This window comes from Pseudophryne corroboree, chromosome 2 (genome assembly GCF_028390025.1).
Source record: "Pseudophryne corroboree isolate aPseCor3 chromosome 2, aPseCor3.hap2, whole genome shotgun sequence".
NCBI classification, from domain to species: domain Eukaryota; kingdom Metazoa; phylum Chordata; class Amphibia; order Anura; family Myobatrachidae; genus Pseudophryne; species Pseudophryne corroboree.
Window position 1 is genome coordinate 700884920 of NC_086445.1, and position 144179 is coordinate 701029098.

A 144179-nucleotide genomic window follows, 5' to 3' on the forward strand; every position below is an offset into this window, starting at 1 on the left:
GGAAATTAACAGTTGGCAAACCACACAGATTACACACAAATACTATGGGGGTCATGCAGACCTGTTCGCACGCTGCCTCTTTCGCAGCCGTGCGATTGGGTCTGAACAGCGCATGTGCATGCACCACATTGCGCAGGCGCGTTGGCCGCCTGCTACGGGGATCGCCGGGCAGCGACAGAACTTATGAAGAAAACAATCGCACTGGCGATCACAAGAAGATTGAAAGGAAGAAGGCATTCGTGGGCGGCAACTCACCGTTTTCAGGGAGTGTCCGGAAAAACGCAGGTGTGCCCAGCCGTTCAGGAGGAGGATTCCTGACGTCAGCATCGGCCCGGATCGTCACAGCAGCTGAGTAATTCCTGGGCAGCTCACTGCAAAGCCGATCGCACCCCTGCACAGTGATTACCCCTCCCCTGTAGGCGGCAATTACCTGGTCGCAGCAGTGCAAAAAAAAACGCCTGCATGCGACCAGGTTTGAATGACCCCCTTTATTCACAAACAGCAGAGCTGTAACTAGGTATTTTTGTGTTCTGTGTGGGGTAGAACACTGGAGTTCCCCATCACCCATCTTGGGGGGGTAATTCAGACCTGATCGCTGGGCAATGATTTTTGCAGCACTGCGATCAGATAGTCGCCGCCTACAGGGGGAGTGTATTTTCGTTGTGCAAGTGTGCAATCATGTGCAAGTGTGCAATCGCATGTGTAGCAAAGCTGCACAAACTGATTTTGTACAGTCTCTGCACAGCACAGGACTTACTCAGCCGCTACGATCACATCAGCCTGTTCAGGACCGGATTTGACGTCAGACACCCTACCTTCAAAAGCTTGAACACGCCTGCGTTTTTCCTGACACTCCCTGACAACGCTCAGTTGCCACCCACAAATGCCCTCTTCCTGTCAATCTCCTTGCAATCGCCTGTGCGAATGGATCCTTCAAATAAACCCATCGCTGACCAGCGATCCCCGTTGTTGTTGTCTGATGCGCATGTGCATTGCGGTGCATACGCAGGCGCAGTACAGACCTGATTGCCCGCTGTGTGAAAACGCAGCCTAGCAATCAGGTATGAGTTACCCCCTTCGTCATGGAAATGTTGCCTGCTAGCATTGGTGCTTTGTTGGTGGAAGCATAGTCATCCCTTTTACAAGTGCTAGACCATTCTCCAACCTTATGCTGCTGTCTCATACTTGTTGTTCCAGCTTTGACTACATGGTGCTGCTGGTGCCTTAAGTTCAGTTGCTGTTTGGCTGCATCCTGGACCCTGTTTAGAAAAGAAATAGTATTTATCTCATAAAATGAAGGTCAGTGAATAAGAACAAAGGGTCTATTTAGTAAGCCTCAGGTGGAGATAAAATGGCCAGAGATAAAGTACCAGCCAATCAGCAACTACCATGTCACAGGCTGGGTTTGAAAAATGACAGTTAGGAGGTGATTGGCTGGTACTTTATCTCCAGCCACTTTATCTCCACTTGAGGCTTAGTAAATAGACTCCTTAGGGGGGGACATGTACTAAGCGGTGATAAAAGTGGAGACGTGAGCCAGTGGGGAAGTTGCCCATGGCAACTAATCAGTTGCTCTGTATACTTTTATCGTATGAAAATTATAAATGTTACGTCTATGTTGATTGGTTGCCATGGGCATCAAGCTGGCTAGTTATTATGCGACAGAGAAGTGGCACAAACACATAGTAGTTTACAGAACATCTATGAAACATTGGCCCTCATTCCGAGTCGTTCGCTCTGTATTTTTCATCGCATCGCAGTGAAATTCCGCTTAGTGCGCATGCGCAATATTCGCACTGCGACTGCGCCAAGTATCTTTGCTATGAAGAAAGTATTTTTACTCACGGCTTTTTTTTCGCTCCGGCGATCGTAATGTGATTGACAGGAAATGGGTGTTACTGGGCGGAAACACGGCGTTTTATGGGCGTGTGGCTGAAAACGCTACCGTTTCCGGAAAAAACGCAGGAGTGGCCGGAGAAACGGGGGAGTGGTTGGGCGAACGCTGGGTGTGTTTGTGACGTCAAACCAGGAACGACAAGCACTGAACTGATCGCACAGGCAGAGTAAGTCTGGAGCTACTCTAAAACTGCTAAGTAGTTTGTGATCGCAATATTGCGAATACATCGGTCGCAATTTTAAGATGCTAAGATACACTCCCAGTAGGCGGCGGCTTAGCGTGTGTAACTCTGCTAAATTCGCCTTGCGACCGATCAACTCGGAATGAGGGCCATTGTAACATAACAGAGGCAGAAATGAAAAGTGGTGCAAGATGAAATTGTCCTTGGACCCTCCAAACCACCCTTTTGTCGGATATTAAAAAGGACATGCACAGTTTAACAAATGAAGCACTTCAGAGACAGGGACTGCCACTTTTGTTACTGAAGTAACATAGTGACTAAGGTTGAAAAAAGACAATTGTCCATCGAGTTCAACCTATTTGTGGTCTCCTATGCAGTTTTATTTTAGGACTAGTTATTTTTATGTTAGGACTAGTTATATTAACTATAATGCGTGACTACGCACCATGGGGGTCATTCCGAGTTGTTCGCTCATTATTTTTTTTCACTACAGAGCGATTAGTCGCAAACTGCGCATGCGCAATGTACGCAGTGCGCCTGCGCCAAGTAAATTAGCACAAAAGTTTGGTATTTTACTCACGACGTTACGAAGTATTTTCAGCGTTCTGCTGATCGTAGTGTGATTGACAGGAAGTGGCTGTTTCTGGGCGGAAACTGGCCGTTTTCTGGGAGTGTGTGGAAAAACGCAGGCGTGTCAGGGAAAAACGCGGGAGTGGCTGGCCGAACGCTGGGCATGTGTGTGACGTCAAACCAGGAACGAAACTGACTGAACTGATCGCAGTGTAGGAGTAAGTCTTGAGCTACTCAGAAACTGCTAAGAAATTTCTATTCGCAATTCTGCTAATCTTTCGTTTGCTATTCTGCTCCACTAAGATACACTCCCAGAGGGCGGCGGCTTAGCGCGTGCAATGCTGCTAAAAGCAGCTAGCGAGCGAACAACTCGGAATCACCCCCCATAACCCTGAATATCTTTATCCAATAGGAATGTAGCTAACCCATTCTTAAAGGTGTTGACTGAGTCCGCCGTTACTACTCTCTCAGGCAGGGAATTCCAAACACGTATTGTCCTTACTGTGAAAAAAACTTTTTGCCTCAATGTGCGGAAACTCCTCTAACCTAACCTAAGTGAGTGACCACGTGTCCTCTGTGCTGATCTTATTGAAAACAGGTACCTCCCAAGCTCTGTGTATTGACACCTTATATATTTGTAGATGTTGATCATGTCCCCTCTTAGTCTCCTCTTTTCCAATGTAAACATGCCTAGCCTTGCAAGCCTTTCCTCGTATTTCAGCGTCTCCATGCCCTTAATTAGTTTGGTCGCCCACCTCTGAACCTTTTCTAGCTCCAGGATATCCTTTTTGTAATATGGTGCCCAAAATTGCCCACAGTATTCAAGATGTGGCCTCACTAGTGATTTAAATAATGGGTGTATAATACTCTCATACCTTGCATCAATTCCCCGTTTTATGCATGCTAATATCTTATTAGCCTTCTTTGCTGCACTCATACTTTGGGTACTGTTGCTTAATTTGTTATCTATGTGAACCCCCTAAGTCTTTTTCCAGTACAGAATCCCCTAATATTACCCCATTTAGTATGTAGGTGTAATTTTTGGTCTTGCCCCCACAGTGCATTACCTTACACTTGTCTGTGTTGAATCTTATTCTCCATTTTTCTGCCCATGCTTCCAGCTTAGTTAAGTCGTTCTGAAGAGACTCAGCATCCCCCTCCATATTTATAACCTTACACAATTTGGTATCGTCTGCGAAAATTGACACCATGCTCTCTAGACCTACTGTTAGGTCGTTGATGAAAATGTTGAACAAAAGTGGTCCAAGTACAGACCCTTGTGGCATACCACTTAGCACTTTAGTCCAATTTAAAAATGATCCATTGACCACAACGCGCTGCTCCCTATTATCTAACCAATTACTGTACTAAGTGCATATTGTGCTCCCTAGCCATATTTCTTGTAGTTTATAGATAAGTTGCATGTGTGGTACTGTGTTGAAAGCTTTGGCAAAGTATAAAAAGATTACATCCACCTCCTTACCCTGATCAAGGTTCGCACTTACTGTTTCATAAAAGCCAAGTAAATTGGTTTGACATAATCTGTCATTCACAAATCCATGTTGGTTCCTTTTAATGAACTTATTGGCTTCAAGGAACTTTTGAATACTGTCCCTTAGAATACCTTCCAATACTTTCCCCACTATAGATGTAAGACTAACTGGTTTATAATTACCCGGTTCAGCTTTGCTCCCCTTTTTGAATATCAGCACTACCTCTGCTATACGCCAGTCTTTGGGAATCATACCCGATTTAAATGAATCCATGAAGATCAAAAATAGTGGTCTTGCTAGTTCAGCGTGCAGCTCCATAAGAACCCTCGAGTGAATTCCATCGGGACTAGGTGACTTATTAATCTTTAACTTTTTTAATCGGTCACAGACTACCTCCTCATATAAATAAGCATTTAGCAGTGGGACATTTATCTTTGTTGAGATTTTGTGTTAGACCCAGCATTTGGTCCTCTCTGGTAAATACCGTTGAAAATATCTTGTTTAGTTTGTTCGCTATGTCATTATCATTTTTTATTAAGACTCCCATCTTGTACTTTAAAGGGCCTATATTCTCCTTCTTTAGTCTCTTGCTGTTGATGTACTTAAATAAAATTTTGGGATTCACTTTGCTTTCCTTTGCTACTAGTTTTTCAGTTTCTACTTTAGCCACTCTTATTCCTTTTTTGTATATTTTGTTACAGTCCTTATAGTGCTGAAATGACTCCGCATCCCCCTCAGATTTGTATTTTCTCTAACGTCCTAAGTGGATGCTGGGGACTCCGTAAGGACCATGGGGAATAGCGGCTCCGCAGGAGACTGGGCACATCTAAAGAAAGCTTTAGGACTATCTGGTGTGCACTGGCTCCTCCCCCTATGACCCTCCTCCAAGCCTCAGTTAGATCTTTGTGCCCGAACGAGAAGGGTGCACACTAGGGGCTCTCCTGAGCTTCTTAGTGAAAGTTTTAGTTTAGGTTTTTTATTTTCAGTGAGACCTGCTGGCAACAGGCTCACTGCATCGAGGGACTAAGGGGAGAAGAAGCGAACTCACCTGCGTGCAGAGTGGATTGGGCTCCTTAGGCTACTGGACATTAGCTCCAGAGGGACGATCACAGGCCCAGCCTGGATGGGTCCCAGAGCCGCGCCGCCGGCCCCCTTACAGAGCCAGAAGGCAGAAGAGGTCCGGAAAATCGGCGGCAGAAGACGTCCTGTCTTCAACAAGGTAGCGCACAGCACTGCAGCTGTGCGCCATTGCTCTCAGCACACTTCACACTCCGGTCACTGAGGGTGCAGGGCGCTGGGGGGGGCGCCCTGAGACGCAATAAAAAACACCTTGGATGGCAAAAAAATGCATTACATATAGCTCCTGGGCTATATGGATGCATTTAACCCCAGCCAGAATACATAGAAAAACGGGAGATAAGGCCGCCGATAAGGGGGCGGAGCCTATCTCCTCAGCACACTGGCGCCATTTTCCCTCACAGCTCCGTTGGAGGGAAGCTCCCTGTCTCTCCCCTGCAGTCACTACACTACAGAAAGGGTTAAAAAAGAGAGGGGGGGCACTAATTACGCGCAGTATTAAACATACAGCAGCTATAAAGGGAAAAACACTTATATAAGGTTATCCCTGTATATATATAGCGCTCTGGTGTGTGCTGGCAAACTCTCCCTCTGTCTCCCCAAAGGGCTAGTGGGATCCTGTCCTCTATCAGAGCATTCCCTGTGTGTGTGCTGTATGTCGGTACGTTTGTGTCGACATGTATGAGGAGAAAAATGATGTGGAGACGGAGCAGATTGCCTGTAATAGTGATGTCACCCCCTAGGGGGTCGACACCTGAGTGGATGAACTGTTGGAAGGAATTACGTGACAGAGTCAGCTCTGTATAAAAGACAGTGGTTGACATGAGACAGCCGGCTACTCAGCTTGTGCCTGTCCAGACGTCTCATAGGCCGTCAGGGGCTCTAAAGCGCCCGTTACCTCAGATGGCAGATATAGACGCCGACACGGATACTGACTCCAGTGTCGACGGTGAAGAGACAAATGTGACTTCCAGTAGGGCCACACGTTACATGATTGAGGCAATGAAAAATGTTTTACACATTTCTGATAATACGAGTACCACCAAAAAGGGGTATTATGTTCGGTGAGGAAAAACTACCTGTAGTTTTCCTGAATCTGAGAAATTAAATGAGGTGTGTGATGATGCATGGTTTTCCCCCGATAACAACTGATAATTTCTAAAATGTTATTGGCATTATATCCTTTCCCGCCAGAGGTTAGGGTGCGTTGGGAAACACCCCCTAGGGTGGATAAAGCGCTCACACGCTTGTAAGGGCTCTACAATCTCCTGAGATGGCCGCCCTTAAGGATCCTGCTGATAGAAAGCAGGAGGGTATCCTAAAATGTATTTACACACATACTGGTGTTATACTGCGACCAGCAATCGCCTCAGCCTGGATGTGCAGTGCTGGGTTGGCGTGGTCGGATTCCCTGACTGAAAATATTGATACCCTAGATAGGGACAGTATATTTTTGCCTATAGAGCTTTTAAAAGATGCATTTCTATATATGCGTGATGCACAGCGGAATATTTGCCGACTAGCATCAAGTCTAAGTGCGTTGTCCATTTCTACCAGTAGAGGGTTATGGACACGTCAGTGGTCAGGTGATGCGTATTCCAAACGACATTTGGAAGCATTGCCTTATTAAGGGGAGGAGTTATTTGGGGTCGGTCTTTCAGACCTGGTGGCCACGGCAACAGCTGGGAAATCCACGTTTGTACCCCAGGTCGCCTCTCAACATGAGAAGACGCCGTATTATCAGGCGCAGTCTTTTCGTGGACAAGCGGGCAAAAGGTTCCTCATTTCTGCCCCGTGACAGAGGGAGAGGAAAAAGGCTGCAGAAATCAGCCAGTTCCCAGGAACAGAAACCCTCTCCCGCCTCTGCCTAGCCCTCAGTATGACGCTGGGGCTTTACAAGCAGAATCAGGCATGGTGGGGGGCCCGTCTCAATGAATTTCAGCGCGCAGTGGGCTCACTTGCAAGTAGACCCCTGGATCCTTCAGGTGATATCTCAGGGGTACAAATTAGAATTCGAGACGTCTCCCCCTCGCCGTTTCCTAAAGTCGGCTTTACCGATGTCTCCTTCTGACAGGGAGACAGTTTTGGAAGCCATTCACAAGCTGTATTCCCAGCAGGTGATAATCAAGGTACCCCTCCTACAACAGGGAACGGGGTATTATTCCACACTGTTGTGGTACCGAAGCCGGACGGCTCGGTGAGACCGATTCTAAATCTAAAATCTTTGAACACTTACATACAGAGGTTCAAATTCAAGATTGAGTCACTCAGAGCAGTGATTGCGAACCTGGAAGAAGGGGACTACATGATGTCTCGGGACATCAAGGATGCTTACCTTCATGTCAAAATTTACCCTTCTCACCAAGGGTACCTCAGGTTTATGGTACAGAACTGTCACTATCAGTTCAGACGCTGCCGTATGGATGGTCCACGGCACCCCGGGTCTTTACCAAGGTAATGGCCGAAATGATGATATTCCTTCGAAGGAAGGGAATTTTAGTTATCCCTTACTTGGACGATTCCCTGATAAGGGTAAGATCCAGGGAACAGTTGGAGGTCGGTGTAGCACTATCTCAGGTAGTGTTGCGGCAGCATGATTGGATTCTCAATATTCCAAAATCGCAGCTGGTTCCGACGACTTGTCTTCTGTTCCTAGGGATGATCCTGGACACAGTCCAGAAAAAGGTGTTTCTCCCGGAGGAGAAAGCCAGGGAGTTATCCGAGCTAGTCAGGAACCTCCTAAAACCGAGCCAAGTCTCAGTGCATCAATGCACAAGGGTTCTGGGTAAAATGGTGGCTTCCTACGAAGCAATCCCATTCGGCAGATTCCACGCAAGAACTTTCCAGTGGGACCTGCTGGACAAATGGTCCGGGTCGCATCTTCAGATGCATCAGCGGCTAACCCTGTCACCAAGGACAAGGGTGTCCCTCCGGTGGTGGTTGCAGAGTGCTCATCTTCTAGAGGGCCGCAGATTCGGCATTCAGGACTGGGTCCTGGTGACCACGGATGCCAGCCTGCGAGGCTGGGGAGCAGTCACACAGGGAAGGAATATCCAGGGCTTATGGTCAAGCCTGGAGACATCACTTCACATAAATATCCTGAAGCTAAGGGCCATTTACAATGCTCTAAGCTTAGCAAGACCTCTGCTTCAAGGTCAGCCGGTGTTGATCCAGTCGGACAACATCACGGCAGTCACCCACGTAAACAGACAGGGTGGCACAAGAAGCAGGAGGGCAATGGCAGAAGCTGCAAGGATTCTTCGCTGGGCGGAAAATCATGTGATAGCACTGTCAGCAATATTCATTCCGGGAGTGGACAACTGGGAAGCAGACTTCCTCAGCACGACCTCCACCAGGGAGAGTGGGGACTTCACCCAGAAGTCTTCCACATGATTATAAACCGTTGGGAAAAACTCGACAGGTATTGCGCCAGGTCAAGGGACCCTCAGGCAATAGCTGTAGACGCTCTGGTAACACCGTGGGTGTACCAGTCAGTGTATGTGTTCCCTCCTCTGCCTCTCTTACCCAAGGTACTGAGATTGATAAGATGGAGAGGAGTAAGCACTATATTCGTGGCTCCGGATTGGCCAAGAAGGACTTGGTAACCGGAACTTCAAGAGATGCTCACGGAGGATCCGTGGCCTCTACCTCTAAGAAGGGACCTGCTCCAGCAAGGACCCTGTCTGTTCCAAGACTTACCGCGGCTGCGTTTGACGGCATGGCGGTTGAACGCCGGATCCTGAAGGAAAAAAGGCATTCCGGATGAAGTCATCCCTATCGTGATCAAAGCCAGGAAGGATGTAACCGAAAAACATTATCACCGCATTTGGCGAAAATATGTTGCGTGGTGCGAGGCCAGTAAGGCCCGACGGAGGAAATTCAACTGGGTCGATTCCTACATTTCCTGCAAACAGGAGTGTCTATGGGCCTGAAATTGGGGTCCATTAAGGTTCAAATTTCGGCCCTGTCAATTTTCTTCCAAAAAGAACTAGCTTCAGTCCCTGAAGTTCAGACGTTTGTAAAAGGGGTACTGCATATACAGCCTCCTTTTGTGCCTCCAGTGGCACTTTGGGATCTCAATGTAGTTTTTGGGTTCTAAAAGTCACATTGGTTTGAACCACTTAAATCTGTGGAGTTAAGATATCTCACATGGAAAGTGGTCATGCTGTTGGCCCTGGCCTGGGCCAGGCGCGTGTCAGAATTGGCGGCTTTATCCTGTAAAAGCCCTTATCTGATTTTCCATTCGGACAGGGCGGAATTGAGGACTCGTCCTCAGTTTCTCCCTAAGGTGGTTTCAGCGTTTCACCTGAACCAACCTATTGTGGTGCCTGCGGCTACTAGGGACTTGGAGGACTCCAAGTTGCTAGACGTTATCAGGGCCCTGAAAATATATGTTTCCAGGACGGCTGGAGTCAGGAAAACTGACTCGCTGTTTATCCTGTATGCACCCAACAAGCTGGGTGCTCCTGCTTCTAAGCAGACTATTGCTTGTTGGATTTGTAGTACAATTCAGCTTGCACATTCTGTGGCAGGCCTGCCACAGCCAAAAATCTGTAAATGCCCACTCCACAAGGAAGGTGGGCTCATCTTGGGCGGCTGCCCGAGGGGTCTCGGCTTTACAACTTTGCCGAGCAGCTACTTGGTCAGGAGCAAATACGTTTGTAAAATTCTACAAAATTGATACCCTGGCTGAGGAGGACCTGGAGTTCTCTCATTGGTGCTGCAGAGTCATCCGCACTCTCCCGCCCGTTTGGGAGCTTTGGTATAATCCCCATGGTCCTTACGGAGTCCCCAGCATCCACTTAGGACGTTAGAGAAAATAAGAATTTACTTACCGATAATTCTATTTCTCGTAGTCCGTAGTGGATGCTGGGCGCCCATCCCAAGTGCAGATTGTCTGCAATACTGGTACATAGTTATTGTTACCAAAAAATCGGGTTATTGCTGTAGTGAGCCATCTTTTCTAGAGGCTCCTCTGTTATCATGCTGTTAACTGGGTTCAGATCACAAGTTGTACAGTGTGATTGGTGTGGCTGGTATGAGTCTTACCCGGGATTCAAAATCCTTCCTTATTGTGTACGCTCGTCCGGGCACAGTGGAGGAGGGTCATAGGGGGAGGAGCCAGTGCACACCAGATAGTCCTAAAGCTTTCTTTAGATGAGCCGCTATTCCCCATGGTCCTTACGGAGTCCCCAGCATACACTACGGACTACGAGAAATAGAATTATCGGTAAGTAAATTCTTATTTTTTAAATGCTTGTCTTTTTTTGTCCATTAATTCCTTTATATTTTTGTTAAACCACATTGGTTTGGGATTTGTACTCCTTTTTTTGCTGCTGGTAGAAATAAATTTATGAGTATTTTTAAATAGCAGTGATTTTAATACATCCCATTTCTCTGTAGTATTTTTATCTTGAAACAGAATTTCCGATTCAATGTCGTTAACGCTTCCTTCATCATGTCAAAGTTGGCTTTGCTAAAGTTTAGAGTCCTAGTTGAGCCAGTATAGGACTGCTTATGAAAACTGATATTGAATGTGACCTTATTGTGGTCGCTGTTTCCTATGGGCTCCCCTACTTCAATATTTGATACCAATTCCTCAATGTTAGTTAATACCAGGTCTAAGATTGCATTGTACTTAGTTGGTTCCTCGATTAATTGAACTAAGTAATTATCATTTTTAGCGTGTTTAAAAACATATTGCCCCTAGCAGTATCACATGAATTGATTTTTCAGTTTATCTCAGGATAGTTAAAGTCTTCCATCACTACTATGTCTCCTACTCCTGCTGCTTTTTCAATTTGATTCAGTAACAATTTCTCATCAGACACATTAATACCAGGCGGCCTGTAGCATAACCCCAATAATAACTTCTTTATTCCTTTACCCCCGCATGCAATTTCTACCCATAATGTCTCAATAGTATTTACAGTCCCTTCTTGAATATCTTCCCGTATAACAGGTTTTAGAAATGGCTTTATGTAAAGCCATACCTCTCCACCCCATTTATTTAGTCTGTCTCTCCTGTACAGCGTATAACGCTCTTGATTGACTGCCAATTGTGAGATTCAGTAATGCCTATAATATCATATTCCTTGCTTGCTGCGAGGATTTCTAGTTCCCCCTTTTTACTTGTAAGGCTTCTAGCATTTACATACCTACAATTGAGATATGTATTTCCCTTATGGTAGGGACATCATACTTCTTATGCAGCAAAGATGACCCATAATCATCATTGGTTACTGTTATTCTAAAACCCTTTTTAGTTCCGATGTTACTACCCTTGCCGTCTGCTCTATACCTCCCCCCTACTCCTCCCCCGTTTTGTTCGCTAATGCTACCCCTGCTATTCTTACTGAGTGACCCGTAATTTCTTGCTAAACCCTCCCCCCAAGCACCTAGTTTAAAATCTCCTCCAACCTTCTAACCATCCTTCCCCCCAGCACTGCTGCCCCCTCCTCATTCAGGTGCAATCCATCACGACAAAAAAGATGGCACCTGACTGAGATGTCCGCCCAGTGTTCCAGGAACACAAACCCTTCTTTCCTGCATCAATCCCTAAGCCACACATTTATCTCCCTAATCTCCCTCTGTCTCCCCGGGCTAGCACGTGGCACGGGTAATAATTCGGAGAATATTACCTTAGATGTGCTTGGTTTGTTTGGCCCCCCAAAACAAGATACCAATGGGCTTAAGGTAGCTATGCTAACAGCTCTGCAGTGCAAAGATGTAATCATTATAATCCTCATCCTCATTCTCATTAGTGTATACATCATTCTTACACAATATTAATTCATCCCCTCTGTAACTGGAATCCACCATTACAGAAGCCTTTGTACTTTGACGTAATTGCCGGTAAAGGTTTTCACATTCTGAGAAAGTAGCCTCCTACGCCGATCGCTGATAAGGTTCCCGGCTGTGCTGAAACCTCTTTCTGAGTACACACTGGAGGGTGGGCATCTTAAATAATGCAAAGTAAGTTTGTACAAGAGCCTCCAAATTGCCTCTTTTCTTTCCAGTAGTCAAAGAGACTCTGTATTATGCCTATTTGTACAGTGCCATGAAAATAATCCTTCACCATTCTTTAGATGGTAACCGTATTAGCAGGGCCGGCCCGCCCGTTACGCGGGTTACGCGACCGAGTAAGGCGCCACAGTGAGCAGGGAGGCGGCGCCACCGGCAGCCTGTAGTGAATCATGCCCGGAAGAGACCAGTGTGAGGAGCGCCAGTGGTGAGGGGGACTGTGTGACGCCGAGCGATAGGACGGTCGGGTCCCCATGTAACTGGGCATTAGGCATAGTTGTAATCATAGGCGTGCACATGGGGGCACAGGCACCCCCTAATGTCTGGCACCTCCACACGCTACGCCTGCTGCTCAGTCCTGACTCCTATCCCGCACTGCCAGTAGCAGGACGTGCAGCTGGAGGAGCTCTCAAGCTCATGCAGTCTGGGCAGCGGGCTCCTCTCTTACACCATACTGCATCAGCCGCTGTGTCTCTGCTTATCGAGGGGGATAAGCAGAGACGTGGTGGCGGCTGATGCAGTATGGTGTAAGAGAGGAGCCCGCTGCCGAGACTGCATGAGCTTGAGAGCTTATCCAGCTGCATGTCCCACGAGGTCAGCAAGCATACCGGTAAATCCGCTACTGGCAGCGCGGATTTACTGGTACGGAGTTTCAGATGCTGGAGGAGGGGCTCCTGCATCTCTGATTTACCTCCCTCCTCCCGCATTTCTTGCCCGGCTGCGGCAGTGACCCCACCAGAGACTACTTCCCACCAAAGCGCCTGACTGGAAGGTCCACAGAGCCTCCTCTCAACTTCCAGGTAAAGTGCACTCCCTCCCTTCCATGCCCCTCTCTCTATCTTCCCCCCATGCCTCTCTCTCTCCCCATGCTCCCTCTCTCTCCCCATACCCCCTCACCCTGAGAATTTTGTCTCATACCATGTGACGTAATGTGATTTTCGCCTCATACTGTGTGGCGTAATGTGAATGTGGCTGATACTGTGTGGCGTAATGTGAATTCCGGCTCATACTGTGTGAAATAATGTGAATTTCGGCTCATACTGTGTGAAATAATGTGAATTTCGGCTCATACTGTGTGGATTAATGTGAATTTCGGCTCATACCGTGTGCTATAATGTGAATTTCGATCATACTGTGTGCTATAATGTGAATTTCGGCTCATACTGTGTGGACTAATGTGAATTTCGGCTCATACTGTGTGCTATAATGTGAATTTCAGCTCGTACTGTGTGGACTAATGTAAATTTCGGCTCATACTGTGTGGACTAATGTTAATTTCAGCTCATACTGGGGTATATTTACTAAAGTTCGTATTTTCCCGTTTGAGGTCAAAGTTCAATCACGAATGACATCGAAAGTGTAAATATGCAACTTTTTGAATTTAGTACGACTAATTTACTAAGCTGCCGTATTCTGCATTTTCTGTTTTACCGATGTCGATGTCATTCGTTTTTTTAGGCAGTGTTTTACGTGAGTGACTTGTAAAACACTGCCGACTTTAATACAATGAATCTCGGCCGGATCTGAGAGATCCGTGCTGGGCTTCATTGTGCACCTTGTAAAAAAAAAAAAACATGGTTAAAATGTAAAAAAAAAATTGCGTGGGGTCCCCCCTCCTAATCATAACCAGCCTCGGGCTCTTTGAGCCGTTCCTGGTTGAAAAAATATGGGGGGAAAAATGACAGAGGTTCCCTCATATTTAATCAACCAGCACCGGGCTCTGCGCCTGGTCCTGGTTCCAAAAATACGGGGGACAAAAAGCGTAGGGGTCCCCCGTATTTCTGAAACCAGCACCGGGCTCCACTAGTCAGATACATAATGCCACAGCCGGGGGACACTTTTATATAGCTCCCGGCGGCCCTGGCATTACATAACCAACTAGTCACCCCTGGCCGGGGTACCCTGGAGGAGTGGGGACCCCTTCAATCAAGGGGTCCCCCCCCTCCAGCCACCCAAGGACCAGGGGTGAAGCCCGAGGCTGTCCCCCCCATCCAAGGGCTGCGGATGGGAGGCTGATAGCCATTGTGTAAAAAAATGAATATTGTTCTTAGTAGCAGTACTACAAGTCCCAGCAAGCCTCCCCCGCAAGCTGGTACTTGGAGAACCACAAGTACCAGCATGCGGTGGAAAACCGGGCCCGCTGGTACCTGTAGTACTACTACTAAAAAAATACCCCAATAAAAACACAAGACACACACCTTGAAAGTATAACTTTAATGCATACATACACACCTCCATATACACATACTTACCTTATGTTCACACGAGGGTCGGTCCTCTTCTCCATGTAGAATCCATGGTGTACCTGTGGAAAAAATTATACTCACAAAATCCAGGGTAGAAGGCTCTTCTTCTTGTAATCCATTTGTAATCCACGTACTTGTCAAAATAAAAAAACGGATACCCGACCTCGCACTGAAAGGGGCCCCATGTTTTCACATGGGACCCCTTTCCCCGAATGCCAGGGACCCCCTCTGACTTAAGTCTAAGAGGGTTCCATCAGCCAATCAGGGAGCGCCACGTTGTGGCACCCTCCTGATTGGCTGGATGCTCCTGTACTGTATGACAGGCGGCACACGGCAGTGTTACAATGTAGCGCCTATGCGCTCCATTGTAACCATTGGTGGGAACTTTGTGGTCAGCGGTTGACCGAAAGTAACCTCACCGCTGACCACAAAGTTCCCACCATTGGTTACAATGGAGCGCATAGGCGCTACATTGTAACACTGCCGTGTGCCGCCTGTCATACAGTACAGGAGCACACAGCCAATCAGGAGGGTGCCACAACGTGGCGCTCCCTGATTGGCTGATGGAACCCTCTTAGACTTAAGTCAGAGGGGGCTCCTGGCATTCGGGGAAAGGGGTCCCATGTGAAAACATGTGGCCCCTTTCAGTGCGAGGTCGGGTGTCCGTTTTTTTATTTTGAAAAGTACGTAGATTACAAATGGATTACAAGAAGAAGAGCCTTCTACCCTGGATTTTGTGAGTATAATTTTTTCCACAGGTACACCATGGATTCTACATGGAGAAGAGGACCGACCCTCGTGTGAACATAAGGTAAGTATTAGAGATGAGCGGGTTCGGTTCCTCGGAATCCGAACCCGCCCAAACTTCAGCTTTTTTTACATGGATCCGAGCGACTCGGATCTTCCCGCCTTGCTCGGTTAACCCGAGCGCGCCCGAACGTCATCATGACGCTGTCGGATTCTCGCGAGGCTCGGATTCTATCGCGAGACTCGGATTCTATATAAGGAGCCGCGCGTCGCCGCCATTTTACACGTGCATTGAGATTGATAGTGAGAGGACGTGGCTGGCGTCCTCTCCGTTTAGAGAAGAAATAGATAGGAGAGTGAGAGTGAGACAGTGACACTTCATTTACTGGAGCTTAGGAGGAGTACTCAGACAGAGAGTGCAGAATTTTGCTGATAGTATTAGTTAGTTATATACTAGTGACAGAGTGAGACAGTGACACTTCATTTACTGGAGCTTAGGAGGAGTACTCAGACAGAGAGTGCAGAATTTTGCTGATAGTATTAGTTAGTTATACTAGTGACTGACCAGTGACCACCAGTGCAGTTTTATATTATTTAATATAATCCGTTCTCTGCCTGAAAAAACGATACACAGTGACTCAGTCACATACCATATCTGTGCTCAGCCCAGTGTGCTGCTGCATCATCTATGTATAATATCTGACTGTGCTCACACAGCTTAATTGTGGGGGAGACTGGGGAGCAGTTAGGTTATAGCAGGAGCCAGGAGTACATATTAAAATTAAACAGTGCACACTTTTTTTCTGCAGGAGTGCCACTGCCAGTGTGACTGACCAGTGACCTGACCACCAGTATATAGTATACTATATTGTATTGTGAATGTCTGCCTGTAAAAGTTAAACACACGTCGTGTGACTTGTGTGGTGTTTTTTTATTCTATAAAATAAAAAACTCATTCTGCTGACAGACAGTGTCCAGCAGGTCCGTCATTATATAATATATACCTGTCCGGCTGCAGTAGTGATATATATATATTTTTTATATCATTATTTATCATCCAGTCGCAGCAGACACAGTACGGTAGTTCACGGCTGTAGCTACCTCTGTGTCGGCACTCGGCAGTCCATCCATAATTGTATACCACCTACCCGTGGTTTTTTTTTTCTTTCTTCTTTATACATACTACATCTCATTATCATCCAGTCTATATTAGCAGCAGACACAGTACAGTACGGTAGTCCACGGCTGTAGCTACCTCTGTGTCGGCACTCGGCAGTCCGTCCATAATTGTATACCACCTACCCGTGGTTTTTTTTTTCTTTCTTCTTTATACATACTACATCTCATTATCAACCAGTCTATATTAGCAGCAGACACAGTACGGTAGTCCACGGCTGTAGCTACCTCTGTGTCGGCACTCGGCAGTCCATCCATAATTGTATACCACCTACCCGTGGTTTTTTTTTCTTTCTTCTTTATACATACTACATCTCATTATCATCCAGTCTATATTAGCAGCAGACACAGTACAGTACGGTAGTCCACGGCTGTAGCTACCTCTGTGTCGGCACTCGGCAGTCCATCCATAATTGTATACCACCTACCCGTGGTTTTTTTTTTCTTTCTTCTTTATACATACATACTACATCTCTTTATCAACCAGTCTATATTAGCAGCAGACACAGTACGGTAGTCCACGGCTGTAGCTACCTCTGTGTCGGCACTCGGCAGTCCATCCATAATTGTATACCACCTACCCGTGGTTTTTTTTTCTTTCTTCTTTATACATACATACTACATCTCTTTATCAACCAGTCTATATTAGCAGCAGACACAGTACGGTAGTCCACGGCTGTAGCTACCTCTGTGTCGGCACTCGGCAGTCCATCCATAATTGTATACCACCTACCCGTGGTTTTTTTTTCTTTCTTCTTTATACATACAAACTACATCTCTTTATCAACCAGTCTATATTAGCAGCAGACACAGTACGGTAGTCCACGGCTGTAGCTACCTCTGTGTCGGCACTCGGAAGTCCGTCCATAATTGTATACCACCTACCCGTGGTTTTTTTTTTCTTTCTTCTTTATACATACTACATCTCATTATCATCCAGTCTATATTAGCAGCAGACACAGTACAGTACGGTAGTCCACGGCTGTAGCTACCTCTGTGTCGGCACTCGGCAGTCCATCCATAATTGTATACCACCTACCCGTGGTTTTTTTTTCTTTCTTCTTTATACATACATACTACATCTCTTTATCAACCAGTCTATATTAGCAGCAGACACAGTACGGTAGTCCACGGCTGTAGCTACCTCTGTGTCGGCACTCGGCAGTCCGTCCATAATTGTATACCACCTACCCGTGGTTTTTTTTTTCTTTCTTCTTTATACATACTACATCTCATTATCATCCAGTCTATATTAGCAGCAGACACAGTACAGTACGGTAGTCCACGGCTGTAGCTACCTCTGTGTCGGCACTCGGCAGTCCATCCATAATTGTATACTAGTATCCATCCATCTCCATTGTTTACCTGAGGTGCCTTTTAGTTGTGCCTTTTAAAATATGGAGAACAAAAATGTTGAGGTTCCAAAATTAGGGAAAGATCAAGATCCACTTCCACCTCGTGCTGAAACTGCTGCCACTAGTCATGGCCGAGACGATGAAATGCCAGCAACGTCGTCTGCCAAGGCCGATGCCCAATGGCATAGTACAGAGCATGTCAAATCCAAAACACCAAATATCAGTAAAAAAAGGACTCCAAAACCTAAAATAAAATTGTCGGAGGAGAAGCGTAAACTTGCCAATATGCCATTTACCACATGGAGTGGCAAGGAACGGCTGAGGCCCTGGCCTATGTTCATGGCTAGTGGTTCAGCTTCACATGAGGATGGAGGCACTCAGCCTCTCGCTAGAAAAATGAAAAGACTCAAGCTGGCAAAAGCAGTAGCACCGCAAAGAACTGTGCGTTCTTCGAAATCCCAAATCCACAAGGAGAGTCCAATTGTGTCGGTTGCGATGCCTGACCTTCCCAACACTGGACGTGAAGAGCATGCGCCTTCCACCATTTGCACACCCCCTGCAAGTGCTGGAAGGAGCACCCGCAGTCCAGTTCCTGATAGTCAGATTGAAGATGTCAGTGTTGAAGTACACCAGGATGAGGAGGATATGGGTGTTGCTGGCGCTGGGGAGGAAATTGACCAGGAGGATTCTGATGGTGAGGTGGTTTGTTTAAGTCAGGCACCCGGGGAGACACCTGTTGTCCGTGGGAGGAATATGGCCGTTGACATGCCTGGTGAAAATACCAAAAAAATCAGCTCTTCGGTGTGGAAGTATTTCACCAGAAATGCGGACAACATTTGTCAAGCCGTGTGTTCCCTTTGTCAAGCTGTAATAAGTAGGGGTAAGGACGTTGACCACCTCGGAACATCCTCCCTTATACGTCACCTGCAGCGCATTCATAATAAGTCAGTGACAAGTTCAAAAACTTTGGCCGACAGCGGAAGCAGTCCACTGACCAGTAAATCCCTTCCTCTTGTAACCAAGCTCACGCAAACCACCCCACCAACTCCCTCAGTGTCAATTTCCTCCTTCCCCAGGAATGCCAATAGTCCTGCAGGCCATGTCACTGGCAATTCTGACGAGTCCTCTCCTGCCTGGGATTCCTCCGATGCATCCTTGCGTGTAACGCCTACTGCTGCTGGCGCTGCTGTTGTTCCTGCTGGGAGTCGATGGTCATCCCAGAGGGGAAGTCGTAAGCCCACTTGTACTACTTCCAGTAAGCAATTGACTGTCCAACAGTCCTTTGCGAGGAAGATGAAATATCACAGCAGTCATCCTGCTGCAAAGCGGATAACTGAGGCCTTGACAACTATGTTGGTGTTAGACGTGCGTCCGGTATCCGCCGTTAGTTCACAGGGAACTAGACAATTTATTGAGGCAGTGTGCCCCCGTTACCAAATACCATCTAGGTTCCACTTCTCTAGGCAGGCGATACCGAGAATGTACACGGACGTCAGAAAAAGACTCACCAGTGTCCTAAAAAATGCAGTTGTACCCAATGTCCACTTAACCACGGACATGTGGACAAGTGGAGCAGGGCAGGGTCAGGACTATATGACTGTGACAGCCCACTGGGTAGATGTATGGACTCCCGCCGCAAGAACAGCAGCGGCGGCACCAGTAGCAGCATCTCGCAAACGCCAACTCTTTCCTAGGCAGGCTACGCTTTGTATCACCGCTTTCCAGAATACGCACACAGCTGAAAACCTCTTACGGCAACTGAGGAAGATCATCGCGGAATGGCTTACCCCAATTGGACTCTCCTGTGGATTTGTGGCATCGGACAACGCCAGCAATATTGTGTGTGCATTAAATATGGGCAAATTCCAGCACGTCCCATGTTTTGCACATACCTTGAATTTGGTGGTGCAGAATTTTTTTTAAAACGACAGGGGCGTGCAAGAGATGCTGTCGGTGGCCAGAAGAATTGCGGGACACTTTCGGCGTACAGGCACCACGTACAGAAGACTGGAGCACCACCAAAAACTACTGAACCTGCCCTGCCATCATCTGAAGCAAGAAGTGGTAACGAGGTGGAATTCAACCCTCTATATGCTTCAGAGGTTGGAGGAGCAGCAAAAGGCCATTCAAGCCTATACAATTGAGCACGATATAGGAGGTGGAATGCACCTGTCTCAAGTGCAGTGGAGAATGATTTCAACGTTGTGCAAGGTTCTGATGCCCTTTGAACTTGCCACACGTGAAGTCAGTTCAGACACTGCCAGCCTGAGTCAGGTCATTCCCCTCATCAGGCTTTTGCAGAAGAAGCTGGAGACATTGAAGGAGGAGCTAACACGGAGCGATTCCGCTAGGCATGTGGGACTTGTGGATGGAGCCCTTAATTCGCTTAACAAGGATTCACGGGTGGTCAATCTGTTGAAATCAGAGCACTACATTTTGGCCACCGTGCTCGATCCTAGATTTAAAACCTACCTTGGATCTCTCTTTCCGGCAGACACAAGTCTGCTGGGGTTGAAAGACCTGCTGGTGAGAAAATTGTCAAGTCAAGCGGAACGCGACCTGTCAACATCTCCTCCTTCACATTCTCCCGCAACTGGGGGTGCGAGGAAAATGCTCAGAATTCCGAGCCCACCCACTGGCGGTGATGCAGGGCAGTCTGGAGCGACTGCTGATGCTGACATCTGGTCCGGACTGAAGGACCTGACAACGATTACGGACATGTCGTCTACTGTCACTGCATATGATTCTCTCAACATTGAAAGAATGGTGGAGGATTATATGAGTGACCGCATCCAAGTAGGCACGTCACACAGTCCGTACTTATACTGGCAGGAAAAAGAGGCAATTTGGAGGCCCTTGCACAAACTGGCTTTATTCTACCTAAGTTGCCCTCCCACAAGTGTGTACTCCGAAAGAGTGTTTAGTGCCGCCGCTCACCTTGTCAGCAATCGGCGTACGAGGTTACATCCAGAAAATGTGGAGAAGATGATGTTCATTAAAATGAATTATAATCAATTCCTCCGCGGAGACATTGACCAGCAGCAATTGCCTCCACAAAGTACACAGGAAGCTGAGATGGTGGATTCCAGTGGGGACGAATTGATAATCTGTGAGGAGGGGGATGTACACGGTGATATATCGGAGGATGATGATGAGGTGGACATCTTGCCTCTGTAGGGCCAGTTTGTGCAAGGAGAGATTAATTGCTTCTTTTTTGGGGGGGTCCAAACCAACCCGTCATATCAGTCACAGTCGTGTGGCAGACCCTGTCACTGAAATGATGGGTTGGTTAAAGTGTGCATGTCCTGTTTATACAACATAAGGGTGGGTGGGAGGGCCCAAGGACAATTCCATCTTGCACCTCTTTTTTCTTTTATTTTTCTTTGCGTCATGTGCTGTTTGGGGAGGGTTTTTTGGAAGGGCCATCCTGCGTGACACTGCAGTGCCACTCCTAGATGGGCCCGGTGTTTGTGTCGGCCACTAGGGTCGCTTATCTTACTCACACAGTCAGCTACCTCATTGCGCCTCTTTTTTTCTTTGCGTCATGTGCTGTTTGGGGAGGGTTTTTTGGAAGGGACATCCTGCGTGACACTGCAGTGCCACTCCTAGATGGGCCCGGTGTTTGTGTCGGCCACTAGGGTCGCTTATCTTACTCACACAGTCAGCTACCTCATTGCGCCTCTTTTTTTCTTTGCGTCATGTGCTGTTTGGGGAGGGTTTTTTGGAAGGGACATCCTGCGTGACACTGCTGTGCCACTCCTAGATGGGCCCGGTGTTTGTGTCGGCCACTAGGGTCGCTTATCTTACTCACACAGTCAGCTACCTCATTGCGCCTCTTTTTTTCTTTGCGTCATGTGCTGTTTGGGGAGGGTTTTTTGGAAGGGACATCCTGCGTGACACTGCAGTGGCACTCCTAGATGGGCCCGGTGTTTGTGTCGGCCACTAGGGTCGCTTATCTTACTCACACAGTCAGCTACCTCATTGCGCCTCTTTTTTTCTTTGCGTCATGTGCTGTTTGGGGAGGGTTTTTTGGAAGGGACATCCTGCGTGACACTGCAGTGCCACTCCTAGATGGGCCCGGTGTTTGTGTCGGCCACTAGGGTCGCTTATCTTACTCACACAGTCAGCTACCTCATTGCGCCTCTTTTTTTCTTTGCGTCATGTGCTGTTTGGGGAGGGTTTTTTGGAAGGGACATCCTGCGTGACACTGCAGTGCCACTCCTAGATGGGCCCGGTGTTTGTGTCGGCCACTAGGGTCGCTTATCTTACTCACACAGTCAGCTACCTCATTGCGCCTCTTTTTTTCTTTGCGTCATGTGCTGTTTGGGGAGGGTTTTTTGGAAGGGCCATCCTGCGTGACACTGCAGTGCCACTCCTAGATGGGCCCGGTGTTTGTGTCGGCCACTAGGGTCGCTTATCTTACTCACACAGTCAGCTACCTCATTGCGCCTCTTTTTTTCTTTGCGTCATGTGCTGTTTGGGGAGGGTTTTTTGGAAGGGACATCCTGCGTGACACTGCAGTGCCACTCCTAGATGGGCCCGGTGTTTGTGTCGGCCACTAGGGTCGCTTATCTTACTCACACAGCGACCTCGGTGCAAATTTTAGGACTAAAAATAATATTGTGAGGTGTGAGGTATTCAGAATAGACTGAAAATGAGTGTAAATTATGGTTTTTGAGGTTAATAATACTTTGGGATCAAAATGACCCCCAAATTCTATGATTTAAGCAGTTTTTTAGGGTTTTTTGAAAAAAACACCCGAATCCAAAACACACCCGAATCCGACTAAAAAAATTCGGTGAGGTTTTGCCAAAACGCGGTCGAACCCAAAACACGGCCGCGGAACCGAACCCAAAACCAAAACACAAAACCCGAAAAATTTCCGGCGCTCATCTCTAGTAAGTATGTGTATATGGAGGTGTGTATGTATGCATTAAAGTTATACTTTCAAGGTGTGTGTCTTATGTTTTTATTGGGGTATTTTTTTAGTAGTAGTACTACAGGTACCAGCGGGCCCGGTTTTCCTCCGCATGCTGGTACTTGTGGTTCTCCAAGTACCAGCTTGCGGGGGAGGCTTGCTGGGACTTGTAGTACTGCTACTAAAAACAATATTCATTGTTTTACACAATGGCTATCAGCCTCCCATCCGCAGCCCTTGGATGGGGGAGGACAGCCTCGGGCTTCACCCCTGGTCCTTGGGTGGCTGGAGGGGGGGGACCCCTTGATTGAAGGGTTCCCCACTCCTCCAGGGTACCCCGGCCAGGGGTGACTAGTTGGTTATGTAATGCCAGGGCCGCCGGGAGCTATATAAAAGTGTCCCCCGGCTGTGGCATTATGTATCTGACTAGTGGAGCCCGGTGCTGGTTTCAGAAATACGGGGGACCCCTACGCTTTTTGTCCCCCGTATTTTTGGAACCAGGACCAGGCGCAGAGGCTGGTGCTGGTTGTTTAAATATGGGGGAACCTCTATCATTTTTTTTTCCATATTTTTGCAACCAGGACCGGCTCAAAGAGCCCGAGGCTGGTTTTGCTTAGGAGGGGGGACCCCACGCAATTTTTTTCCAAAAATAAACACTTTCCCATCCCCTTCCCACTGATAAACATGCACGGATCTCATGGATCCCTGCATGCCTATCCAAACACGGGATAAAAAAGCAGGTCTGTTTTTTTTTAGCACTTTTTCACGAATTGTATTTCTGCACGGCAGTGTTTGGCTATTGTCGGCAGTGTTTGTGATTTGCACTTTTTAGTAAATTACCGATTTCTACCAAATTGCAGGCGTATTTGACCGATGGTGTATTGATTCGTGATTTTTTCCTAAGACTTCCAAAATATTACGAATGCCCTCATCACTGCCGAGATTTTTGCTTAGTAAATTACCAAAATGACACTTTGAAGAAAAAACGGCATCTCGGTCAAAATCGGGACCTTAATAAATATACCCCACTGTGTGCTATAATGTGAATTTCTGCTCGTACTGTGTAGACTAATGGGAATTTCGGCTCATACTGTGTGCTATAATGTGAATTTCAGCTCATACTGTGTGCTATAATGTGAATTTCGGCTCATACTGTGTGGGGTAATGTGAATTTCGGCTCATACTGTGTGGGGTAATGTGATAGTTGTCTCATATCTCATACTGTGTGCTATAATGTGAATTTCAGCTCCTACTGGGGCAGATGTATTAACTTGGAGAAGGCATAAGTGATAAACCAGTGATATGTGCAAGGTGATAATGGCACCAGCCAATCAGATCCTAACTGTTAATTTACATATTGGAGCTGATTGGCTGGTGCCTTTATCACCTTGCACATATCACTAGTTTATCACTTCCTTATGCCATCTCCAGGTTAATACATCTGCCCCACTGTGTGCTATCATGTGAATTTCGGCTCATACTGTGTGCTATAATGTGAATTTTGGCTCATACTGTGTGGGGTAATGTGAATTTCAGCTCATACTGTTTGGTGTAATGCGAATTACGGCTCATACTGTGTGGCATAATGTGAATTTTGACTCATACTGTATGGAGTAATGTGAATAAGTGGCACTACTGTCAGTAGCTGGTGAGCATGGGCAAATGTGTGACAAATACTGGTGTCCTGCGGAGGAGGGGTCTGATGGCATAGAAAGAAGCAGCTGATGGCACATGTGTACATTTTAAATTTTACTTGTGTTTTATTAAAACTCAAATGTTTTGCCGCCTATATCTCCCGTATTTTTCACAGTGGCCCACTCAAAATCAGGGTGTAGGTGCTAGGGGCATCCCAGCATGCCCTGCTACAGTTGTGCTATTTGGCCATGCTAAAACTGTAGCAGGGCATGCTGGGATGTATAGTTCAACAGTAGTTGGAGTACCAAAGGTTCCCCATCACTGACCTAGGCACATGTGCATTCCCCCCTAAGCTCCCCCCCCCCACACACACACACACACACACTGACTCCTTGTACCCTTGGGGGTACTATTGTGTGACCACACCCATTTCTTGCGAGACCACACCCCATTTAAAATTTGATCCCATCAAGGGGCGCCAAAGTCTAAACTCGCTTACCAAAAAAATTAAGCTCAGGCCGGCCCTGCGTATTAGACATAGTTATGGGAGAGGTGTCACTAAGTTTAGGCAATTCTTTTAGATCTGACCAGATGTAAAAATTATACAATAAAGCGTACTGGGGTACAGAGCATACTGATGTTGGTATACTGCACAGAACAAACAAATTATACAACTATTTTTTTTTATCATTTCTTTTTTTAACTGGCAGCTTGGCTTAAATTGTGTTGAATCATAGGCTTACATGAAGTGAACAAAGTGCACTGGGGTACAGAGCGTACTAGGGTAGGTAGAGTGCACAGAACAGTGCAAACAAATGATACATAAATACTGTAAATATGTATATATATATATATTTATTTATTTATTTTTAACTGGCAACTCAGCTCACAGGGCTTTGAACAAACCACACTAGGGTAAATCGCACTGAACAGTACAAAATATAGATCTATATTTTCTTTTTTTTCATCTTCTTTATTTTAGCACTCGCAGCTCAGTTCAGTCTGTGTGGGGCACATCACTTTGAACAAAGTGTACTAGGGTAAAGCACACTAAACAGTTCAAACAATAAAATTATATATTTATTTTTCACTTCATTGCTCAACTCTCACTGTGGCAATTCAAATGGCTTTTATTTTATTATGTACAGGAATAATAAACACACAGGGGTACAGTGCACATGGGATGCAGTTAATATACTGGCTGTTGTGATCCCGACATTCAGGATACCGACGTCAGAATCCTGACAGCCAGTGAAATTCTGGTGGTCACAATCCTAAACATGGCCCCGTATTCCTACTCGGGTGGTGGGTCCACACCACCACCCAAGTGGGAATACAACCTACTGTATATAAAGCAAAGCTCGCCATTGGGCCTGAAGTGTGGTGAGCACAGCGAGCTCGTGAGGGGACTTGCTGCCATGCAGCCAGTATTCCAGATGACAGGATGCCACTGTCGGGATACATATATATTCTGTGCACACAAGTTGTGCAAACTTAAAATAATCATTTTTAATTTCTTTATATTTTTTTAATTTTTTCACAATTGACAATGACAGTACTCTGTGTGAACACACAGCCACTTTAGATGGACAAAGCACAGCCAATTTAATCAGCAGAGTACAGCGCAGCACACAGCAGCATGCCCCTTGTATACACTGACTATACACACAGCTCAGCCAATACAGCAAAGTTCAGCACAACAGACAGCAGCATGCCTGAGCAGAGTGAATTGGAACAGAGTCCCAGCTGTGGCACCCTTAAATACAATCTAAACCTTCAAGAATCTGATGCCAGGAGCATGACGCTTTGCCTCGATTTGGAATCCGTACCTGGTGGGAAACCCGCAGCTTGGGTAGAGTCAGATCCTGGAAGTTCCGAGCGGTTTGGATTCTAAGTAATCCAAACCACTCATCAAAAATACTATTTAATGTTACTGGAATCCTGTGTGTCATAAATGGTTCTTCCCTTAAAAGGAAAAAGGTTTTCATTATCTATATAAATTAAATTACCGTAACAGCACTGTCCAAACTTGTTGGTTTTTTTTTGTTTATTGGCAGTAGCGTGTTTCTTGTTTTGGGGAACAAAAGGATGGCAGAGTGCTTGTATAAAATTTAAATATCTTGGGGCGTGGCCAGCTGTGCACCGGGACGGACGTGCGGCCTCACGGCTCCCACACTGATATATCTAATTGTCCTGATTGAGACACCCCACACAGGTTTTAGAGACCTCTCCCTGCTTCTAACACCCTGCGGCGGCTGCACGGTGCTTGCTGCGGAGCCGGCGGACACATTAGGTGCCCGTGCGGGTTGCGGCCTGCGCCGGGATAGAAGCCACATAGTGCCCCGTGTGGAGCACTCAGGGGTCTGCCCGACCCGCCACTGGAGGTGGAGAGCCGAAGGTAGTGCACGCCCGACCCGCCGAGCAGCGTCCCTATCACCCACCGGAAGCCGGAGCTGCGGTACTCGCGCTGCACGGACTCCGGGTCCTGGTGCGGGGCGGTCAACACACTCACCCGCTGGGGAAGCCTGCCGGGGCCCAGAACCGAGTACTTGGTGGGGTAAGCCCTATATGCATTACACCTCTTGAAACTACAATCCTGCTGACGGCGGCCATTTTAACTGCTCCAATATCCTCATATCAGTTCTGGGAGCTGCAGGTGCTATATCCTGAACACTGCAGAGGGGATTGTTTATGGGCTGGTCCCTGGCTCTATCCTAGTTGCCCTAGGATTTTACAAATTTTAGCTCAGCCTCCTCCATTTCTGATTGCTGCTTGGGGGGCACGCTGCCCTGACTGGGAGAGAAGTATCCCTGCACCTAGGGGTCCAACAGCATCCCTGTGGCCCGGGCCGTTCGCTGTACTCTTCTGACACGCCACGTGCCCCCCTCCATACCACCACTGCCACGAGCTGGTTCAGGTGCATTGTTCTACCGTAGAAGGATATCCCACACCCCGTCCTTACATGTGATGGACTGACGGTGCCCCAGTGTGGCCTCCACACCCATGGTTTTTTCTCTATAATTCTTTCTGTGGATCCGTATTCAGAGTGTTTTCAAGCTACCTAGCACCGGTATTTAATATGTCGAACAAGAACCGGAAAGCGTCGGCTGCGACTACTCCTTCTATATTTACACCCAAATCTGAAGCACCATCGCAGAATACATATCGTGCGGGATCATCTCCCCCCGATTCCCTGTCAGAGCTGGACATAGACTCGTCTATACATTCTGTCCTCACTACCCTGGTAGACCGAATAAAGCTGACATTTCAACAAGAGCTCAAGCGGGCGGTGGACGACTTCAAATCTGAACTAACTTCTCTTGGTATGAGAACAGACACTCTGGAGTCCAAAACGGATGAAATATGCCAATACCAAGGCTCGGTGGAGCGAGAGCTCTCCCTCCTCAGATCTGAAATTGCCGACCTTAAGGAGAAACAAGAGGAAATGGAGAACAGGTCACGTAGGAATAACCTGCGGGTCCGGGGTGTCCCTGAGACTATCTCCGCTCCATCTAGACCCGCATTTCTTATGGATCTTTTTAGGCTTTTCCTCCCAGGTCTTCAGGACACTGAACTCCTACTTGATAGGGCGCACCGTGCACTCAGAGCTAGACCTTCTCCGGGCCAGCAGCCCAGGGATATTATCACCCGACTGCACTACTACCAGACGAAAGAGAAGCTTGTCATTGCAACTAGAGATACGCCGTCCATCGCATTTAGAGACACGCAAGTCCAACTATTCCAAGATCTAGCACCTTCTACCATACAGAAAAGGAGAGATCTACAACCTATCACAAGAATTCTGCGCCATCATAACATAAAATACAGATGGAACTTTCCTTTTCAATTGAAAGTCTTAGCGGACAACACTGTACGCACAGCCAAAACACTGGAACAAGGCCAAAAATGACTTGAGGACTTAGATATTCTTCCTGAATCTAACACCGGTGCTGTACCACCGAGCTCTCCCAAGCCACAACGTACTCGGCCCCCTCAGGTGACGTTGCAGCAAGTTAGCCATGGCCCGAAAAATTACTCTGCCCCCCTTTGACCTGGGACTTTCGCTTGCTTGGTCTGGTACTCCGTCCGGAGACGGAAGTAGGATGGGTTACTTGATAGTATCTGCTCTATATTACTTGTTTAACTCTTCATTCATAGCCTCCTTAGTGCTGTATAGTAGTAATGTTTGTTTTTGACACTTTTATAGTTGGCTAGCGCCTCAGGTAGCCAGCATTTTGGCCTCAATTTTGGCCAACATTTTGCCTATCTTTAGTTTTTATTGTTGATACGTTTATTTTTGGTATTTTGTCTCGATACTTAGATAACTCTCTATGTTTGTTTTAAATGTAATTTGCTATTTTGCGTTTTTGTCTGTATATTACAGTTCCACCACTATTGCTCCTCCCCCTCTGGGAGGTCTTCTGGATGGTTAGGGGGCCCATGGTGTCTCCCCGGCCCTAGATTTACCCTCCTCCATCAGAGGAGATTATTGTTCTAGTTCTTGTTCACCCAGTTTTTTCCCCCTTTTTTATTCCAGTGTGTTTCTCTCTGACAATATGTATGGCCCCCTCGGTGGGGTCATCTCTGCAAGGGGTTTTGGCCTGCTTAGGCCCTTGACTTTTCTTCTCTTCCCTCCTTCACCTTCTTTTTTCTTTCTTTTCTCTCCTTCCCCCTTTCTCCCCCCCCCCCCCCTTTTCTTTTCCCCTGATTCGACCAGCCCTGTTCAATATTTCTAGTTTTTTTCAACGGAACTCGAGAGCTTTTCATATCTGGCCTCCCCCATTGGTCTGAAGGTCTTTTCTTTGAACGTTAATGGTCTAAATTCCCCCAGACGATGTACACTTGTCCTAGATGCCTGTAGACGGGAGAAAGCTGACATTGCGATGCTCCAGGAGACTCACATGACCGGCACTCATTCTCAACTGCAAGGTAAGCGCTTTCCACAATCCTACTTTGCCTCTGCCCCCTGCAAAAAAAGAGGTGTGGCAATTTTGATATCTAACAAGGTCCCTTTTACTCTTTCTAAGTCCTTGGTAGACCCGGAAGGTAGATTCCTCATGTTACTGGGTACCATTGGAGCAGAGACGATTACCCTAGTTAACCTGTATGCACCGAACACTGGCCAGGGGCGTTTCTTCCGCAAAATCTTTAGACAAATTGAGCGATTCTCTTAGGGTCACGTCCTAATTGGTGGGTATTTTAATGCAGTCTTAGACCCAACCCTCGATAAAAAAGCTCCCACACAAATTAAACATTCCCCTGAGGTACTGCGGATGGCACAGGTCCTGGGAGATGGCATGAATAGGCTTATGTTGTTAGATTCCTGGCGTCTTAAAAATTCAATGGCTAAAGACTATACCCATTATTCTGCTCCCTACCAAATTTATGCTAGAATTGATATGATATTAGTTTCCCGCTCCCTGGCGCCGACTGTCACCTATGCGGGTATAAAACCCGTTTCGTGGACGGACCATTCGGGTACTGTCCTTCTGTTTGACCTCTATAACTCCGGTGACAGGTCTAAATCTTGGCGTTTGGACGATAGCCTACTATTGGATCCTTCTACTCTCCGGGACATTAGATCTGCTATATCGGAATACTTTGAGATCAACGTATCTGATGAGATTGCCAATAGTGTTATTTGGGAGGCACATAAAGCCACGATTAGAGGTAAACTCATCAGTTCGGCGTCGCATCGCCGGAAGCAAACCCAATGTGAAATCTCTTCTTTAGAAACCGAAATATCGTCACTATTAGCTGAACATCAACTGCGTCCCACCCCTACCTTGCTCTCTCAGATAAACACTCTAAAAGGCAAACTTAATACTGGGCTATCGCGCAGATCAGCCTTCATCTTGAGACGGCTTCAACAGAAATACTACGATAAGGCAGACAAAGCTGATTCTGTTCTAGCTAATAAGCTATGAGAAAAAAAGGCCTCGACCTTGATTAATAAACTTAGATCTCAGCACACAGGGACCACCACGTATGACCCAGAGACAATTGTTCGGGAATTTCAGTCTTACTATGAAAAACTCCCTACTGCCCCATCCCACCGCGAACCACAGGACACCCCATCTGTCTCTTCTTTTTTCTCTAACATATTACTCCCTCGTGTTCCTGATCACCAACTGTCCGACTTAAACACTGACATTACAGATATAGAAATTCTTGGTGCCATCAAAGGACTCAAAACGTCCGCTGCCCCAGGCCCAGACGGTTTTTCCCCTCAATATTATAAAAAATGTGCGGCGGTAGTCACTCCCTTTCTTACAAGATTTTTTAACGAAATATTGAACGGTGCATCTTTTGATGTTTTGACTTCTTTGGCAAGTATAGTTGTTATTCCGAAACCCTGTCGGGATCCTGAGCTAGTCGCTAATTATAGACCCATATCGCTTTTAAATGTTGATATTAAGATCTACGCAAAACTATTGGCTAATAGGCTGGGGCCCCTTCTCCCTCAATTGATTCACCCAGACCAGGTCGGTTTCGTTCCTGGTCGCCAAGCCCTCGATAACACGCGCAGAACGGTTGATTTGATTCACGAAATACAAAGACGGAAGATGCCGGCTCTGGTCCTGAGTTTAGACGCCGAAAAGGCATTCGACCGGATTCAATGGCCCTTTATGTTCCACACACTTAAACAGGCGGGGATCACAGGCCGCTTCTTTCAAGGAGTATCTGCACTATATAGTAACCCAAGGGCAGCTGTACTTGCCAATGGAGTGATGTCTCCGTCTTTTCAAATTGCTAATGGCACCCGACAGGGTTGTCCGCTCTCCCCCTTAATATTCGCCCTCTCTATAGAACCCCTTGCCGCGCGGATCCAGGCCAACCCACTTATTAAAGGGGTAAAGGTAGGTGCTGTTGAGCACAAAATTGCATTATATGCAGACGACGTGTTGCTCACAATCACCAATCCTATACATTCTCTGCCCCATCTTATTCGAGAAATAGAGAAGTTTGGAGTACACTCTGGCTATAAAATTAATACTGATAAGACTGAGGTCTTAGATTTTCATATCACGCAAAGCACGAAAGATAGTCTGACAAATAGGTTTAATTTTCATTGGAATACGAGGCAGCTCAAGTACCTGGGAGTTGCTATAACCAAAAATTATTGTCACCTTTTTCAGGCCAACTACCCCAAACTTCTTACCCAACTTCAGAGAGACCTAGAAAACTGGGGAAGCCATTATATCTCTTGGATCGGCCGTATCAATGCCGCTAAAATGAACCTTTTACCCAGACTCCTCTATTTGCTCCAAACTCTTCCTGTCCGGGTGCCCCCACACGTCTTCAAAAACCTTCAACACGCCACGTCACAATTTACAACATTACATAAAACACTCCTCGGAAGGCGGCCTAGGGGTCCCGGATTTTAAGGCCTACTATATAGCGGCCAAATTAGCACAATGTATCCAATGGAACACTCCTAAAACTGAGAGGGTTTGGGTCTCAATAGAAACCGGCTCCCTTAACTTGAATTACATTTCTTCCTTGTTATGGCTCCCCTGTGTAACACACCCTCGCTCATCTAAATCTCACCCGGTAATCTCCCATTCCTTAGACACCTGGGACCTGGCCAATCGTAAATACCACTTGGCGCTGCTCCCAAGCCCTTTGGTCCCATTATTTGATAACCCCTTGTTCCAACCAGGCCATCACCTTAATGCCTTCTTACATTGGCGGGAGGGGGGAATTAAGCTATTAAATGATCTAACAACAGACTCCCTGTTCCCATCCTTTGCAGATCTCCAATCTACATTTGTTCTTCCTCATACACTCTTCTTCCAATACTTGCAGATTCGGCATTTCCACTCCACGATCCTTACACAACTTAATCACATACCGCTGACTACTTTGGAAGATCTTGCAAAGCGCACGGACTCGACTAGAGGACTTATTTCCACCATCTATAGATTACTGGTGCTCCCCACCCAATTAGATAAGGAACCTCATGAAAGGGCATGGGAAGCGGACTTGGGGGAAACGTTAGATTCTGACGAGTGGTCGGACATCTACACTAGTCTGGCGTCTAGCTCCATTTGCGTCCGAGAGAAAGAAAATGCGTATAAGCTCTTTTATAGATGGTATTATGTTCCCACCTGACTTGCTAAGATGTTTCCAGAGTTGTCTCCACTATGTTGGAGATGTAAAACAATGGACGGAACGTTCTTGCATATTTGATGGGAATGCCCTAGACTACTCCCCCTTTGGAGGGAATTAGGGTCCCTAATTAACTCGATCCTAGGGGTTCACATACCCCTGTGCCCCAAACATTTCCTTCTTTCTGTGTCATTGCCGGGGGCCTCTCGATGTCAGATTAAGCTATTCACTCATACGGTTCTAGCAGCTAGGTGTGCCATTGTATCGTCCTGGAAATCCACAGAAGTTCCCACCCTGGGAGAAATTATAGGGAAGATATGGCACATTTATACTATGGAACATATCACTGTCATTTTAAAGGGCTCTTCTGAGGCCTTTCTTAGGACTTGGGAACCCTGGTTGTCCTTTTTCAAGACCTCTCCACCCTTTCGCTAATTGGGTCCGGTTCTATCATAATTTATAAACAATCTGCGTTACCACACAATGGTTTTTCGGCTCATTTCCCTGTAGTCAGGGCCGGTCGAGTCACCCCTTCCTCCAAGGATACTGTAGTTTACTGCTCTTCTCCCCTTCCCTTCACCTATCAAACTAAGTCCACATCCTTCCTTTCTTCTCTGTCTACCCCCGGTTTTCTTCCTTTTTCTATACTATCTTATATAATATTAAAAACTGATGAGTCTGAGTTTTGATTTGCTAACATATAGGCTTACAGGAACTTGCTCATATGGGTTCTCAATCTCCCCTACTGGGATGTTCATTGTATCTAGTTGACTCTATATGAATACTATCGCACAATGTTACTGCCTCTTCCTGTATTGTATCTCATATGCCTAATAAAAATAATAATAAAAAAAAATGAAATATCTTCGCCATGATGTATTTATAGTCTCACCTGTGGTAAACCTGGAGACATGGAGAAGACCGTGTACAATGGTCATGAAGACCATGTACAATAGTCATGATGATCATTATGAGTATCGTGTGATGCAATTTGGCCTGGGCAATGCCTGGGCAATGCACACAAAGTGTTTCAAAGCTTCATAACCAAAGGTAGATTGGGACACCAGGAGCATGGGACAGTTACTACCTGGCTGGTCCGTATGCTCCCCTCAGTGACTTGCCACAACACCTGGCTCTGCAAGCTGGAGAGACACTGGGGTGCTGGAGAGATACTGGGGAGGGCTGGAGCTGAAGAGACAGAAGGGGCCTGGAGAGACACAAGGAGGCTGGGGCTTGAGATAAACTGGAATGCTGGAGAGACATTGGGCGCTGTACCGGGAGAGACACAAGGAGGCTGTTGCCTGGGAGACACTGGGGAGCAGAAGATACACAAGGATGCTGGAGCTGGAGAGACAGAAAAGGCTTGGCAAGACACAAGGGGGCTGAAGTTGAAAATACACTGGAGTCTGAAAAAACAGGTCACTGATGCTAGAGAGACACTGGTGGGCTATAGAGACAGAAAGGAGCTGGAGCTGAAGAGACAGAAATGGGTGGAGAGACACTAGGGAGCTGGAAAACACCAGGAGACATGGAGAAGACCGTGTACAATAATCATGATGATCATTATGAGTATCGTGTGATGCAATTTGGCCTGGGCAATGCACACAAAGTGTTTCAAAGCTTCATAACCAAAAGTAGATTGGGACACAAGGAGCATGGGACAGTTACTACTGGGTTGGTCCATATGCTCCCCTCAGTGACTTGCCACAACACCTGGCTCTGCAAGCTGGAGAGACACTGGGGTGCTGGGGAGATACTGGGGAGGGCTGGAGCTGACGAGACAGAAGGGGACTGGAGAGACAAAAGGAGGCTGGGGCTTGAGATAAATTGGAATGCCGGAGAGACATTGGGGGCTGTACCTGGAGAGACACAAGGAGGCTGTTGCATGGGAGACACTGGGGAGCAGAAGATACACAAGCATGCTGGAGCTGGAGAGACAGAAAAGGGTTGGCAAGACACAAGGGGGCTAAAGTTGAAAATACACTGGAGTCTGGAAAAACAGAAGGTCACTGATGCTAGAGAGACGCTGGTGTGCTCAAGAGACAGAAAGGGTCTGGTGCTGAAGAGACAGAATGGGGTGGAGAGACACTAGGGAGCTGGAAAACACAGGGGGCTGGAGCTAAAGATACACTGGGATCTGGAAAGATAGAGCTGGAGCTGGAGAGACACTAGGGTGCTGGAGAGACAGAAGGGGGCTAGGGAGACATAAAGGGTCTGGGGCTGGAGAGACACGAAGGGGCTGGAGCTGATGATACACTAGGAGCTGCAAGGACAGAAGGTCACAGAAGCTAAGAGACACTTGGGAGCTGGAGAGACAGAAGGGGCTGGAGAGACACAATGGGGCTGGGACTGGAAAGACACTGGTACTTGGGAGACACTGTGGGGCTGGTGAGATATAAAGAGGCTGGAGCTGGAAACAAGGGAACTATTGAATATTGACTGAAGTCGCCATCTGCCCAGGAAGGATCAATTTCTGGACACTGAGGAAGCCGCTTAGCTAACATTTAAGCGGAGAAACGCATTTGTCATATTTTACTGCATTGGAGATACATTGAATGCACCTAATTCAATTGGTGGGCGGCCAGAGAGGTGTACAGACATGGGAAGGAGCTGATTTATAACCTTGCTATCCACGGGACAGAAGACTCCAGATGAGGCTGTATTTGCAAACGACAGCCGGGAGAGGTATCACTATATAACATGCAAAGCTGATTACACATCTGGAGTTATTGATCTTTAGTCAAACCAAATAGCCCCACAGGTTTAAGTCATAAATACACTATAATAGGAAAGCCTACAAGTAATTACCATATTTGTACGGAAAGACTGTGAACTGTGGCCCTCATTCCGAGTTGTTCGCTCGGTATTTTTCATCGCATCGCAGTGAAAATCCGCTTAGTACGCATGCGCAATGTTCGCACTGCGACTGCGCCAAGTAACTTTACTATGATGAAAGTATTTTTACTCACGGCTTTTTCTTCGCTCCGGCGATCGTAATGTGATTGACAGGAAATGGGTGTTACTGGGCGGAAACACGGCGTTTCAGGGGCGTGTGGCTGAAAACGCTACCGTTTCCGGAAAAAACGCAGGAGTGGCCGGAGAAACGGTGGGAGTGCCTGGGCGAACGCTGGGTGTGTTTGTGACGTCAACCAGGAACGACAAGCACTGAAATGATCGCACAGGCAGAGTAAGTCTGGAGCTACTCTGAAACTGCTAACTCGTTTGTAATCGCAATATTGCGCGTACGTCGGTCGCAATTTTAAGAAGCTAAGATTCACTCCCAGTAGGCGGCGGCTTAGCGTGTGTAACTCTGCTACATTCGCCTTGCGAGCGAACAACTCGGAATGAGGGCCTATAACTGGATATATCTGGTTAGCTTACGAGAAACAGTGGATGGACTGAGCAATAAAAGGTGGCTGTGTACTGCTTGATTAGCTGCTGGATAAGCTACAATATAACATAAAAACTACAACAGTTAACTAAAGAGAGTTATATTTTAGAAAAAGTGTGAATTAACAATATCCATTCCTAAGTGGCAAGCTGCTTATATATGAATGCAGATTATCATTATATAGCTATATACATCTTTATCTGGTTGGTGCCAAGGGAATAACAGGAGACACATATTTTAATTGTCTTAAATGTTTATTATAAACTAGGTGATTCATCGCGCCCTACGGGCCCTCTTCACACCGTCATAAGGGGCTATGCCCCCTTAACCCTTGCACACCCTTGTGGCGTGCAATATTTTTATTATATGGGAGTATTACCGCCAATCATAATTGTGTGAGTGGTTAAATATTGCACGGATAAAGGGCGTGCAATGGTTATAGGGTCGAAGCCCCTTGCAGTGGTGTGAACAGCGCATGCAGGGCCTGATGAATCACCTAGTAGGTGCTTTGGTTGGGGGAGTGGCAGGTGCGGGGGAGACGCGGATGGGATCCGGGGGTGTTGCGGGAGGTGGAGGGGTGGTTGCGGTGGTGCTGCAGGTGGGGGAGGGGCTGGTGGTGCTGCAGGTGGGGGGGGTCCAGAGCCACCGCGAGTGGGGGAGGAGCAGTTGCGGGGGTGCCCTGGGTGGGGGAGGGGCGAATGCGGTGGTGCGGCGGGAGGGGCAAGTGCGGGGTTGCTGCGGGTGGGGGAGGGGTCCGGAGTTACAGCCGGTGCTGGAAGGGGTGTGGGGGTGCCGCGGATGGGGCCCGGAGGTACTGTGAGTGGGGGAGGGGTGGGTAATGCTTATCCTGCTTCTCCTGGCAGCAGCTAAGCTGCTGTCCTTCCTTTGGCAGTGGCTCTCCCAGAGACTCGCACAGCAGCCAGTCACTATTGTGCAGCCCCTACGGGCCAGAATGCTTCGGCGCTAAGGGCTGCTGGGAGCTGTAGTTTATTTAGTGCATCTACTTCCCTGTAATGCGGCGCGTTGGGACACTGGTGATAACAATAGTGACTGGCTGGCAGAACTGAGTGACTGGCTGAATCAATGTAAAAGGTGAGAGTGCTGTGAAAGGGATGCAGTGCAGGGAGGCACAGGAAGGAGAGGCACTCTCCCTACTATGCATCCTTGTGCTGAGCTGCTGCTGCTATCCCTGCTGCTGCTGCCGACTGCTGTCACACATGCAGCGGCGCCAGCAGCACAAAACCTCCTCTCCCCCCAGGGCCGTCTTTTCGTATGGGCTCAATGGGCTCTTGCCCAAGGGCCCCAAAAGTCTAAGGGCCCAAGGCTGATAGCTGAGGATCTCCTCTTTCCAGTGGTACCAGATTTTTGAAAATTGGCCCTAGGGAACCTGAGATATTTGACTTCTAAGCAGTGGTCCCCATCCAAGCCTGTTAATTGCTCTTCCCAGCCAGATATCTCAGATTCTGTCTGACTCAGAGCTTTCTGATGGTATACTCCAAAAGCTGGGACTCTCCCCTTTCAGTGAACACTGGCAGCTTGTCTCTACTCTGCACAGAACCAGAAATATCAGCCTTCCAGCAGCTGGTCCCTGCTCCAGCTCCACAGACCTGGTATGCAGTTTTATATTTTTGTTGGTGGATTGCTCTGGCTCCTGAGCTTTGATCCATAAGTCCTCAGTACCCCCTGAAAGGCGGGACTCTCTAGTGTTTTACCTCATTGAAAGCTAAAAAATCTATTTTCAGGAACTGGAGATATCTGCAGTTAAGCAGGCTGCCCTCCCACTGGAAAATTATGAATATTAAGCCCACTCCACTATCCACCCCTCCCGTGTGTATTAAACCCTGCCCTACCCCCCTGTAAGTCATGTAACAGGGTCCCTTCATTCAGCCCAATGCTCCCTTCTACAGTTTAGTGCTCTCCCTCCTTCCCCATCTCCCACCATTGGTGCAGTAAAGGAGTAATTAGCAGAAATGACTGCTACAGGTCCTACATGCTGAGAGGAAAATAGAACAGCCCCTACCACCCGGCGGACATCAAAGCTGCCACTGATAGCACCTCCCACCCCTACCGCTGCAGGATGGGTAGGGGCCCCAGTACATTGCTTTGCCCAGGGGCCTACACTGCTGTTGAGACAGCCCTGTCTCCCCCTTGGTGCCGGCAGCACAAAGCCTCCTCTCTCCCCCCGCTCACTTGTGTGACATTCAGTGGCCGGGCGGGAGCCAAAGGGGCGGAGCTAGATGGGAATAAGGGGTGGAGCTAGACGGGACCATGCTGCAGGAGGAGGATGTGCTGCTACAGCTTCGGCCAGCCAGATTTCATTAGGTAAGTGTCTAGAAAGAGAGTGAGTGTGTGTCTGTATATACAGTGTCTGTGTATACTGTATATATGTGTGACTGTATGTGTGTAATGTATGTACAATATGTGTGTGTGTTTATATATATATATATGTGTCTGTTGTGTGTGTATGTGTGACTGTGGCATAATGTGTGTAAGCGTCACTGGTACAGTAGGCGTTACGTGTGTAAGCAGCACTGGTACAGGGGGCATTACGTGTGTAAGCGGCATTGCTACAGGGGGCGTTACATGTGTAAGCGGCACTGGTACAGGGGACGTTACGCGTGTAAGCGGCACTGGTACAGGGGGCAATACACGTGTAAGCGGCACTGGTACAGGGGGCGTTACGTGTGTAAGCGGCACTGGTACAGGGGGCGTTACGTGTGTAAGCGGCACTGGTACAGGGGGCGTTACGTGTGTAAGCGTCACTGGTACAGGGGGCGTTACGTGTGTAAGCGGCACTGGTACAGGGGGCGTTACGTGTGTAAGCGGCACTGGTACAGGGGGCATTACGTGTGTAAGCGTCACTGCTACGGGGGATGTTACGTGTATAAGCGTCACTGCTACAGGGGGTGTTACGTGTATAAGCGTCACTGGTATAGGGGGGCGTTACGTGTGTAAGCGTCACTGGTACAGGGGGCGTTACGTGTGTAAGCATCACTGGTACAGGGGGCGTTACTTGTGTATGGTCACTGGAACAGGGGGGCGTTACATGTGTAAGCGTCACTGGTACAGGGGGCGTTACATGTGTAAGTGTCTCTACTACAGGGGGTATTATGTGCGCTGTGCCTTTGTAAAGTATGCAAGGGTGCAAATTTATAGTTTGCAGGGGGGGCGCCGAACACCCTAGCACCGGTCCAGACTGCACACCCACTGCACTGCACAGCACTGTCACCTTTTACATTGATTCAGCGTCCAGACATTACCCTCCACGATATCACCCACTCTATCCGTTACATTAGCCATCTTCGGGCTTCCAGGCTGGCAGCCCAGGTGCTGTGTTGCGGAGTCAGGGCCTCTGGGGATCTGGGCGCGGCTGTGTCGGGGAGGCAGTTCTGTGACATCAAGCGCAGAGGAGGCTCCAGGGCATACTTGCCTACATTGTATTTCTCCTCTCCGGGAGAAGTCCGGAAAGGAGACGCTGCAGGAGTCTTCGGGGGGCGGGGCCGGATGGTGACATCACCATGGCCCGCCCCCACATTGGCAAATGCCGCTATTCGCGGGTCCGTGGGAAGGGGTTGGGGCTAAAATGACACAATTTGCATCATTTTAACCCCTTCCCCACCCGACGGACCCGCGAAAACGGGAGATTATCTCTCCATCCTGCTCGCCCACTCTTCCGGGGGTCCGGGGGCTAACCCCAAAAAACGGGAGCCTCCCGCAGCTTCTGAGAGAGTAGATAAGTATGCTCCTGGGCTCAGAGAGTATGCAGCGCAGGGAGGGCTATGAAAGCCTTCTGCTGCGCCGCTTTCATACACATCTATGCCGGTGGCTTTTGTTCCACCTGCGCCGCGGCTAGGAAGTGGGGATTATTAATGCTGTAGGGGGCAGGTGGACTGGCAGCAGGACACAGGACGCTGCAGGAAAAGGATGTTTTTCCCCCCCTATCTACAGCGCAGAGACTTGCTGCAGGTGCAGTGGCATACCCTCCAGCTGCACCTTTTTGGCAGGTACAGTCCCTTTTTTGTATGGTCTATACCGATTTTTGACTCTCCAAGCTTCCATTGAAAGTATAGGAAAAGGGGCGTGACCACGCGGCTGTACCCGTGACCACGCCCCCTTTTCAAATTTGTATCAATTTTTATGTGTAAATTGTTGGAGGGTATGTTGCTGCAGATGCAGTGGGCCTATTTTGGGGTGTGGGGCTGGAGCTGCAGCTCCATCAGTCCCATTACTAATCCTGCTCTGTGAAAACACAGCAGGCAAAGGGCAGAGCCTCACATTGCATATAACCTGTGTGGGAGGGCATTTCTCGCCCAATCAGCTGTGGACTGGGTGTGATAGACCTGCCACTAACCCAATGAGAGATGCGTTATACACACAGGCACAAAGTCACAGATCTGAGCTATTATATAGGAGATCGATTTTACATGTGATATTAAAAAACTTTCTTAGGTGTGAAAGTACCAGTGCTGTTCTTGTGTGTTTTTTGTTATTTTAGCTTTTAAGGCTATGAATCCAGCCTTTTGGAATAAGCAGCAGGTATTTCTTAACAACTATAGCGCCAGAATTTATATTTTATTGAAGTTTTCTTCAGAGATTCCCTGTTGCAGAGAAACCATCATTTAGAAGACTCTCAAGCCACCAGGCCTGTAACCATAGGCGTGCGCAGCTAATTTTATTAGGGGGTGCACCGCAGGGGGGGAGTGTCTAGCATTGCATTTTGGGTGTGCCTAGAACTGCATTTTGGGTGTGTCTAACACCGCCTTTTGGGCATTTCTAGCACTGCCCAGGGACATGTAATACACCAGCAGTGCCAGATACATGTATCGCCCCCAGCGGTGCCAGATACACAGCAGTTCCAGGTACATGTAATGCCCCCAGCAGTGCCAAATACACGTAATGCCCCAAGCGGTGCCAGATACACATAATCCCCTAATGGTGCCAGATACACATAATCCCTCAGCAGTGCCTTATCAATGTATCAACTAATATATAAAACGACTGTACAGTATATAGGGAAAGCCACATCGATTCTACACAAACACACACAATATAATATATACCAATGTAGCCACACTCATCGTGGCTACATCTAGGCCAGAGTGCGTCTTATTTGCAGTGATGTACTGTATAATGGGGTGCAGCAGTCTAGTTAAGAAAAAGTCTCAGGATGGCATAAAGTACATTTTCAATATTTCAATGCCTATTTAATAATGCAGCTTTTGAATCAGAATTAACTGTTCTCTATGAGGTTGTGCCGGTCTACTTTACATGTTTATATACATGTTTATATATCAATATTATCTATTAAAAAAAAAAATTAATAATAAAAAAAAAAAAAATACAAATATATATATATATAGAGAGAGAGAGAGATAATATTGTAATATTGATAAAATGTATGTGTATGAGAGGCATATAATGTGTATGTGTATATATATATATATATATATATATATATATACATACACACACATTTTTCTCACAGATAAATTTTTTACTGCAGACTTCACCCCCACACACACCATTATTTTTCTACCTTTATTTTCTCCCTCTTCAGACAATGACTTTTCTGGGACCCGTGTCCAAAATACAGAAAGTGCATGAAGCAATTAGTGGCAGGCAGGGCCGGTGCAAGGTCTCTCTGCACCCTAGGCAAAGCTTCAAGCTAGCGCCCCCTAACCTGCAATACCCTGCAAAAAAGTTTCACTTTGTTCACAATATATTTCACTTTAAAAGTCCTTGAGTGCTGTCTATTTTTCATATACTGTATAATACTGTATATGGGCTCTGGTGTGTATATTTAATTGGGGTTGGGAACAGGATGTGCGGTCAAAATACCAACTGTGGTATCCCGACCACCATAATACCATCATTTTGAATGAAATTAATGAACCTTACCCCTTACACTAACCCTCCCTCCCCAGCATACTGAAATTCAGGATGTCGATTGTCGGGATTCCACATCAGCATTCTGAAAGCTGGGATGCCAACATCCCTTTAATTTTATGTGTATACATACATACTGTATATACGCACAGACGTACATATATGTGTATGCTCCTTATGGTGTTCCATTCCCCCATCTGTAAATTTATTTGCTGGATGAATTCAGTGGTGCCCTCCAGTGGTCAGCGCCCCTAGGCAGCCGCCTAAAGCTGCCTAATGGAAGAGCCGGCCCTGGTTGCAGGTTCCAAAAGAACCTGGCGGTGGTGCAGCCAAAATAAGTGATGACTGCTCAGACATTTCAAACCCAGCGCTGACCATGAGCCAATTGGAATTCGAGGACCGGCAGCCAATCAGGACGGCCACAGCGGCTGCTTCTGATTGGCTGCTAGTCCGCAAGCTCCAATTGGCTCACGTCCAGCACCGGATTTGAGATGCTGCAGGGCTGGGAGCTGTCTCTCCTAGTCCGAGGCTGCCTGCAGGTTCGTCAGCTACAGCTAGCTGGCGGCACCGGCGCTAATTCACACAATTACCGCACGCATCCTCTTCTCTGTATGGGCCGTAACAGCAGACCTGATGACAACTTGATGGTGACCCTGGGAGCAGGAATCGATCGGTACTGTGAGGGGGGGGGGGACAGACATTAGGGGGTGCCTGTGCGCACCAGGAACCCCTCGTGCGCACGCCTATGCCTGTAACTGCTGAAGGAACAGCGACAGGGGGCCAAGAAATGTGGGTGTTTTAAGCCCCATGGTTTCTGTTGCTGATACTGCTGATTCATAACTACTGTACCACTCTTGGAGCTCAGCTCCGATCAGGCAGCATTTGAAGCTGCCGGATCTCAACCAGACTCTTAGGGTGGTCATCTTCCAACTACAATTTTAGCTGTGTCTAATAATTATATGTTTTATTTTATTCCAGACACCTTAGATATTGGGCCACTTGACTGACATCAGCTACAATATCAACATGATGTCACATAGTGTCAAAGCAGCAGTGTCCTAAATGGAGCAGTCCTTATATAGCACAGGACAGCTCTTATAATCAGAGGTATCCTTTGCAATTTTACTTGCAATTGTACAAGCATACAGCATTACCAACAGCTGCTATGCTTGCAATCAGTGGCGGGATCTATTACAAGCAATTACAAGCATTTATGCAATTAATGTATCACGATTTCATTAATAAATTCACAGATATAGAAACTTCTACAGCTCACTGCAAACAGTTGCTAATTTTGGATCTATCTATGTTTCTATATTAAATATTTAATTAATAAAAGTTACGTTTTAATCAAGAAATCATTACCACTTTTTGTTTCTGAGTTAGAGTGCTCCCAACATAGGTTACTTCTTTCCTCTCGTTACCTGCATATTGAATTATGTCCTTTAACCCATGGGAGCACCACTGACAATCACTTTTCAATATACCCAATAAGTCTTGCACTACTAGTAGACAGTGATAAATACCAGACAATTGTCTATACTGTCTATCTTCTCGGAAACCAACTAAATAATTCATTATTTTTCATCACTACACAGTCCTGTGCGGCAGAGCCGACCTTAGGCATAGGCAAACTATGCAAATGCCTAGGGCATTTGGTATGCTTAGGGGCACCAGCAGCTTCTGATGATTAAAATGATATGTGGCATGCCTATATTCTGTGTGTCACTGTGGCTGTATCTGCATATGAAATGCTACGTTGCAGTGTATTCCTGGAAATCAGTGTAATGTAGCATTTCATATGCAGATAGAGCCGCAGTCGCACACAGAATATAAGCATGCTGCATATCATTTTAACCAGCAGAAGCTGCGTCTGTGTCCTAGCCACATAGTAATGAAAATAAGATGCATTTTCTTAAACAAAAGGCGCTCGACGTTGTTGCCAGCTGACTCATGTCTGGCATCTCCTGCAGAACTAGCGGCGGTGCTAGGGGGCACCATCCAAAATCTTGCCTAAGGCATCATATTGGTTAAGGCCGGCTCTGCTGTGCGGCATCCCTAAACCAACCCTACAATTGTACAAGCATACAGCATTACTAACAGCTGCTATGCTTGCAATCAGTTGCGTGATGTATTACAAGCAAAATGAGTTCTAGTGGTTACTGTACAATTAGATACTCATAGATATGTTTAATCTATGAGACCCTTTCGGGTTTTGATTTTGGTTTTCGATCTGGATGATTTTTGGAAAAAAAACACAAAAACAGCTAAAGTCACAGAATTTGGGGGATATTTTGATCCTACGGTATTATTAACCTCAATAGCATTAATTTCCACTCATTTCCATTCTATTCTGAACACCTCACAACTCACAATATTATTTTTAGGCCAAAAGGTTGCACCGAGGTTGCTGGATGACTAAGCTAAGTGACGAAAGTGGGAGGCACAAACACCTGGCCCATATAGGAGTGGCACTGCAGTGGCAGACAGGACAACAGTTTTCAAAACTAGGCCCCAAAGAGCACACAATGCAAAGAAGACAAAGAGGTGCAATGAGGTAGCTGGATGTTTAAACTAAGCGACCAAAATGGGTGACAAAAACACCTGGCCCATCTAGGAATATCACTGCAGTGTCAGACAGGATGGCAGTTTTAAAAAATAGGCCCCAAAGAGCACAAAATGCAAAGAAGTAAAAGAGGTACATGCAGGTCGCTGGATGACTAAGCTAAGCGACCCAAGTGGGCAGCATAATCACCTGGCTCATCTAGGAGTGGCACTGCATTGGCAGACAGGATGGCAGTTTTAAAAAATAGGCCCCAAACAGCACATAATGCAAAGAAAACAAAAGAGGTGCAAGATGGAATTGTCCTTGGGCCCTCCCAGCCACCATTATGTTGTAAAAACAGGACATGCACACGTTAACAAACCAATAATTTCAGAGACAGGGTCTGCGAGACAACTGTGGCTGAAGTGATTGGTTTGTTTGGGCCTCCACAAAAAAAGAGCAATTAATCCCCCCACCAGAAAAGAAGCAATTCTTCTCTCCTTGCACAAACTGGCTCTACAGAGGCAAGATGTCGTCCTCATACTCATCTTCCGATTCCTCCCCCCTTTCAGTGTGTACATCCTCCTCCTCACACAGTATTCATTCGTCCCCACTGGAATCCACCATCACAGGTCCCTGTGTACTTTCTGGAGGCAATCCATCCTCTGAAGCATATAGAGTGTAGAATTCCACCTCGTTACCACCTCTTGCTTCAGGTGATGGCGGGGCAGGTTCAGGAGTGTTTGCTGGCGCTCCAGTCTTTGGCACGGGGTGGCTAAATGATGAAAGTGGCCCGCAATTTTGTGGGCCACCGACAGCATCTCCTGCAGTCCTATGTCATTTTTCAAACAATTCTGCATCACCAAATTAATTGTATGTGGAAAATATGGGACGTGCTGGAATTTGCCCAGATGTAATGCACGCACAATCTTGGTGGCGTTGTCCAAAATCACAAGTCCCCAGGAGAGTCTAAGTGGGGTAAGCCATTGTGCGATGATGTCCCTCAGTTTCTGTAAGAGGTTGTCAGCGGTGTGCCTCTTACGGAAACCGGTGTTTCACAGCATAGCCTGCCTAGAAACGAGCTGGCATTTGTGAGATGCTGCAACTGGTGCCGCTGCTGTTGTTGCTGCGGGAGGCAATACATCTACCCAGTGTGCTGTCACAGTCATGTAGTCCTTAATTTGCCCTGCTCCACTTATCCACATGTCCGTGGTTAAGTGGACACTGGGAGCAGCCGCATTTTTCAGGACACTGAGGACACTTTTCTTAATGTTCTTGTACAGTCCGGGAATCGCTTTCCTAGTGAAGTGGAATCTAGATGGGATTTGGTACCAGGGACACACTACCTCCATCAATTGTCTAAATCCCACTGCATCAATGGCGTATACCGGATGCACGTCTAACACCAACATAGCTGTCAAGGCCTCAGTTATCAGCTTAGCAACAGAATGACTGCTGTCATATTTCATCTTCTTCGCAAAGGACTAATGGACAGTCAATTGCTTAGTTGAAGTAGTACAAGTGGTCTTCCGACTTCCCCTCTGGGATGACGATCGACTCCCAGCAGCAACAACAGCAGCAGCAGTAGGCGTGCCACTCAAGGATCCTCCGGAGGAATCCCGATTAGGAGGGGACTCGTCAGTCATGCCAGTGACATGGCCTGCAGGACTACTGACGTTCCTGACTAAGGAGGAAGTTGACGTTGAGGGAGTTGGTGGTGTGGCTTGCAGGAGCTTGGTTACAAGAGGAAGAAGGTATTTAGGTGTCAGTGGACTGCTTACACTCTTACCCAAAAAAATGTGAACTTGACAATGACTTCTGATGAATGCGCTGCAGGTGACGTATAAGGGACGACGTTCCTAAGTGGTTAATAACCTTACACCTACTTATTACGGATTGACAAAGGCAACACACTGCTGGACACCTGTTGTCCGGATTTGTGGAGAAATAATTCCACGCAGAAGAGGTGGCTTTTTTGGTATTTTGCCCAGCCATGACAATGGGCTTATTCATCCCACGGACAACAACTGTATCCCCGGGTGCCTGATTTAAACAAACCACATCACCATCAGAATCCTCATCGTCAACTTCCTCCTCACTGCCAGCAACACCCATATCCTCATCCTGGTGTACTTCAACAGTGACATCTTCAATTTGAATATCAGAAACTGGACTGTGGGTGCTCCTTCCAGCACTTGCAGAGGGCGTGCAAATGGTGGAAGGAGACACCTCCTCTTGTCCAGTGTTGGGAAGCTCAGGCATCGCAACCGCCGACACACTTGGACTCTCCTTGGGGATTTGTGATACCATCTTAGAACGCACAGTTCTTTGCTGTGCTTTTGCCAGCTTAACTCAACATTTTTCTAGCGGGTCATTTTACTGACCTTTGGCTTTTTGGATTTTATATGTCCTCTACTATGACATTGGGCATCGGTCTTGGCAGACGACATTGATGACATTTCATCGTCTATGTAATGACTAGTGGCAGCAGCTTCAGCACTAGGAGGAAGTGGTTCTTGATCTTTCCCTATTTTATCCTCCAAATTTTTGCTCTCCATTATTTTTCTGGAGTTATATAACACAATGAGTTGTTCGCTTGCTGCTATTTTTAGCAGAATTGCTAATAGGCTAAAATCCGGCAGTTCTGCGCATGCGTATGCACCGCAGGGCGCACGCGCTAAGCAATTGCACACAAAACTATGCTATTTTACTCACGGGCGAACAAAGCTTTTCAGTTGCTCTGTTGATCGGAGAATGATTGACAGGAAGTTGGTGTTTCTGGGTGGTAACTGAGCGTTTTCTGGGAGTGTGCTAAAAAAATGCAGGCGTGCCAGCAGAAAATGCAGGAGTGGCTGTAGAAATGGGGAGTGGCTGGCCAGACGCTGGGCGTGTTTGTGACGTCAAACCAGGAACTAAATGGACTGAGGTGATCGCAATCTAGGAGTAGGTCTGGAGCTACTCAGAAACTGCAAGGAAATACTTAATAGCAGAATTTCTAATCTTTCGTTAGCAATTCTGCTATGCTAAGATACACTCCCAGAGGGCGGCGACTTTGCGTTTGCATTTCTGCTAAAAGTAGCTAGTGAGCGAACAACTCGGAATGACCACCAATATGCGGCACAGGAGAGCGTACCCCTACACCACACAGGGAAAACCCTGTAAAGATTATTTGGATTAAATATTAATAACCCCTTTATTTGGAGTAAATAATATACAGCACAGGACAGCACCACTGGAATTATACGGCAGTACCACTGGACTGGACTTATACGGCAGTACCACTGGACTGGACTTATACGGCAGTACCACTGGACTTATACGGCAGTACCACTGGACTTATATGGCAGTATCACTGGACTTATACGGCAGTACCACTGGACTTATTCGGCAGTACCACTGGGTTTTGTATTGCAGTACCACTGGACTTATACGGCAGTACCATTGGACTGGATTTATACAGCAGTTCCACTGGACATATACGATAGTATCACTGGACTTATACGGCAGTATCACTGGACTTATATGGCAGTACCTCTGGACTTTTACAGCAGTACCACTGGACTGGATTTATACAGCAGTACCACTTGACTTATACGGCAGTATCACTGGGCTTATATGGCAGTACCACTGGACTTATACAGCAGTACCAGTGGATTGGACTTATGTGGCAGTACCACTGGACTTATATGGAAGTACCACTGGACTTACACGACAGTACCACTGGACTTATATGGTAGTACCACTGGACTGGACTTATACGGCAGTACCACTGGACTGGACTTATACTGCAGTACCACTGGACTTATATGGCAGTACCACTGGACTTATATGGCAGTATCACTGGACTTATATGGCAGTACCACTGGACTTATTCGGCAGTACCACTGGGTTTATATTGCAGTACTACTGGACTTATACGGCAGTACCATTGGACTGGATTTATACAGCAGTTCCACTGGACATATACGATAGTATCACTGGACTTATACGGCAGTATCACTGGACTTATATGGCAGTACCTCTGGACTTATACAGCAGTACCACTGGATGTATATGGCAGAGCCACTGGACTTATACAGCAGTACCACTGGACTTATACGGCAGTACCACTTGACTTATACGGCAGTATCACTGGGCTTATACGGCAGTACCACTGGACTTATACAGCAGTACCAGTGGACTGGACTTATATGGAAGTACCACTGGACTTATATGACAGTACCACTGGACTTATATGGTAGTACCACTGGACTGAACTTATATGGCAGTACCACTGGACTTATACGGCAGTATCAGTGGACTTATATGGCAATATCACTGGACTTATATGGCAGTATCACTGGACTTATATGGCAGTACCACTGGACTTATACAGCAGTACCACTGGATGTATATGGCAGTGCCACTGGACTTATACGGCAGTACCATTGGACTTATACGGCAGTACCACTGGACTTATATGGCAGTACCACTATACTTATACGGCAATATCACTGAACTGGACTTATATGGCAGTACCACTGGACTTATACGGCACTATTACTGGACTTACTGTATACGGCAGTACCACTGGACTTATACAGCAGTACCACTGGACTTATACAGCAGTACCACTGGACTTATACGGCAGTACTACTGGACTTATACGGCAGCACCCCTGGACTTATACAGCAGTACCACTGGACTTATACGGCAGTACTACTGGACTTACACGGCAGCACCCCATGACTTATACGGCAGTACCCCTGGACTTATACGGCAGCACCACTGGACTTATGGCAGCACAGGACACCACCACTGGACTTATGGCCGCACAGGACACCACCACTGGACTGATGCAGCACAACACAGCACCACTGCACTGTATTTATACAGCAGCACCACTGGACATATGGCAGCACAGGACACCACCACTAGACTGATTCAGCACAAGACAGCACCACTGGACTGGACTTATACAGTAGCACTGGACTTATGGCAGCACAGGACACCACCACTGTGACTGGACTGATGCAGCACAAGACACCACCACTGGACTGATGCAGGACAAGACAGCACTGGAATGACACATATGAGCAGGTTGCCACACCACTTTCCCGCACAAACAGACACTGAGGAGAGAGACGCGCCCTTTCGCTACACTCTTCAGGACTGGAGTGAAAATGGCGGTGACACGCGGCTCCTTATTTGGAATACAAAACCCGCGAGAATCCAACAGCGGGATGATGACGACGTATTGTCTCGTTCTAATTTCCAAGTCTGTGGGGAAGTCCCGAGCCGGGCTCGGATCCGGGCTCGGGACGTGAAATTCAGGGGAGTTCGGTTTTCAGAGAACTGAACCCGCTCATCTCTAATTTTATCCCAGACACTCTTAGATATTGAGCAACTTGCCTTACATCAGGTACAATATCAACATGATCTCACATAGGGGTCTATTTACTAAGTCTTGGAGAGAGATAAAGTGGGCGGAGATAAAGTACCAACCAACCACCTCCTGTCATTTTTCAAACTCAGTCTGTAACATGGCAGTTAGCAGCTGATTGGCTGCTACTTTATCTCCGTCCAGTTTATCTCTCTCCATGGCTTAGTACATAGTACATAGACCCCATTGAGTCAAACTAGCACTGGTAAAGCTTCTAAACAATGACTTAAATGTACCATGATGTATTCACCTAATATCACAGTGTTAGCAGAAATTAATGCTGAAGTGCCTGTGTGCTTGAGGAAACTCAAAGAGACCACCAATAATATATGACATTCCAAATATCATCTGTTTTGTCCAAGTAAGAAAACTTTACTTCAGTTATATATTTTTGTGATGAGTGAGCGTGTTGCATTTTTGATGCCATAAATAGAAAAGCTGTCAGAGAATGCTATTGTAAGAAGTTTCAGATCGTATTCACAAAGAGAATTTTATAAGAGTGCCTTATTGCATGTGAGTGACTCTGCAGTACAGTCAAGGGCAGGAGACAAGGCGGAGCCACAGAAGTTACAAGCGAAGGTTGTAGTTGGCAGGAGACAGAGGGAAACTTCCATCTTCATCCCAGGTCTCGAGTTCCATAAACACCTCGTAAGGGCACAGAGGAAGGAGCTCATCAGAGAGGAGAGAGAGAGTGACAGAGAAAAGAGGAAAGAAAAAGAGCAAAGCTGAGTGAGGAAAGTTTTTTATTTTGGGCTAAGCAATAGTGTAGAAGGGGGAAGAAAAGGAGGGATACAGAGAATAACTTGTTTGGTGACCTGAGAAAGTCACATCATTTCTGTGAAAGCACAGGCACTACTACTGTACGTCTATTTATAGCATACAGTATAAAGCAGTACTTAGGCATAAAATCTGCAACACACCTGGACACAGCCTGCTCATACAGCCTTTCAGGATACTTAGCCTGGAAATATTCAAAAGGACACACAAGGTAAGGATATTATCAGGTATTTGGAAGAGGTTATTATATTGGACTGCATAGCATAAAGACATTGTTTAAAATTGAGTGGATACAGATTTTAAAACTCAATACAGAATCTACATGTATGTACTTTGCATCTCACTAATCACTTTTATGTAAAAAAAAAAGTCAATATGGTATTTGATTTAGCTTTCTGAGCGGCAGATACTTGCTCATTGCTTTCACAATTTTAATGCATAAACTTAATATACAGTAATAAAATAAATTTGCTGAATTGGTATATTACTTTATAAACCAAATGAGATAAATCACAAAATGCCTAATTTCCTCTTGAACCTCAAAGGTCTCTTACTCAACTGCACAGTCATTAATAGCAAGCAGATCACTGTCCATCTTTGCATAGATAACCTGTCATATCATCCTTTATATATATTTGTTAAATGAGTGCAACAACTTATGATTGTATTCTGTACTTGCTGAAGATGTCTATGAAGTTTACACATCATATTCAACAATGCACAGTATGCAGCAAATGTAACACCTGTTCTAATTCGCACAGATCTAAAAAAAAAAAAAAAAAAACCCTTTATTATACTATGAAGTGTTTTAAAACTTAGATTTTTTATGTAGTGAAGATTATCCCTTTTTTTCCAGAATCTGCAGAATGAAGCCCCTTGCTATTATTCTTCTTATCTCCCTCTGTAAGGTCTCATGGTCTCAGTATTATGAATATGATTCCAACTGGTGGTTTGCCTTTTTACGTAATCAGGAGTACAGCTATGGGGGGCCCTCCTACCCCTCCTATGATTATGATCCAGATCCCCCCCGCCCATCAGTTAGTGACTGTCCCCAGGAATGTGAGTGTCCACCAACTTTTCCAACTGCTATGTACTGTGATGGGCGCAACCTCCAATATTTACCGTATGTTCCAACTCGAGTTAAATATGCTTACTTCCAAAATAACCAAATCAGTGCTATTCCAGATGGCGCTTTTGACAACGCCACTGGTCTAGTGTGGCTGGCACTGCATGGAAACCAGATTCTTAGTGATAAGGTGGGCAGAAAGACCTTTTCCAAGCTTCGAGATTTGGAGAGACTTTATCTTCAGCACAATAATTTAACCCGCATACCCAGTGGGCTGCCTCGCTCACTCCGTGAACTACACCTTTCCTACAATCAGATCAACAGAGTTCCTTCCAATGCCTTGGAGGGCCTAGAAAATCTAACTGCCCTGTACCTTCATGAAAATAAAATCCAAGAGGTGGGGCATTCATTGAGGGGTCTGAAGTCCCTGGTGCACTTGGACCTTAGCAACAACCAACTTCGCAAATTGCCAGATTCACTGCCTGACTCTCTTGAACAAGTATATCTAGAGTACAATCAACTGAGCTCAGTGCCAACTGACTATTTCAAAGCTTACCCAAAGCTACAATATGTTAGAATCTCACATAACAAACTTACCAGTGAAGCGGTGTCGGGATCCACATTCAATACCAGCAGCCTAGTGGAGCTGGATCTATCTTATAACCAATTGCATCGTATACCATCAGTTAACAACAGACTGCAGCATCTATACTTGCAAGGAAATCAGATCGCAGGTGAGACAAGTAATGCATGTTTAATGGAAATAAATGTACAGTAAATACTGTTTGTTTAAACATAAAATACCTTTTTTAATATAAATGCATTTGCTATGCCATTTCATTTTACAAATGTCTATTTATAGCTTTCAGCTATAAGCCATCTGTATACAGATTAATTAATAAACAGTACTGGAATTTACTATAAGTATGCCATATGTTATTGCATGCATTGGGAATTCATTAAAGGCAGCTAAGAAGCAAAATTACATTTTAATGGATAATGCAGAAGCATACAAGTAGAATACATTGTCAGACTTAAGTTAATATTCCATTGTAGCATCATTAAAATGCAAAGTTAAATTATCAACTCATTTTTCCATCACAAGTAGATACAGCCACTAATAACCATGATACGCTGTCTAAACACTGCTTAAGTAAGACAAATAGCTCAAATATAAAGTTGGTTATGCTTGCTGGAATATTACTGGTCTTACCCCATTTATACATTCATCTGCAGTCCATACAGAACATTTCCATAATGCAGGATCCTGCAAGTCACACAAGATCTACCTTTCACAATTGTAATGTGAGGGTGATGTAAGATGTAGATGGATCACTATTCTAAGCCATGTATGCTTTCTCTAATGGATAAAACTGATAGGACTCTACATACAATTAGCAAAGTATAAGTATATTCGTTAAATCTTTCTAAAATATTAGTAGGCCCAGATATCCAAAACACATGAATCAAAATGAGTTACATGCAACTGTTTAGCAAAATAAAGTTACGTCAAGTATTCACGACAAATTACAATTACTTAACTAGTAAATATTCTGGTTGGATCAGAACTCTTTAGAACTCAGGTTGGGTTTAGAGGTTGTTCTAGGTTTATGGTTATACTTAAGTTTCAACCAGGGGCATGGTAAGCATTAAGCCTAAAGTTAAATCTTAAGGTAGGTTAAGATTTATTATATGTTCTAATATTAAGTTTATATAGAGTTAGGGTTAAAATGAATTTCACCCATTTTACCTCCATTGTGATGTTACCACAATCTACCAGGTTCACCGAAGGATTCCACCATGAAGTGCTGCGATCTTCACCTTTACTGCCACTAACTTGAATCATGCATATTGCAGTGTACTCAATGCCCCTCCCCCATGATCTTTCCATTCACATGAGAAGGCCAGGAATACTCAATGAGCCGGTTTGAAACAAGTGTGACATAGGGGGGTAATTGAGAGTTGTTAGCAAACCAAAAAAGCACACTAATGGGCAAAATCATGTTGCACTGCAGGTGGGGCAGATGTAACATGTGCAGAGAGTTAGATTTGGGTGGGATGTGTTCAAACTGAAAGCTTTATTGCAGACTCAAAATAAAGCAGCCAGTATTTACCATGCACAGAAACAATATAACCCACCCAAATCTAAATCTCTCTGCACATGTTACATCTGCCCCACCTGCAGTGCAACATGGTTTTGCCCAATTGGTAACTTTTTTGGTTTGCTAGCAACTCTGAATAACCCCCATAGTAGGATATACCTGTAGAACTTCAGTTCTGGACAGCTGTATCTAGATATTGCTGAATGGAGGTAACACTGCCTCTAAGAACTCTTCAGCATAAGCTAAATTTCCTAAATACAACACAATTTTTTAGAAATAGGTTAGGTGTGGCTTAGACTTTATTTTTATTTATTTTTTTCATTTTGGTCTCTCATATGAGAATCATATTGGCTAAGTTCACTCAAAAGAGGAGACAATGTTTCTTTTAAACAAGGAATCTCATCTAGCTAACCTCTCCTATACCAAGTCACTCAGTTAGTCCAATCATGGGTTCCATGGAAGGGGCATGAAACTATATCGTTAAGGGCTTTTAATGGTTAAAGATAATATTTCATGGATGGGCTAAGCATTGGGCCAGGGCCTTTAGATCATGCTTGTTTTATAGGACAGGGGATATTAACAGATATTTGAGAGTACAAGTTGTACAACCGCATCGTGAGATAAGTTGCTTATCTTAAAAAACACTAATTATTCACAAATTACAAAGTGGAAAAGTATATCTTTTCAGATGGAATGCACAAGCGGTGCTCAATATACTTGGCAATTTAAGTATTATCTTTATTTATAAATGAAAGTGATGTAATAATTGGTAATAATATTGAGGATTACTTGTGCATTCTGTCTGGAAATACCTATTTTTTCCACTGTGTAATATAAAGTTAAAAGATAAGAACACACAACATTGAATTACTTTAATGAAGCCAAATTTTACTTACCTGGAATCCAGTGTTCTCTGTTGGGTCCCCAAATTCTTGGTGCTGCTTGTTTTAAAATAGACTAAGTCCACGGGAGTGGAGTGGGTAAGCTATGACTGCCACACAGTTGCCGTCCACCATCGTCATGCTGCCTGTTGGAGTATCCAGGAGATCAGAGGGCAGTGACTGGCTGTGTAAGATATTGAAGTACCCATTGGATAAGCTAAATTGCTGCAGGTCTTAACTAAATCAGGAAGTGTACTTCCTACTTGGAGTAAATGTGGTATATTTATTTGCTATTGTCAACAATTCTTTCATAGAGAAAGAAATACATGTATTAGCAATCTTCAATTACTTTTTTCTTGGTGCTAGCAAAGTAAGCCTGGAAAGAGTGGTAATGAATATATGTGGTATAGATCTCCACAGTTACACAGTTCTCCATTTAGTGAACCCAATTTGAGTAGAAAAGTCTTCAAACTGGTCTTTCTAGGAAGTGGTAAGGAACTCCATGACCAATATATAATACAGGACTTTCAAATATAATTTTCTTAGTTAGCTGTAATGAAGTGTCAATAAACCAAAGCCAAGTGTTCTTGAAAATACAGTACATGTTCTTACAGGCATTAATAAATCAAATGATGGTTGAGAAACTATTTTCTCGATTAGATGTTTGGAATACAGTATTTGTGCATTCTTACGTATATAAGACTTGGGGCAGATTACAATTCTCATCATCTCTAGTGATCTTACTTATAGTCTAATAATAGAGAAGAGTTTTCTTTACAATATGTCCCATTCGTGATCCATAAGGAAGTGGCTAATATATGCACTTTGGGTTATTCTATATATATATATATATATATATATATATATATGGATGTGGTGTAGACCTAATTCCGCGCTAATGAGTGAGCTTCAACCTTAAGACGTACCCTCTCTTAGCTGGGGTACTGAGGTCGGATACAAGAAACAAAAAAATGTCTAAGGGAGCTGTGTAATTGTAACTTTAGATGTAGGTTCTTTTCCAAGATTATTTGACCACAGAATAATTAACATAAATTTATTCACATATTGTCCTTGAACAGTACATTTGCAGTGAGTAATGTGTACCTGACAAAGTTTAAAATACAGACTTTGATACACAACCTGACATAAAAATTCTAAATGAATTCATCCAATGATGTCTGTCAATGAATGTCTGATGTTCTCACATCTGAACCTCAACCCAACGCGTTTCGTCCCAAAGGACTTCATCAGGGGTTCATATCAATAGATGTTGAAAGGGCTCTATGGGATCAATAACCGATTTATCAGTAATGCTGTTCCCACAGGGATATCAGTATGGAAATAACACAACAAGAACGTTGAATTCATCCGTATTGGACAATGAATCAGGCCAATATAAAAATGTCATAAAAGGATCTCAATGCTGTATTCTCTACCAGTTATAACCACAACTATGTTGGTCAGGCTTTGTGGTCTGACAGGCTCTCCAGAACAGCAGTTCTGGAGAGCCTGTCAGACCACAAAGCCTGACCAACATAGTTGTGGTTATAACTGGTAGAGAATACAGCATTGAGATCCTTTTATGACATTTTTATATTGGCCTGATTCATTGTCCAATACGGACGAATTCAACGTTCTTGTTGTGTTATTTCCATACTGATATCCCTGTGGGAACAGCATTACTGATAAATCGGTTATTGATCCCATAGAGCCCTTTCAACATCTATTGATATGAACCCCTGATGAAGTCCTTTGGGACGAAACGCGTTGGGTTGAGGTTCAGATGTGAGAACATCAGACATTCATTGAAAGACATCATTGGATGAATTCATTTAGAATTTTTATGTCAGGTTGTGTATCAAAGTCTGTATTTTAAACTTTGTCAGGTACACATTACTCACTGCAAATGTACTGTTCAAGGACAATATGTGAATAAATTTATTTTAATGATTCTGTGGTCAAATAATCTTGGAAAAGAACCTACATCTAAATAAAGTTACAATAACACATCTCCCTTAGACATTTTTTTGTTTCATATATATATATATATATATATATATATATATATACTTGCCACATTAAATATTTTTATATATTGTATAGGTCTGCTTACAAATGAAGGACTCTTCACTCTGGTCTGCTTTGTCAGGTGGCTTCTTTATTCCTCACAAATGTTATGACAGCACATTTGTCCACAAGATATGTCTTCCTGGCACTAGGTTCAGTATGCCTCACCTCCCTTGCTATCTTCCGGCTGTTAGCGTTGGATGCCCCATCCACTGGATCCCACAATCCTTTATACCTTCACGCACACACACACATCAATCACACTCAGGTAATGCAGCTGTGTGTAAGACCTTTGCTGTAGTAAACAGCAGAATCCTTAACCCTATCTGTCCCTTTTCCTCAGCAGCGAGTCTTGTTCTGACCATCAGAACATGGCAAATTACCCTCTTTGCCACAATATAATTATATCACATATATGTTTCTCACACACTCTCAGAGACCAATAAAGCCAACTGTACAGTAATTAACTGGCAGTGTGGCTGACGGGTTGGTATCTATATACCGGCCCCTGTCATCCCAGCAGTCAGAATCCCGGCAGTGGGATGCCGGGATCCAGAATGCGGGCAGCAGGGCGAACACAAAAGAGCCCCTTTTGGGCTCGCTGTGGGTGCGGCTATTTATTCTCCCTCCAGGGGTATCGTGGACACCCCAAGAGGGGGAATAAGTGTTGGTATTCCGGCGCCGGTATGCTGAGCACCGGTATGATGAGCGCCGGGATCCTGACAGCCAGGATATTGAATGCATCCCTGGCTGACAGGTGTCCCTCCACATCTTTGTAAGAGTTGAGATTAAAAACATTTCTCATTGAGAGATCAGATCCATATTTAAACTTGCCATAAAAGAATTAGATTCTCCTCCAATTAGCTGGTTTTCAGAAGGAAGTGTATGGAGAGTTATTCTCCACCCGTACATCATCTAAATATATGTTGAGAGAACACAGTTTTCTGCAACGGGCTTTACAAGAGAGTCCAGATTCCTTCCCTGTAACAGGATGTGTGTTTTGAGATCATGGCCCTCTACTTTCCACCTTCTTGCTTCACCTATGCTGCTAAATGGAATGAGTTGACGTTCTTGTATCCCATAACCTAATTTATCCTTTCCAATCTAGCTTTTATACACATCACTCAACAGAAGCTGTTCTTGTAGAAGTGCCCAATGACGTAAATACAGCTAAAGGAAATAACTCCATACTATATGTCTTGGACCATACCACAGCATTTAATGTGACTGACAACCCCTATCCTCGCATGTTTAATATTTATTTGGGGTCCCTCGCACTGTTCTTTCTTGGCTGCTGTTATATTTCTGTAATGGCTCTTTTCATGTTTCATAGTATATTTTCACCCTTATGCTGAGTCGGAAGCATCTCAAGTTGCATCTACAGTAGCTATGCATTAGTAGCATATGTGTCAGGTTCATGCTAGGCATACATAAGATACACCCACATTGGTCTTAGGGTGGGATGTACTAAATTTAAAAAGCGGCAAAAACTCTGAAGAATTCAGTTTACTGAGTTTTGGCCGCATTTCCCATATGTAACAGACTTGGACCCAGATGGCGTTGCCTAATAGAACTCTTTAGGTTTCTTATGGTATTTTTTCTGATCCCTCCCAGTGTCCCCTGTGGCACGCATCATTCGGCGCATGTGCAGCTGTCCTTTGTGATTATGATCGCAGTTCTAGGTACATACTGGCGTTTTTAACATTGGTATTTACCCAATAAGTGACAGAATGTATTGCATTCAAAATGCAATGCATAGTACATCCCACCCTGAAGAACATTTTTTTAACATTTGTTATAATAGTGAAACACTTCATCTCTGAGCATGGGGTTATGGGGATGTTAACTTTCTGGATGCCTTGTGTGTGTCACAGTCTAATGTTCAGGTCAAACCTCACTATCTGCTCTACACTATTGGTGCCCTCGAACATCTGATGCACAGGGCATAAGCCCCGCCATCCCCTAGTTTCACCAATGCCTGTGGCAGTGTTTACCAACTCCAGTTCTTAGGTGACCCTAACACTGCTTGTTTTTCATAAGCTGCCCTTGGGATCCTTTGAGGACACCTGAAAGACATTCACTGTTGTGGTTCCTTGAGGGCTGGAGTTGGGAAACACTTGCCTATGGATCTAAATGTGGGGGGGGGGGAAATCCCAATACAGGATCTAGACCAAGTCAATCTTTCTAGCCTAATTTCTTCCACTGCATCCACAATACCTTCCAATTCCTCTTACCTGGAACAGAAGGAACTGTACAGATGAGACATGAACAATATGTGCAAAGATCAGAGGCCAAACTGGCTGCTCGCTCTCACTGTAGTTTGTAGTGTGGGTGTTGTCATCTATATTGCTCAGCCACTATCTACAGTAAGTGGCGTATGGTTTCCTGCTAAACAATCCTCAACCTCTGTGACCTCAATAGAAACTACACTGTCAGTCCTAAAAGTAATGCATAACAGTAAGACTTAGGAAACACTATACATGTGCTGTCGTACTGTCTACTGTTTAGCGAGTCCGTGTGTATTAGTGGGATGTAGTTATGTGATCTCCCCATGCATCCTGAACAATGATAATCCCAACAGTCAGCATGCCAACTAAAAGGGACTATTCCCACTCGTGGGTGTCCATGACTGACCCACCCATCATTGAGCCTGCAAGGGGCTTTGTTGTGCTCCCCCACCACCACCACCATCACAACAGCATTCTGCGGCCGGGATCCTGCCGGTAACACAAACCCAACCTGTATTAGTTGATTGGAGTGGCAAAAATAAATTCTGTACTGAAGCCCTAAAAGTTTTAATGCTCCGTATGTTATGTTATTATTTTTATTGAAATGGGATATCTGCTACAATGTTTATTTTTACAAAATTATCGCTAAAGCCATAAATCCATTTGTTTGAAAAGAATATGTACATTAGTAATTCAAGAATGCCAAGTGGCAGATAGCTTGCATGCTTGCTGAAATAAATGTCTGATCAAACTGTACAGCTGGAATTGTTAGCTAAAAATGAGCAATCTGATATCATTGGCACTCCGATGACAGGATTGGATAACACTCACTACTGGGCAGTATACACAAAACTAGAAGTTGGAAAATAGTAAGGAGTATGCTTTTATATGGGTTTTTTTTTTTTAACCAAATTCAAGAGCAATATGTCAAAATATTTTTATTTTAGATGTACCTTATACTGAGGACAGTGCAACATACTGAGGTCTTACAAAGGCCACATAATAACTAGAGGTGAGTGAACTAGAGATTACTGAAAACCGAACACACCCGAACTTTGGGGTTCAGAGTTGAAAAAAGTCCAAACTTGAGTCAATTTGGGGTTCCGAGTCAAACCAAATACTGTCTCAGATCATCCTGCCCAGTTTGGATCTCAGATCCAAAAACCGAATCTTGTATGTTTTGGATTGCATGTACTGTAAGTCCCTTCCTTGTGATTTTAGGTTCCATTTCACACTGGAAATTAATGTTTTGGATGTTAATAATTCAGTAGGAACAAAAACAGGTCCAATTACATGATTATTTTTATAAATTTTTAAGAACAGATCAAGATCCAGGTTGGTTTTGCCAAAACCAAGACCAAAATATGACAATGATTTAGAATCTATTAATTAATCACTGCCACTCGGCAGTACTATTTAGTATGCATCTTGCTGCAAGTAGCAGTTGTGGATAGTAAAGCACCAGAGGAACTCAACATTGCTCCAGTGCTGATCCAAATATCAGTTGTCCCAGCGATCCTTATCATAGTACCTTGGTAGCAGTGGAACTTAGCACTCACTCGGGCAGTGATAGTGCACATGCATGAACTAGGGTTCACACAGACTCACAAAGTAGCCGGCATCCATCAGAGGAAGCCAATAAGGTGCAGTGATCCAAAAGAATCTCTTTTTGCAACCCAGACCTCATCCTATAGGATAGATTGGGGGTGTCAAAGATTCAGCAAGTCAGATCGGGACCGAAGGATAAGCAGAAAATATCCATGATGTCCATGCCAGAACTTTGTTGAAAGCTAACTGAGCAGGTAAACTGCAGAATAAGCAGCTGTACCCTGCTCAACATTGTCAGATCCCAGGGCAGTGACTGCATACAGCTCAGTGGGTTCCTTTGTCTAACAGCAGGGACAGCAGAGAGCGGTTAGATACAGGTGACTAAACTTGTCCTAACTGTTAAAATGGATAAGACAGTGCTCTCTCCAATTCAGATAAGTCTGAGTTGTTGCCTTTAATTTTTCTGCTAACCTCCTTCTCCAGATGAAGCAGAATTATAAATCCAATAGGACATTGTCAAATACCTTGGATTCTTCCTCACCACCTTCTATGATTTTTTTATGCAAATTTCCCTAAACTAATTGGTACATTCATGAGAGGATGTTTGAACCTATGATACCACACGTAGGGTCCTATTTACTAAGCCTCTGGTGGAGATAAAGTGGCCGGAAATAAAGTACCAGCCAATCACAGCCTAACTGTCATTTTTCAAACCCAGCCTGTGACATGGCAATTACGAGCTGATTGGCTGGTACTTTATATCTGCCCATTTTATCTCCACCAGAGGCTTAGTAAATAGACCACACAGACTGGTGCAACAATGGAGTAAGTATGCACAAGAAACCACAGTAGTAATTCAGGGTGGATTTGCCAGGGATTCCAACAGAGCACAAGTGGAGTACTCAGTAAATTACACAGCACAGAACTCACAGAGTACTTTAGCAAGGTTAGGTAATACAGAGACTTAAGGTGGGTACACACTAATAGATATATCTGCAGATCAATTGATCTGCAGATATATCTATGGACGGATCGGGCAGTGTGCTGTGCATACACACTGCCCGATCCGTCGGGGACTGACGTCATGAACTGGGCGGGCGTGTACACACGCCCGCCCAGTTCAGCTGTCAATCACCGCTGGTCGCCGCAGCATGTGTACACACACAGCGACGCACCAATATATCGGTAGATATATTGGCCGTCGGCTGTGCTGCACGGCTGACGCGATACGTCTGTGAACGACGGAGTTCACAGACGTATCGGCCGTACACACTGGCCGACGGACCCGCGATATATCGGCCGTTCAAGAGAACGGCCGATATATCGACCAGTGTGTACGGGCCTTTAGCTGAGAGGACTTCAGCAGGCACACAGCTAGGTCATCAGACATTGTACAGGAAACTGGGCCAGGTACAAAGGCTTCAGCAAAGGCTCAGAGACTAGCACTAGCACTTAGAAACAGGCACAGGAAACTGAAAGTATAACTGGCAAGGCTGAGCAGATCTGACTGCTTTTTACCAGTAGCACAGATCAATAGGGGAAAACCAGACACATAATTAAAACTTGTGGCAGATGATAAGCTGCACATACTAACAGGCATCCTGGCTGCTAGGCAACAGCTGGGACCAGGAAACAGAGCGGCCTGCTGGAGTCCCAGTTACCCAGCAACAGGGGGGACAAGCAACCCCCTAGGCTGACGTGACATGGCGTCCTGGTAGCCTAGCAATGACCGGGACCCACTACAACAATAAGCAGCAGCTCATACCACCTGGCATATTGACAACTGATCTCTCATGCAAGAATATCTGTGATATATATAATATTTCCATATTTGGGTCAGCCCTTGAGAATCAAATCAAAGACTTTTGACAAAACTGGATTGTTCCTTGTTTTTCTGGCAATTAGCTTTTTGGTCATTGGCAGGTTGTTATAAACCTCCATGACTGTGGCAATGTACAGTAGAACACAGACCACGTTGTCAGGTTCCCTGAATTTAATGTCATACTGATGAGCAACCAAGAACATGACCATCATTGTAGGAAAGCATCCATCTTAGCTTGTACGTCCTTACTAGGATTCAAAATGGAGACTAGATGGTCTGGTCAGTCATCAGGTTGAATTTCTGTCCAAAGAGAAATAATATATTTTTCCACGCCAAGCTTTTATCCTCATGATTAATCAGTGCAGTTTTTCTCGGCAGCTGATAATGACTGTGTTGCATATGCAATCAGCATTTCATCTCCATTTCTTAATGTCGTGACATGACTGTTGCTATACCATAAGGTGAAGCATGTATTTTAACCTGATGGGCAACTGAGGGTCAAAATAAGTAAAGACTTTATTTTGTAGGAATGTATTCAGTAGGCACAAGACTGTGGCAATGTTCAGTAAGAATTTATAGTAAAAAATGAGTAACCCTTAGTATGATCTTAGCTATGTTACAGACTGTAGGTGAGGTACAGAAACACAGCCTCTCTTTCACATTTGTGTAGCCACTCCTTGTTGATTACATATCCACAGTATGATATTTGATCTTTTAAAAAAAATCATATTTCTCTTTACTGATTTTAAGATCACATTCTTGTAGTCAATGGAGAACCTATGGTAAATTATCTAGGTGCTTGGAACCATTTTATTCCAGTGATGATAATTTCATAATTTCATCTAGATAACACTACAAACTTATTATGCCTTGTACTGTAGTACCTAGTACAATGCTCCTTGTCAGAACACTGGGCTGAAGCTATAGTGAATACAAATCAGCTGTATTATACCAGTCTTTTGTGTGTATTTATGTTGAGGTGTTGAGCTCCAGTACTGTCTCACCTCTCCTGTATGTAAGTGAAGTCAGCCAGGCACCTTTATCAAGATGGCTACCAAAGAGTCACTGTACATGCGCAACCCAGTGTTACAGTAGTGCATGGACATACATGCACACCTAGCTCTTCAAGGGTGTGAGTACCTGCTACCATTGTTACCACTGCTCGATGATCATACCACCGCTACTGCTGTTACTGCCATTTCTACAATAAACCTGCACGCCTGGTTAAGGATCACTGTATGGCCTAAACTCCTAGGTTTCATACCAATATGACATATCAACAGCTTCCTCCAATTCCATCTCTGTTTTTGCTGGTTCTAACTTTGTGAAATCCCCACCACCCCCCTTCCTGCAAAGATAGCCTCATTCTTTTTGACAGGGTATATTGCACAGTGTCCAAAACTGGTTTTAATGTCTTGAATATCCACAGTATCGGACGCTTCCCAATTTGCTATGTGTTAGAACTGGTACTAATAGTGTGGACTACTCACTCAATTCTACAGGAGAAAGCATCCAGAATTGGGGCAATATTAGGTTCCAGATCAGTGTGGGCTTTGATGTATTTTAGAGTACTTAAATTCGTATTAAAGACAGACTGGATACTCTGTAGCAACTGATGTCATCTTATAACAGTGTCTGTGTGCAGCTGGAAACACTGTACTTTTTGGATGGTTTCACTGTATAATTTGTTTTTCCTGATCCACTCCCTACCCAATAAAGACAGCCCTCCAAGAAGAAACACTTGTAAATAAAGTCTGTGCAGTTGGTATTTGTATTTAACGTTCATCTCTATCTTCCCCACTGGCAGAATTACCTCACCCATCCAGGGCCGTCTTTTTGTTTGGGCTCAATGGGCACTTTCCCAAGGGCCCCAGGAGTCTAAGGGCCCTAGGCTGATAGCTGAGGGTCCCCTTTTTCTAGAGATGAGCGGGTTCGGTTTCTCTGAATCCGAACCCGCCAGAACTTCATGTTTTTTTTCACGGGTCCGAGCGACTCGGATCTTCCCGCCTTGCTCGGTTAACCCGAGCGCGCCCGAACGTCATCATGACGCTGTCGGATTCTCGCGAGGCTCGGATTCTATCGCGAGACTCGGATTCTATATAAGGAGCCGCGAGTCGCCGCCATTTTCACACGTGCATTGAGATTGATAGGGAGAGGACGTGGCTGGCGTCCTCTCCATTTAGATTATAAGAGACTGAGAGAGATTTACTGGAGCTGACTAGGAGGAGTACTGTTACTGTAGAAGTGTAGAGACTGAGTGGAGAGAGTTTACTAGTGAGGACAGTGCAGTTTACTTTATAATCCGTTCTCTGCCTGAAAAAAGCGATACACAGCACACAGTGACTCAGTCACATACCATATCTGTGTGCACTGCTCAGGCTCAGGCCAGTGTGCTGCATCATCTATTATCTATATATAATATTATATATATCTGTCTGACTGACTGCTCAGCTCACACAGCTTATAATTGTGGGGGAGACTGGGGAGCACTACTGCAGTGCCAGTAATAGGTTATAGCAGGAGCCAGGAGTACATAATATATTATATAGTGAGTGACCACCAGACACACAGTGCAGTTTATTTAATATATCCGTTCTCTGCCTGAAAAAAGCGATACACACAGTGACTCAGTCAGTCACATACCATATCTGTGTGCACTGCTCAGGCTCAGGCCAGTGTGCTGCATCATCTATTATCTATATATAATATTATATATATCTGTCTGACTGCTCAGCTCACACAGCTTATAATTGTGGGGGAGACTGGGGAGCACTACTGCAGTGCCAGTTATAGGTTATAGCAGGAGCCAGGAGTACATAATATATTATATAGTGAGTGACCACCAGACACACAGTGCAGTTTATTTAATATATCCGTTCTCTGCCTGAAAAAAGCGATACACACAGTGACTCAGTCAGTCACATACCATATCTGTGTGCACTGCTCAGGCTCAGGCCAGTGTGCTGCATCATCTATTATCTATATATAATATTATATATATCTGTCTGACTGCTCAGCTCACACAGCTTATAATTGTGGGGGAGACTGGGGAGCACTACTGCAGTGCCAGTTATAGGTTATAGCAGGAGCCAGGAGTACATAATATATTATATAGTGAGTGACCACCAGACACACAGTGCAGTTTATTTAATATATCCGTTCTCTGCCTGAAAAAAGCGATACACACAGTGACTCAGTCAGTCACATACCATATCTGTGTGCACTGCTCAGGCTCAGGCCAGTGTGCTGCATCATCTATTATCTATATATAATATTATATATATCTGTCTGACTGCTCAGCTCACACAGCTTATAATTGTGGGGGAGACTGGGGAGCACTACTGCAGTGCCAGTTATAGGTTATAGCAGGAGCCAGGAGTACATAATATATTATATAGTGAGTGACCACCAGACACACAGTGCAGTTTATTTAATATATCCGTTCTCTGCCTGAAAAAAGCGATACACACAGTGACTCAGTCAGTCACATACCATATCTGTGTGCACTGCTCAGGCTCAGGCCAGTGTGCTGCATCATCTATATATATTATATATCTGTCTGACTGCTCAGCTCACACAGCTTATAATTGTGGGGGAGACTGGGGAGCACTACTGCAGTGCCAGTTATAGGTTATAGCAGGAGCCAGGAGTACATATTATATTAAAATTAAACAGTGCACACTTTTGCTGCAGGAGTGCCACTGCCAGTGTGACTGACCAGTGACCTGACCACACTGACCACCAGTATAGTTAGTAGTATACTTATATTGTGATTGCCTGAAAAAGTTAAACACTCGTCGTGTGACTTCACTTGTGTGTTTTTTTTTTTTTATTCTATAAAAATAAAACTCATTCTGCTGACAGACAGTGTCCAGCAGGTCCGTCATTATATAATATATAATATATACCTGTCCGGCTGCAGTAGTGATATATATATATTTTTTATATCATTTATCATCCAGTCGCAGCAGACACAGTACGGTAGTTCACGGCTGTGGCTACCTCTGTGTCTCTGCACTCGGCAGGCAGTCCGTCCATAATTGTAATACCACCTAACCGTGGATTTTTTTCATTCTTCTTTATACATACATAGTTACATAGACATCTTCTCTTTATCAACCAGTCTATATTAGCTGCAGACACAGTACAGTACGGTAGTTCACGGCTGTGGCTACCGCTGTGTCTGCACTCGGCAGGCAGTCCGTCCATAATTGTATACCACCTAACCGTGGTTTTTTTTCATTCTTCTTTATACATACATAGTTACATAGACATCTTCTCTTTATCAACCAGTCTATATTAGCTGCAGACACAGTACAGTACGGTAGTTCACGGCTGTGGCTACCTCTGTGTCTGCACTCGGCAGGCAGTCCATCCATAATTGTATACCACCTAACCGTGGATTTTTTTCAGTCTTCTTTATACATACATAGTTACATAGACATCTTCTCTTTATCAACCAGTCTATATTAGCTGCAGACACAGTACAGTACGGTAGTTCACGGCTGTGGCTACCTCTGTGTCTGCAGTCGGCAGGCAGTCCATAATTGTATACTAGTATCCATCTCCATTGTTTACCTGAGGTGCCTTTTAGTTGTGCCTATTAAAATATGGAGAACAAAAATGTTGAGGTTCCAAAATTAGGGAAAGATCAAGATCCACTTCCACCTCGTGCTGAAGCTGCTGCCACTAGTCATGGCCGAGACGATGAAATGCCAGCAACGTCGTCTGCCAAGGCCGATGCCCAATGTCATAGTACAGAGCATGTCAAATCCAAAACACCAAATATCAGAAAAAAAAGGACTCCAAAACCTAAAATAAAATTGTCGGAGGAGAAGCGTAAACTTGCCAATATGCCATTTACCACACGGAGTGGCAAGGAACGGCTGAGGCCCTGGCCTATGTTCATGGCTAGTGGTTCAGCTTCACATGAGGATGGAAGCACTCAGCCTCTCGCTAGAAAAATGAAAAGACTCAAGCTGGCAAAAGCAGCACAGCAAAGAACTGTGCATTCTTCGAAATCCCAAATCCACAAGGAGAGTCCAATTGTGTCGGTTGCGATGCCTGACCTTCCCAACACTGGACGTGAAGAGCATGCGCCTTCCACCATTTGCACGCCCCCTGCAAGTGCTGGAAGGAGCACCCGCAGTCCAGTTCCTGATAGTCAGATTGAAGATGTCAGTGTTGAAGTACACCAGGATGAGGAGGATATGGGTGTTGCTGGCGCTGGGGAGGAAATTGACCAGGAGGATTCTGATGGTGAGGTGGTTTGTTTAAGTCAGGCACCCGGGGAGACACCTGTTGTCCGTGGGAGGAATATGGCCGTTGACATGCCAGGTGAAAATACCAAAAAAATCAGCTCTTCGGTGTGGAGGTATTTCACCAGAAATGCGGACAACAGGTGTCAAGCCGTGTGTTCCCTTTGTCAAGCTGTAATAAGTAGGGGTAAGGACGTTAACCACCTCGGAACATCCTCCCTTATACGTCACCTGCAGCGCATTCATAATAAGTCAGTGACAAGTTCAAAAACTTTGGGTGACAGCGGAAGCAGTCCACTGACCAGTAAATCCCTTCCTCTTGTAACCAAGCTCACGCAAACCACCCCACCAACTCCCTCAGTGTCAATTTCCTCCTTCCCCAGGAATGCCAATAGTCCTGCAGGCCATGTCACTGGCAATTCTGACGAGTCCTCTCCTGCCTGGGATTCCTCCGATGCATCCTTGCGTGTAACGCCTACTGCTGCTGGCGCTGCTGTTGTTGCCGCTGGGAGTCGATGGTCATCCCAGAGGGGAAGTCGTAAGCCCACTTGTACTACTTCCAGTAAGCAATTGACTGTTCAACAGTCCTTTGCGAGGAAGATGAAATATCACAGCAGTCATCCTACTGCAAAGCGGATAACTGAGGCCTTGACAACTATGTTGGTGTTAGACGTGCGTCCGGTATCCGCCGTTAGTTCACAGGGAACTAGACAATTTATTGAGGCAGTGTGCCCCCGTTACCAAATACCATCTAGGTTCCACTTCTCTAGGCAGGCGATACCGAGAATGTACACGGACGTCAGAAAAAGACTCACCAGTGTCCTAAAAAATGCAGTTGTACCCAATGTCCACTTAACCACGGACATGTGGACAAGTGGAGCAGGGCAGGGTCAGGACTATATGACTGTGACAGCCCACTGGGTAGATGTATGGACTCCCGCCGCAAGAACAGCAGCGGCGGCACCAGTAGCAGCATCTCGCAAACGCCAACTCTTTCCTAGGCAGGCTACGCTTTGTATCACCGCTTTCCAGAATACGCACACAGCTGAAAACCTCTTACGGCAACTGAGGAAGATCATCGCGGAATGGCTTACCCCAATTGGACTCTCCTGTGGATTTGTGGCATCGGACAACGCCAGCAATATTGTGTGTGCATTAAATATGGGCAAATTCCAGCACGTCCCATGTTTTGCACATACCTTGAATTTGGTGGTGCAGAATTTTTTAAAAAACGACAGGGGCGTGCAAGAGATGCTGTCGGTGGCCAGAAGAATTGCGGGACACTTTCGGCGTACAGACACCACGTACAGAAGACTGGAGCACCACCAAAAACTACTGAACCTGCCCTGCCATCATCTGAAGCAAGAAGTGGTAACGAGGTGGAATTCAACCCTCTATATGCTTCAGAGGTTGGAGGAGCAGCAAAAGGCCATTCAAGCCTATACAATTGAGCACGATATAGGAGGTGGAATGCACCTGTCTCAAGTGCAGTGGAGAATGATTTCAACGTTGTGCAAGGTTCTGATGCCCTTTGAACTTGCCACACGTGAAGTCAGTTCAGACACTGCCAGCCTGAGTCAGGTCATTCCCCTCATCAGGCTTTTGCAGAAGAAGCTGGAGGCATTGAAGAAGGAGCTAAAAGGGAGCGATTCCGCTAGGCATGTGGGACTTGTGGATGCAGCCCTTAATTCGCTTAACAAGGATTCATGGGTGGTCAATCTGTTGAAATCAGAGCACTACATTTTGGCCACCGTGCTCGATCCTAGATTTAAAGCCTACCTTGGATCTCTCTTTCCGGCAGACACAAGTCTGCTGGGGTTGAAAGACCTGCTGGTGACAAAATTGTCAAGTCAAGCGGAACGCGACCTGTCAACATCTCCTCCTTCACATTCTCCCGCAACTGGGGGTGCGAGGAAAAGGCTCAGAATTCCGAGCCCACCCGCTGGCGGTGATGCAGGGCAGTCTGGAGCGACTGCTGATGCTGACATCTGGTCCGGACTGAAGGACCTGACAACGATTACGGACATGTCGTCTACTGTCACTGCATATGATTCTCTCAACATTGATAGAATGGTGGAGGATTATATGAGTGACCGCATCCAAGTAGGCACGTCACACAGTCCGTACTTATACTGGCAGGAAAAAGAGGCAATTTGGAGGCCCTTGCACAAACTGGCTTTATTCTACCTAAGTTGCCCTCCCACAAGTGTGTACTCCGAAAGAGTGTTTAGTGCCGCCGCTCACCTTGTCAGCAATCGGCGTACGAGGTTACATCCAGAAAATGTGGAGAAGATGATGTTCATTAAAATGAATTATAATCAATTCCTCCGCGGAGACATTGACCAGCAGCAATTGCCTCCACAAAGTACACAGGGAGCTGAGATGGTGGATTCCAGTGGGGACGAATTGATAATCTGTGAGGAGCGGGATGTACACGGTGATATATCGGAGGGTGAAGATGAGGTGGACATCTTGCCTCTGTAGAGCCAGTTTGTGCAAGGAGAGATTAATTGCTTCTTTTTTGGGGGGGGTCCAAACCAACCCGTCATATCAGTCACAGTCGTGTGGCAGACCCTGTCACTGAAATGATGGGTTGGTTAAAGTGTGCATGTCCTGTTTTGTTTATACAACATAAGGGTGGGTGGGAGGGCCCAAGGACAATTCCATCTTGCACCTCTTTTTTCTTTTCTTTTTCTTTGCATCATGTGCTGATTGGGGAGGGTTTTTTGGAAGGGACATCCTGCGTGACACTGCAGTGCCACTCCTAGATGGGCCCGGTGTTTGTGTCGGCCACTAGGGTCGCTAATCTTACTCACACAGTCAGCTACCTCATTGCGCCTCTTTTTTTCTTTGCGTCATGTGCTGTTTGGGGAGGGTTTTTTGGAAGGGACATCCTGCGTGACACTGCAGTGCCACTCCTAGATGGGCCCGGTGTTTGTGTCGGCCACTAGGGTCGCTAATCTTACTCACACAGCTACCTCATTGCGCCTCTTTTTTTCTTTGCGTCATGTGCTGTTTGGGGAGGGTTTTTTGGAAGGGACATCCTGCGTGACACTGCAGTGCCACTCCTAGATGGGCCCGGTGTTTGTGTCGGCCACTAGGGTCGCTAATCTTACTCACACAGCTACCTCATTGCGCCTCTTTTTTTCTTTGCGTCATGTGCTGTTTGGGGAGGGTTTTTTGGAAGGGCCATCCTGCGTGACACTGCAGTGCCACTCCTAGATGGGCCCGGTGTTTGTGTCGGCCACTAGGGTCGCTAATCTTACTCACACAGCTACCTCATTGCGCCTCTTTTTTTCTTTGCGTCATGTGCTGTTTGGGGAGGGTTTTTTGGAAGGGACATCCTGCGTGACACTGCAGTGCCACTCCTAGATGGGCCCGGTGTTTGTGTCGGCCACTAGGGTCGCTTATCTTACTCACGCAGCGACCTCGGTGCAAATTTTAGGACTAAAAATAATATTGTGAGGTGTGAGGTATTCAGAATAGACTGAAAATGAGTGTAAATTATGGTTTTTGAGGTTAATAATACTTTGGGATCAAAATGACCCCCAAATTCTATGATTTAAGCTGTTTTTTAGTGTTTTTTGAAAAAAACACCCGAATCCAAAACACACCCGAATCCGACAAAAAAAATTCGGTGAGGTTTTGCCAAAACGCGTTCGAACCCAAAACACGGCCGCGGAACCGAACCCAAAACCAAAACACAAAACCCGAAAAATTTCAGGCGCTCATCTCTACCTTTTTCCAGTGGTACCAGATTTTTGAAAATCAGTCCCGAGAAATCGGAGATATCGACTTCAAAACAGTGGTCCCATCTGAGCCTGTTAATTGCTGTTCCCAGCCAGATATCTCAGGTTCTATCTGACTTTTTCTGAGGGTATAATCCAAAGCTGGGAATCTTTCCTTTCAGTGGACACTGGCAGCTTGTCTCTACTATGCCCAGAACCAGAGATATCAGCCTTCCAGCAGCCGGTCTCTGCTTCAGCTCCACACGCCTGATATGCAGTTTTATATTTACATTGGTGAATTGCTGTCTCCTGAAATCTGATCCCAAAGTCCCCAGTACCTCCCAAAAGGTGAGACACTCAAGTGTTATATACAATTGAAAGCTAAGAAATCTATGTCCTGGAACTGGAGATATATTCAGCCCAGCAAGTTGCCCTCTGACCGGAAAATTATGAATATTAAACTCATTCCACTATTCACCTCTCTCCTAAGTATTAAACACTGCCTACCACCCTGGATGTCATGTACCGGGGCCCCTTCATTCTCAATGCCCCCCTTTACAGTTTAGTGTTCTCCCTTCCGCTCCATTTCCCACCATCTGTGCAGTAAAGGAGTAATCATCAGAAATTACTGCTCCAGGTCCTACATGCTGAGCGAAGATAGAACACACCCTACTGCACGTGGGACATGAAAAATGCCCTCCAACCATACCGCTGGAGGATGGGTATGGACCACAGTGCATTGCTTTGCCATGGGGCCTACACTGCTGTTAAGATGGCCCTGCACCCATATACTTGCGGTGCTCAACTGATGTTTTCTTCAAAAACATATGCGAGAATCACAGCACTGAATGGGTATCCAACTACGGGCTTAATTCAGACCTGATCGTAGCCGTGCAAAATTTTGCACAGCTATGATCAGTTACTCAGACATGCGGGGAGACGCCGAGCACAGGGCTAGTCCACCCTGCATGTCTGGCCATACCCCCCCTTCCCCCGCACAAGTACAAAACCATTGCACAGCGGCGATGCTTTTGCACTTGATTAGTAGCTCCCTACCAGCGCAGCTCCTGCGCGCTGGCAAGGAGCTACCCATCACTGTCCGGGTCGCAGCAGCTGCATGTGACGTCACCCCTGCGTTGCTCGGACCGTGCCCCCAAAACGGCGGCCAAACGCTGCCGGCCCGCCCCCTCCCGCCCAGCGACCGCTTCTGCCTGTCAATCAGGCAGAAGCGAACGCTGGGCTGTGATGGCCATAGGCTGACTGGTCTGCGCAGTTCAAACCTGATCAGCTACTGCGCGTAAACGCACAGCAGCGATCAGGTCTGATTTAAGCCCTACATTATTAGTTGTATTCCCTTCACCTATTTCATTTTATTTTGCTGCAGGCGAGACAGCTTTTTTCAGTTTCATCACCGACAGCTGGGTCTGTTTTGCTGTGGACTACCTGGTGCACACTAGGCTTTTTGGATCTGATCCGAGTCTGTCACTTTTCTCAATGCTGATCCAGTGCTTTTTGCCCAGGTGGTGACAGTGTCTATGAAACAGGTATCGCTCAGCAGTTACTTATAGCTTTGCAACTAAGTGTCTCTGGAAAAAGACAACAATTTTCTTAAATTATTTATCAGCAGGTTTCAATGGAGCCAACAGATCGACACATTCATATCTTCCTGGATATCATTGTCCTAGCAGTATAATTCCACTCTGTCTAAATATGTGGCCTAGTCCTCAGTATCGACACATTCATATCTTCCTGGATATCATTGTCCTAGCAGTATAATTCCACTCTGTCTAAATATGTGGCCTAGTCCTCAGTATCGACACATTCATATCTTCCTGGATATCATTGTCCTAGCAGTATAATTCCACTCTATCTAAATATGTGGCCTAGTCCTCAGTATCGACACATTCATATCTTCCTGGATATCATTGTCCTAGCAGTATAATTCCACTCTATCTAAATATGTGGCCTAATCCTCAGTATCGACACATTCATATCTTCCTGGATATCATTGTCCTAGCAGTATAATTCCACTCTATCTAAATATGTGGCCTAGTCCTCAGTATCGACACATTCATATCTTCCTGGATCTCATTGTCCTAGCAGTATAATTCCACTCTATCTAAATATGTGGCCTAGTCCTCAGTATCGACACATTCATATCTTCCTGGATATCATTGTCCTAGCAGTATCATTCCACTCTGTCTAAATATGTGGCCTAGTCCTCAGTATCGACACATTCATATCTTCCTGGATATCACTGTCCTAGCAGTATAATTCCACTCTGTCTAAATATGTGGCCTAATCCTCAGTATCATTGTCAAAACCGGGTAATAAATGCTGTAATCTCCTTATTTCAACTTATTCTCTTGTATATCAGAAAATGCAGTATTCAGGCAACGCTCAGGATATTGCTTCACAGGATCCACAATCACTGCTGAAGGTGGGCCTTATTCAGCAAACACGATGCGACCGCAATGTAAGTGATGTGGCCGGCATATTTATGCGCGGTCCCATCCTGTGCATGCTCCTGCAGTTAATGCGGTCAGCCCGCATTAACTGTGAAAGCCTCTGCCTGATTGACAGGCAGAGATGTTTGCGGGGTGGGCGGCAACTGAGCATTTTCAAGGTGGCGTCGAGGAAATGGGGGCACGTCAGCTCCGTTTTCAGGGCACTGATCAAAAAAATGACGGCAGGACTCCTGCTGTCGAAGTCATGCTGCGTGGGCAGGAGGCTTCGTAAGTTTCTGCGACCACGCTCTACTTGCATTGCGTTCGCAATTAGAGCGTGATCGCATGGGGAGGGGCGGTGGGTCGCATGCTAGGCAGACTTGCCCTGCGATGGGTGGCCCCCAGCATGTGATTCCATGGATTGCAGATTCTGCTGAAATCCTTACTGAATTAGGCCCAGGATGCGGTGGGATATAGCAATGTAAAAAAATGCTGTCAAATCTCCAAAAATTGCGTTTTTCAGATTATTACTGCAATACATATGGGGGGTAATTCCAAGTTGATCGCAGCAGGATTTTTTTTAGCAATTGGGCAAAACCATGGGGGTCATTCCGAGTTGTTCGCTCTGTAAAAATCTTCGCATCGCAGTGATTTTCCGCTTAATGCGCATGCGCAATGTCCGCACTGCGACTGCGCCAAGTAAATTTGCTATGCAGTTAGGATTTTTACTCACGGCTTTTTCATCGTTCTGGCGATCGTAATGTGATTGACAGGAAATGGGTGTTACTGGGCGGAAACAAGCCGTTTTATGGGCGTGTGGGAAAAAAACGCTACAGTTTCCGGAAAAAACGCAGGAGTGGCCGGAGAAACGGAGGAGTGTCTGGGCGAACGCTGGGTGTGTTTGTGACGTCAAACCAGGAACGACAAGCAGTGAACTGATCGCAGATGCCGAGTAAGTCTGAAGCTACTCAGAAACTGCTACGAGGTGTGTAATCACAATATTGCGAATACATCGTTCGCAATTTTAAGATGCTAAGATTCACTCCCAGTAGGCGGCGGCTTAGCATGAGCAAATCTGCTAAAATCCGCTTGCGAGCGAACAACTCGGAATGACCCCCCATGTGCACTGCAGGGGAGGCAGATATAACATGTGCAGAGAGAGATAGATTTGGGTGGGTTATTTTGTTTCTGTGCAGGGTAAATACTGGCTGCTTTATTTTTACACTGCAAATTAGATTGCAGATTGAACACACCCCACCCAAATCTAACTCTCTCTGCACATATTATATCTGCGTCCCCTGCAGTGCACATGGTTTTGCCCAATTGCTAAAAAAAATCCTGCTGTGATCAACTTGGAATACCCCCATGGTTTCCCATATCTTTTATATTTGTTTGCAGCAGTTGTCAGAGATAGCTGCTGTAGGCCGCTGGTACAGCAAGTCCCATAAAACTCTGGAGCTTGTGCCCAATAGGCAATGCCATTTTTGCAATGTGGCCCAGACTGGAGGATCTAAAGAATAGTGGGCAATAGCACATGTGCATATTGATGGCCGTACATGCGCATTATGGGGTCGGGATGTAGTTATGTGACCGGTGATCAGGAGACCGCTGGTCACATTACCGGCACCTACATCCTGCACTCCCCTAATCCCGACAGTCGGCATGCTGGCTAGCAGTGACTATTCCCACTCATTGCGCTCATCGTCCCCCCGCCGGCTTTCCGTGGCAGGGAACCTGGCATCGGGATGCTGATCCCGGCCACCGGTAACCCATACCAAACTCATGGGGTCTATTCATGAAGAAAATGAAAAGTGAATTGTTAATTATCACCACACAATGCATCAGTTCAATGCAATATATAGCTTTGATAAGTAGCAATTCATGTTAACTTACCCTTCCAGCGATGCGATCCAGTATCCAGGGCTCCAGTGGAGCTGTCTTCTCCTGTGTTCCCCTTTGCAAAGCCGGCGGGTCCCTTCTGAACATGCACCGGTGGCTGAAGTCAGGGTCGGCTGCAGTGGCTACTGGGAGGTCAGGGGGCAGAGCTAGCACCGGGTGATGGGCAGAGAGCAGGGAAGCATTGAGCTTCCCTGACGTTTTCGCATTGCAGTTCAGATTACGCTATCCTGAGATGGCAACTCTGAACAAACCAGAGAATGGGAAAGCTGAGCTTTCCGTCATTTCAAGAATCACACTCATTATACTAAAGTATGTTGATTCAGCAATGGAGCGGGGGTGCTGCTGGAGAAGTCAGACACATCTCCACGGGAACCAGGTTTGTGAATAGCCCAAAGCAGAGAAAAGCCCTCTTTCTGCAAAACAGGACTTTTCTCTGCTCTATGAATAGACTGCTATGTCACCCAGGTCATAAAGCTGGGAGTGAAGACATTGGCAGAACAGCTGATTATTGTGGAGCTTTCCCAACAAGAAGATGGTTCATATTGGCAGAAGATCCCTTAGGTAAGTAGATAAGGTGTCTACTAATGATCGCATAATAAATACAATACTTAGCCCCAGATTTATCAATACTTGGGGGTAAATTTACCAATCAGATTACAGGTATTATCCTCTAGAAGGTGCTAGATACATGAGAAGTAGAATCTGATTGGTTGCTATTAGTGATGTGCACCGGAAATTTTTCGGGTTTTGTGTTTTGGTTTTGGATTCAGTTCCACGGCCGTGTTTTGGATTCGGACGCGTTTTGGCAAAACCTCCATGAAATTTTTTTTGTTGTATTCGGGTGTGTTTTGGATTCGGGTGTTTTTTTACAAAAAACCCTCAAAAACAGCTTAAATCATAGTATTTGGGGGTCATTTTGATCCCATAGTATTATTAAACTCAATAACCATAATTTACACTCATTTCCAGTCTATTCTGAACACTGAACACCTCACAATATTATTATTAGTCCTAAAATTTGCACCGAGGTCGCTGGATAACTAAGCTAAGCGACCCAAGTGGCCAGCACAAACTCCTGGCCCATCTAGGAGTGGCACTGCAGTGGCAGACAGGATGGCAGATTTAAAAAACAGTCCCCAAACAGCACATGATGCAAAGAAAAAATAAGAATTTACTTACCGATAATTCTATTTCTCGTAGTCCGTAGTGGATGCTGGGAACTCCGTAAGGACCACGGGGAATAGCGGCTCCGCAGGAGACTGGGCACATCTAAAGAAAGCTTTAGGACTATCTGGTGTGCACTGGCTCCTCCCCCTATGACCCTCCTCCAAGCCTCAGTTAGGATACTGTGCCCGGACGAGCGTACACAATAAGGAAGGATTTTGAATCCCGGGTAAGACTCATACCAGCCACACCAATCACACCGTACAACTTGTGATATGAAACCCAGTTAACAGCATGATAACAGAGGAGCCTCTGAATAGATGGCTCACAACAAGAACCCGATTAGTTAACAATAACTATGTACAAGTATTGCAGACAATCCGCACTTGGGATGGGCGCCCAGCATCCACTACGGACTACGAGAAATAGAATTATCGGTAAGTAAATTCTTATTTTCTCTGACGTCCTAGTGGATGCTGGGAACTCCGTAAGGACCATGGGGATTATACCAAAGCTCCCAAATGGGCGGGAGAGTGCGGATGACTCTGCAGCACCGAATGAGAGAACTCCAGGTCCTCCTCAGCCAGGGTATCAAATTCGTAGAATTTTGCAAACGTGTTTGCCCCTGACCAAGTAGCTGCTCGGCAAAGTTGTAAAGCCGAGACCCCTCGGGCAGCCGCCCAAGATGAGCCCACCGTCCTTGTGGAATGGGCTTTTATTGATTTAGGCTGCGGTAATCCTACCGCAGAATGCGCCAGCTGAATAGTGCTACAAATCCAGCGCGCAATAGACTGCTTAGAAGCAGGAGCACCCAGCTTGTTGGGTGCCATCAGGATAAACAGCGAGTCAGTTTTCCTGACTCCAGCCGTCCTGGAAAAATAAAATTTTCAGGGCCCTGACTACGTCCAGCAACTTGGAATCCTCCAAGTCCCCAGTAGCCGCCGGCACCACAATAGGTTGGTTCAAGTGAAAACCTGAGACCACCTTCGGGAGAAACTGAGGACGAGTCCTCAACTCTGCCCTATCCATATAGAAAATCAGATAAGGCCTTTTACATGACAAAGCCGCCAATTCTGACACACGCCTGGCCAAGGCCAAGGCCAACAGCATGACCACTTTCCACGCGAGATACTTTAGCTCCATGGTTTTAAGTGGCTCAACCAATGCGACTTTAGGAAATCCAACACCACGTTGAGATCCAAAAAGTGCCACAGGAGGCACAAAAGGAGGCTGAATATGTAGTACTCCTTTAACCAAAGTCTGAACTTCTGGCAGTGAAGCCAGTTCTTTCTGGAAGAAAATCGACAGAGCCGAAATCTGGACCTTGATGGACCCCAATTTGAGGCCCAAACGTCACCCCTGCTTGCAGGAAGTGCAGGAATCGACATAGTTGAAATTCCTCCGTCGGGGCCTTCATGGCCTCCCACCAAGCAACAAATTTTCGCCAAACGCGGCGATAATGTCTTGCGGTGACATCCTTCCTGGCTATGATCAGGGTAGGGATGACTTCCTTCGGAATACCCTTTTCCTTTAGGATCCGGTGTTCTACCGCCATGCCGTCAAACGCAGCCGCGGTAAGTCTTGGAACAGACAGGGTCCCTGCTGCAGCAGGTCTTGTCTGAGCGGCAGAGGCCAAGGGTCCTCTGCCAGCATCTCTTGAAGTTCCGGGTACCAAGCTCTTCATGGCCAATCCGGAACCCCGAGTATGGTTTTCACTCCTCGCCTTCTTATTATTCTCAATACCTTGGGTATGAGAGGTAGAGGAGGAGACACATAAACCGACTGGTACACCCACGGTGTCACTAGAGCGTCCCCAGCGATCGCCTGAGGGTCCCTTGACCTGGCGCAATATCTTTTCAACTTCTTGTTGAGGCGGGACGCCATCATGTCCACCCGTGGTCATTCCCAACGGTTTACCCGCATTTGGAAAACTTCTGGATGAAGTCCCCATTCTCCTGGGTGTAGGTCGCCCATCTGAGAATCCTTGTGGCTTCTGCCATCGCCATCCTGCTTCTTGTGCCGCCCTGTCTGTTTACATGGGCGACCGCCGTGATGTCGTCTGATTGGATCAGTACCGGCTGGTTCTGAAGCAGGGGCCTTGCTTGGCTTAGGGCATTGTAAATGGCCCTTAGCTGCTGAATATTTATGTGAAGCGAAATCTCCTTGGAAATTTCTTCCCTGTGTGACTGCACCCCAGCCCCGAAGGCTGGCATCCGTGGTCACCAGGACCCAGTCCTGTATTCCGAATCTGCGGCCCTCTAGTAGATGAGCCCTCTGCAGCCACCACAGCAGCGACACCCTGTTTCTTGCTGACAGGGTTATCCGCTGTTGTATCTGTAGATGGGACCCGGACCATTAGTCCCACAGGTCCCACTGGAACGTCCTTGTGTGGAGTCTTCCGAATGGAATTATGCTTCGTACGAAGCTACCATTTTTCCCAGGACTCGTGTGCATTGATGTACCGACACCTGTCCTGGTTTTAGGATGTCTCTGACTAGAGATGACAACTCCTCGGCTTTTTCCACTGGAAGAAACACTCTTTTCTGGTCTGCGTTCAGAAACATTCCCAGGAACAGAAGACGTGTCGTCGGGACCAGCTGTGACTTTGGAATATTGAGAATCCCGTCGTGCTGTTGTAGCACTTCCCGAGAGAGTGCTACCCCCACTACCAACTGTTCTTTGGACCTCGCCTTTATCAGGAGATCGTCCAAGTACGGGATAATAAAAACTTCCTTCTTGCGAAGGAGTATCATCACTTCGGCCATTACCTAGGTAAAGACCTTCGGTGCCGTGGACAACTCCAACGGCCGCGTCTGGAACTGATAGTGACAGTCCTGTACCACATATCTGAGGTACTCCTGGTGAGGGGGGTAAATGGGGACATGCAGGTACGCATCCTTGATGTCCAGGGAGACCCTGTAATCCCCCTCGTCCAGGCTCGTAATAACCGCCCTGAGCGATTCCATCTTGAACTTGAATCTTCTGATATAAAAGTTCAAGTATTTTAATTTCAAGATGGGTCTCACCGAACCGTTGCGGTACCACAACCACTGTGGAATAGTAACCCCTTCCTTGCTGAAGAAGGGGCACCTTGACAATCACTTGTTGTGATTATAGTGTTGAATATCCACCAACACCGTCTCCCTGGCAGAGGGAGGTGCCGGTAAGGCAGATTTTAGGAAACGGCGGGGGGAAGAACGTCTCGAACTCCAGCCTGTACCCCTGAGATACTACTTGAAGGACCCAGGGATCCATGTGAGAGAGCCCACTGTCCGCTGAAATATCTGAGACGGGCCCCCACCGTACCCGGGTCCGCCTGAGCAGCCCCAGCACCATGCTGTGGACCTACCGGACGCAGGGAGGACTTCTGCTCTTGGGAACTAGCTGTGTGTTGCAGCTTTTTCCTCTACCTTTGCCTCTCGGCAGAAAGGATGAGCCTCTAGCCCTCTTGCTTTTCTGGGGCCGAAAGGACTGTACTTGATGATACGGTGCTTTCTTTTGTTGTGGGGTAGCCTGTGGCAAAAAATTCAATTTCCCAGCAGTAGCTGTGGAAACGAGGTCTGAAAAACTATCCCCAAACAGTTTTACCCCCTTATAGGGCAACTTCCATGTGCCGATTCGAGTCGGCATCGCCTGACCAATGCCAAGTCCATAACCCCCGTCTGGCGGCAATGGACCTAGCGCTTATTTTTGATGCCAGCCGGCAAATATCCCTCTGTGCAGCACGCATGTATAAGACCACGTCTTTTATATGCTCTATTTTCAGCAAAATATTGTCCTTATCCATAGTTATTTTCCGACAGGGAATCTGACCACGCAGCGGGAGCACTGCACATCCATGCCGAAGCAACGGCTGGTCGCAATATAATGCCCTAGTGTGTGACCATATCTTATAGGGTAACCTCCTGCTTTCTATCAGCAGGTTCCTTCAGGGCGGCCGTACCCGGAGACGGTAGTGCCACCTTTTCTGATAAGCGTGTAAGCGCTGTATCTACCCTATGGGGTGTTTCCCCGCGTGACCTATCCTCTGGCGGGAAAGGGTACGCTGCCAATAACCGTTGTAGAAATTATCAATTTCTTACCGGGGGAAGACCACTCTTCCTCACACACCTCATTTAATTTCTCAGATGCAGGAAAAACTACTAATAGTCTAATAGTTTTCTCTCACCAAACACAATACCCTTTTAGTTTTATGTGGTACCTGGGGTATAATCATAAATGTGTAATACATTTTTCATTGCCTCAATCCTGTAACGGGTGGACCTATTTGGAGGGTACACCAGTCTCATCGATGTCGACACTGGAGTCAGTATCCGTGTCGACATCTGTGTCTGTTATCTGAGGTAGCGGGCGATTTTAGAGCCCCCCATGACATTTGAGACGCTGGAACAGGCACAAGCTGAGTAGCCGGCTGTTCCGTGTCGTCGACCTTTTATGTAAGGAGTTGACACTTTCACGTAATCCTTCCATAAGTTCAACCACACCGGTGTCGACCCCGCAGGGGGTGACAACATATTTACAGGCATTCGCTCCGCCTCCACCTCATTATCCTCCACATACCTGTCGACACAGCCGTACCGACACACAGCACACACACAGGGAATGCTCTGATAGAGGACAGGACCCCACAAAGCCCTTTGGGGAGACAGAGGGAGAGTATGCCAGCACACACCAGGGCGCTATATATCACAGGGATAGCACCTATAAAAAAGTGTTTTCCCTTATAGCTGCATATATATTGTATACTGCACCTAAATTGTGCCCCCCCTCTCTTTTTAACCCTTTCTGTGGTGTATTAACTGCAGGGGAGAGCCAGGGAGCTTCCCTCCAACGGAGCTGTGAGGGAAAAATGGTGCCAGTGTGCTGAAGGAGATAGCTCCGCCCCTTTTTTGCGGACTTTTCTCCCGCATTTTTATGGATTCTGGCAGGGGTTAATGTACATCCATATAGCCCTGGGGGTTATATGTGATGTATTTTTGCCAGCCAAGGTGTTAATATTGCTGCTCAGGGCGCCCCCCCCCCAGCGCCCTGCACCCATCAGTGACCGCAGTGTGAGGTGTGCATGAGGAGCAATGGCGCACAGCTGCAGTGCTGTGCGCTACCTTGATGAAGACTGATGTCTTCTGCCGCCGATTTTCCGGACCTCTTCTTGCTTCTGGCTCTGTAAGGGGGCCGGCGGCGCGGCTCTGGGACCGGACTCCGAGGCTGGGCCTGTGTTCGATCCCTCTGGAGCTAATGGTGTCCAGTAGCCTAAGAAGTCCAAGCTGGCTGCAAGCAGGCAGGTTCGCTTCTTCTCCCCTTAGTCCCTCGATGCAGTGAGCCTGTTGCCAGCAGGTCTCACTGAAAATAAAAAACCTAAAACTAACTTTTATCTAAGAAGCTCAGGAGAGCCCCCTAGATTGCACCCTGCTCGGTCGGGCACAAAAATCTAACTGAGGCTTGGAGGAGGGTCATAGGGGGAGGAGCCAGTGCACATCAGATAGTCCTAAAGCTTTCTTTAGATGTGCCCAGTCTCCTGCGGAGCCGCTATTCCCCATGGTCCTTACGGAGTTCCCAGCATCCACTAGGACGTCAGAGAAAAAGAGGTGCACCAAGGTCGCTGGATGGCTAAGCTAAGCGACCCAAGTGGCCGACACAAACACCTGGCCCATCTAGGAGTGGCACTGCAGTATCAGACAGGATGGCACTTCAAAAAATAGTCCCCAAACAGCACATGATGCAAAGATAAATTAAAGAAAAAAGAGGTGCAAGATGGAATTGTCCTTGGGCCCTCCCACCCACCCTTATGTTTTATAAACAGGACATGCACACTTTAACAAACCCATCATTTCAGCGACAGGGTCTGCCACACGACTGTGACTGAAATGACTGGTTGCTTTGGGCCCCCACCAAAAAAGAAGCAATCAATCTCTCCTTGCACAAACTGGCTCTACAGAGGCAAGATGTCCACCTCCTCCTCATCGTCCGATTCCTCACCCCTTTCACTGTGTACATCCCCCTCCTCACAGAGTATTAATTCGTCCCCACTGGAATCCACCATCTCAGGTCCCTGTGTACTTTCTGGAGGCAATTTCTGGTGAATGTCTCCACGGAGGAATTGATTATAATTCATTTTGATGAACATCATCTTCTCCGCATTTTCTGTAAGTAACCTCGTACGCCGATTGCTGACAAGGTGAGCGGCTGCACTAAACACTCTTTCGGAGTACACACTGGAGGGGGGGCAACTTAGGTATAATAAAGCCAGTTTGTGCAAGGGCCTCCAAATTGCCTCTTTTTCCTGCCAGTATACGTATGGACTGTCTGACGTTCCTACTTGGATGCGGTCACTCATATAATCCTCCACCATTCTTTCAATGGTGACAGAATCATATGCAGTAACAGTAGACGACATGTCAGTAATCGTTGGCAGGTCCTTCAGTCCGGACCAGATGTCAGCACTCGCTCCAGAATGCCCTGCATCCCCGGCAGCGGGTGGGCTCAGAATACTTAGCCTTTTCCTCGCAGCCCCAGTTGCGGGAGAATGTGAAGGAGGAGCTGTTGACGGGTCACGTTCCGCTTGACTTGACAAGTGTCTCACCAGCAGGTCTTTGCACCTCTGCAGACTTGTGTCTGCCGGAAAGAGAGATACAACGTAGGCTTTAAACCTAGGATCGAGCACGGTGGCCAAAATGTAGTGCTCTGATTTCAACAGATTGACCACCCGTGAATCCTGGTTAAGCGAATTAAGGGCTCCATCCACAAGTCCCACATGCCTAGCGGAATCGCTCCGTTTTAGCTCCTCCTTCAATCTCTCTAGCATCTTCTGCAAAAGCCTGATGAGGGGAATGACCTGACTCAGGCTGGCAGTGTCTGAACTGACTTCACGTGTGGCAAGTTCAAAGGGTTGCAGAACCTTGTACAATGTTGAAATCATTCTCCACTGCGCATGAGTCAGGTGCATTCCCCCTCCTTTGCCTATATCGTAGGCAGATGTATAGGCTTGAATGGCCTTTTGCTGCTCCTCCATCCACTGAAGCATATAGAGGGTTGAATTCCACCTCGTTACCACCTCTTGCTTCAGATGATGGCGGTGCAGGTTCAGGAGTGTTTGCTGGTGCTCCAGTCTTCGGCACGCGGTGGCTGAATGCCGAAAGTGGCCCGCAATTCTGCGGGCCACCGACAGCATCTCTTGCATGCCCCTGTCGTTTTTTAAATAATTCTGCACCACCAAATTCAATGTATGTGCAAAACATGGGACGTGCTGGAATTTGCCCACATGTAATGCACGCACAAAATTGGTGGTGTTGTCCGATGTCACAAATCCCCAGGAGAGTCCAATTGGGTTAAGCCATTCTGCGATGATGTTCCTCAGTTTCCGTAAGAGGTTGTCAGCTGTGTGCCTCTTATGGAAAGCGGTGACACAAAGCGTAGCCTGCCTAGGAACGAGTTGGCGTTTGCGAGATGCTGCTACTGGTGCCGCTGCTGCTGTTCTTGCTGCGGGAGGCAATACATCTACCCAGTGGGCTGTCACAGTCATATAGTCCTGAGTCTGCCCTGCTCCACTTGTCCACATGTCCGTGGTTAAGTGGACATTGGGTACAACTGCATTTTTTAGGACACTGGTGACTCTTTTTCTGAGGTCTGTGTACATTCTCGGTATCGCCTGCCTAGAGAAGTGGAACCTAGATGGTATTTGGTACCAGGGACACACTAACTCAATAAATAGTCTTATTCCCTGTGAATTAACGGTGGATACCGGACACACGTTTAACACCACCCAGGCTGCCAAGGCCTGAGTTATCTGCTTTGCAGCAGGATGACTGCTGTGATATTTCATCTTCCTCGCAAAGGACTGTTGGACAGTCAATTGCTTACTGGAAGTAGTACAAGTGGTCTTCCAACTTCCCCTCTGGGATGACGATCGACTCCCAGCAGCAACAACAGCAGCGCCAGCAGCAGTAGGCGTTACACTCAAGGATGCATCGGAGGAATCCCAGGCAGGAGAGGACTCGTCAGACTTGCCAGTGATATGGCCTGCAGGACTATTGGCTTTCCTGTCTAAGGAGGAAATTGACACTGATGGAGCTGGTGGTGTGGTTTGCAGGAGCCTGATTACAAGAGGATTGGATTTATTTGTCAGTGGACTGCTTCCGCTGTCACCCAAAGTTTTTGAAGTTGTCAATGACTTCTGATGAATGCGGTCCAGGTGACGTATAAGGGAGGATGTTCCTAGGTGGTTAACGTCCTTACTCCTACTTATTACAGCTTGACAAAGGCAACACATGGCTTGACACCTGTTGTCCGCATTTCTGTTAAAATAATTCCACACCTGAGAGGTGATTTTTTTTTTGTAATTTGACCAGGCATGTCAATGGCCATATTCGTCCCACGGACAACAGGTGTCTCCCCGGGTGCCTGACTTAAACAAACCACCTCACCATCAGAATCCTCCTTTGTCAATTTCCTCCTCAGCGCCAGCAACACCCATATCCTCATACTGGTGTACTTCAACAGTGACATCTTCAATTTGACTATCAGGAACTGGACTGTGGGTGCTCCTTCCAGCACTTGCAGGGGGCGTGCAAATGGTGGAAGGCGCCACCTCTTCCCGTCCAGTGTTGGGAAGGTCAGGCATCGCAACCGACACAATTGGACTCTCCTTGGGGATTTGTGATTTAGAAGAACGTACAGTTCTTTGCTGTGCTTTCGCCAGCTTAAGTCTTTTCATTTTTCTAGCGGGAGGATGAGTGCTTCCATCCTCATGTGAAGCTGAACCACTAGCCATGAACATAGGACAGGGCCTCATGTGTGGAATTATATGCCAGTAATATATATCAATAGCAATGGCCTACTGTACCGTACTGCTATATATGTACTGGTGGTCAGCAAAATTCTGCACTGTCCTCCTACTATATACTGCGCACAACTAAAATGCAGCACAGGTATGGATGGATAGTATACTTGACGACACAGAGGTAGAGATGTCGACTACTGTACCGTACTGCTATATATATAATGGTGGTCAGCAAAATTCTGCACTGTCCTCCTACTATATACTGCGCATGACTAAAATGCAGCACAGGTATGGATGTATAGTATACTTGACGACACAGAGGTAGAGCAGTGGACTACTGTACCGTACTGCTATATATAGACTGGTGGTCAGCAAAATTCTGCACTGTCCTCCTACTATATACTGCGCACAACTAAAATGCAGCACAGGTATGGATGGATAGTATACTTGACGACACAGAGGTAGAGCAGTGGACTACTGTACCGTACTGCTATATATATACTGGTGGTCAGCAAAATTCTGCACTGTCCTCCTACTATATACTGCGCACAACTAAAATGCAGCACAGGTATGGATGGATAGTATACTTGACGACACAGAGGTAGAGCAGTGGACTACTGTACCGTACTGCTATATATATACTGGTGGTCAGCAAAATTCTGCACTGTCCTCCTACTATATACTGCGCACAACTAAAATGCAGCACAGATATGGATGGGTAGTATACTTGACGACACAGAGGTAGAGCAGTGGACTACTGTACCGTACTGCTATATATATACTGGTGGTCACAGCAAAATTCTGCACTGTCCTCCTACTATATACTACAATGCAGCACAGATATGGAGCGTTTTTCAGGCAGAGAACGTAGATATTTTCAGCACACTGAGCACAGATATTTGCAAGCACACTGAGCACAGATATATGCAGCACACTGAGCACAGATATTTGCAGCACACTGAACACAGAAACTGAGAGAACGCAGCCACGTCCTCTCGCTATCATCTCCAAAGCACAAGTGAAAATGGCGGCGACGCGCGGCTCCTTATATAGAATACGAATCTTGCGAGAATCCAACAGTGGGATGATGACGTTCGGGCGTGCTCGGGTTGACCGAGCAAGGCGGGAAGATCCGAGTCTGCCTTGGAACCGTGTAAAATGGGTGAAGTTCGGGGGGGTTCGGATCCCGAGGAAACGAACCCGCTCATCACTAGTTGCTGTGGGCAACATCCCATCTTAAATAGAACTCCCATCTTAGTAAATTTACCTCTTGGAGAGTGATAAATTGCACAGTGATAAAGTACCAACCAATCAGCCTAACTGCCTTGTTACAGGATGTGTTTAAAAAATAACAGTTAGATTGGTTGGTACTTTACCACAGTGCAATTTATCACTCTCCAAGGCTTGATAAATCTGGGCCTTTGTACCTCTTGCCTTGGCATCATTGCCTTCCACCTTCTATGTAAGCATCTCTAACTGCCATTCATAGTCTCTGGAAGCAATACAATAAGATTTGGTTTAATCTTCATCACTAGTGTTACATCAGTGAGAGGATGTTGGCACCACAGTTTTGTTGGATGCTAAACTGCAAGTGGAGGTTTAAAGCTGCACATTTTCAGCTACGAAGTATAAAAACCTGCAACATACTGTATGTCTGCAGAATATATGCAATAGTTTGTTCAATTGTCAATCAACCCCTTCAAGTCTATATTAGTGCTTTTTTTCAATTGAAATTGTATCAATTCCATTCCTATCTGAGAGCCAAATGACAGGATCTGTATCAAATAGGTGGCAAAACCGAGCATATACATTTATTAGGCTCACAGACAGAATGACTATATCACATGTGCAGGAATACTGGGAATTCCTCAGAGCAATCTTGCTTATATTTCCAGTATGGATATCCTGGTACCAGTACCTTGCCTGCCATCATACGTAAAATCACTTACCTAAACACATATTGAGGTAATTTGTCCCCTGTGACCCCTTAATCTGACTCTGCCGGGCGCACCGCACTGCAATGAATAAACTAAAAGTAAACTACAGCCCCCAGCAGTCCTTGCAAGGGCTGCTGAGATCTGTAGTTTATTTTCAGTTTCCCCACTGCAGTGTGCCCGGCTCCCCTGCAACAGCAGCCGCATAGGGAGAGGATGTTAGTGGGGTTAAAATGACTGTCCTGGTGCGCCCTCTGATCTAATGTCTGTGTCATGCAACCCACCTCCCCCCTTCCCCCCCCCCCCCCCTCCAGTTACAGCTGTGCTGTATTGAATACAGAAGCATACAGTCTACAAATTACTGTGCACGTTATTAGTGTATTCATTTGTGGTGAGTAGCTTGTGGACTGTCCTTTCTACCACTCTGCCACCTCGCAGTGAAACGTGTGCAGCAAACTCATAATAAGGGGAAGAAGAAAGAGGCTAATGGGCCCTACACACTAAAGATTTCACTGAACGATATGAACGTTCTCGTTCATTAATGAACTCATGCATGCAAGCCGTTATGAACAATCTCGTTCATTTTAGCATGCACTGATATGGAGCCGGGGGATGGGAGGAGTGAAGAAACTTCACTCCCCCGTCACCTCCCCCCCACCGCCTGGTCGCCCATCTGCTGTATCGGCCATCGGGCAGCTCGGCGGTGGGTCGCCGAGTCTGTAGGGCCCTTAAGTCAAGGAGTGCAGTATGCAAGATCCCACCAATATGAACTGGAGGCACTGAGTAGCATGATGTGAACTGGCACCTCTGTGTGGCATAAGGTGAAACAGGGGCACTACAAAATAGCATAATATGAACTGGCAGGAGTACAATGTAGCATAATATAAACCGGTGGCACAGTGTAATATAGGACACACCACACTACACTAAGGCACTACTATGGGGCATAAAATAAGAATTTACTTACCGATAATTCTATTTCTCGGAGTCCGTAGTGGATGCTGGGGTTCCTGAAAGGACCATGGGGAATAGCGGCTCCGCAGGAGACAGGGCACAAAAGTAAAGCTTTCCGATCAGGTGGTGTGCACTGGCTCCTCCCCCTATGACCCTCCTCCAAGCCAGTTAGGTACTGTGCCCGGACGAGCGTACACAATAAGGGAGGAATTTTGAATCCCGGGTAAGACTCATACTAGCCACACCAATCACACCGTACAACTTGTGATCTAAACCCAGTTAACAGTATGATAACAGCGGAGCCTCTGAAAAGATGGCTCACAACAATAATAACCCGATCTTTGTAACTATTTACAAGTATTGCAGATAATCCGCACTTGGGATGGGCGCCCAGCATCCACTACGGACTCCGAGAAATAGAATTATCGGTAAGTAAATTCTTATTTTCTCTATCGTCCTAGTGGATGCTGGGGTTCCTGAAAGGACCATGGGGATTATACCAAAGCTCCCAAACGGGCGGGAGAGTGCGGATGACTCTGCAGCACCGAATGAGAGAACTCCAGGTCCTCCTTAGCCAGAGTATCAAATTTGTAAAATTTTACAAACGTGTTTTCCCCTGACCAAGTAGCTGCTCGGCAAAGTTGTAAAGCCGAGACCCCTCGGGCAGCCGCCCAAGATGAGCCCACCTTCCTTGTGGAATGGGCATTTACATATTTTGGCTGTGGCAGGCCTGCCACAGAATGTGCAAGCTGAATTGTATTACACATCCAACTAGCAATAGTCTGCTTAGAAGCAAGAGCACCCAGTTTGTTGGGTGCATACAGGATAACAGCAAGTCAGTTTTCCTGACTCCAGCCGTCCTGGAACATATTTTCAGGGCCCTGACAACATCTAGCAACTTGGAGTCCTCCAAGTCCCTAGTAGGTGCAAGGCACCACAATAAGCTGGTTCAGGTGAAACACTGACACCACCTTAGGGAGAGAACTGGGGACGAGTCCGCAGCTCTGCCCTGTCCGAATGGACAAACAGATATGGGCTTTTTTGAGAAAAAACCACCAATTTGACACTCGCCTGGTCCAGGCCAGGGCCAAGAGCATGGTCACTTTTCATGTGAAATGCTTCAAATCCACAGATTTGACTGGTTTTAAACCAATGTGATTTGAGGAATCCCAGAACTACGTTGAGATCCCACAGTGCCGCTGGAGGCACAAATGGGGGTTGTATATGCAATACTCCCTTGACAAACTTCTGGACTTCAGGAACTGAAGCCAATTCTTTCTGGAAGAAAATCGACAGGGCCGAAATTTTAACCTTAATGGACCCCAATTTGAGGCCCATAGACACTCCTGTTTGCAGGAAATGCAGGAAACGACCGAGTTGAAATTTCTTTGTGGGGCCTTCCTGGCCTCACACCACGCAACATATTTTCGCCACATGTGGTGATAATGTTGTGCGGTCACCTCCTTTCTGGCTTTGACCAGGGTAGGAATGACCTCTTCCGGAATGCCTTTTTCCCTTAGGATCCGGCTTTCCACCGCCATGCCGACAAACGCAGCTGCGGTAAGTCTTGGAACAGACATGGTACTTGCTGAAGCAAGTCCCTTCTTAGCGGCAGAGGCCATAAGACCTCTGTAAGCATCTCTTGAAGTTCCGGGTACCAAGTCCTTCTTGGCCAATCCGGAGCCATGAGTATAGTTCTTACTCCTCTACGTCTTATAATTCTCAGCACCTTAGGTATGAGAAGCAGAGGAGGGAACACATACACCGACTGGTACACCCACGGTGTTACCAGAACGTCCACAGCTATTGCCTGAGGGTCTCTTGACCTGGCGCAATACCTGTCCCGTTTTTTGTTCAGACGGGACGCCATCATGTCCACCTTTGGTATTTCCCAACGGTTTACAATCATGTGGAAAAAACTTCCCGATGAAGTTTCCACTCTCCCGGGTGGAGGTCGTGCCTGCTGAGGAAGTCTGCTTCCCAGTTTCCATTCCCGGGATGAAACACTGCTGACAGTGCTATCACATGATTTTCCGCCCAGCGAAAAGTCCTTGCAGTTTTTGCCATTGCCCTCCTGCTTCTTGTGTCGCCCTGTCTGTTTACGTGGGTGACTGCCGTGATGTTTTTCCCACTGGATCAATACCGGCTGACCTTGAAGCAGAGGTCTTGCTAAGCTTAGAGCATTATAAATTTACCCTTAGCTCCAGTATATTTATGTGGAGAAAAGTCTCCAGACTTGATCACACTCCCTGGAAATTTTTTCCTTGTGTGACTGCTCCCCAGCCTCTCGGGCTGGGCTCCGTGGTCACCAGCATCCAATCCTGAATGCCGAATCTGCGGCCCTCTAGAAGATGAGCACTCTATAACCACCACAGGAGAGACACCCTTGTCCTTGGATATAGGGTTATCCGCTGATGCATCTGAAGATGCGATCCGGACCATTTGTCCAGCAGATCCCACTGAAAAGTTCTTGCGTGAAATCTGCCGAATGGAATTGCTTCGTAGGAAGCCACCATTTTTACCAGGACCCTTGTGCAATGATGCACTGTTTTTAGGAGGTTCCTGACTAGCTCGGATAACTCCCTGGCTTTCTCTTCCGGGAGAAACACCTTTTTCTGGATTGTGTCCAGAATCATCCCTAGGCACAGCAGACGTGTCGTCGGGATCAGCTGCGATTTTGGAATATTTAGAATCCACCCGTGCTGTTGTAGCAGTATCCGAGATAGTGCTACTCCGACCTCCAACTGTTCCCTGGACTATGCCCTTATCAGGAGATCGTCCAAGTAAGGGATAATTAAGACGCCTTTTCTTCGAAGAAGAATCATCATTTCGGCCATTACCTTGGTAAAGACCCGGGGTGCCGTGGACAATCCAAACGGCAGCGTCTGAAACTGATAGTGACAGTTCTGCACCACGAACCTGAGGTACCCTTAGTGAGAAGGGCAAATTTGGGACATAGAGGTAAGCATCCCTGATGTCCCGGGACACTATATAGTCCCCTTCTTCCTGGTTCGTTATCACTGTTCTGAGTGACTCCATCTTGATTTGAACCTTTGTAAGTGTTCAAAAAAAATTTTTTAGAATAAGTCTCACCTAGCCTTCTGGCTTCAGTACCACAATATAGTGTGGAATAATACCCCTTTTCTTGTAGTAGGAGGGGTAATTTAATTATCACCTGCTGGGAATACAGCTTGTGAATTTTTTCCCATACTGCCTCCTTGTCGGAGGGAGACCTTGGTAAAGCAGACTTCAGGAGCCTGCGAAGGGGAAACGTCTCGACATTCCAATCTGTACCCCTGGGATACTACTTGTAGGATCCAGGGGTCCTGTACGGTCTCAGCGCCATGCTGAGAACTTGTCAGAAGCGGTGGAACGCTTCTGTTCCTGGGAATGGGCTGCCTGCTGCAGTCTTCTTCCCTTTCCTCTATCCCTGGGCAGATATGATCTTATAGGGACGAGAGGACTGAGGCTGAAAAGACGGTGTCTTTTTCTGCAGAGATGTGACTTAGGGTAAAAAACGGTGGATTTTCCAGCAGTTGCCGTGGCCACCAGGTCCGATGGACCGACCCCAAATAACTCCTCTTCCTTTATACGGCAATACACCTTTGTGCCGTTTGGAATCTGCATCACCTGACCACTGTCGTGTCCATAACATCTTCTGGCAGTTATGGACATCGCATTTACTCCTGATGCCAGAGTGCAAATATCCCTCTGTGCATCTCGCATATATAGAAATGCATCCTTTAAATGCTCTATAGTCAATAAAATACTGTCCCTGTCAAGGGTATCAATATTTTTAGTCAGGGAATCCGACCAAGCCACCCCAGCTCTGCACATCCAGGCTGAGGCGATCGCTGGTCGCAGTATAACACCAGTATGTGTGTATATACTTTTTATGATATTTTTCCAGCCTCCTGTCAGCTGGTCCTTGAGGACGGCCCTATCTATAGACGGTACCGCCACTTGTTTTGATAAGCGTGTGAGCGCCTTATCCACCTTAAGGGGTGTTTCCCAACGCGCCCTAACTTCTGGCGGGAAAGGGTATACCGCCCATAATTTTCTATCGGGGGGAACCCACGCATCATCACACACTTTATTTAATTTATCTGATTCAGGAAAAACTATGGTAGTTTTTTCACATCCCACATAATACCCTCTTTTGTGGTACTTGTAGTATCAGAAATATGTAACACCTCCTTCATTGCCTTTAACGTGTGGCCCTAATAAGGAATATGTTTGTTTATTCACCGTCGACACTGGATTCAGTGTCCCTGTCTGTGTCTGTGTCGACCGACTAAAGTAAACGGGCGTTTTAAAACCCCTGACGGTGTTTTTGAGACGTCTGGACCGGTACTAATTGTTTGTCGGCCGTCTCATGTCGTCAACCGACCTTGCAGCGTGTTGACATTATCACGTAATTTCCTAAATAAGCCATCCATTCCGGTGTCGACTCCCTAGAGAGTGACATCACCATTACAGGCAATTGCTCCGCCTCCTCACCAACATCGTCCTCCTACATGTCGACACACACGTACCGACACACAGCACACACACAGGGAATGCTCTGATAGAGGACAGGACCCACTAGCCCTTTGGAGAGACAGAGGGAGAGTTTGCCAGCACACACCAAAAACGCTATAATTATATAGGGACAACCTTATATAAGTGTTTTCCCTTATAGCATCTTAATATATATAAGCATATCCCCAAATTAGTGCCCCCCCTCTCTGTTTTAACCCTGTTTCTGTAGTGCAGTGCAGGGGAGAGCCTGGGAGCCTTCCCTCCAGCCTTTCTGTGAGGGAAAATGGCGCTGTGTGCTGAGGAGATAGGCCCCGCCCCTTTTTCGGCGGCCTCGTCTCCCGCTCTTAACGGATTCTGGCAGGGGTTAAATATCTCCATATAGCCTCCGGAGGCTATATGTGAGGTATTTTTAGCCAAAATAGGTATTCATTTGCCTCCCAGGGCGCCCCCCTCCCAGCGCCCTGCACCCTCAGTGACTGCCGTGTGAAGTGTGCTGAGAGGAAAATGGCGCACAGCTGCAGTGCTGTGCGCTACCTTTAGAAGACTGAGGAGTCTTCTGCCGCCGATTCTGGACCTCTTCTTACTTCAGCATCTGCAAGGGGGCCGGTGGCAAGGCTCCGGTGACCATCCAGGCTGTACCTGTGATCGTCCCTCTGGAGCTGATGTCCAGTAGCCAAGAAGCCAATCCATCCTGCACGCAGGTGAGTTCACTTCTTCTCCCCTAAGTCCCTCGTTGCAGTGATCCTGTTGCCAGCAGGACTCACTGTAAAATAAAAAACCTAAGCTAAACTTTTCTAAGCAGCTCTTTAGGAGAGCCACCTAGATTGCACCCTTCTCGGCCGGGCACAAAAATCTAACAGGCTTGGAGGAGGGTCATAGGGGGAGGAGCCAGTGCACACCACCTGATCGGAAAGCTTTACTTTTGTGCCCTGTCTCCTGCGGAGCCGCTATTCCCCATGGTCCTTTCAGGAACCCCAGCATCCACTAGGACGATAGAGAAAATGAGCTAGAGCATTACTATGGGCAAGGTGTAGCAAAATAGGCCCAAACCGTGATACCACCACCGTGTTTCACAGATTGTATGAGATTTTTATGCTGGAATGCAGGGCTCTCCTTTCTCCACACATAACACGTATTATTTAATCCAAAAAATCCCTGTTTTGGACTCATCTGTCCATGAAACATTGTTAAAATAGCCTTTTGGCTTGTCCAGGTAAGTAATCATTACCAAACTGCAGATGGACAGTAATGTTAAATTTGGAGAGCAGTGGCTTTCTCCTAGCAATCCTGCCATGCACACCATTGTTGTTCAGTGTACTAATGATGGTGGGCTCATAATCCTTAACTTTATCTAATGTGAGAAAGGCCCTCAGTTGCTTAGAGGTTAACTTGGGTTCCTTTGTGACTTGGCAAACTATTAGATGCCTTGCTCTTGGCATGATCTTTCTTGATCAACCACTCCTGTGGAGGGTAATAATAGGCTGACTACACAATCTGTCTTCCTGTTGATTGGTGGAGTCCAAACTCTTTAGATATGGTTTTGTAACCTTTTACAGCCTGATGAGCATCAGCAACTCTTCTTCTCAGGTCCTCAGAAATCTCCTTTGTTCATTGCATGATAAGCTTTTATAGATCACTGTTCTTTTAAAAAAGACAGGTTGTCCACTCACACCTGTTTGTCATCCCGTATATTGAAAATACATTACTCTAATTTCACCTTCAAAAATCTGCTAAACCTTGAAGTTCACATACTTTTGGCACTCACAGATATGTGATATTGGTTCATTTTCCTTAATACAAAAATTAGCACGTCTATTTTTTTTTGTCTTATTTGTTTGATTTAGTTTTCTTTATCTACTTTTAGGACTTGTGTGAAAATCTGATGTAGTTTTAGGCCAAATTTCAGCAGAAATATATAAAATTCTAAAGGGTTCACAAAATATCAAGCACCACTATACAGTATATGAACTATTAATTTTCAATGTAGACTTTACACACTCTTTGATTTTTATAAGATAAAATTGCACTTATTTAATATTATTATCCATACCCTGATATCCTGATATGGATACATTTACTCTGATATCAACACAAGGCATTTTGTAGATGTTGATCTGCTGTTTGTTTCAAAAATATATAAAATAAAAATGGAAGATTAACCCTTTCATGCATGAATTATGATAACGCAATGTAAGATTTAATTTTTATTAGTCTACAGTGCTTAGAAAAATAAAATTACACACATGTCCACTTGAGTGGACAACATGCATCTGCAATATAAAAACTGCCCTATTATTAGAGATGTGTGTATTCGGTTTTACTCGGATGTACTCAGTTCTCAAAATGGCATCTTATTGGCTCATAGATGCCTCTTGTTTTGGATAGCCAATAAGATGCCATTTTGAGAACCAAGTAAATATGAGTAAAACTGAGTAAAACCCGAAGCCGCTCATCTCTACCTATTATCATCGAACCATATTTTAGCTATGAATGTTTTTTTGCAAAAAGGTAAAATGAAAAAAACAAGTGTCTGGTATGGTTCCAATTTTTTTATCATGTTGCTTATTTTTCTCCAGAACCAAAAAAAATCAAAGTTGAAAACAATACTTTTTTTGTTTTGCCTATTTATGGATATGTTCGTCTACACAAAAATGTCATCAGTGTTTTTAAAATAAATATTTTAAATTACTTCTGAGTTTACTTCATATATAAATCACTGAATGTCACCCCTTCAGGGGCAGCTGGAATTACCTGCCACACCATCTGCCACATGACAGAGATATATAGATAAATATATCTATCTATATATATCTATCTATCTGGGGGGGGGCATGAGGTATGGAGATGAATGGGTAATTCAGGGGGAAGAGTGGACGAACATATGAAGTGGGAGGTGAGAATGGTGCTGGGATGGTCCCAGAGGAGGGTTCAGTCCTCAATAACTAGCTACACACTGTATGGGCTGGAGCTGGGTGCAGGGGCATGGAGGGCCCTGGAGGCAGGCAGAGATGTGCTGTGGGGAGGGAGGAGGTGGAGCAAGCAGAAAGGGTATTGTCTACATTCTGACAATGCCCATGGTAACCGTAGATGGCTGCATTGTGCCCTGTGACCCAGTACATTGACTGGTGCCTCTCTAATATTTGGGGAGGCAGCCAAGCCCCCCCCCCCCCCCCCCCACACACACACACACATGTTCCAACACCTGTGCTTCATACTTAGAAGGTTAGCACTTTACACATTTTTGTGAACAGAATTTGACTGAGTTTAACACTTGGTGTGAAAGTTGGCACACAGGACACAAAGTCAATCAGTTGTCAAAACTGGCATGGCTATTACAGTATAAGACAAAAATATTTTGGTTAGTCCTATATGCCAGGATTAGCCTAGCAGTATGTGTCTATGTATTGCGTGACATCCACTACAGTAGACATATGATTTTACATTAACTGTGAAAAAAATAAATAGCTTTTTTTGAGCAAAACATCTACCATAGTATACCCCTAAACGTTACTTTCTTTGAATATGTCGAGATTGTGCCGGTCGGGATTCCGGTGCCGGTATTCCGTCTGGCGGGATCTTGACTGCATCCCCACTGAACGTGAGTGCCTCTTTAAATATTCACCTCCAACCCGCTGAAAAGTGTTGGATTACAAAAGCAGTCACTTCCTAAATATAGCCCCACATACTGTATGTGTACACACAATTATCAAATTACCATTGCATAGTCATGAGATACTTTAAAATATAACTATAAACAGCCAATAATAATAATAATAATAATAAAAAAATAATTTAATGCTTAGTTATCTACCATTTCTTTATGCTACCAATCATCGGAATGTAAGCTATACCCTCTTAAAGGCTATGGATATTTCAGTTGCTATTGCTGGTGATAAAGATTAAGGGGGTAATTCAGACCTGATCGCCAAGGTGCGTTTTTTGCATCCCTGCGATCAGGTAGTTGCCGCCTACAGGGGGAGGGTATTGTGTGTGTGCAGGTGTGCGATCGCATGTGCTGCACAGCCCAGGACTTACTCTTCTGCTGCGATGATCGGGGTCAAAGCTGACGTCAGAAATCCTCCCACATAACTCCGGGTCCCTCCTGCGTTTTTTTCCGGACACTCCCTAGAAACGGTCAGTTGCCACTCAGAAACGCCCTCTTCCTGTCAATCTCCTTGCAATCGCCGGTGCGTGCGGAATTTTCACACCATCCCGTCGCTGACCGGCGTTCCCCATTGCTGTGGACCATTGCGCCTGCGCATTACGGTGCATACACATGCGCAGTGCAGACCTGATCGCAGCCTGTGAGAAAACGCACAGCAGTAATCAGGTCTGAATCGGCCTCTAAATCAGTGATTCAAACTTCTTGGGTGACAGTAAATCATATAATAACATTTATGGTTATTAAAATGATGCTACATTGGAAGATGTACAGGGGGTATACGATATTTATATGTTCTGCAATGCATGGCTTACAAAATAAGAGTGACACCATTTCCATCTTATTATTTCCAGAGTTCTCAATCAAAAGTTTCTGCACGTATTGGGACATCACCACCTTCTCACAGCTGCAGGTTCTACGTCTGGATGGCAACGAGATCGAAAGTAAAGCTATCCCACCAGACACTCCCCTGTGTCTGCGAAATACTGATATCATCCACATGTAATCAATTAAAGAACATCCTCGCCATTTGCTTTATCCCCTGTCTACTCCTCAGCTAGCAAGTCTCTTATATCCTTAAGTGACACATGGAACTAAGGCACGAACCGCATTATCCTCCCCAACAGTTACCCGCCAAAGACATGCAATATATTACAGTAGTTAGCAGTGTTTTTGTCAGATTATTCAAAAGAATGTCAAACTGAATTAGTGAAATAAAGATAATTGTTTCACTGTTGTGCTGGCAATTTAGAGCATAATAGCCTATGCTTCATACCTACCCTCCACGAGATGCTGGCAGCAGATATGAACAGAAAAAATGGGAGAGACTTGGGGACACCATTCACATTATCAAGTGGGCAAGGCATACTAATTGCAGTATGACTGTGGGTTGTGTGGCTTGATAATGATATTTGCATCAATATGACATGTCCCCATCACCCGTGCTGGCAGGCAGGCCAGCGTCCTTGTGTGACTGTTACCTCCTAGGCCTGGAGGCCTCTTTCTAATTGTAGAGTCTCCCTGACAGTTTGTGATGTTAAACAGCTATGAGCAGTGGTTCCCAGCCTTGGTCCTCAAGTACCCCCAACAGTTCATGTTTTCCAGATCAACTAGCAGTTGAACAGGTTTATTCATAACTCATTGACACATTGCAAATTGCAAATTATTTCACTTGCAATCCTGTGAGGAGATCTGGAAAACCTGAACTGTTGGGGGTACTTGAGGGACGAGGTTGGAAACCACTGAACTAGAGTAGCAATAAGCTAATAAATCACAGGCATCGTAAACTGGCATTAAAATCAAATTCACAGTTCAGGTTAGAAACGCCTCCATATAAAGAATGGATGTGTATCGGGTTACCAGTGGCCAGGGTCCCGGCGGTCAGCATCCCGATGCCGGTATCACAGCCGCAGAATGTCGGCGGGGGGGGTGAGAACATCAAGCCCCTTGCTGGCTTGCTGCGCTTGCCACGCTGCGGGCTCGGTTCTATTCCCACTCTATGGGTGTCGCCGACAGGAATAGTCCCTGTTGGTCGGCATTCTGACCGTGGGGATAGTGAGCGGGCAGGATGTAGGTGCAGGTGTTGTAACCGCCGGTCACATAACTGCATCCCTAAAGAATGTAGGGCCTAACTCAGCATAAGTTGTAGTTTTGTGAAAATCCCCCCTCCCCCTTAAAAATGAGAGCACTCCACTAAACTGCAAAGCACTCACATCTTTAGGTTACCCCCTGCGAAGGCAGTCGCCGGGCCGCCATGTTTTGGGTCACAGTGGCTGCGTGTGATATCATGCAGCTGCGCTGCCATCTTAGAAACGGTCCAAACACGCCTTCGTTTGGCCGGACTGCGCCCATAAACACCGCAACAATGCCCACAAAATGCTTTGCCGCAGCCCCGCAATCCCCCCGCCGGCACTTAGACTGCGTTTGAATGCGATCGCAATTGAATGCGCACAGCGGTGGGCACGCATACGCAGAAGTGTACAAATCACCAAATAGCAATTTCCGCCCTTCAGCGTATGAAGCTTAATTAGGCCCGTGTTGTGGTAATACCAATGTCTCAATGTACAGTATAGCACACTATAATAATAATAATAATATTTTTCTCTAAATATACTCGCAGCAGCCGGTACAGTGTGCCGAGCTTATCAATTGACAAGAAATCAATGCTTTTGACATGCCTGAGTGAAAACATTATTTCCTAAGCTTCAACATGACAAATAATAAGAATTTACTTACCGATAATTCTATTTCTCGTAGTCCGTAGTGGATGCTGGGGACTCCGTAAGGACCATGGGGAATAGCGGCTCCGCAGGAGACTGGGCACAAAAGTAAAGCTTTAGAACTACCTGGTGTGCACTGGCTCCTCCCCCTATGACCCTCCTCCAAGCCTCAGTTAGGATACTGTGCCCGGACGAGCGTACACAATAAGGAAGGATTTTGAATCCCGGGTAAGACTCATACCAGCCACACCAATCACACCATATAACTTGTGATCTAAACCCAGTTAACAGCATGATAACAGAGGAGCCTCTAGAAAAGATGGCTCACTACAGCAATAACCCGATTTTTGGTAACAATAACTATGTACCAGTATTGCAGACAATCCGCACTTGGGATGGGCGCCCAGCATCCACTACGGACTACGAGAAATAGAATTATCGGTAAGTAAATTCTTATTTTCTCTGACGTCCTAGTGGATGCTGGGGACTCCGTAAGGACCATGGGGATTATACCAAAGCTCCCAAACGGGCGGGAGAGTGCGGATGACTCTGCAGCACCAAATGAGAGAACTCCAGGTCCTCCTCAGCCAGGGTATCAAATTTGTAGAATTTTACAAACGTATTTGCTCCTGACCAAGTAGCTGCTCGGCAAAGTTGTAAAGCCGAGACCCCTCGGGCAGCCGCCCAAGATGAGCCCACCTTCCTTGTGGAATGGGCTTTTACAGATTTTGTCTGTGGCAGGCCTGCCACAGAATGTGCAAGCTGAATTGTACTACAAATCCAACGAGCAATAGTCTGCTTAGAAGCAGGAGCACCCAGCTTGTTGGGTGCATACAGAATAAACAACGAGTCAGATTTTCTGACTCCAGCCGTCCTGGAAACCTATATTTCCAGGGCCCTGACAACGTCTAGCAACTTGGAGTCCTCCAAATCCCTAGTAGCCGCAGGCACCACAATAGGTTGATTCAGGTGAAACGCTGAAAACCACCTTAGGGAGAAACTGAGGACAAGTCCTCAATTCCGCCCTGTCCGAATGGAAAATGAGATGAGGGCTTTTACAGGATAAAGCCGCCAATTCTGACACGCACCTGGCCCAGGCCAGGGCCAACAGCATGACCACTTTCCATGTGAGATATTTTAACTCCACATATTTAAGTGGTTCAAACCAATGTGACTTTTGGAACCCAAAAACTACATTTAGATCCCAAGGTGCCACTGGAGGCACAAAAGGAGGCTGTATATACAGTACCCCTTTCACAAACGTCTGAACTTCAGGGACTGAAGCTAGTTCTTTTTGGAAGAAAATTGACAGGGCCGAAATTTGAACCTTAATGGACCCCCATTTCAGGCCCATAGACACTCCTGTCTGCAGGAAATGTAGGAATCGACCTAGTTGAAAATTCTTCCGTCGGGGCCTTGCTGGCCTCGCACCACGCAACATATTTTCGCCAAATGCGGTGATAATGTTTTGCGGTTATATCTTTCCTGGCTTTGATCAGGATAGGAATGACTTCATCCGGAATGCCTTTCTCCTTCAGGATCCGGCGTTCAACCGCCATGCCGTCAAACGCAGTCGCGGTAAGTCTTGGAACAGACAGGGTCCTTGCTGGAGCAGGTCCCTTCTTAGAGGTAGAGGCCACGGATCCTCCGTGAGCATCTCTTGAAGTTCCGGTTACCAAGTCCTTCTTGGCCAATCCGGAGCCCAAATATAGTGCTTACTCCTCTCCATCTTATAATTCTCAGTACCTTGGGTATGAGAGGCAGAGGAGGGAACACATACACTGACTGGTACACCCACTGTGTTACCAGAGCGTCTACAGCTATTGCCGGAGGGTCCCTTGACCCGGCGCAATACTTGTCGAGTTTTATAAACATGTGGAAGACTTCTGGGTGAAGTCCCCACTTGCTGACAGTGCTATCACATGATTTTCTGCCCAGCGAAGAATCCTTGTAGCTTCTGCCATTGCCCTCCTGCTTCTTGTGTCACCCTGTCTGTTTACGTGGGTGACTGCCGTGATGTAGTCCGAATGGATCAACTCCGGGTGACCTTGAAGCAGAGGTCTTGCTGAGCTTAGAGCATTGTAAATGGCCCTTAGCTTCAGGATATTTATGTGAAGTGATGTCTCCAGGCTTGACCATAAGCTCTGGAAATTCCTTCCCTGTGTGACTGCTCCCCAGCCTCGCAGGCTGGCATCCGTGGTCACCAGGACCCAGTCCTGAATGTCGAATCTGCGGCCCTCTAGAAGATGAGCACTCTGCAACCACCACAGGAGAGACACCCTTGTGCTTGGTGACAGGGTTATCCGCTGATGCATCTGAAGATGCGACCCGGACCATTTGTCCAGCAGGTCCCACTGGAAAGTTCTTGCGTGGAATCTGCCGAATGGGATTGCTTCGTAGGAAGCCACCATTTTTCCCAGAACCCTTTCATTGATGTACTGAGACTTGGCTCGGTTATAGGAGGTTCCCGACTAGCTCGGATAACTCCCTGACTTTCTCCTCCGGGAGAAACACCTTTTTCTGGACTGTGTCCAGGATCATCCCTAGGAACAGACGACGAGTCGTCGGAATCAGCTGCGATTTTGGAATATTGAGAATCCAATCGTGCTGCCGCAACACTACCTGAGATAGTGCTACACCGACCTCCAACTGTTCCCTGGATCTCACCCTTATCAGGGAATCGTCCAAGTAAGGGATAACTAAAATTCCCTTCCTTCGAAGGAGTATCATCATTTCGGCCATTACCTTGGTAAAGACCCGGGGTGCCGTGGACCATCCATACGGCAGCGTCTGAAACTGATAGTGACAGTTCTGTACCATAAACCTGAGGTACCCTTGGTGAGAAGGGTAAATTGGGACATGAAGGTAAGCATCCTTGATGTCCCGAGACATCATGTAGTCCCCTTCTTCCAGGTTCGCAATCACTGCTCTGAGTGACTCAATCTTGAATTTGAACCTACGTATGTAAGTGTTCAAGATTTTAGATTTAGAATCGGTCTCACCGAGCCGTCCGGCTTCGGTACCACAACAGTGTGGAATAATACCCCGTTCCCTGTTGCAGGAGGGGTACCTTGATTATCACCTGCTGGGAATACAGCTTGTGAATGGCTTCCAAAACTGCCTCCCTGTCAGAAGGAGACATCGGTAAAGCCGACTTTAGGAAACGGCGAGGGGGAGACGTCTCGAATTCCAATTTGTACCCCTGAGATATCACCTGAAGGATCCAGGGGTCTACTTGCGAGTGAGCCCACTGCGCGCTGAAATTCATTGAGACGGGCCCCCACCGTGCCTGATTCTGCTTGTAAAGCCCCAGCGTCATACTGAGGGCTTGGCAGAGGCGGGAGAGGGCTTCTGTTCCTGGGAACTGGCTGATTTCTGCAGCCTTTTTCCTCTCCCTCTGTCACGGGGCAGAAATGAGGAACCTTTTGCCCGCTTGCCCACGAAAAGACTGCGCCTGATAATACGGCGTCTTCTTATGTTGAGAGGCGACCTGGGGTACAAACGTGGATTTCCCAGCTGTTGCCGTGGCCACCAGGTCTGAAAGACCGACCCCAAATAACTCCTCCCCTTAATAAGGCAATACTTCCAAATGCCGTTTGGAATCCGCATCACCTGACCACTGTCGTGTCCATAACCCTCTACTGGCAGAAATGGACAACGCACTTAGACTTGATGCCAGTCGGCAAATATTCCGCTGTGCATCACGCATATATAGAAATGCATCTTTTAAATGCTCTATAGGCAATAATATACTGTCCCTATCTAGGGTATCAATATTTTCAGTCAGGGAATCCGACCACGCCAACCCAGCACTGCACATCCAGGCTGAGGCGATTGCTGGTCGCAGTATAACACCAGTATGTGTGTAAATACATTTTAGGATACCCTACTGCTTTCTATCAGCAGGATCCTTAAGGGCGGCCATCTCAGGAGAGGGTAGAGCCCTTGTTCTTACAAGCGTGTGAGCGCTTTATCCACCCTAGGGGGTGTTTCCCAACGCACCCTAACCTCTGGCGGGAAAGGATATAATGCCAATAACATTTTAGAAATTATCAGTTGTTATCGGGGGAAACCCACGCATCATCACACACCTCATTTAATTTCTCAGATTCAGGAAAACTACAGGTAGTTTTTCCTCACCGAACATAATACCCCTTTTTGGTGGTACTCGTATTATCAGAAATGTGTAAAACATTTTTCATTGCCTCAATCATGTAACGTGTGGCCCTACTGGAAGTCACATTTGTCTCTTCACCGTCGACACTGGAGTCAGTATCCGTGTCGGCGTCTATATCTGCCATCTGAGGTAACGGGCGCTTTAGAGCCCCTGACGGCCTATGAGACGTCTGGACAGGCACAAGCTGAGTAGCCGGCGGTCTCATGTCAACCACTGTCTTTTATACAGAGCTGACACTGTCACGTAATTCCTTCCAACAGTTCATCCACTCAGGTGTCGACCCCCTAGGGGGTGACATCACTATTACAGGCAATCTGCTCCGTCTCCACATCATTTTTCTCCTCATACATGTCGACACAAACGTACCGACACACAGCACACACACAGGGAATGCTCTGATAGAGGACAGGACCCCACTAGCCCTTTGGGGAGACAGAGGGAGAGTTTGCCAGCACACACCAGAGCGCTATATATATATACAGGGATAACCTTATATAAGTGTTTTTCCCCTTATAGCTGCTGTATTTTTAATACTGCACGTATTTAGTGCCCCCCTCTCTTTTTTAACCCTTTCTGTAGTGTAGTGACTGCAGGGGAGAGCCAGGGAGCTTCCCTCCAACGGAGCTGTGAGGGAAAATGGCGCCAGTGTGCTGAGGAGATAGGCTCCGCCCCCTTCTCGGCGGCCTTATCTCCCGTTTTTCTGTGTATTCTGGCAGGGGTTAAATTCATCCATATCGCCCAGGAGCTATATGTGATGCATTTTTTGCCATCCAAGGTGTTTTTATTGCGTCTTAGGGCGCCCCCCCCCCAGCGCCCTGCACCCTCAGTGACTGGAGTGTGAAGTGTGCTGAGAGCAATGGCGCACAGCTGCAGTGCTGTGCGCTACCTTGTTGAAGACAGGACGTCTTCTGCCGCCGATTTTCCGGACCTCTTCTGTCTTCTGGCTCTGTAAGGGGGCCAGCGACGCGGCTCTGGGACCTATCCATGGCTGGGCCTGTGTTCGGTCCCTCTGGAGCTAATGTCCAGTAGCCTAAGAAGCCCAATCCACTCTGCACGCAGGTGAGTTCGCTTCTTCTCCCCTTAGTCCCTCGATGCAGTGAGCCTGTTGCCAGCAGGTCTCACTGAACATAAAAAACCTAAAACTAAACTTTTCACTAAGCAGCTCAGGAGAGCCACCTAGTCTGCACCCTTCTCGTTCGGGCACAAAAATCTAACTGAGGCTTGGAGGAGGGTCATAGGGGGAGGAGCCAGTGCACCCCAGGTAGTTCTAAAGCTTTACTTTTGTGCCCAGTCTCCTGCGGAGCCGCTATTCCCCATGGTCCTTACGGAGTCCCCAGCATCCACTAGGACGTCAGAGAAATGTGTTCAGTTAACAGGCTGAGCTACCACCTTTATGTGAAAGAGTAGATGCTCTTTACACAACAGAGTCTGTGTTTGATGTACAGGACTGTAAGTATATTTTGTGTGACACATTATTCCGCTATCACCTGCTTGACAGACGTATCTGTACAGCAGTGCCGTAACTAGTCATTTTAGCGCTGTGTGCAAGAAACCGCATCTGCGCCCCCCCCCCCATATTCAAAATAGGGTCAGTGTGAAAGTGTGTGTGTTATACTCATCTTTGACCAGCCAGCAGTCCTCTTATCTTTCCCATTCCCGCCCTAGCGCTGCGGCTCTTTGCAGTGCAGGACACTGTAGGTGGGCTGGGGGCAGGCTGCTAGAGATGTCATCTCCCCAGAATACAGGGTAGCCGGGCAATGCACTGCAGATGAGCGGTGACAGGGGGTGGGTGGCCAGGTGGTTGCAGACCCCACAGTGTGGCAGCGGCACGGCCAGGTGGGTGTTGCCAGAGGTCCTGCACCCACAGTGCCAGGCACCACTGGCCAACACCTAGTTACATACAGTAAACTGGGCTATAGAGAAGTAATGCTGCAGTGGCACTACCAGCTGACAAGGTATGCTGGGACAGATGCAGGAAGAAATATAAGACCCCCCCCCCCCCAGGCATGTAGATCCCAGCCTGCTCACCTCTGCGTGGTGATCTCCAGCTCTGCAGCTACATAAGGCTGACCAGATCAGGAGGAGCATGGGATGGCTTCTCACACCGGAAAGTGCACTGGCTCTGTGCCAGGGCAGCCCCAAATCTGAGCCTGGCAGCTGGTGAACCCCCTGAATCCTCTTCTCTTGCAGTTTCAGCTCCCAGCCCCGGCCAGCAGCAGCACCTCCTTTACCTGGGAGGCGGAGCTTCTCTGTGTCTGGCTGGGAGGAAGGGAAGGGCAGGAGGCAGCATTGCATGGGAGCAGGATAGGTGACTGCAGAGCAGGGACGTGCAAGCACATGACATCACGTCAGTGGTGGCTGTGAGTGTGACTGATAAGTCACGCAGCTACCACCAGCATCATGGAGTTGTTGATGAAGGATGACTCTTTCAGAGACATCCTTCATTCTTGTAGTAGCCGACCTCGGCAGAGCCCCCTAGTGGCCTTATGGCAGCACCAACCCTGCTTGCTCCTCGGCCCAACACACTTCCAGAAGAACAAAGGAGACGGGGCTGGATGTAGCAGAGAGGCAGCAGAATCACAGCCACGTGGGAAGGAAGGTGGGAGACGCCGCCGCGGAATGCTCCATAGTGCATATACTGATCCCACCACCTCTGTACGGTATTTTGCATTGCAGACGCCACTGGGGGAATCTGGAAGCATGTCCCATGTGTGGGCCAGCAGATGCGCCCACAGTGGAGTTGTGCTGTGTGCAATGCACCGCTGGCCCACACCTAGTTACGGCTCTGCTGTACAGTACATGCTGTTCTGATATATTGGGCCCCTATAAGGCATTCATTCACTGCTTTTACAATATACTCAGTGTTGCATAATTTTTCAGAACCAGTGTGTGTGTGTGTGTGTGTGTGTGTATATATTTATATATATATATATATATGTATATATATATAATACAGTGTTTCTCCACATTAACGTGGAAAAAGATAGCACTCTCCAGACTTGCGTAATTAGTATAAACACTACAGTCATTTATTCAAGGAATTGGTTCCAAGTAACTTCATATCACAGAAAAAATAAAGGGCTCACCAACGTTTCGGTCCCATGTTAGGACCTTTCACAAGGTATATGACACTCAATATACAGTCAAAAACAGCAATGACATCCTCAGCAGCACATAAAGGGAACCAGGAACCTGTATAGAGCCTCCCAGGTCCCCTTAATATACCTGCATTCAAATCAGTGAGTGGATCAAGTGCAGCTGTGGCCGGACGCGTCACTTCCGGTCAGAACCGGAAGTCACATGCCGCCAGGCGCCGTGCTGTGTAAATCCACAAAAAACGCTTAGGAGCATTGAATGGTAGCTCATCCATGTCACCAATACTACAAGGGTGCCCCCGAGACCCGCTGTGGCCAGTCGAACGGCAACCGCGGTTGCGCCGATATGGTCGCTACGGCAACGTCGTAATGCCGCTATGTCACTTCCGGTCAGGCCCGGAAGTCATGCGGCTGTCAGATCTGCACGGTATTCTAGATCAGAGGTTCTCAAACTCGGTCCTCGGGGGCACACACAGTGCATGTTTTGCAGGTAACCCAGCAGGTGCACAGGTGTATTAATTACTCACTGACACATTTTAAAAGGTCCACAGGTGGAGCTAATTATTTCACTTGCGATTCTGTGAGGAGACCTGCAAAACATGCACTGTGTGTGCCCCCGAGGACCGAGTTTGAGAACCTCTGTTCTAGATAATCAATGTAAACAATAGCAGGAGGCGGTGCAAATGCCAAAAATAGGGCACGCAGTGTAACGACCCATTAAGGCCAGTACACTGATGTTCAGAACAGTAGGTGGTATATCGGGGACCTGGGATACTGCGCATAACAAACACTGAAAGGCACACATTAGTCATAAACCTAGGTCGGCATTACATACATAGTGATGGGCGCTGCAGGCGTCTCTTACCACGGCAGAAATACAGTACTGATCAGATGATGACTTTAATATACCACACAGGTATGGTGAATACAGAATACAGCATAACAGAATAAACCGTGCACTGTAAAGTCCAGTGATATATAAGTATATAGACATGTACACAACAGGCCGGACCACTCAACAGAGGGGAGTGCACACTCAGACTGAGTCAGAATATGCCCAAAGGGTACAACGGTAGTTAATAGCGTGCACTTTATCACCCTCTAGCCCCCCTCTGGCCAGCCGCACGGCAACCGAGAGCAGGAAGCGGTGCAAATGCAGAAATAAGGCACGCAGTGTAACGACCCATTATGGCCAGTACACTGATGTCCAGAGCAATAGGTGGTCTACCGGGGACCTGGGATACTAAGCATAACACAAACTGAAAGGCACACATTAGTCATAAACCTCAATCAGCATTGAATATGTAGTGATGGGCGCTGTAGGCGTCCCACCACGGCAGAAATACAGTAATAATCCGATGATGACTTAAATGTACCAAACAGGTATAATGGACACAGAATAAATAGTGCAATGTAAAGTCCAGTGATATATATATATATATATATATATATATATAAAGCATATACATACAACAGGCCGGAACACTCAACAGAGAGGAGTACCCACTAAAACTGAGTCAGAATAAGCCCAACGGGTACAACAGTAGTTAATAGCGTGTATTTTGTCACCCTGGGCTCGGGGTGGCAACGTGACATGCCTGTGGCAGGCCGCTGCCGTGGCAATCCACCGGGCCATCCAAGACGGGAGATGTAGATGGGTTAAATAGTGTCCTCAGTTCTACCTGAGAAATATAGAGAGAGGGTTATTCTCATTCATCCCTCTAGGGGAAATGGAGTCCAGTCAGTGGATCCAGTAGCTCTCCCTTCTTTTCAGTGCCAAGGTACAATCCCCTCCTCGAGCGGGCGGTGGTACCCAATCAATCAGTTTACATCTGAGATTGGACACCTGGTGTTGATGAGTCAAAAAATGTCTTGGTACAGGTTGTTCTGCCTTCTTGGACTCAATGGCCTGATGGATAGTGGTCCTGTGATTTGCCATCCTATCACGGAAACGTCTTGAAGTCATCCCGGCATAGTATAGTCCACATGGACATGTAAGGATATAAATAACGTGGTCCATAATGCAGTGTAGTTTGTATTTAATCTTAATGGGACGTCCAGAATGTGGATGGGGAAAGGTTGGGCCAGTGAGCATACTCCGATAGGTGGTGCAGCCAGTGCATTTGAAACATCCAGGTTTCTGTTCTTGTAGCCATGTTGTCCTACTAGAGACAGTAGGGGTGGCTGTTGGTCTCAATAGGAGTTGTTTAAGGTTTGGTGCTTTTCGATACGCCATCATCGGGGGTCGTGTATTTTTCGCCTTGAGTGAGGTGTCTGATGTGATGATAGGCCATCTCTTGCGGAGGGCATTACTAATATTGCCGGAGTGGTTGTCAAAGGTCGTGGTAAATACCATTCTGTCAGGGGTGGTGCTGGGACTCGTTGTAGCAATGTCTAATGATGAGAATTTCACACGGGCTTTGTGTGAACATCGTTGTATACATCCATCAGTGTATCCACGTTCTCGGAATCTCAGTGACATCTCCTGTAGCTGTTGTTCCATGATCGTTGGGTCTGTGTTGTTCCGCATAACTCTCAAGAATTGTGAAATGGGCAGATTCTCTTTGAGTGCTGGTGGATGCTGGCTGGTAGATAGAAGAAGGGTGTTCCTATCTGTGGGTTTCCTATAGAGTGTGGTACTGATCACGTGATCTTCTATGGTGACCGTGATGTCAAGAAAGTTGATATGATGGTCATCAATCTGGTGTGTAAATCTTACCAGACTTTCCAATTCATTTAGCGTGTGGACCATCTGGTTAAACATCTCAGTCGTCCCAGTCCAAAGGATGAAAATATCATCGATGAAACGTTTGTACATCAATATGTGAGCCCCATAGGTTGGTAGGATGTGCGTCGTCTCATAGGCCGCCATATAGATATTCACATAGGCCGGCGCCAAATTTGAACCCATAGCGGTCCCAGACTGTTGTACATAGTGTTTATCCAGGTAGGCAAAGTGGTTGAACTTCAGTACTGCTTCGGCTAGTTGGATAATAAAGTCAATCGGAGGATTTACTGGAGGATGGGCGGTGAGAGCATCTCTCAATGTTTGCGGGCCATCTTCATGTGGGATGATGGTATACAGCGAGCATACGTCCATAGTTGCCAGTCGGACATCTCCACTTAGCCGTGGTAAATCGGAGAGTTTGGTTAGAAAGTCCATGGTGTCCCTTATGTAGCTATCTGACTGTTGTACTATTTGTTTCAGAGACATCCTTCATTTTTGTAGTAGCCGACCTCGGCAGAGCCCCCTAGTGGCCTTATGGCAGCACCAACCCTGCTTGCTCCTCGGCCCAACACACTTCCGGAAGAAAAAAGGAGACGGGGCTGGATGTAGCAGAGAGGCAGCAGAATCACAGCCATGGGGGAAGGAAGGTGGGAGACGCCGCCGCGGAATGCTCCATAGTGCATATACTGATCTCACCACCTCTATACGGTATTTTGCATTGCAGACGCCACTGGGGGAATCTGGAAGCATGTCCCATGTGTGGGCCAGCAGATGCGCCTACAGTGGAGTTGCGCTGTGTGCAATGCACCGCTGGCCCACACCTAGTTACGTCCCTGCTGTACAGTACATGCTGTTCTGATATATTGGGCCCCTATAAGGCATTCATTCACTGCTTTTACAATATACTCAGCTTTGCATAATTTTTCAGAACCATTGTGTGTGTGTGTGTGTGTGTGTGTGTGTGTGTGTGTGTGTGTGTGTGTGTATATCTCTCTATATATATATATATATATATATATAAGGAAGCGAAGGAGCCGGCGCTTAGGTACTGTTTGCGGTACTAAACTTATATAATGACATTTAAACACCTAGAGCTGAAACATAACACTCCTCAAGTTTTATTTGAGTGGCAGCTTGTGAAGCAGAAATGTGTGTTTGTTAGACACATGCAGTGGATATAGGAAATAGAGAACACAAGTGCCAAAATGTGTTTTCAATTGTATACAAAGGTGAAAAGCAAGTATATAGGGCGGTAAGTTTTAGCCTGATCACTTACCTGGTTTAGATCTGCAATGATCTTTCAACCTTCATTTTGGATTCAGTACATGGAAATAAAAAACAGCAAAACATAGTGTGTACCATTCAAAAACAGATCGCATAACATTTGTCTGAATCAAAGCGGCATCAATAGGGAATTAGCAAGTTCCCACTAGTAAATACTTCTTAGCCACATCAGTGAGAAATTTTAAAAACATAAATTTAATACAATGACATAAGAATAGCTGAATGACACACGTCCAAGAATTAAAAACATATAGAGCTTATCTGTCCATAGATTGGATATCTGCAAAGCGTTCCAACGCATTTCGTCCGTCAGTGTCTGGACTTCATCAAGGGGATGAAGTCCAGACACTGACGGACGAAACGCGTGTCAGACCGGATGGCACTTTTAAAAACTAGGACCCAAACAGCACATAATGCAAAGAAGAAAAATAGGTTGAATGAGGTCGCTGGATGACTAAGCTAAGCGACACAACTAGGCAGTGCAGACACATGGCCCATCTAGGAGTGGCACTGCAGTGTCAGACAGGATGGCACTTTTAAAAACTAGGCTCCAAAGAGCAAATCATGCAAAGAAGAAAAAAGAGGTGCACCGAGGTCACTTGGTGACTAAGCTAAGCGACACAAGTGTGTGGCACAAACACCTGGCCCATCTAGGTGTGGCACTGCAGTGGCAGACAGGATTGTAGTTTTTTTTAAAGTAGGCCCCAAACAGCACATAATGCAAAGAAGAAAAAGAGGTGCAATGAGATCGCTGGATGACTAAACTAAGCGACCCAAGTGGGCGGTAAAAACATCTGGCCCATCTAGGAGTGGCACTGCAGTGTCAGACAGGATGGTACTTTTAAAAACTAGGCCCAAACAGCACATCATGCAAAGAAGAAAAAGAGGTGCAGTGAGTGGCATGCAGTGGCTGAATGTCGAAAGTGGCCCGCAATTTTTCGTGCCACCGACAGCATCTCCTGCACACCCCTGTCATTTAAAAAAAAATTCTGCACCACCAAATTAATTGGATGTGCAAAACATGGGACGTGCTGGAATTTGCCCAGATGTAATGCACACACAATATTGGTGAACTTATATGGCAGCACCACTGGACTTTTACGGCAGCACCACTGGACTGGACTTATATGGCAGTACCCCTGGACTTATACGGCAGTACCACTGCACTTATACGGCAGTATTCCTGGACTTATACGGTGGCACCACTGGACTGGACTTATATGGCAGTACCCCTTGACTTATACGTAACCACCACTGGACTTATATGGCAGAACCACTGGACTGGACTAATACTGCAGTACCCCTGGACTTATACGGCAGTACCCCTGGACTTATACAGCAGCACCACTGGACTTATACGGTGGCACCACTGGACTGGACTTATATGGCAGTACCCCAGGACTTATACGTAACCACCACTGGACTTATACGGCAGAACCACTGGACTGGACTTATACTGCAGTACCCCTGGACTTATACGGCAGTACCCCTGGACTTATACAGCAGCACCACTGGACTGAACTTATATGGCAGTACCCCTGGACTTATATGGCAGCACCACTGGACTGGACTTATACGCACCACTGAACTTATGGCAGCACAGGATACCACCACTGGACTTACGGCAGCACAGGACAACACCACTGGACTGATGCAGCACAACACAGCACCACTGGACTGGACATATACAGCAGCACTGGACTTATGGCAACACAGGACACCACCACTGTGACTGGACTGATGCAGCACAAGACACCACCACTGGACTGATGCAGCACAAGACAGCACTGGAATGACACAAAAGAGCAGGTCACCACCCCACGTGCCACCCAACTTTCCCGCACAGACACTGAGGAGACATGTCCTCTCGCTACACTCTCGAGGACTGGAGTGAAAATGGCGGCAACGCGCGGCTCCTTATATGGAATCCAAAACCCACGAGAATCTGACAGCGGGATGATGACATATTGCCTTGTTCTGGTTTCTGAGTCTTGCAGGAAATCCCAAGCCGGACTCAGATCCGGGCTCAGGACATGATGTCCGGTGGGTTCGGTTTTCAGGAAACTGAACCCGCTCATCCCTAATTTCTATCACTTGCATTGCAACATGGCTTGTTCCAATTACAAAGTTATTATTATTATTTTTTGCTTTGATCCTAACTCAGAATCAGCCTGTGGGGCCTATGTTGTACTAAGGGGGTGATTCAGAGATGGACGCAGCCAAACATCTGTATGCAGCGGCTGTGTCCATCAGGTATGCGCATGTGCACCGGCTGCAGTTTGTGTGCACGACCCTTCTCCTTACGGCTGCACCCTGGAGGGATGTGGCAGCAAGGTGATTGATATTGGCGGGCATTTGGGGGGTGGCGCATCGGCATTGGAGGCGTGGTGGCTTAAAAGGGGGCATGTTGTGAGATGTCAATCGCAGCTGCTCTGATAAAAAAAATGGCGGAGGACCGCCTGCTGCGCTGGCAGGGGTCAACCTCTTATCAATACGTCCACAATTAAATTGTGGATGCATCGTGAGGCGGCGCTACACATGCTGCACGGCCTTGCCCTGTGCTGGAGATGGACGTAGATCTTGCTGCGGATGCAACGACCTGTGTCCATCCCTGATACCCCTTTCAGGACATGGGTTATTGGCACATGAATGCGCATAACCCATGTTCATGTGAGGTCTGAAAGGTGCCAGGGTTGAAGTACCTTTTCGAGCGACCCGGTATTTCAACTCAGGTAGCGAGCAGGGTTGAATACGTGTGCGGTGTGAACGTGAGCCAAGTCGATGTGATCTCCAAATGCCGCACCCACCGCGTCACCGCTGACGTCACCAACCCGGCAATTTGCCCGAGGCGCCTGAGGCAGGGTGCACCCTGGGAGCTCCAGTGTCAGGCTCCCGAGTGCGAACTGCCTCGGGCGGTCTGAAAGGAGTATAAAAAAAACCATAAGCTTTGGAGTGTGATAAAGTGGAGAGAGATCAATTACCAACAATCAGCTCTTGTCTTTTTTCAAACACAGCCTGTAACATGGCAACTGAAGCTGATTGGCTTGTACTTTATCTGATTGACAAGCAGAGGCGGTCGCAGAGCGGGAGGGGGCATGCCAACAACATTAGAATGCCGTTGGTGGGTCATGGTCCGGACAATGGAGACGTGTCTGAACCATTGGATGGGTGGACTGCGGCAGCTACGTGACATCAAACGAAGCCGCTGCGACCCGGAATGCAGCGGGTAGCTCCCTGCCAGCGCGGGCATGGGTCATAGGGTCGACATGCATTAGGTTGACCACTATTGGTCGTCAGAGATTAAGTCGACACCTGAAATAGGTCGACACAGTCATTAGGTCGACATTAACAAGGTCGACGTGGAAAAAAGGTCGACATGAGGTGTTTTTTTTGGGTGTCGTTTGCATCGTAAAGTGACGGAGAATCCAAATTAGTGCACCGTATCTCCTCACATGACTCGCTTCGCTCACCCTGATTCGGCAAGGTGCATCGCTGCGCTCGGCGCAGGTTACTATTCCCAATCGTAGTCCACGTGGATCATAAAGTATGAACAAGTTCAAAGAATGGAAATACAAATGTAAAAACGCATGTCAACATTTTCCCATGTCGATCTAGTACATGTCGACCTAGTGACAATGTCGACCTAATGACTGTTGACCTAAGTGTGGTCGACCTAATGACCGTACCCTGCCAGCGCGCAGGACCTGCGCTGGCAGGGAGCTACTCGTCAGGTACAAAAGCATCACCGCTGTGTGATGCTTCTGTACCTGGGGTGGGGGAAAGGGGGGGGAAGTAGGGCCTGACATGCGGTGCGGACTAGCCCTGTGCTGGGCGTCCCCCCGCATGTCAGAGTAAATGATCGTAGATGTGCTAAATTTAGCAGATCTACGATCAACTCTGAATTACCCCCACGTCCCTGACTATCCTGTTGGCAGGTAAATGGGTTAACGTAGCAGTTCAATAGCTGACCTTAATCACAGTTCTTATGTCTACCTGGGAGTAGAATATTAAATGCTTTTAGACAGATTACTTGAGATTTCGGAGCCCAGTTGTTCCTTAATGCAGTCTGACAGAATAAGTTATCCCGAAGCTGTGCTGTGGTACTTCTCTATGCTGCAGTCTCTTGCTATAGGGGGTCATTCCAAATTGATCTCACGCTGCTGATTTTCGCAGCATAGCGATCAGGGGAAAAAACGGCAAAAATGCGCATGCGTACGGGTACAAACAGCATCGTTGCTGTGCAATGCTTCTAGCGACGATTTCATTCGCATAGCCGATCGCAAGGAGATCGAAAGGAAGAGGGCGTTTATGGGTGTCAACTGACCATTTTCTGGGAGTGGTAGGGAAACGCAGGCATGACCAATCGTTTGCAGGGCGGGTATCTGACGTCAATTCCGGGACCTTCGACGCTAGAATCATCGCACAGGATAAGTAACTACAGGGCTGGTCTTGTTTTGCACAAAATGTTTTTGTACCGCTCGGCTGCACATACGATCGCACACTTTCAAAGCGAAAATACATTCCCCGTGGGCGGCGACTATGCGTTTGCATGGCTGCTAAAAGTAGCTAGCGAGCGATCAACTCAGAATGAGGGCCATAGTCTGATGCAAAAAGTTGGGAACTCGCATCTGATACAAGTTTATTTCAATGGGCACTCAATAGAGCCAGTTTACACTATAATGTGCTGCATTGTACTGAGGTGTAAGGTGGGATATTTGACAGCAATACCTTTCCTGTTAGATAGGCAGAACTCCTCACAGCAAGCAGCTCCTGCCTCTCCCCTTTGAAGGAAGGTCCAGTCCCACCACACAACCCACCTTACTCAGTCAGTGTATGTTAGGGCTTTTGTCATTGCTCCTCCCACCACTGCCAGTGGCACCTCAGCAGCCCAGGACCCTCTTCTCAGCGATTACCTCAGGACACACCCTCACAGTCAGTGCCAGCTCTCTCACACGGGTGTAGCATACCGGCGCGGGAATCCCAACCGCCGGCATACCGACAGCTGGATGAGCGCAAATGAGACACACTGCGGGCACAGTGGCGTGCGCGCCACGCTATCTATTCACCCTCCAGGGGGTCGTGGACCCCGCAAGAGGGAGAAAAGCTGTCGGTATGCCAGCAGTCGGGATTCCAGCGCCGGTATGCTTGTCGTCGGGAGCCCAGCCACCGGCAAAGTGAAGACCACCCCTCTCACACATCCTGGGTCCTGTGCCACTCTGTCCCGACCAACTGCTGCTCACTTCCAACTGACACTGGTCATGAGACCTGCTTCTGACCTCCAGAGCAGCTGCCAAGGCTGCTGGGAACTTTCCGCCTCTGTAATCACATGTACATGCTCTGTAGCCCACTCCTCAGTGTCACACGTACATACCTCATATAGCAGGGCTTTACATACCTCCACGCTAGAATTTTGCATGTCCTCATGCAAAACGCAATATTTAAAGTATAATATAGAACAGTCTCAATTAACAGTTTTGTATTACAGCTAAATATTTGAACAATGGGGGTCATTCCGAGTTGATCGCTAGCTGCCATTGTTCGCTGTGTAGCGATCAGTGAAAAAAAAGGCTATTCTGCGCATGCGTATGCAAGTCCATTGTGGTTTTGCACTGGTTCTAGCGACGATTCCAATCGCACAGCCAAACGCAAGGAGATTGACAGAAATAGGGCATTTATGGGTGTCAACTGACGGTTTTCTGGGAATGTTCGGAAAAACGCAGGCGTGGCCGGGCATTTGCTGGGCGGGTATCTGATGTCATTACAGTGTCACTTGTCGCAGGATAAGTAACTACAGGGCTGGTCTTGTTTTGCACAAAATGTGTTTGCAGGCGCTCTGCTGCACAGGCGTTCACAATCCTGCAAAGCGAAAATACACTCCACCGTGGGCGGCGACTATGCGTTTGCACGGCTGCTAAAAACTGCTAGCGAGCAATCAACTCGGAATAACCCCCAATAGGTAAATACATACATTACATAAAAATTACACTTTACATTGCAGGATTATGTCTACATTAAATATGAGGAATATCTTTGTTCCCTTCCTGACTTTCTCTAAATCTGCTGCATAGTTAATGCTATCTCACTAAAGCTTGTTACAGTATACTCAGGGCCTGGGAGTTTATACTCTGAAAGAACAGGCATTAAGGGCCCTTTGGCTACACTGTATGATTCTTCAGGAACAATAGATTTAGACTTTTGCATAACATAATTTAGGCAATTCAGTTCAGGGGACCCCAATCTCTCTGCTATGGGCACCTCTTCCTTATTACAATCAGTGGCACTCAAAGATGCTTGGTTGGGATTGGTTGGGATAGGACATGCTGGAATGGGTATCATCCATTTTTGCTTTACTTTGATATAATAGATCTGGAGGAGGTCTTGGGGGTAAATTTACTAAGGTGGGAGATTTTTAGAACTGGTGATGTTGCCCATAGCAACCAATCAGATTATATCTATTATCTGCTAGAAGCAGCTAGAAAAATGGTAAGAAGAATCTGATTGGTTGCCATGGGCAACATCACCAGTTCTAAAAATCTCCCACCTTAGTAAATTTACCCCCTGGTCTGACCGCAAGCTTTGCTGCACAATTTCAATTTTGTTCAGATGTTTGCTCCAGCAATTCACTTTGGCCTAGGACATTGTTGTCTGTGTCTATATAGTCTCCTTTGGTAGTATAGTTGGTAGCGACGCCTCTGAAAAGGCTGTTGGGGATTAGGTTTCTTTTCTTTTGTTGCACTTTCAACTTCTTCAGAGTCCTCTCCACCATCATTGTATCTATAGTTTTGCTGGTAGTTATGTGGAAGACCTCTAAAACGTGAGTAGCACCAATATTCTCTGCAATCTGCTGCATATATGCTGCCTTGCACTGGAACACCACCAGATCCAGTTATATTAACTACATGTAGGCCTTTCTCTCCATTCACAACATCAAACTCGACTGTCTCTCCGTCTCCAACCATGCGTAGGTATTTCCTGGGGTTGTTCTTTTTAAAGGCAGTATAGTATACAAATATAACTTCATTAGTGTCAGTTCGGTTTAGAGATGAGCGGGTTCGGATCTCTGTGATCTGAACTCCCCGAACTTCAGGATCCGAGCCCGGATACGAGTCCGGCTTGGGACTTAACGCCAGAATCGGATCCCAGAACGCGCAAAACGTCATCATCCCGCTATTGGATTCTCGCAGGTTTTGGATTCCATATAAAGAGCCACGTGTTGCCGGCATTTTCATTCCAGCCTTGGAGAGTAAGGGAGACAGACCTATGTCTCTCTCGGTGGGTGGTGGCGTCGGGTGGGGTCAGTGTGTGCTCTCTAGGGGTGCTGTCCTGTGTGCTATTAGGGGTGCTGTCCTGCCACTGTGGTGTCATGTGCTGTTAGGGGTGCTGCAGCTGTACATGGGTGTTGATGTCCTGTCACTGTGCTGTAAAAATACAGGGGTGCTGGTTCTGTCCTGTATGCTGTAAAAAATACAGGGGTGTTGTAAAGGTACACTGGCCCTGTCTTGTATGCTGTAAAATTACAGAGGTGCTGTGAAAATAAATGTACAATGGCTCTGTCTGGTATGCTGTAAAATTACAGGGGAGCTGTGAAAATAAATGTACACTGGCCCTGTCTTGTATACTGTAAAATTACAGGGGTTTTGTTAAAATACAGGGGTGCTGGCCCTGTCCTGTATGCTGTAAAAATACAGGGGTCCTGGTACTGTCCTGTATGCTGTAAAAAATACAAGGGTGTTGTAAAGGTACACTGGCCCTGTTTTGTATGCTATAAAATTACAGGGGTGCTGTGAAAATAAATGTATACTTGCCCTATCCTGTATGCTGTAAAAATACAGGGGTGCTGTTGTTTAAATAAAGGTACACTGGCCCTGTCTTGTATGCTGTTAAAATACAGGGGTGCTGTGAAAATAAATGTACACTGGCCCTATCTTGCATGCTGTAAAAATACAGGGGTGCTGTGAAAATAAAGGGGCACTGTTCTGTGTGCTGTAATAATAAAGGGGTGTTGTCCTGTGAAATGGAGAACAAAAATTTAGAGGAAAAAATAGTGAAAGATCAGGAACCACTTCCAGATCCTAGTACTAGTGCTGAAGCTGCTGCTGCCACCAGTCATGACATTGATGATACAATTCCATCAACGTCGTCTTCTAAGGCCGTTGTCCAATGTCATAGAGGGCATGTAAAATCCAAGAAGCAAAAATTAATAACCCCCCCAAAAAAAGAAATTATGTGCTGAGAAACATAAAATTTAGCAATATGCCATTCATAACACGAAGTGGCAAGGAAAGGCTAAGGTCTTGAGTACACAAAGAGGAGATGGTGCTGTGCCTCTATAACTAGTTGGCAGGTGAGTCAAGCTGCTAGGAGGGTGAGTGTACTACAATGACCACCAAAGGAAGAACATTTGAGACAACAGAGGAAACTCCAGCACTTTCCTTACCTTATAAATTATATATAGTACTCAATCGTAAAGAATAGAAATTTTATTTTGTAGATAAAATAAGATACTGTATATCTGAACGTATATGAAACTATATAATGTATATATATATATATATATATATATATATATATAATGAATTAAAAGAATCTTATTGGGGAGAATAATGACTCCTATTACCGGTATACAACATAAAACACGTAGACTTACAACATATAACACAATGGTTAAAAGATATACACTCTCCGTAAACTGAGATGGTTTATGCGTATATGAAGTAAAAAGTCTCAAATGGTATAGATGGAAGGGATAGGGTGCGCTCCCTTGCGACTTACACCTTTGGTATAAAAAAATGAAATGAATGAAAAAGAGATTAAATGATTGTAAAAGTTCAGTTCCAGGGTATACAATACCTAAACTTCAGTTCCTGTATAATATATACAATATGTGTCTTTATTCCTGTATCAGGTCTGCCCGTAAGTCCCCAAGTGTGCCAAAGGTAGGTGAGAGGACTCCCCTTCTTACCTCCTCTGGATGCCTTGTGGAGATGTGGGTCCGCTTCATGTAGGGTACTGGACTCTGGATGCTCATATCAGGAGGGTGAATTGTCTGCCAGCAGACCACCCAACCAGCCCGCTTAACAGCGAGGTGCGGCACTGGAGGGATCAATGCGATCTGAAATCAGCGCATTTTGCCTACAAGGCTTTGTCAGGATAGCAGATGGATAGGGCCTTGGCCTATGTTCATGACTGGTGGTTCAGCTTCTCATGAAGATGGAAGCCCTCCTCTCTCTCAAAAAGTAAAAAAATAAAGCTTGTTAAAGCACAAGAAAAAACAACTGTGTGTTCAGAGATATTACAAATCCCCAAGGACAGTCCAAGTGTGTCCGCAGTTGCAATGTCTAGGCCTGACCTACTCAAGACTGTATGGGAAGAGGAGGCTTCTATGACCATTTGCACCATTTCAGCAACTGGAGCACCACCACTCCAGTTGCTGATATTGAGATTGAGGATGTCACCGTAGAAGTAAACAAGGATGAGGAGGATATTGGTGTAGCTGGCGCTGAGGAGGAAGTTGACAATGAGGATTCTCATGGTGATGTGGTTTGTTTGAATAAGGCACCAGTGGAGACAATTGTTGGCCTTGGGATGAAAAAGCCCATTGTCATGCCTGGGCTAAATACCAAAAAATCCATGTCTTCAGTGTATACCAACGACTGCACCTCTGAAGAAACATCTGTGAAACTCATCAAATTCGTGGATGACACCGCACTAATTGCTCTCATTACGGATGGGGTAGAGACTGCCTACAGGAAGGAGGTTGAGAGACTGGTCACCTGGTGCAACACTAACAATCTACATCTAAATACATCCAAAACGGTTGAGATGTTTATTGATTTCAGGAAGCACCCTCCTTCAGTAAACCCACCATCAATTGCGGACAATGCAGTGGCGATAGTAGAATCCTTCCGGTTTCTAGGCTCCACAATCGCCAAGGATTTGAGGTGGCAGGCTAATATTGATGGCATCGTGGGTAAGGCCCAACAGAGACTGCATTTCTTACGCCAACTTAGGAAGTTCAAACTGCCACAGGAACTCCTGATACTCTTTTACTCGGCAATCATCCAATCAGTCCTCAGCAACTCAATAATAGTGTGGTTTGGCTCAGGTTTAAACTCACGACAAGAACAGACTACAACGAATTGTTAAAGTTGCTGGTAAAATCATAGGGACTAATCTCCCGGCAATTGAAGACATCTATCGGGCTAGGGTCACGAAGCGGGCGGAAAGGATCATCGATGACCGCTCCCACCCTGCCCATGACCTGTTCCGACGGCTGCTGTCTGGCAGGAGGTACAGTTTCAGGCTACTGAGGACTGCCAGACAGACATAGGAACAGCTTCTTTCCCCAGGCAACTATCATGTTGAATTCGACTATTGCCTAGACCATCCCACAACCTTACATGGAAGATGCTACTCGAGCACCGCCATGCTTCCATTCTCCGTGTTGTGTTATGCTGTGTTATGTCATTGCTGTCCTATTGTGTTGTCTTTTTGTGTTGTCTGAGAGCATTGGTTATCGGAAACAAATTCCTTGTGTATTCTGTATTTGGTACTGATATACTTGGCAATAAAAAGTGATTCTGATTCTGGAATTATTTCTCTGTGAGGATGAGAACACTGAAGGGGGTGAGGAATTGAAGGATGAGGATGACATCTTGCCTCTGTAGAGCAAGTTTGTGCAAGGAGAGATTAATTGCTTCTTTTTTTATTGGGGGCCCAACAAAGCAATTATTTCAGCCATAGTCATGTTGCAGACCCTGTTGCTGAAATGATTGGTTTGCATGTCCTGTTTATACAACATAAGGGTGGGTGGGAGGGCCCAAGGACAATTCCATCTTTCACACCTTTTCTTTGTCTGCCACATCATTCCAGGGGTGATGCCCTATATGGGGTGCTGCCCTCTGCCCTATCAGTCCAGGGGAGCTGCCCCAATGCCATTTAAGTCCAGGGGTGATGTTGTCTGTCTGCTGTGCTGTGTAATTCTTCAGGGGTGCTGCCTATGCTGTATAAGTCCAGGGGAGTTGTCTATCTGTTGTATAAGTCCAGTGGTGCTGCGTATCTGCTGTTTAAGTCCAGAGGCGCTGCCGTATAATTCCAGGGGTGCTGCTGTACTTGATCGTAGGTTTAAATTAAAGCCTAGCGCAGAATATGAAACAGGCTTCAACATCACAACCAGATTTATGAAAACATATAGCCATAAAGGTGGAAATGGAAATTGGAATTTTTGACGAAGTGTTTTTGAATAAAGTGGGGAGAAACCACATTTGTAGCCAAAGTCAGTCAGACTCAGAAGAGACAGAATCATAATCCAGCAGAACGTGACAGGGCAACATCTCCTACTTCATTTTCCTTGGCAACTGCCGGAGAAAACTAGATTTCTCATACGTCCTAGAGGATGCTGGGGATGACATCAAAACCATGGGGTATAGACGGGATCCGCAGGAGACATGGGCACTCTAAAGACTTTTCATTGGGTGTGAACTGGCTCCTCCCTCTATGCCCCTTCTCCAGACCTCAGTTTTAGAAATGTGCCCAGGTTAACTGGATGCACTCTGAGGAGCTCTACTGAGTTTCTCTGAAAAGACTTATGTTAGGTTTTTTATTTTCAGGGAGATCTGCTGGCATCAGACTCCCTGCTTCGTGGGACTGAGGGGGCAGAAGCAGAACCAACTACCTCAGAGTTTCATGGCTCTGCTTCTGGCTGACAGGACACCATTAGCTACTGAAGGGAACTGAACGCTAGCCGTGTCTAGATGCTCACTCCCACAGCACGCTATCACCCCCCTCACAGAGCCAGAAGTCAGAAGACAGGTGATTATGAGAAGAATGATCTTCAATCAAGTAAGTGACGGCTGAGGTGCGACGCGGCTGGCGGGAGTGCAGCGCGCCATTGCTGCCCACACACAGAGGCACTGCAGGGTGCGGGAGGGGGGGGACCTGGGTAGCAAGAAAAATACCTCAAACTGGCTAAAAGGGGGCATAAGATGCCGCTGGCAAAGCCCTACCCCCGCCAGTATAAATAATAAGTCAATATACTGAGTGTAAGGACGCGCCATTGTGGGGGCGGAGCTTCTTCCTCAGGCAGCCAGTACACTACTCAGCGCCATTTTCTCTCTCTCTCCTCAGGCTGCAGAGAACACGCTGGTCCTCTCCTCCACTTCTGACAAGTACAGGGTGCTATAAAGGGGGGCACAAAGCAATTGTGGTGCATTTGATAGTGTATATTACTATTTAAAAGCGCTTTTGGGCTGTGGACATACTGTGTTCACAGGCAATACTGGCGCTGGGTTTGTGAACTGGCTGCTCCTATCCTGTGTCCCCCTGACAAATTTTACTGTGGGTCTGTCCCCAAAATAAGTCCCAGTGTGTCTGTGAGTGTGGTGTACACGTGTGAGGCATGTCTGAGGCAGGGAGTTCCTCCCCGGAGAAAGCCATTTTAGGGACACAGAGTTGTAATGTGTTGGCGCTACCGGCACACCAAGAGCCTGCATGGGTGAAAGAGCTACGTGACAGTTTGCATCTGATTAACCGTAGATTAAATAAGTCTGAATATAAGGCTGCATGCTGGAGAAAATCTGTGGAAGATGTGATTTTTCAGGATGCTGTTATTCCTTATGCGGGCGACCCCTCTGGGTCACATAAGAGACCATTTGCTAATGTTGTAAACACTGATACTGACACGGATTCTGATTCTTGTGTCGACAATAGTGAATCCAGAGAGATAGATCATAAATTGGCAAAAAGTATACAATATATGATTGTGGCTATAAGGGACGTGTTGGAGGTTACAGAAAGCACTCCTGTCCTTATTTATGTAAGGAAAAGAAATCCAAAGTCACGTTCCCTCCTTCACACGAACTAAATGCTCTGTTTGAAGGGATGTGGGTGAATCCTGATAAAAAAAATTGTATTCCCAAAAGGATTCACAAAGCTTATCCTTTCCCGGTTGAAGACAGGAAAAAATGGGAGTCACCCCCTGTGTTAGACAGTGCACTTTCCAGGTTGACAAAGAAGGTAATTCTCCCTGCTCCTGGCATGGCTTCTCTTAAAGAGCCGGCAGACCGCAAAATGGAAACGACATTGAAATCCATTTATGTTGCCAATGGTACACTGCTCAGGCCCACTATTTCCTGCACATGGGTGAGTCGCGCTATTGAAAAATGGTCAGAAAGCGTGTCATCAGAAATTGACACGATTGATAAAGATGAGATACTCCTTAAGTTAGGGAATATCAAGGACGCTGCCGCCCACATGCTGGAAGCAATGAAGGATATTGGACTCTTGAGTTCACAAGCCGCTACCATGGCAGTATCGGCTAGGCGGGCGTTATGGATTTGCCAGTGGAACGCGGATGCAGATTCCAAAAGAAACATGGAGGCTCTCCCATAAAAAAGGTGAGGCCTTATTTGGGGATGGCCTGGATGCGTTAGGCTCGGTGGCTACTGCAGGTAAGTCAACATTTTTGCCCTCTGCGCCTGCACCGGCAAAAAAAACCTATCACCCGCAAATGCAGTCCTTTCGGCCCAATAAATACAAAAAGGTGAGAGGTTCCCCCTTCTTTGCAGGTAGGGGAAGGGGAAGGGGAAAGAAGCCCACACCGGCTCCAGGTTCCCAAGAGCAGAAGTCTATGCCTAATTCTGCCAAATCCCCAGCATGACGCTGGAACTCCCTTGCGAGAGACCGCTCGGGTGGAGGCACATCTCAAACTCTTCAGCCAGGATTGGATTCTGTCTGGCCTGGATCCCTGGGTGTTGCAAATAGTATCCCAGGGATACAAACTAGAGTTTCAAGATGTTCTCCCATGCCGATTTTTCAAATCGACCTTGCCAGCTTCTCCGCCAGAGAGAGAAGCAGTAACAGCGGCAATCCAAAAATTATGTCAAGACCAGGTTATAGTCCTGGTACCATTGTCACCAAGGGCGGGGGTTTTATTCAAGCCTCTTTGTTGTTCCGAAGCCGGACGGCTCGGTCAGACCGATCCTAAATCTAAAAGATCTGAATTTTTTCCTGAAAAGGTTCAAGTTCAAGATGGAATCACTTCGGGCGGTGATTGCCAGTCTGGAGGAGGGGGACTACTTAGTGTTGGTGGACATAAAGGATGCTTACCTGCATGTTCCCATTTCTCACCAGGCTTATCTGAGATTCGCGATTCAGGATTGCCATTACCAATTCCAGACGTTACCTTTCGGTCTCTCCACGGCGCCGAGAGTATTCACCAAGGTGATGGCGGAGATGATGGTCCTCCTTCGTCAGAAAGGAGACAATATAATCCCTTATCTGGATGACCTCCTGATAAAGGCGAGATCCAGGGAGCAGTTATTACAAAACATATCCCTCTACCTGTCAATACTCCAACAACACTGGTGGATCATAAATGACCCAAAGTCACAGTTGGAACCGATGACAAGGTTGTCTTTCCTCGGGATGATTCTGGACACAGAAGTTCAGAGAGTATTTCTTCCGCTGGAAAAGGCTATGGAAATCCAGAAAATGTTAAAACAGATATTGAAACCATCAAGTGTGTAGATCCATCAGTGCATTCGGTTGTTGGGGAAGATGGTGGCGGCCTACGAAGCCATACAGTTTGTCAGGTTCCATGCCAGAGTATTCCAGTGGGACCTGTTGGACAAGTGGTCGGGGTCACACCTACACATGCACAGAAAAATGATCCTGTTGTCAAAAACCAGGATTTCGCTCCTGTGGTGGTTGCACAGCTCTCACCTGCTAGAGGGACGCAGGTTCGGGATTCAGGACTGGGTCCTAGTAACCACGGATGCAAGTCTCTGAGGCTGGGGAGCAGTCTCTCAGGGAGAAAACTTGCAGGGACGTTGGTCACAACAGGAAGCCTGCCTTCACATAAACGTTCTGGAGCTAAGAGCCATTTACAACGGCCTTCAACAAGCGGTACATCTTCTTCAAGACCGTCCCGTGCAGATCCAGGCGGACAATGTAACAGCAGTCGCATACATAAACAGGCAGGGCGGAACGAAAAGCAGAGCGGCAATGGCAGAGGCGACAAAAATCCTCAGCTCGGGCAGAAAAACATCTACAAGCTCTGTCGGCAATATTCATTCCGGGAGTAGAAAACTGGGAAGCAGACTTCCTCAGCAGACATGATCTCCATCCAGGAGAGTGGGGCCTCCACCAAGAAATCTTTGCAGAGGTGACAAGTCTTTGGGGAGATCCTCAAATAGACATGATGGCGTCTCATCTCAACAAGAAGCTTCAGAGATACTGTTCCAGGTCGAGAGACCCTCAAGCAGTAGCAGTGCATGCACTGGTGACCCAGTGGGTGTTTCCGTCAGTGTATGTTTTCCCTCCACTTCCGCTGATCCCAAAAGTACTCAGGATCATAAGATAGACAAGGGTTCGAGCAATCTTCATTGCCCCAGACTGGCCAAGAAGGGATTGGTACCCAGATCTTCAGCAGTTACTCATAGGAGATCCTCGGCCTCTTCCTCTCCGGGAGGACCTGCTGCAGTGTGTACCAAGACTTACCGCGGCTACGTTTGACGGCATGGCTGTTGTGCCCCGTATCCTAGCCAGGAAGGGTATTCCTAAGGAAGTCATCCCCACCCTTATTCAGGCCAGAAAGGGTGTAACATCAAAACATTACCACCGTATTTGGAGAAAATATGTGTCTTGGTGTGAATCCAAGAAAGCTCCTACGGAAGAGTTTCACTTAGGACGTTTTCTCCATTTTTTGCAGGATGGTGTGGAGACGGGCCTACGATTGGGATCAATCAAGGTCCAGATTTCGGCCTTGTCAGTGTTCTTCCAAAAACAATTGTCATCTCTTACAGAGGTTCAGACGTTCGTGAAAGTGGTTCTGCACATCCAGCCTCCATTCGTGCCTCCAGTGGCACCATGGGACCTTAACGTGGTATTGCAGTTCCTTCAATCGGATTGGTTTGAGCCTCTACAAAAGATAGAGTTGAAGTTTCTCACTTGGAAAGTGGTGATACTTTTGGAATTGGCATCCGCAAGGTGGGTGTCGGAATTGGGGGCTTTGTCTCACAAGAGCCCTTACCTGATTTTTCATGAAGATAGGGCAGAGTTGCGAACTCGCCAACATTTTCTTCCAAAGGTGATTTCTACTTTTCACATAAACCAACCTATTGTGGTGCCAGTAGTTACTGACACATTCACTGATTCAAAGTCTCTAGATGTGGTTAGAGCTTTGAAAATCTATGTTGCTAGAACAGCTCATATACGGAAAACAGAGGCTCTGTTTGTCCTGTATGATCACAACAAGATTGGCTGTCCTGCTTCCAAGCAGACTATTGCACGTTGGATTAGGAATACGATTCAGCAAGCTCATACTACGGCTGGATTGCCGTTACCGATGTCAGTAAAGGCCTACTCCACCAGGAAGGTGGGCTCATCCTGGACTGCTGCCCGGGGGTCTCGGCATTACAGCTTTGCCGAGCAGCTACTTGGTCAGGGTCAAACACATTTGCTAAGTTCTACAAGTTTGACACCTTGACCGATGAGGACCTAAAGTTTGGTCAACCGGTGCTGCAAGGTCATCTGCACTCTCCCGCCCGTACTGGAGCTTTGGTATAGACCCCATGGTCTTGATGTCGTCCCCAGCATCCTCTAGGACGTATGAGAAAATAGGATTTTGATAACCTACCGGTAAATCTTTTTCTCCTAGTCCGTAGAGGATGCTGGGCGCCCATCCCAGTGCGTACTTTACCTTCAGTTTAGTTATTACAGTTACACAAGTTGTGTTATCTTGGTTTCAGCATGTTGCTGCAATTAGTTGCTGCAATGCCTGTTGGCGTGTGTTATGTTAAATGCCATGTGTGCGGCATGGTTGTGGGTGTGAGTTTGTAGATATCTCACCACTAGTTAAGTAATTCCTTTCCTCGAAATGTCAGTCTCCCTGGGCACAGTTCCTACAACTGAGGTCTGGAGGAGGGGCATAGAGGGAGAAGCCAGTTCACACCCAACGAAAAGTCTTTAGAGTGCCCATGTCTTCTGCGGATCCCGTCTATACCCCATGGTCTTGATGTCGTCCCCAGCATCCTCTACGGACTAGGAGAAAAGGATTTACCGGTAGGTTATCAAAATCCTATTTTTCCAAACACATCTATGTCTATATGTCTGTCGTATAATTCCAGGGGTGCCCTGTCTGAACCCGCTCATCTCTAGTAGATATATCGTCTAGTGTGCACTGTGTACTCAACATTAGAGAGAGGTTCTTCTCAATTATTTCATGTAAGGGTTATCGCAAGTCCTTGCAGTGTTAGAAGAACAGAGTTTCAGTGATCTTGCATTGCATTAGCTTTTCATTGCACTGTAGCACTAGATGGGCCAAGAGCTCCTGTGAGGCACAAACAGTTACTGAGTAAGAGCCCAGTATGGAGTCTCATGGTGGCTTACAGCTAGGAAGATGTCTTGCTTGCCAGGGTGAGGCATGCTTTTGGCACAGAGGCTAGAAATGCTTCCTCCCACAGTCCTACTTATAATATGAAATGAGTTTCGACTAGAGTGTTAAGCTCCACTAGGGCAGGAGCTAAATAACAAAAAATTCACTGCACAGTCCTGCTTAGTACTGTACTGAAAACACCCGAACTCAACTTGCCCCATCCAGGGATGCTGTGGGGGCTCACGAGGGGCTGCTAAAACATCTAAGTGGCTGCTTTATTTAAAAATAAAATCTGAATAAAATAAACAAGACACACAGGTATGCTCACATGCATGTAACTGGGACACACAGGTATGCTCACATGCATGTAACTGGGAGCTGTGAAAAATTAAAATAAAGCATCTGCCACAAAATATGTAACTAAAAATGCAATAAAAATGGAAAAAAGAAACCCACAAGATTTTCCCAAAATATGTCTCCAGACTCCGTGAAGGGGAAAATATCCAATCTTGATCCTGTGGTATACACCAGTTTATTTGCATCCCAGCATTAAATCCGAGATTATCTTAATCTCTGAAAATGGAGAAGGGGGTACAAATTCAGAGGCTTTGGCCCCTTGTTTTTCCAGCAATGTGGTAATTATATATTTGCTTGGTTAAAATCCTTTCTGTTCCACACCAATATAGGAGTGGAGGTTAAAGCCAGTGTGTTGTCCCTGATTGCGTGTGCCTCTCTAATTTTTAATCACCTTCATGACACTGTCCTCTTCCTATTGCCTCTTCTCATAATGTGAAAAGTCATCAAATATGTTTGTAGCTAGTTATGATTTGAAGAACTTGGTGAGCTTTTTCCAGGGGGACCACTTGTCGCTGAAATGATGGGTTTATTAAACTGTGCATGTCCTGTTTAAACAACATAAGGGTGCATAGGAGGGCCCAAGGACAATTCCATCTTGCACCTCTTTTTTTCTTTGCATTATATGCTCTTTGGGGCCTAGTTTTTAAAACTTCCATCCTGTCTGCCACTGCAGTGCCACTCCTGGATGGGCCACGTGTTTGTGCCGCTCTCTTAGCTTGGTCATCCAGCTACCTCAGTGCAACCTTTTGGCCTAAAAACAATATTGTGAGGTGTTCAGAATAGACTGGAAATGAGTGGAAATGAATGCTATTGAGGTTATTAATACTGTAGGATCAAAAATGCCACCAAATCCTGTGATTTTAGCTGTTTTTAGGGGGGGGGGGTGTTTAAAAAAATCCAGATCCAAAACCAAAATTAAAACCAAACCCCGAAAGGGTGGGTTTGGCAAAACCAATCCAGAGCCAAAACACGAATGGAGATCCAGATCCAAAACCAAAACACGAATGGAGATCCAGATCCAAAACCAAAACACAAAACCTGAAAAGTGCCCATTGCACATCTCTAGTTTGATTTATGAAATCAAAACCATGTTGCACATGGAACCATACAACTCGACCCAAACTTTTCTTTGCACTGGCTGGAATAACATCACTTACAGATGGCATGCTGACAACCTTTATTTGGTTCTGCAATATTGGGACTTGACACAAATTTCTGGGTTGTCCATCGAAGACTGTAATTACTGAGGGATGGACCTCCAGCTCAGGATCCTGGCATTTAAATTCTGATTGTTGAAAATTTTGTTCAATGTTTTCACTTTTTTGACAGTATTGACATATGGGCCTTTCTTGTGGATCAAATTGGGGAGGGAGTTGACATCTCAAATTCCTAGGTCTTCTTTGAGGATACCTTTCCTCTTGTTCCTGAGACAGTCTTTGCTCTTCCTTTAATTCTTTTAGCTCCCGGCATATTTCTGTGAAACCCTGGGTTAACACTGTGATGTGACCCATCAATACTCCAATGAGATCAGGACAGGAGGACATTTCAGCATGTTGCACGGTGGACTCTTTAGGTGTCAGGGGATATTGCCTTCTTCCATGGTTGACATTTTAGGGATCTCTGATCTCAGGATTTTACAATGTTAACTTCCCATAGACTGTCCGATAAATATTTCCACCTTCTGTGGATCACTAAGGGGATATAGATGGAATATCATCTGCAGTTTTGCCTTAAATTCCTTAAATACATTTGTACCCTCAGTATATGTATCCCCAGATTAAGTCAGAAGCCATGGGGCCCCAAAGTAATTTGCCATTGTTATTGGATTTATGATAGCCATGGTTGGCTAAACACTTGTTGTCACTCTGGAATTTACGTTGGCGCTGTTAATAGCTTCTTGAGTGCTTGTTGTAACTCCGGGTGTTTGTCCGTCAGTCGACATATTTTGTTCATGATCCTGTTCATGGGACGCAAATGTGACACTCAGGTAAATACTAGGTCATACTAGGGCACTAGGTGTCGACACCTTGATAAAGGCTCCTGGGTGAGCAGAAACACGTTGGTGGCCAGATTGACCTACCAGTCTTTTAGTGTGAAGGATTGAGATGCCTTACTCCAGAATTGCTGCAGTATCCTGAACCCGGGGAGGTACTGTCTGTTTTATCATCACGCGGTTTTGGGTGGGCCTTTTGAACACCCCACACTATCCGGTATGCACATTGGCACTTTATTGGTGGATTTTATATATATGAATTAATTTTTACTGACATTGTGGATGAAATAAAAATTGTTTTAGGAACTTTATCACACTATATATGCACTTCTTGTTCTCTTTTATGTGGACGAGTGTGCATCAATTTCTCCTAGAAATATATTGTAAAGAGAAGGAAAACCATTTGAAGATCTTGGATTCAACAGATGAATTCTATGGTTTGAAATTATCATCTTATTACCCTGTATTTGACTGATATATTATATCCCAGAGGTGCGCAAAACCTATTTTTATTGAACCGCCTAAAGCTGCCTAATGGTAGAGCCGGCCCTGGATAGGGTTGCCTGCTACGGGCAGTTTGAGGGAGTGAGAAAATAGATTTACCTGAACAGGGGTCTCTGTGAGAAATCCATATTACTTATATTTATTTAGTTATATTTAACAACAAACTTAACATAATATGGAGAAAAGACCTGAATGACTGTTGTACCTCAGAAAGTGAATTGGCCATCAGGTATTATTTCTGAAGGATTTCTCATTCCTTCAGATAAATACTTTTTCTCAGATGACGGAGAGGTAGACACAGCCTTTACCAAGGTTTTTATGTCCTTTTTAACAATTTATGAGGAAAGAACAGTGTGTCAGCCAGAGAGAAGGTGACTGTGAAGGTGATTCAGACCTGATCGCTGAGATGCTAATTTTGTTGTCCTGCGTTCAGATAGTCACCGCCTCCAGGGGGTGTGTAATTTCACTGTGCAAGTGTGCGATTACATGTGTACGCCAAGCTGAAAAATCCACTGTGTGCAGTCTCTGCGCAGCCCAGGACTTACTCCTACAGTGCGATGAGAACAGGCTGATCGGTGCCGGAGCTGACGTCAGACACCCGCCCTGAAAACGCTAGGGCATGCCTGCATTTTTCTAGACATTCCCAATAAACACACTCAGTTACCTGACACAAACGGCCTCCTCCTGTCAATCACCTTGCAAACGCCCGCGCGATCGGATTTTTCGCACCGTCTCGTTGCTGACCAGCGATGCCCTTTGTTGTCAGATGCGCGTGCACATTGCGGTGCAAACGCATGCGCAGTTAGTGCCTAATCGCCGACTGTGCGAAAACGCACAGCAGCGATCAGGAATGAATCAGGCCCTGTGTCCTCATCCTTAAGTGCTGAAGAAAAATCTGATTAAGTGAGCATTACCCCCTGCCCAGCTGCTAGTGTGCATGTGACCTCTACACAAACTACTCTGCTGGGCAGGTGCAACTTCACTGTTAGTGTTGGCAGGTTAATGTTGTAAAAATGTCACTTCCCTGCCTTACAGCGTAGAATCAGGATGCTTGCTGCATAACCCACCAGCTGTTGCTAGGTGGCAGCTCTCCTGACGAACAAATGGACAGACTCGCACAAAGTCCCTCATTCGAGTTAATCGCTCGCTAGCTACTTTTTGCAGCCGTGCAAATCGATAGTCACCACCCACAGGGGAGTGTATTTTTGCTTTGCAAGTGTGCGAACGCGTGTGCAGCCGAGCAGGCCGAAAAAGTTTTTTGCAGTTTATGAGTAGCTCTGGAGTTACTCAGCCCTTGCGATCACTTCAGTCTTTTTGGTCCCGGAATTGACGTCAGACACCCGCCCTGCAAACGCATGGACACGCCTGCGTTTTTCCAAACACACCCAGAAAACAGTCAGTTGACACCCACTAACGCCGTCTTCCATCAATCTCCTTGTGATCGGCTGTGCAAATGGCTATTTTGTTAAATCCATCACCCATCAACGAGCCACTTTGTACCCGTATGACGCGCTTGCGCATTGCGGTGCATATGCATGCACAGTAGTAACCTGTTCGCTGCGCTGCGAAAAATGTCAGCGAGCGATCAACTCGGAATGACTCCCAAAGTCCCACACCCCTGGAAACGTGGGGCTATTACATTTGAGGCCACTTTTTTTTTTCAATGATAAAAGCTTTTATTTTCAAATGAAATAAATACTTTAACTAAATTTGGGGTGCATAAAGGAATGAAAAATTTTATTTTGGGGTACTTTGGGACAAATTTTTTCACCCCAAAAATGGCATGTCAAAAATTGGCCCAATAAAGTTAATTGAAGACTTCCAAATGCCTAATTAGTCATTAAGGGGGTGTCCATAGGGGTTCTGAAGCTCAGAGGGGTGCGAACAAAAACAGGCAAAATTACTCTGATAAGGAATGCAAGTTTAGAATTGAATTTGCAATGTAATTCGCAATGTGAATTTGCCATGAATTTGCCTCACATGACCAAACTCGCACCTAATTGAAATCCTCCATAGTTTTTAACAGAAAACCCTGCAATTTTTCTTTTAGATCAAAATGGAGTTGCTCTAGTATTTGTATAGATTTCTGTTGCAGGAGAACAGAAGAGAGAGGGACAGTATCTTGGGGGGGGGGGGGGGGCATGTTTATTAATTATCTGGTTTTAGACCTGATAATTCCAAATTTCTTGCCACGACTTATAGTGGCAATATGATACAAAGCATCACCCAAATTTATAAAAATTATCCCCATAGCCAAGAATGTTGAGCAGCAAGCCCCGGCAATATCATGGGTCTACAGACTATATCTGAAAGGGTATCACTAATACCCCTTTTCCACTAGCTAATAAAACGGGTATATGCACAGGGGCACGCATTTACCTGTTTTTTTTGCTAGTGGAAACGGCTCCCTCAGGAAAAACCCGGATCAAGTGACCCGGGAATCCTACCTGGGTAGCTACCTGGGTAGGACACGGGAATGATCCGGGTGAGGTGTAGTGTAAACAGAAGCCATGTCGATGCAACACAGCTCCCGTTTACACTGTATGGAAGGGCGGCGCTGGGAGATCATGTGATCTCCCAGCGCCGCCCCTGCCGCTTCACCAGTGGCGTCAACAACCCGGCAATATGCCGGGATGGTGGCTGCTGATGGGAAAGGGGCTGATGTGGGTTGCAGCCGGGCAGCACCCGTGTCAGGCTCCCGGCTGCGACCCACATCGTAGATGGAAAAGAGGTATTAGTTGGGCAATTTTCAAGGCGATGCTTTCTGGTCACATTCTGGTGTTCCTACGTTGGGACAGATTTATAAAGTTAATTGCCTCAAAATTTGTAATCAGTTGAGATTGGAGTACAACACTCCTAATTCTGATGTTTACGGATATTTGCAATCACATCAGTTCTCAGTTTGGTGCTCAGTTCAGGGACTCTCCTCTTGTATTTCTATTTACTGTTGGGAGTCATAAAATTATCTCTATTCTGTACTCTACGCTTAATGTGCAGATTTATCCTGGGGGTTCTCACCAATGTACTGTGGTCACAGATGATTGTTAGTACTAGGAGTGTCACCGCCTGACTCTAGTATCAACAAATTTTATACGCTACCTACACGGGGTTTATTACATGCCTGCAGGACTGTTTAATATAGACTAAGAACTGACTGAAAGTGCCATACAGTAGGTGTAAAGCCCCTGATGCCTCATTCTGGCACTTACTTTGGGAATGTCAGGAAGTTCAACACTATTGGGTAAAATTTGGCACTGTATCTGGAGATGTTGCCTGTTTTGCCTTCCTTGAACCCTAGTATTTATATATTTTTTGGCCTTTCTCTGCACTGATATATAAATGTTTTTTTTTTAAGCTGGTGAAACAAGCTAAAGTCATCACAGCAAGGACTTGGTTTGCAGCAGACCCTCCTGATTTGTTTCAAGGACAGGCCCTGGTAAACGATACTATGAACCAAGAATGGTATCTGTATACAGTACTTGTAGGAAAGCTTTAGGCAAGTATCATAAAATCTGGTCCTATTGACATAAATCCAGGCTTGGCACGGGTGCAGAGATCGTGTCTTATGGAGAGGCGTAGACCGTCTGGAGAGGGTGACCACATACTTCTCATAGTTTATTTTGGAATTAATAATGAAGTCTGCTATTTTTGCACTGCCAGGATTTTACCATGTCTGATCTACTGTTCAATATATTTTCTTGCTATTTCACTGTACTGTGATATTTTTGATAGACTGACTCATTACTTTTTCTTTGTGATTTAGTAATGCTGTTTCTACTTTAGTGTTGTGTTTTGGGTCTTTGTTGTACAATATGTAAAAATCAATAAAAAATAACATAATATTTAGAAAAAACATGCAGGGACAGACAGTAGACGATAGTGTGTACTCAGCGATAACGTATGCGGCGGGTCCCAGTGGGCTGGCGGCATCAGCAGGTGCATACACATTTGCGGACGCTGCAAACAATGCAGGAGCGGAGGCCATACTGCATTCGACAGCATGGCCCTCGCTGGCGATATCACCCCCATTGGACATGCATGCACGGATGAAAGGCAATGTCGCTGACGACACGCACGAGCTTGCATCAGCAGCGGCATAGTGCTTAGACACTGGAAATATTGTGAATGATGTGTTGGTATCGGCCACATCGTCCACTTTATTGTCTAGTGTGTACCCAGCAGTAGAAGTGAAGTGATTGTTAATGTCCTTTCATTCTCATAATGAATGAAAAATACAAGTGGGGTTAAAAATAGCAATATTTTAGGAGAACTGAGTAGAGGTGTTCCTAAGGAAGAATTAGGCTAGACCTGGAAGCAATGGGGGTAATTCAGACTGAATCACTGCAGCGCACTGCGCATGCTCACCCCAGGAGCCCAGTGAGATGCTAAAAAGCATCTCAGGAGCAAAGTGAGGTGCTAAAAGCAGCTCAGTGCTGCGATCACCTCTGCCTGATTGACAGGCAGAGGCGGTCGCTGGGCGGGAGGGGGCATGCCAACGACCATTGAGGGGGCGGGCCACGGCGGCTGCGTGACATCACACGCATCTGCTGCGACCCGGGACGTGACAGGTAGCCCGCTGCCAGAGCGCAGGAGCTGCACTGGCTGGGAGCTACTCGCCGGGTAAAAGAGCATTGCCGCCGTGCGATGCTTTTGCACCAGTGGGGGAGAGGAGGGGGGGGGAGAGTAGGGGAGAGTAGGGCCAGACATGCGGGGCGTCCCCCCGCATGTATAAGAAAGTGATCGTAGATGTGCTAAATTGAGTACATCTGCGATCAGGTCTGAATTAGGCCCTATGTTTCCACAATGTACATGTCTAGCCAAAACTCCACACTCACTAAAGGTTATGTATGGCTACTGGGACAGGAATCTGACAGCACTCCTTGTTATGTGCAAAGCAATTCAGCGCATCGGAATAGAATGACAAGTGCTGAATGTCTGCGTATTCTGCGGTTTGTTAATGACCTTTTCTGTATCCTCTAAAGGCTCAGCAACATCTTGTTCACATTTATGTCTACTTGATATGCACAATGCTCTCTTTGTGAGCAGAAGAATGAGGAGCAGGGAAAATGGGAGACTGTGAAATGCAAAAAACTAAGTACAGCATATGTGGATGGGAATTCTCTTCGCCTGGCTGTAAATTGTGAATGGAACCTTCACAAATAAGTACAGTTTGGACATCCATTATCCAGATTTATTATCCAGTTAATAAAAATATTCAAAAAAACTGAATATTTCGGCCCTGTAGTGACTTCATGACGTGGCCAGCGTCATGACGTCACTGGAGTCCGCAGCCAATCAGCCATTCCCTCACTGTCACTACTGCCAGGACCCACCACGGACGTGTCGGACCCCCCTGCTGATTCGCCAGACCCGCTGGTGACCCCCGGAACCCCCCCACACACACACACACTGATGCACCCCCGAAACTCATCTGTTATCCCCAGGTATTCAGGTATTCTGTTATCCTGAAAAATCCCATATCGGAATGTTCCTGGTCCTGAGAATTCTGGATATGGGCTACTCGACCTGTACATCTAATTGTACTTGTAGCATACACGGCCTCCTTACCCACATCGCGCCCCCACTCTGGGCACACCTCCCAACATTTGGGATAGTCTAAGAGGGACAATTTGGAAAGGGGTGTGGCCTACGCAAAAGGGGCATGGCATTATGGGAGTGCCACTATGGTGAGACACGCCCTGTTTTCATCACTGAGGGGGCATGCCCAGCGCTCTGTGAGCTGCTGGCATGCCCCCTCTCCCTCTGTCACAGCGCACAGCATCTATTTACTGCTGCTCTGCTAACAGGAGCCTCCCAACTGCCCGCCCCCCCACCCCCACCACGGGACACTGCGGCCCGCGGGTGGGGCAGTGGGACAGTCCAAAAAAAACGGGACTGTCCCGCAAAAATCTGGACAGTTGGGAGCTATGTCTGGGTCATCCTGGTTGCCCCTTCCTGGAGGGGTCAGCCAGAATGTCGGCAACTATGACTTGCAGCTACAGTAGCCCAATATTACTATTATTATAATAATATTTATATTGGCTGACATATAAAACAGTACTGTAGAGGGAATTGTAACACAAACAAAATACAACGGCTTAAAGCAAAAGGTAAATATGGCACTACCCATATAAGCTTACAAACTAAGAGATATGGGAACATTTGATACATAAGGTAGAGGGATAATAGTCATAGCTGACAGTGGGAGAAATGTTTGTGGCTATAGTAAAGCAGTAGCATTATAATCTGCCAATAATACTATTACTAACCTATTTCCTTATAACCTAAGTACTGTTTCCTAAACTCGGCCATGGAAGAATTATTAGAACATTCCCATGAGTGTTTTCATGATTTATTGTATTAGTACCTCTCTACAAAACAAAATAGAAGCAGCTTTCAAAATGACAAGGAAAGTTATATCTGTTCTAACAGGAATTTGTACAAACTGTGCAATAAAAATACTCTTTGCCTGGAAAAAAACAAATTAACATTCCAGAAACACTTGTTCACTGTGGTCTAGAATAATTAGTTGTTTTTACTGCCCTCCAGTGCTAACTGTTGGTATTATCCTAATCCTAAATTATTTTATTTGAGAATTACTAGAGCCCATTATTATTTTGACATGATGAGACGCAAGATGGACCTGAAAAATATTTCACAATGATATTTAACAAAACAATTAAAATGATATACAGGAAAAAAAAATATATTTAATACAGTATGTGTGCAATGGTATATGAAATACTGTGTACAGTAAAAGCAACTGGCCCTCATACAGCATACTCTCTGTATAGCAAGTGTTCCTCTGTAATATCTCAAAATTGGTGCAGGTTGCTTGACAAGTGTGGGTACTTACAAGGACCAGGTTCAGGGTGTAATCAGAGAGGCAGGTCTGTTTGTGAGATTTTCCCCCTCACACACAATGACTTCACAACATATGGAAGATCCAACTCAATTTTATTGTAAGATGTAACAATTGACACATAGCAGCAATTCGTTATCTCAGATTTGTTACCATATTTGCTACATACAGTAATAACAATTTCTTAAGAGACTTGGAGCTAAATGCATCATCGCTTGGATAGTGATAAAATGGAAAAGGAAAAAGTACCATCCAATCAGGTCCTAACTGCCATGTCACAGGCTGTGTTTGAAAAATGGCAGTTAGGAGCTGATTGGCTGCTACTTTTTCACTTTCCATTTTATCATTCTCCAAGCGATGATGATGCCCTTGACCTCAGAAAACAAAAATAACAGGTCTTGTTTAGTCCAGCATTAGAGTAAAAACAGTTTGGCATACAGTTCTCTGTGATTTAAGCATCAAACAAACACAGTCCAGCATTTAGAGAGAAAAATAGGAATTGATCTAAAGTCCTTTGCGATTTTAGCATTAAGCCAACACAGTCCAGCATTTATACCACTTTCAGACAGAAAAATCTCAAATTCCAGGGTTTTTCCCAGATTTGTTAAACACAGGTTAAAGCTCATTTAACCCGGATTATTCCTGGGTCTACCCTTTTCACAAAGAACCCGGGTCAGTCCTGCAATATACCGTGTCATAAGAAATGGACTGTTTTTTATGGCACTCAGAGATGATATCATTAAAAGTGGGTGGTCACTGCTCACTGCATTGCATTAACCACGGCTGATGAGCATACCTCCCAACTGTCATGATTTTCGCGGGGGACAGTGCCCTTTTTTGGGACTGTCCCACTGTCTCACCTGGGGGCCGAAGTGTCCCACGGTTTGGGCGGCAGTTGGGAGGCTTCTGTTACTCACTAGCATGACATTACTGTGAACCCACACCCTCTTTACTGAGGCCACAGTTGGGAGGTATGCTGGAGTTCCTGAGTATTTGCTGTCTTTTGCCGTTTTAAACAGCAAATAAGAGCCTGGTTGCTGCTTGCACTATGCTACTTGCACAGTCTTATGTCAGGAGGAAAAGGGAGCAATTTCCAATGTGCCATGCCATCTCTCATTATTTGTGCAGCACAATTATGACATCAGACGCCAGCACCACTGCCCCGCCCACTCAGCCAGTCAGGGAGACCTGGCCACTCAGCCAATGCCCCGCCAGCTCAGCCAATAAACGCTGTTAACCGTGACCCATTTTGAAAAACCCGGGCCGTAAACTTGTGTAAGATCTGGGAAAAACCCAGGTAAAATCTGGGTCGAAGTCCCGTGGAATTCAGTACTGGGTTGAACCTTTCATTTAGAAAAAAACCCGGGTGGACCCTGCTCATGCCACAAAATTACTGGGTTGTTTTCTCTGTCTGAAAGGGGTATTAGAGAAAAAAAATGGTGATTGGCATAAAGTACTCTGCAAGATTAGCTCTATGTGTCCAGCATTTAGTGAGAAAATAACGATTTGTACACAGTTTCCACTGTTTTTATCTCTTAAAGAACAGCTCAGGCAACTTTGTATTAATGCACCTTCAATACAAATACAGGAGCACACTAACTAGCATGGCGAACAAAACAAAAAAAACCATCAGAAACATGCACAGCAATAGCACATTGACAAACACTGCAACATAGGCTTAGCAAAGAATTTGCACATTAGCGTTTTTTAAGCATTCAATAGTTAATTAATGTTAACACAAGCTTCCATAGCAAAATAAGTAAATATAAAAACATGCAGTGCAAAATGAGCAGCAACAGGTAGCAACAGGTAAACATTAGCATATAGCATAACCTTGACACATAACAGAAGAATTTAGCTTACAAGTTAGCACAGGGAATCAGTACATGAGTGCCAGAGCAGGGATTCCAGCTAGGTTATGGGGATGTATAGATGTATACAGGGTAGTGCTGGCCAATTTATATGCATTAACAACCCAGACCTCTAATTTTTACATGGGCCCACACACTGTCACAAAAAAATGAATGTGCCACCAAAAAACAATAAAATAATAGCATAGTAGTAGTAGCCTAATAAATTCCTAGCAAGGAGGAACCCCCTGCCAGGGGTCCTTCACAGTGGGGGTGTTTTAGCTCTGACCCTACCTCCACACTAAGGGCCTCCTGGGGCTTCCCCTCCCTGGTCACAAGGCATGTACATCACCAACTGTAAAAGTTCCTAAAATCAGGGTCTCTCGCCACAGCAGTGCCACCCCATGCTCCTATCACAGGTCAGCGCTCTCTACAGGTGTTCCACGATGCCAGGGGCAAAAGGTCTTCGGGAACTGCTCCGCTACTCCTCTATGGAGCTACTGCAGTGGACAACAGTGTGACCAGCCTTCTGCGTGTCCTAAAGCAGGTTGGGATCTATCCTCTGTGGTGCCAACACTTTTCCAGGCTCTGCCGTCGGGGTCCTGGAAAGTTCAGAGCTGCGATGTTGCATCCCTGAGTCTTGTCAGACAGGGTCCTCATGCCCGCCAGGGTCTTACTGTGGGGGAACTGCCTGCACCATCCCGGTCCTTTGGCAGTGGACTTCTCAGGGTCCTTCGGCAGCTGTACTCTCACAATGGTGTAAGTTTGTCCCAGTCACCCAGATGCAAGATAATTGGTGCCCCACACCCCTATAGAGAGATAGATAGCTAGCGAGAGAGGAGGAGAAAGGGGAGAATAAGATATAGGGTATTAGGGAGAAGGAGGGTGTCAGAGAGAGAAAGAATGTCAGGGATAGGGAGGGAATGGGAGAGAGGGGGAGAGTGAGAGTGTCAGGGATAGAGAAAGGGGGTGAGATAGAGAGAGAGAGAGAGAGAGAGAGAGAGAGGGTGTCAGTGATAGAGAAAGTGAGAGGGACAAGAGAAAGGTGTCAGGGGCGACAGCGCATCGTGCCAGCTCCCGGCCGTTGCTAGGCAGCGGGTCCGGTGCGTCATTTCTGCCCCTGGCTCTCCTTCCCCTGCTGGTTGCTTGGCAACCGGGGACGCCAGGCGGCCGCCCTGCACTGCGATCCCGGCTCTTGCTAAGCAGCCGAGATGCTGCGCGCCAAGGAACAGGTGCAGTCCGGGGGGCTGGGCTGCTGGGTCTCCTCTCATTGGTCTACAGGGTCTTTTTATCGGAGCCAGGAAAGTGCATCCCCGCCGGTGATAGCTTCCTGTGGAGCCTGTCTTCCTGCCTCTGGTGTGTTCTTGCATCCAGCTTGTGTACTCCAGTGTCCTGTATCCAGTTTCCTGAGTCCTGTCTGAGGGATCGTTTCCTGCTTACCTCCGGGTTGCCTTCCAGTAGAGTGGTCTGGTATCCGAAGCCTCTGGGTTCCGGTCGTTTCCTGCGCACACCTTTCGTGGTGTCGTGAGTAGCTGCTCTGCCGCACCTTAATGCTGAAGCCGTATAAGCTTTATCTATTTTTCGTTGTGTCATTTTTGTGGAGGTTTCCGCATTGCTGTCCTTGCGTTATTACGACGGGTTCGTATTTGGCAGTTAGGCTGCATTACTTGATTTGCTGTTGTTCCAGGCGGCCGCGCCGCACATAAATTACTTTGTTATTTTTTGTATCCTTCTCTGTTTTAGTTGTGTCAGTCTTAGTTAGTTTTTCCCTTGGTCTCGGTTAACGCCTTGTCTCCTATTAAGACCGGGTGGCATCGGAGTTTGGGCGGACCTAATTCGCCCATTCAAACGCGGCTGCCGTGAGCACAAGAAACCATAGTCTTGCAGGCATTAATTGACCACTGGGAAGGACAACAGAGCCAGGGGTTTTTGTTAGGGGAAGCTGCGTATCTCAGTTCTATTGCAGCTTCACGTATCTGTACTCAGAACCCTTCTATTGCCACCCAATCTCTTGGGTTCCAAGTACGTTGAACATAACATTATCACCGGCCAACAAAAAAAGGACTGGGTGGCCTTGAAATTTTTTTCCAATGAGTCCGTCAGTGCAAGGTCAGAATCCCAGCCAAATATTGGCTACTCACATCCAGAACCTCACTCAAATGGTGCAGGATCTTACTCTGCGGGTTAGTTCTCAGGAGTATTTCTTACGAATTTCCCCGAGTGTAGCTCCTGAACCCAAGATGAATCTTCCCTACCGCTTTTCGGGTAACCGAAAAGACTTTTTTAATTTTCGGCAGAGTTGTAAACTTTACTTTCATTTAAGGCCCCGGTCCTCAGGTTCAGAATCTCAGCGGGTGGGCGTAGTTATGTCTTTACTTCAGGGGGACCCACAAACTTGGGCTTTTGGCTAAATCCCGATGACGCAGCATTACTTACTGTTGATGCCTTTTTTAAATCTCTAGGTCTGTTGTATGACGATCCTGCAGAGAGCCATTTACGTGCGTTAAAACAGGGTAAATATCCCGCTGAGGTGTATTGTACTGAGTTTCGCGGTTGGTCGAACGATTGTGACTGGAATGATCCTGCTTTGCGCAGTCAGTTTCGCCTCGGCTTGTCAGAAGTAATCAAGGATAGTCTCAGTCAGTACCCGGTTCCGGAGACTTTGGATAAGCTCATGGAGCTTGCTATTAAGATCGATCACCATCTCCGTGAGCGGAGGACTGAAAGAGGGGCTAGTTTTAGGCCCAGTCCATGCATGTTTGCTCTCCCTGAGGACATTGAGGAACCCATGCAAGTGGGTTTGTCCCGACTTTCCCCTGAAGAGAGAACCAGGAGGTTAAATTTAGGGCTCAGCTTATACTGTAGCGGCAGGGGACATGTTGCACGCAGTTGCCCAAATAAGCAGGGAAATGCCCTGACCAAGTGAAAGTTGAGGGGGTTCACTTATGTCTTCAACTAGTCTCCTCACATGATTCTCTGTTAATTCCTGCCAAAGTATCTTCAGGAAATCAGAGTTCTTTTGTTTCTGCATGTATTGCTAGCGGAGTTGCTGGGAACTTCATGGATCTTACTTGGGCTCAAAATCTTGGAATTCCGCAGCTCCAGCTCAGTAGACCTATTACCATGCGCTGTCTGGATGGTGGCCCTCTCTCTAATGGTGTATTTACTCATCAGACTCCCCCACTGAATTTGACTGTGGGTGCGTTACATTCTGAGAGGATTGAATTCTTCCTCACCCATTGTCCGACCGTGCCTCTAGTATTGGGTCACCCCTGGCTTGCCATCCATAATCCAACCATTGATTGGCAATCTGGGGAGATTTCACGGTGGGGTTCCAACTGCTCTAAGATGTGTATTACTCACCCGGCACAGGTCGCTGTCATTTCCTCAGAACCTATTTCATCAGTTTACCAGGACTATGCAGATGTATTTTCCAAGGGTAATGCAGACGTCCTTCCACCCCATCGTTCTTATGATTGCACCATTGACCTTATTCCTGGTGCTACCTTGCCTAAAGGGAGACTCTATGCACTGTCTGGCCCAGAGACTAAGGCCATGGACGACTATGTGCAGGAAAGTCTAAAAAAGGGGTTTATTAGGTCCTCCAAGTCCCCTTTGAGTGCAGGAGGTTTTTTGGTTAAAAAAAAAAAAAAAAGACAGATCTCTTAGGCCGTGCATTGACTACTGGGCCTGAATAAGATTTCTGTCAAAAACACTCACCCCTTACCTCTCATTTCTGTGTTGTTCGATCAACTCCGCACCGCAGTTATTTTTTCTAAAATTGACCTTAGAGGAGCGTGTAACCTCATCCGAATAAGATCTGGGGATGAGTGGAAGACGGCTTTTCGTACACAGTCAGGACACTATGAGTATCTTGTGATGCCATTTGGTCTGTCTAATGCTCCTGCGGTGTTTCAGGATCTTATAAACGATGTCCTCCGCGACTTTCTGGGGAAATTCGTGGTAGTTTATTTGGACGATATCTTAATTTATTCCGAGTCTCCGGAACAGCATTTTCTCCATGTTCAGCAAGTGCTTCAAAGATTGCGGGAGAATCACTTATATGCCAAATTGGAGAAATGTGACTTTCACATTACAAAGGTGTCCTTTTTAGGATATATTATTTCTCCGGAAAGGTTTTTTATGGAACCTAAAAAACTCCAGGCAGTCTTGAATTGGGCTCAACCCACTAACTTGAAGGCTATTCAGAGGTTTTTGGGTTTTGCTAATTATTATATACGTTTTATTCACGCTTTCTTCGAGTTAGTTGCCCCTATTGTGGCGTTGACTAAAAAGGGTGCTGATCCTTCTAAGTGGTCGCCTCAAGCAGAGTGTGCCTTCCAGGCTTTAAAACAGGCCTTTGTCTCTGCTCCTGTCCTTAGACACCCCAACCCTGATCTTCCTTTCATCGTTGAGGTGGACGCCTCTGAGGTTGGAGTGGGAGCTGTTCTGCTTCAAGAGGACCCCAAGTCTTTGGCTTTACATCCTTGTGCTTTCATGTCTAAAAAATTATTTTCCACAGAGACCAACTATGATACTGGTAACAGAGAATTGTTAGCAGTCAAGTGGGCTTTTGAGGAATGGAGGCACTGGCACAAAGCATACTGTCACTGTGTATATGGACCACAGGAATTTACAGTATATTGAGTCAGCAAAACGTCTTAATTCCCGGCCGGCTCGCTGGGCGTTATTTTTTACTCAGTTCAATTTCATCATCATCTACAGGCC

General features: G+C 46.3%; 1 protein-coding gene and 1 long non-coding RNA gene across 2 annotated transcripts; one reads left to right on the forward strand and one right to left on the reverse strand.

Annotated features, from left to right (window-relative positions):
- Positions 1-50276: 50276 nt before the first annotated feature.
- Positions 50277-97754, forward strand: FMOD (fibromodulin). Its single transcript, XM_063955282.1, has 3 exons — positions 50277-50662; positions 51308-52251; positions 97362-97754. The coding sequence occupies exons 2-3, from the start codon at positions 51318-51320 to the stop codon at positions 97511-97513; spliced, it is 1086 nt and encodes a 361-aa protein (XP_063811352.1). The 5' UTR covers positions 50277-50662; positions 51308-51317; the 3' UTR covers positions 97514-97754.
- Positions 52731-115714, reverse strand: LOC135045327 (uncharacterized). The gene is made up of 5 exons (XR_010237819.1): positions 115329-115714; positions 112135-112298; positions 110504-110532; positions 54516-54684; positions 52731-52784 (listed from the first exon to the last, which is right to left on the reverse strand). It is a non-coding gene; the product is annotated as an uncharacterized LOC135045327 (long non-coding RNA).
- Positions 115715-144179: the final 28465 nt, after the last annotated feature.

Coding starts and splice junctions, on each gene's coding strand:
- FMOD (XM_063955282.1), top strand. CDS start 51,318: ATGAAGCCCCTTGCTATTATTCTTCTTATCTCCCTCTGTAAGGTCTCA. Junction 52,252..97,361: donor GCAAGGAAATCAGATCGCAG/GTGAGACAAGTA, acceptor TATTATTTCCAG/AGTTCTCAATCAAAAGTTTC.